Source organism: Hypanus sabinus, chromosome 2, assembly GCF_030144855.1.
Source record: "Hypanus sabinus isolate sHypSab1 chromosome 2, sHypSab1.hap1, whole genome shotgun sequence".
NCBI classification, from domain to species: Eukaryota; Metazoa; Chordata; class Chondrichthyes; order Myliobatiformes; family Dasyatidae; genus Hypanus; species Hypanus sabinus.
Window position 1 is genome coordinate 201285179 of NC_082707.1, and position 144179 is coordinate 201429357.

The following is a 144179-nucleotide window of genomic DNA, read 5'->3' on the forward strand; positions in this document are numbered from 1 at the left end:
CAGAGATGCTGTCTGAACTGCTGAGTTCCTCTAGCATTTTGTTTGTAGTTTTAGAGCCTTCTTCAATAATATTACAGCTATGCCCCTGGAGCATAACATCAAATGTTCTATTTATATAGGAGTATTATCATTTAAATCCAATAAGACCATATGAAATAGGAACAAAATGATACCATTTGAATGTTGAGTCTGCTCTGCCATTTCATCATGGCTGATCCACTTTTCCTCTCATCCCATTCTCCTGCTATATCCAAGTACTCTTTGACACCCTGACTAAACAAGAATCTATCAAGCTCTGCTTTAAAAATACCCAATGATTTGTTCTCCACAGCTGCTTGTGGCAACAAATTCTACAGATTCACCACCATTTAGTGATAGAAATTCTTCATCATCTCCGTTCTGAATAGGACATCCCTCTATTATGAGATGTGACCCTTAATCCTAGGTACCTCCATTATGGGAAAGACCCTCTCCCGCCCTCTCTACCTTGGCATTTCAATATTCAAATGGTTTCATTGAGATCCCCTCTCATTCTTTTAAATTCCAGTGAGTACAGGTGCAGAGTCATCAAGCACTCCTCAAAGCACTCTTCCTTTCTCTCCTGAACTCATTCTCTTGAACTTCCTCTGGACACTTTCCAATGCCAGCATATATTTTCTTATAAGGGACTCAAAATTGACCAATGCCTTATAAAAACTTATAGGCCATCAAACACTCCTCATGCAACGACTCTTCCATTCCTGGAATCATTCTTGTGAAGCTCCTCTAAACACTTTCCCATGTCAGCACATTCTTGGCCAAAAACTTTTCACAATATTCCACGTGAGGGCTCACTAATGCCATACAAAGCCTCAGTATTCCATCCTAGCTTTTTTTTATTCTAGTGCTCTTGAAATAAATGCTAATATGGCATTTGCCTTTCTCATCACCGACTCAAACTACAAGTTAACCTTTAGAGAAGCATGTATGAGGACCCGTCACTTTGCATCACAGATTTTGAATTTTCTGCCCAATTAGAAACTAGTCTACCAATGTGCATGATCATACACTTCCAAAATTGTGTTCCATCTGCAAATTCTTTGGACCATTGTCTCCCATCCACTCCATAATGCACTGGTTAGGCACAGGAATACAGTCAGCCAGAGACTCATTCCTCTGAGATGCACACTGAGCGTCATAGGAGGTCATTCCTGCCTGTGGCCATCAAACTTTACAACTCCTCCCTTGGGGTGTCAGACACCCTGAGCCAATAGGCTGGTCCTGGACTAACTTCCACTTGGCATAATTTACTTATTATTATTTAATTATTTATGGTTTTATATTGCTATATTTCTATATTGCTATTCTTGGTTGGTGCAAATGTAACAAAACCCAGTTTCCCTTGGGATCAATAAGTATGTTTGACTGTCTGTCTGTCTGTCATTCTTGTAATGTGTCTAATTCCTTCTGCAGCCCCCTTGTTTTCTCAATACCATCTCCATATTTTTGTATCATCTGCAACTTTTTCAACAAAGCCATCAATTCCGTCATCCAAAAAAAAAAGCGGTCCTTACATTGACTCCTGTGGAACACTACTTGTCATTACCATCCAACCAGAAAAGGCTCCCTTTATTCCCACTCTTTGCTTCCTGCCATTTATCCAATGTTCTATCCATGTTACTATCTTTACTGTAATATCATGGGTTCTTATCTTGCTCAGCAGCCTCATGTGTTACATCTTGTCAAAGACCATTTGAAATTTCAAGTACACATCATCAATTGATTCTCCTTTGTCTAAGCTGCTTGATATTTTTTCAAAGAGTTCCAACAGATTTACCAGACAAGATTTTCCATGCTGACTTTGGCCTATTTTATCATGTGCCTCCAAGTACTTTGATATCTCATCCTTAATAATCGACTGCAACGCCTTCCCAACCACTGAGGTCAGGCTAATTGGCCTATCATTTCCTCTCTTTTGCCTTATTCCCTTCTTGGAGTGGAGTGACATTTGAAATTTTCTAGTCCTTTGGAACCATGCCAGAATCTGGTGATTCTTGAAAGCTGATTGTTAATGTCTCCATGGTCCCCTCTGCCAATTCCTTCAGAACCCAGGGATGTATTGCATCTGGTCCAGGTGACTTTTCCATCTTCAGGCCTTTCAGTGTCCCAAGCTCCTTCTCTTTAGTAATAGCAATTGCACTCACTTCTGCCCACTGACACTCAAACATCCAGCATACCTCCAGTTTTCTACAGTGAAGGTGGATGCAATATACTTACTTAGTTTGTTTGCCATTTTAAAGCAGTCTGATACCTATTGTTGCTTTTATTTTACTCCTTATATATCTGAAAAACCTTTTGGTATCTTCTTTGATATTATTAGCTAGCTTACCTTCATATTTCATCTGCTCCCTCCTTTTTGTTTTTTTTTTGTTGCTTTCTGTTGGAATTTAAAACCTTCCCATTCCCCTAACTTCCTTTTGCTTTATTATATGTCCTATCTATTTCCTTTATGTTGTTTTTGACGCCTCTTGTCAGTCTCAGTTATGTCATCTTCCCTTTATTCTTCTTCTTCTGCTTTGGGATGTGCCGGGTATCTCTTAGAAACTCCAGCCATTGCTGTTCTGCCTTCATCCTTCTTAGTATTCCCTTCTAATGAATTTTGTCCAGCTCCTTTCTCATGCCTGTATAATTCCCTTTGAAGACAATAGACAATAGGTGCAAGAGTAGGCCATATGGCCCTTCGAGCCAGCACCACCATTCAATGTGATCATGGCTGATCATCAACAATCAGTACTCCGTTCCTGCCTTCTCCCCATATCCCTTGACTCCGCTATCTTTAAGAGCTCTATCTAACACTTTACGATTGTAATACTGATAGATCTGATTTTAGCTTCTGCCTCTCAAACTGCAGGGTGAATTCTATCATATTATGATCACTGTCTTTTAAGGGTTCCTTTACCTTAAGCTCCCTGATCAAATTGGGTTAATTACACAGTACCCAATCCATAATATCTTTTCCTCTAGTGGGCACAAACAAATACTGCTCCAAAAAGCCAACTTGTAGGCATTTTACAAATTCTCTTTCTTGGGATCTAGTACCAATCTAGTTTTCCCATGATTATTGTAACATTGCCCTTTTGGCATGTATTTTCTACCTCCCATTGGTGTCTTTTTAGACGGTAAGACATAAGAGTAGAATTAGGCTATTCAGCTCATTGAGTCTACTCCATACCCGTGCAGTTTCTTTAGTCTAACCACCAGGATTGCATCTTCTTAAATTATGTCACCTCTTTCTAAGGATTTAATTTAATTTTTTTACCACCAGAGTCACCCAACCACCTCTCCCCCTGCCTACTTACCTGTCCTTTTGATACAAATTATATCTTTAGATGTTAAGCTCCCAATTAGGATCTTTTTTCAGCAACAACTCAGCGATGCCCACAACATCACACCTACCAATCTCTACTTGTGCTACAAGATCATCTACATTTATATTCCACCTTCAGTCCTGTATTTATCACCCTGCATCTACTTGTATACCAACTGCCTATTCCTCAGCCCTGTCACTCTGGTTCCCATCCACCTTGCCAAATTAGTTTAAACCTACAACAGCTCTAGCAAACCTGCCCCCAGGATCTACCCTGAAGAGATCCCAATAATCCAGAAGTCTGAAGCTCTGCCTCCACCACAGGTTCCTCAGCTGTGCATTCATTAGCTAAATCATCCTATTCTTAACCTCTCCGGCATGTGTCACTGGCAGCAATCCATAGATTACTACCGTGGTGGCCATGCTTTCCAGCTTTCTACCTAACTCTCTAAATCCTCTCTTCAGGCCCTCCTCCATTTTCCTATCTATGTTATTGCTGTCAATGTGCACCAAGACTTCTGGCTCCTCACCCTCCCTCTTTAGGATGACATGGATCCATTCCGAGACATCCCTGATTCTGGCACATCTGAGGTAGCATACCATCCAGGTCTTTCTCTCCCATCCACAGAATCCTGTGTCTATCCCTCCCACTACATAATTCTCTACCACTACTGCATTCCTCTTCACCCCCCCTTCCCTTCTGAGCCACTGTGCCAGACTCAATGCCAGAAACCTGGTTGCTGAAGTAGGTTTGTCGCCCACAAAGAATCTAAAGCGGCATTAAGTGAAACAGCCACAGAGGTATTCTGCACTAGCTACCAATTTCCTTTCCCTCTGCTGACAGTCACCCAGGGATCTGCCTCCTGCAACCTGTGACTATATCCCCGTAGTTCCTATCTATCACCTCCTCAGCTTACTGTATCAGCCAAAGGTTATCGAGCTGAATCTCCAATTCCTTCACATGCTCCCTGGGGAGCTGCACTTCGGTAAGCCTACAGCAGATATGGTTTTCTGGTCTACTGGGGTCTCTAAAAAGAATGTGATTTGATAATTAGTATTACAATACAAAAGTTCAGGCAGCATGTATGGAGGGGAATAAATATTTAACGTTTCTGGCACATGTTTCACTCAGAAAAGAAAGGCAGGTTAAGGAAGCAATTAAAACAATGAGTAAACTCTTGAACTTTATAAAAAGACTTGAAGTCTAAGAGCAGAGAGTTCATTGTGAAACTCTGTTCTGTTGCTTTTACGTAGATCCTTGGTGTCAAGGATGATTTGTTTCCAGTTCCCATTTGTGAATTCCGAGGTGATTGATCAGATGCACAGACTGTGCCGCAAGTGAAAAAGGAGGAACTTGATACGGCTGCTGGCCCTGATGTCTGAGACGTGATACTTTCCTTCCATCATTATATATTTTATTTATTGACACAAACTGGAACAGTCCCTCCCGGCCCAGCAAGAAGCACTGCCCAGTAACCTGCCTATTTAACCCTAGCCTAATCACAGGGCAATTCAAAATAACCAATTAACTTACTAACTGGTACATCTTTAGAATGTGGGGGGTAACTAGAGCACCCACTGGAAACCCACATGATCACAGGAGGAACATACAGACTCCCTACAGACAGAGCTGGAAAGGAAACTCGGAACTCCAACACACCAAGCTGCAATATGGTCACACTGACTTCTACACTGCTATGTCATCACTAAGGAGATAATGTTCTTACTGACGTGCAACATGATTCTTTCTTATTTTGAGTCTTCTGTCAGGGATTCTCATTCATCTAAGATATCACTGGATTTTGCAACAATGATTTTAGAACTTCCTAAGAACGTTTTAATAATAATTTTTAAGGCAGTTGTACAGGTACATAGATAGGAAAGCTTTAAAAGGTTATAGACCAAATGAGGGTAAATGTTACTAGTTTGGTTGGCCATCTTGGTCACTGCAGACCAGTTGTCTGAAGGGTCAGTTTCTGTGCTGTTTGACTTCATAGCTCTATAGTCTAATTTAGTTGTTTCCTATGTGTTACTGGTCACTTCTTGCAAAAACATAACTTGGAGTTGGGTCCCTGTTTTGGTATTTTATCGTCCAACTTTTGGAGAATGTAGTGTGCCCAGTGAAGCTGAACATGATTAAGATCTTGAAGGAGAGTTAAGTGTTTCTTTACACAGAGAATACTGAGTGCGTGGAATGAAATGCCCTAGTGGTGGTAGGGGCATTTGAAAAAATCTTGGATGATAGAAAAACGTAGGGCTATGTAGGAGGGAAAGTTGGATTAATCAAAGAATAGGTTAAAAGGTCAACATAACATTGTGGGCTGAAGGGCCTGTATTGTGCTGTAACGTTCCATGTTCTGAGTGATGCTGCTGCTGGTTCACTTACCCTACAGGTGGATTTGGAAGAGTTTGTAAATACACTGAGCTTTGAACTCTTCAACAGTCTGAGGAGCCTGCAGTAAGTAAACCAGGTCTTTGAAGGATATGGAAAGGCAAAGATTTCTGTTGTGCCGGGTTTGAAGTCTTAATCGTTAATGTTTCTTTTCTGCAGATGACCATGGGCTGCTAGAGCACTGAAAGCTACGGGGAGTTTTAATATCAATGACTGCTTGCGTTGAGGGAAGGCTTCTGAAATACATAAACTCCTTCATAATCTTGTCACAGATCTTCATTGTTAGAGGGCGGAGTATTGAACTGAGAACAGTTTGATAGCAGACCTTTTAATGCCAATATGTTTTCTGTATTTAGAGATGCCCTTAGCAAGTCAACAGCCCTTCTGGACCAACCAGTCCACACCATTCAATTACACCCATGCGACCAATACAGCTTTGGAATGTGGGGGGAAATGGTGGCACCCAGAGGCAACCATACAATCATGGGAAGTACACGTAAACTCTTTACAGGCAGTGGCAGGAATTGGATGCAGGTTTCCATCACTGTAAATGGCATTATGTTAACCTCCATGCTACCATGCCACCCCCTTACTCCCTCGTGTAAGGCCCATTCTCTTGCATGTTTTGGTGAATGAGTTGATCACTTGGACCATGCCCTCCAATCACAAGTATATGCAATCAGTGTGCACTGCAGCTCAGTACTTGAGGTTGGAGTGACTTTGATTCTGAACTGTGAATAACAAAGTTTGAACATAGATTAACTTTATTTCACCAGGAAACACATTCAAAGTGCAAAATTATACTGAGTACAATTGAGATTAGTGTTCACACAATGGCATAGCCTCTTCTGAACTTAACCTACACTGGTAGACACCTTCATACAATTCTTGAATCTAAGTCCAAAACTTCAGGATGGAAATCAAAATTCTAGTAGATGGTTAAGGTAGTGTACCGGCTAGCACAATGCTTTACAGCACCATCTGTAAGATGGGGTTTCGACTCCTACTGCTGTCTGTAAGGAATTTGTACATTCCATCCATGACCATTTGAATTTCCTCCTGATGCCCCCGTTTACTCCCACGTTCCAAAGATCTACAGGCTTAGAGTAACTAAGTTGTGGGCATTCTACATTAGTGCTGGAAGTATGGTGACATTTGCAGGCTGCCCAGCACATTCCTCGCTGATTTAATTTGACCCTGCAAGTTTCTATGTGAATGCGACAATTAAAGCTAAACTTTAGAGTTACATACAGTAAGATAAAGGACATTTACGTTGCTTGTTGCACCTTCTTCCCCCTTTCTTAACCGAACTGTTGCAGAAATGCTTGTTATTCTTTTCACTGCATAGAGTTCCTTATGACCTTGACTATGTATTCAGTGTTATTTTCATGCTTCAGAATGAAATTGGGACTGATCAGATGCCTCCGTGATAATACCGTACATCTTTGGAATGTGGGAGTAAACTGGAGCATCTGGAGGAAATTCAAATAGTCATGGGCGGAATGTACAAATTCCTTATAGACAGCAGTAGGAATCAAAACCCCATCTTACAGATGGTGCTGTAATGGGTTAGAATCAGCTTGTAGTTCTCAGCGTTGAGGGTTCCATTAATACTGACCACTTCATCAACTTCATTTGCAGAAATGCAGCCCCAAACCTGCAGGGACCCTCCACCATGCTTTACTGTTTTCTGCAGACACTCGTCCATGTAGCACTCTCCAGCTCTTCTGCGGACAAACTGTTTCCTGCTTGAGCCAAAAATTTCAAATTTTGGTTCATCAGTCCAGTGCACCTGCTGCCATTGGACAGCACTCCAGACCCTGTGTCTTTATGTGTAGGTAAATCTTTGTTTCCACTTCGGAGGAATGGCTTTTTGGCAGCAACTCTTCTATGAAGACCACTTCTGACAACATTTCTCCGGACTGCGGAAGTGGTTACAAACTCAGGGCTGATAGCAGGGCTGGATTCTTCTGATGTTTCTCATGTCCGCCACAGTCGGTTTCTGTAGCCAGTCACTGCATTTCTCAACATTAACTTTGCCCATTTCTTTGTGCTTCTTCACAAAGCTTGGACAGTGCATCTTGAAACTCCTGCCTGCCGTGAACCTCTTCCATGGGGGAGACCTTGCTAAATCCGGATGACCACAAAGAAATGACAGACGAACTTTGTGCTAGTCTTCACTATGGAAGACACTAGCAACATGCCAGAAATTCAAGGGTGTCAGGAGGCCGAATTGAGTGTAGTTGCTATTACTAAGGAGGAGGTTCTTGCAAAACTGGAAGGTCTAAAGTTAGATAAGTCACCTGGACAGATGGATGACTCCTCAGGGCTCTCAACTGAGGTGGCTGAAGAGATTGTGGAGGCATTAGTAATGATCTTTTAAGAATCACAAGATTCTGAAAGGGTTCCGAAGGACTCGAAAATTTCAAATGTCACTCCACTCATTTCCCTTTCTCCACCTTCTTTTTCTGACACCTTCCTCCTTCTTATCCAGTCCTGATGAAAGGCCTTGGCACAAAACATCCAGTTCATTCCGTTTCATTCATTTCCATAGAGGCCGCCTGACCAGCTGAGTTCCTCCAGTATCTTGTGTGTGCTGTTCTGGATTTCCAGCACCTGCAGAATCCCTTGTGTATGTGTTGCACCCGTGTTGTTCTATGTAGTCACTGCAACTGACACACTGATGCAACCACCTGACAACTCCTTACAAGTTTATTGATTAACAGCCACTTTGTTCCTCACTGGGAAATTACAAAGCCAATACATTAACAGAGAAAGAATAAAAATTGTATCAGGAAAATAAAATCAATGCTTCAGATTATTATTTAAGAACATGATTATATCCCAAACATTTTTCACCTGCATCAGAGATCGATGCGTCAGGACTACATCTTATTAACAAATCAGTAGGATTAAAACGACTTGAAAGGCAGGTTTTGAAACTACTTTCACATTGGAAATGCTCAATAGATGGCAGCAAGTTCATATAGTCAATATGAGGAGTGCAGTGAAAAGAGAAAGGGGGAAGATATAATCATGAAAAAAATCAGTTGAAAGAAAGTTGCTGCTTTTTTAAAAGAACTACAGCAAACTTAGAAAACGTGGTTCCATTTTGAAAGCATAATAGTCACTTGTTTCACTGAAAAAATGAAGAATTCCTTTCATGATTTAACAACTCTGTGAGAGCTGTTAATGGGCTATAAAAAGCGTAATTAGTCTCAAGAGTTTTCCATCATTAATAATGAAAAACTTGTCAGCACTTAATAATTCCACAAGGATGAATAATAATTTTGCTGTCAAATAACATGATAATTCACAATAGTGAAACTTAAGCTGGACCAGACCTTAGAGGTGAGGTTGCTCCTCTTCATATTTTATGGTGTTTTTTTTAAATTTAATTATGTGAATTAAGTCTTCTCTTCTCTCTTATTCCTATAGTCAGAGGACAATGTGTTCATTTTCTCAGGTCACCCAAGGCATTGGCGGATCTTTGTATTATTTTCCCTTAATAATTTTCACCCTGGGGGGAAATAACTAAGTTATGTTCCTAAATAATAATCTGAGCATTGATTTTACTTCCCTGTTCAAAAGTATACAATTTGTATTCTTAGTCTGCTAATGTATTGGTATTATTTTCCAGTGAGGAACAAGATGATTGCTAATGTATAATACCCTCACAATTTTATGTATTTCAGTCGGGTCACCCCACAGCCTCTGGTCCTCCAAAAAAGACAATCTAAGATTGTTAATCTTCTCTTGTAGCTGATACTCTCCAATCTTCTGATGAACCTCTTCTGCACCCTTTGCAAGCATCCACAATTTTCATGAGATGAGATGAACAGAATTGCACACAATACTCCAAGGAATCAGAATTGGATTTAATATCACTGGCGCATGTTGTGAAAATTGTTGTTTTATGGCAGCAAGACATTGAAATACATAAGAAAAATATAAATTACAATAAGAAATAAGACTATAAGACCATAAAATATAGGAGCAGAGTTAGACCATTTGAACCACCACGTCTGCTCCACCATTTCATCATGACTAATTCATCTCCCTCTCAGCTCCAAACTCCTGCCTTGTTCACATATCCCTTCATGCCCTGACTGATCAAGAATCTATCAACGTCTGCCTTAAATATACCCAATAACTTGGCCTCCACAACCACCTGTGGCAAGAAATTCCACAGATTCACCACTCTCTGGCTAAAACAAATTCTTCCTCAGCTCTGAAATAAAAGGAGATGAATCTGGGCCCTCTGTTCTAAGACACCCTCACTGTAGAAAACATCCTCTTGACATCCACTCTTTTGAGGCCTTTCAACATTCAATACATTTCAATAAAGTCATCCCTCATTCTTCTGAATTCCAATGAATATATGAAAGGTGATTGATAAGTTTGTGGCCTAAGGTCGAAGGAGTCAATTTTAGAAAAGTGAATACATTTATTTTTCAACATAGTCACCTCCTACATTTACACACTTAGTCCAGCGGTTGTGGAGCCTACAGATCTTGGACCTCCAGAAAGTGTCCACAGCATGGGTGATTGATAAGTTTGTGGTTTAAGGTAGAAGGAGATGAGTTATGTAGCTCTCCTTATATGTACGTGCAGGTCAACTCTTTGAGTGATTATGCAGAAAGTTTGAAGTTAATAACTCATCTCCTTCCACCTTAGGCCACAAACTTATCAATTACCCTGATGAGTTATTAACTAATGAGTTATACAGCATTTGAGATGTGGACATACAGACGGATCCTCAGGGTATCATACATTGAAAGGAGATCCAACAATTTCATCCTAGAAAAGACTGGCACCAAACCAATACTTCTGGAAACCATTATCCAAAGGAAATTTTGTTATTTTGGACACATCTCAAGAACTGATGACACACTGGAACGCACTGTGCTTGAGGGCAGAGTAGAAGAATCCGCTCCCGAGGCAGATAGAGGACAACCTGGATCGACAACATCAAGAAGTGGACCAGCCTCACCACCAGAGATGCAAGAGGTTTGACTGCCGACAGATCGCAGTGGAAGAAAGTGGTCACCGAGGCTCTGGCAGAGTATGGCATGTGATGATGATGAGGTTTTCTAAAACTGACTCCTTCTACCTTAGGCCATGAACTTACCAATCACCCCTCATGTGTGTGTGTGTGTGTGTGTATATATAAAATATATTAAATTTAATTAGTTGAAAAAGAGAAAAAATAGTGAGGTAGTGTTCATTGTCCATTCAGAAATCTGATGGTGGAATGGAAAAAGCTGTTCCGAAAGCATTGAGAGCATCTCTTCAGGCTCCGATACCTCAAGGGCATGTCCTGCATGATGGGAATGACAGATGCTCACTTTTTGAGGCATCACCTTTGGAAGATGTCCTCTTCAAACTAGGTTTAAATTTTGTCTCATTGACATTTAAAAAGTTGATACATTAATGTTAAGCATCTGCTGCCCAACTGTCTATACTCGTACAATAGCATAACATTGCTCCAAAGGCAGGATATTTTGTTCTGCACAGCAGTACACACACTCCTCAGCATAACCGGGCACAGTTGGCTGAGTAGAAATTACAAGGACACAACAGTACTGCAGTTAAATTACCTGACTAGAGGGTTGAAGCCTTGATTACTAACTTAGTCACAAGCACAAAGCCCACCCAGGTAGCCGAGGATCATAAATTCAATTAAAGCTTAAATAACTCTGTAATGTGTGGGTTTTCTCCGGGTCCTCCATTTTCCTCTGCAGTCCAAAGACATACTGGGTAGGTTATGTGGTCATTGTAAATTGTCCCGTGATTGGATTAGGGTTAATTAGGTTTGTCAGGGCTTGCTGAGGGGTGTGGCTTCAAGTGCAGGAAGGACTTACTCTGCACTATATCTCTAAATAAATAAATAAACATTGAAAGAAAAGACCAACGTCATTAATGGTGACCAAGAAACTACCACATTATATCAAAAAATTGCCTGTTTGCTCCTTCAAGGTAGGCATTCTATGGTCTTTGCCCATTCACAGAAGTACTATAATCCGTCAGACTCTACCATCCAGAACCTGTCCACTTATCATTACTAATTTCCAAACCAGGCAGTGATGCAGTTGCTCAGGATGCTCTCAATACAACCCCTATAGAGTGTAAGCATGAGGAAATCTGCAGATGCTGGATGTTCAAGCAACACACACAAAATGCTGGTGGAATGCAGCTGGCCAGGGAGCATCTATAGGAAGAAGCACTGTCGAAGTCTCGGCCCGAAACGTCGACAGCGCTTCTCCCTATAGATGCTGTCTGGCCTTCTGCATTCCATCAGCATTTTGTGTGTGTTCCCTATAGAATGTGATGAGGATGGGTACTATAATCTGTCAGACTCTACCATCTAGAACCTATCCACTTATCATTACTAGCATCAGGGAGCAGGTATGGGAGCCTTTTGATGCACACTCCATGTTTTACAAAGAACTACTTCTCCACTGCTATCAAATTTCTGAGCAGTCGATGAAAACTACCTCACTGTTTTGTTCTTTTTACACTATCTTTATACATTTCTTAATGAAACAAAGTATTTTTAACATATTGCACTGTGTTGCTGACACAAAACAACACATTTCATGACATACAAGATGTCTGTGATAATAAATCTAAGTCTTTTTCTGATCAAAGTTGTTGATTATTAATTATTTCTGAGATAACCAACAAGCTATTCAATTTAGTATGATAATGAAGAAAGTGATGTCCAGAGAATATGACTGAATAAAATATAGTTTCTAGAGGTGAATTTCCATAACAGGCATTTCACTTTGGTAAATTTTATGCCCATATCCTTTATTTTATTCATTAGATGATTAAATTGAGGGGAAACTGGAGGTAAGTAATGGCTGATGTCAACAAGCTCAATAAACTGATTAGAAAGGCGACTCTGTGATAAGAGTCAAACTGGATGCTCTGGAGGCTGAGGTGGAACAGGAAAATCCTGGCAATTCTGGACAATGTTTCTCAGCCTCTGTATGCCACCTTGGCTGAACAGAGGAGCACTTTCAGACAACTGCGCTGCTCCAAATAGCGCTATATGATGTCATTCTTACCCTTGGCTATTAAGCTCGATAATGAATCAACCTATAGCTGGATAAATGATGACCCCTCCTATTAGATTGTTTGTGGTAACTTATTTTTATTCTTTCTTACTTTTCTTCTAATATTTGTATATCTGTGTACTTGTAATGTTACTGTGACACTGTAATTTCCTTTGAGATCAATAATCTATCTTACATACAGAGATTAATTGCATGTATATAAAGTGACAGTACGCACAGGAGTGTCTGTACATAAGATGACTGACAGCAGATGATAAAGTAGTAGTGGTGTGGGGGGTGAGGTGTATGGAGGGGTGGGTTAGTAGTAGAGATGTTGATCAGCCATCCCGCTTGGAAAAATTAACTATATTTGAGTCTGGTGGTCCTGACATGGATGCTACATAGCCTCATCCCTGATGGGGTGGGACAAACAGTGCATGAGCAGGGTGGGCGATATCCTTTATGATGTTACTGGGCTTTTTATGGCTCCTGTGTACACGTCCCTGATGTTGTACAGGCTGGTGCTGGTGATGCATTGGGCAGTTTAGACTACCCTTTGGAGAGTCCTCCTCTCCATCAGTTTCTGTACTGAGCAGCGATGACTGACAGAGGTAAATAAAACTATAAGCTTCCAGAAATCTTTAGGCATACTTTAGAAAGTTTGGTTAACAAACAGTTAGCTGTTTGTGAACTTTTGCATACGAAGTGAGTGCAGCATAGATTCATAGAGATAAGGAACAGCCCTTTCAGCCTCCCAAGCCTGCTGCACTCTGCAGTACATTCAAGGATCTTCTATCTCTATTATATGTTCACACACACTCTCTCCATGACTTTTGTGTGGGGAATATGATGAGAGACCTTGGTGAAAATGGCTAGGACCTAGTGCGGATTATCGGAGACTATATCCAAGACACGGCATGAGACTGAAACGAGGGCAGGGTTCTAAACTAAATGCTGGATGAGAATCAAAAGTAGAGCTGAATATTGAGCACTGATTCCCTGTTCAGGTGTTTCTAAAATATTAAAATTCTGATGCAAGAACATGGCCACTAATTAGTGGGGCTGGCCTGAGTTTTTAAAGGGGCTGCAGCAGCTATCTATATTCCAGAGAATCGGAGCAAGCAAACCCCGGAAGCCGGCATGGTCAGACGGATCATAACAAGGAATCTTTCTATCTTCTATATAATACACTCATTAGTGAGCTCTGCCTCTGAGGTGGAGAGTTCCACATGTTCCTCACGATGTTGTTGAAGAAATTCTTATTGATTCTTAGCAGTGTGTTGGATCAGAGGGTCCTTGCTGTCCATGTTCATAGATCCTTCAGGGTTGCTATTCACATTGATACGGTAGTGAAGAAGGTCTATGGCGTATTGGTGTTCATTCGTCAGGGGATTGATTTCGAGAGATAACATTGCACCTCTATAAAAACATGAGTAGACCACATTGGAATATTGTGTTCAATTCCGGTCGCCTCATTATAGGAAGGAGGTAAAGCTTTAGAGAGGGTGCAGAGGAGCTTCACCTGGATGCTGCCAGGATGTCTTAGGAGGACAGGTTGAATGACCTAGGGTTTTTCTCTTTGAGGTGAAGGAAGATAAGGGGTGACTTGATAGAGGTATACAAGACAATAAGAGGCATAGATTGAGTGGATAACCAGAGATTTTTTCCCCCAGGGCTGAAATGCTTAATACCAGGGGGGCATACTTTTAAAATGATTGGAGGGAAGTATGGGGGAGTGTCAGATTGGATGAGTGTAGAGTGTACATGGAAGGCCCTACCAGGGATGGTAGTAAAGGATGATGTATTAGGGGAATTTAACAAGCTCTTAGATAAAAACATGGATGATAGTAAAATGGTGGCCTATGTGGGAGGGAAGAGTTAGATTGATCTTAGAGTAGGTGAAAAGAAGGGCCAGTGCTGTGGTGTTCTACATCGTATGTAAGAATCATAGAGTCCTAGAACAGCACAGATACTGGCCCTTTGGTCCAACTAGTCCTGTTGAACTATTATTCTGTCTAGTCCCATTAACTTGCACCTGGACCATAGCGCTCTATAACTCTACTATTCATATACCTATAGGACTGTGCAAAGTCTTAGGCACATATATATAGTTAGGCTGTCTAAGACCTTTGCACAGTACTATAGGTAGTTTCCAAATAACACTTAATACTACTGAGTAATACAAAGCTAAGTACTCTTACTTCTGTTTCCCAACCACCTTTCTATTTTAACCAATGTACTGTACCATGTAAAAGTCCTAGGCATCCTAGCTATATATAAATGTGCCTAAGACTGTTGTACAATATCGTACCCAAATTTTTCGTAAATGTGTTACAAAAAGCAAAGGAAGTGAATCCAAGTGTAGGACACGGGCACGAATTGAGTTTGGATACTTACATGAGAATAAATGCCGAACAGCAAGCAGGGGGCATCTTGATACAGAGCCCTGATATGGAACCTTGACATGGAGCCTTGACTCAGAGAAATGGAGTCTCATAGGTCAACCTTGAAACTGGAGCTAAACTTAGAACAAATGGTTCTGAGCAGTCAGGAAACATGGTTAGCTCACAAGGAAAAAAAAACAACGAACTGGTGACTAGTGGTTGTTATGCCAGGGTTCTTATACTGCAGTTCTTGCTGGAAACCACGTCTGCTGTCACCAAAGCGAATTAGAAGCAATTGGGAACCGTGACACAATCAAAGGAAAATTAGGAGCAAGACAGGGAATTAACGATCGGGACCATGACAAAATGTTGAAGTCAAACCTACATCCACCAATTTTGCTGGCAGCTCATTCGACACTCTCACCAGTCTCTGTGTGAAGAAGTTCCTCCTTATTTTCACCTTAAACATTTCACCTTTCCCACTTAACCCGTGACCTTTGGTTCTAGTAACAGATGACTGAATCCAAGTGTAAAGGAATGACAGGTTCCCATGTAGAGTCAGAAATAAGAGTTTATTCATTGGCACATATTCAAAAAGCTGGAGGAACTCAGCTTCTGTTCTCTTCCACACCGTCACCGACCTCATCGACTCCGGGTATCTCCCATCCACTGCCACCAACCTCATAGTTCCGTTACCCCACATCTCTCAGTTCTACCTACTACCTGAAATCTTCAAAACAGGTAGATCCATTATTTCTGTTTGCTCCTGTCCCACAGAACTTATATTTGCATACCTTGACTCTGTTTTATACCGCTAGTACAGTCCCTTCCTACCTATATCCTTGACAGTTCACATGCTCTCGATGTGTTTGCTGCTTTGGACTTCCAGCATCTTCAGAATTTCTAGTGTTTTCTTATTCATAAGAATTCCAACAGAATATCAGTGGGTTGACCGAGTGACGCTGTGAGGTGAGGCGAATCATTCTCAAAACACAGGGACCAGCAAAAACACAATAAATAATCACAACGTGCGGAAAACGGGTGCCATCAAAATAAACTTAACAGGATTAAGCAAAAAGGACAAGCATATAATGATTCTAGATAAGACAACAAATAACATACTCAGGTGAACAGGTCCGCACAGCTCATGACATAATGGTCAGATTGTGTGGGCAAGAGCCCTTCTTATCATACTAAGAAACCATTCAGTAGTTTTTTTAACAGCACGATGGAAGCTGCCCTTGGCTCTGATGCTACGTGCGTTCAGGGTCTTGTATCTTCTGCCTGATGAGAGGGGAGTTAAGAGAGAATGCCCTGTGGGTGAGGTTTTTGATTATGTTGGCTGTGACATGTACTTCCACCCTCTTCTGCTAAAGCAGTAGGTTTTTTTTTAAATTTCGAAGACAGCACTGCATAGGAATCAAATAGATTTCTATTACTTTTAGAGCTTTGTGTGTTAGATAAATTGCATCGGCGAGAGGTTTTGTAAACTAATGAGCTTCCTCACAAAATTATTCAACTCCAGTTTTCAATTAAGTCACAGAAAAATACTGCACAGAGGCAGGCATTTAGGCTCATTTAGTCCTTGCTGAAATCATGTAAACTGCTTACTCCCATTGACCTGCACCAAAAACATAGCCCTCCAAAGCCTTACCATTCATGTATATGCCCAAACTTCTGTTAGGTGATGAAATCTAGCTTATTTGGACTACTTATACTGGAAGCTCATTCCACACTCTAATGAATGATCCTCTGAATGAAGGATATTCCCCTCATGTTCCCTTAAACTTTTCACTTTTCAACCTTAACCCATGACCTCTGGTTGTAGTCCCACTCAACCTCATTGGAAAAAGCCTGCTTGCATTTCCCCTATTTATACCTCTAATAAATTGGTGTGCTTCTATCAAATCTCCTCTCAGTCTTCTGTGCTTTAGGGAATATAGGCCAGAACTATTCAATCTTTCACGATAACACAGGTTCCCAAGACCTGGCAACATCCTTAGAAATTTCTGCTCATTTCAGTCCTAATTGCCTTTCCTCATTTATGGATATTTACAGATCCTCATTCCAGATTCCCAGCCATGGAAAACAGATCGCCTGCATCCAGCCTGTTAAGCTGGAACAGATAGCATTGACCAAAGCATATTTCAAAGTAAATTTATTGCCGAAGTACATATATGTCACATATACAAACCTGAGACTCCTTTTCTTACAGACATTCAGTGTAGAACCGAGAAATACAGTCAAATCAATTAAAGACTGCACCCAACAGGGCGGACAAACAACCAATGTGCAAAAGACAACAAACTATGCAACTTAAAAATAAAATTAATTAATTAACTAACAATAACTATTAAGAACTTGAGATCAAGAGATCTTGAAAGTGAGTTTGTAGGTTGTGGGAACAGTTCAATGCTGGGGTAAGTAAAGTTGAGTGAAGGTTCAAGAACCAGATGATTGAGGGATAATAGCTGTTCCTGAACCAAGTGGTGTGAGTCCTCAGGCTCATGTACTTTCTTTCTGATGAGAGTAGTGAGAAGAGAACATGGACAGGATGGTGGGGTTATCTGTTGACAGATGCTGCGCTCTATGTAGATGTGTTCAAGGACGGGAAGGGCTTTACCTGTGATGGACTGGGCTGAATCTATTTCTTTTTGTGGGATTTTCCATTCCATTGAATGGCATTGAACATTTGGAGCATTGGGCATAAATGTCAGCAAGTCATGTTACAGCTGGGTAAAACTTTCTTTATTCCGCATTTGTAGTACTGCATGCAGCTCTGGTTGCCCCAGTACAAAAAGGTAATGGAGTCTTTGGAGAAGGATCTAAAAGGCTTCACCCAGATGTTCCCTGGATTAGAGAACATTAGTCATAAGAAAAAGTTTGGATAAACTTGGATTGTTTTCTTTGGAGTGTCAGAGAGTGAGGTGGTGACCTAATACAAAATGTATAACATTATGAGAGAAATAGGAAGGAAAGTCAGAGTCTTTTTTGAACTTCAGGGTAGAAGTGTCAAATTATACAAAACATACATTTCAGGTGATATAGGGGAAAATTAAAAGGAGATTGCAAGTCTTTTTTTTTAACAGAGAGCGGTATATGCTTATAGAACTTGCTGCCAGAGGGGGTGGTGGAAGAAAAGACAATCATCGCATTTAAGAGATATGTAGGTAGATACATGAACTGGAAGAAAACAGGGAGACGCAGCCTATGTACAGCAGATGGGATTACTCTAATTTGGCGCCATGATTTGGCACAGATGTCTATCAAACATTGAAAGGTTTAGATACAGTGGATGTGGAGAGAAAGTTTCCTATAGTGGGGGAGTCTAGGATCAGAGGGAACATCCTCAGAATAGAGGGTCATCTCATTTAGAACAGAGACGAGGAGGAATTTCCTTAGCTAGATGGTGATGAAGCTGTGGAATTATTGCCACAGATGGTGTGGCCAAATCATTGAGTATATTTCAAACAGAGGTAGATTGGTCATTACTTAGTCAGGGTGTCCAAGGTTACAGGGACAAGGCAGGAGAATGGGGCTCATAAGGATAATAGATTAGCCATGATGGAATGGCACAGCAGACTTGATGGGCTGAATGGCCTATTTCTGCTCCTATGTCTTATGGCTATCTTGGACCAGAGTGTTTGTTCCTGTTCTGGACTGCTTTCTGTCCTATTTCTTCTTTCTAAGGAGCTCCATGGGCAAGATAAAGCAGTTCCTGAAACTCTTTTTTTTACAATTCTATGCAGAGCTTTTGAATTGATGCAGTAAATCACTGAGAAACAGCTGCAGAGGGTTTGTGTTCCTGCCAGGAGCTAGGAGGTCTGGATAAACACTAACAGCTCTCCTGGTATTGGGCCAGGGACAACCTTTTAAAGCACCGACAGGTTGGCTGTAACTAGGTGGATGAATGGGCAACTGTAGATTCTGGCATGGACTCTTAAATTTCAATGGCAAGCTGAGATTAGCATTTCTTTTTCATTCCAGGAAGCTTTGTTCTGTTTCTGTATAGTACAGGCAATACAACACAGAGGTACAATGTATCATTATGTGAACACACCGAAAACTCCAGTTGACACGAATGGCAAATTGGCTCCTGCTGCAATCAATTTTTCATAAGGCTAAGGAGATGCTGGACTCTGGAATAAAATACTGTTCAAAAAGTTCAATGTTCAAAGTAAATTTATTATGAAAGTACATACAGATTTCTGCAAAATCCTCAAGTAGATAGATAGAGCTAGCGTGCCTAAGAATGTTGCACATTACTGCACATCGTGTCTTTCCAGTTACCAAATAACACTTAATACTACTGAGCTTTGGTGGCAGGGTGGAGATACGTCTCTAGCAAAGTCCCTCCGCTAGCCTGAAGGTCATCATTGGCCAAAGTGTAGAGCCTGGTTAGCACCCTCCCCCCACCACCCATCAGGGTCACGTGAAGCCATGGGAGTAGGTAGTGGGTAGTCATGTGAGCAGCTGGTGCGTATCACATGTCCTGGTTATCCAATCACTGCAGGCAAGCAGTCTCTGAAGAGTATTGACAACGGCTGGTGTCACCCATCTTGTAAAGACGCTGCCCAAAAGAAGACAATGGCAAACCACTTTTGCAGAAAAATTTGCCAAGAACGATCATGCTCATGGAAAGATCACCCAGATCATCTAACACGGCACATAATAAAGCGAAATACTCTTACTTGTTTCCATTCACTTTCCTGTTTTAACCAATATACAACAAAATAATAACAAGCAAAATAATGATATTGAATAAGTAAGCAATAAATATAAAGAACATGAGATGAAGAGTCTTTGAAAGTGGGTCAATAGGCTGTGGAACAGTTCAGTTCAAAGTTTAAAGTATATTTATTATCAAAGTATGTATACATTTATACAACCTTGAGATTTGTCTCCTTACAGGCAATCACGAAACAGAGAATCCCCAAAGAACCCCTTTTAATAAAGACTGTCAGACACACAATATGTGGAGAGAGTAACAAATCATGCAAGCATTTAGATTAAATGAATAGCATTGAAAATGAAGGTGAGTCCTCAGACATGAAGCAAAGAACAGCACACAGCCTCAGCCTTAGTTCAGCTCAGAGAAGAGCAAACGTAGTGGATCCCATTGACACAAAGAGAGTTAACGTCGTGGAGCAGCAAGCAAAGCCACCTGATTCTTGCCCCTGGTCCCTACGTCCTGACTTTTGGGGAAATAAAATAGAACACTGGAAGAAATCAGTATCCATAGATGCCAAAAGGATAAGTCCATACTTTGGGTGGAGACTATGTATCATGACTGAAACAGTGGAGGGCAGATTTAAGATGACATCTAGCGGCTGCCTCTTTGAGCTCATCTGTGGAAATAGCTTAGTTCTTCTCTTTTTTCCCTTTTCAAGGTGGTTGGGGTTCTGTTGGGGTCCTGATTCTCAAGTGCCACTCAAACTGCATTTTTTTATGGTGGATGAGTTCCTGTTCCAGGAGTTCGCCAGTCGATCATTTTCCAACATTTTCTAGGTGCGGCCTGGAAGTTGGTGCTTCCAGGGTGCGGCCCTGTGGGTGACCAAATCCAGGCCAGCACTGGGAGATGGAACATCAGGATTTCGCTGTGGCGGATGTGTGGAAAAGCGACATGGCAGACTGTAATATTGTAACAGTGACTGTCCGTCTCCTCTATCACTGTGAAATTGGGGGATATCCCTCTATACTCTGTGAGTGAGAGAGCCTGTGACATGTCATGCTATCAAGTAAACTATAATTTTTGTTGACGGCAGATTAGGTCTGCCTTTGGGTGCATCGCCACTGCTTGGTGTGTGGTGGACACTGAGGTCTTTTGCTGAAATGGGTAGGTGGGGGAGGGAGGCTGGTACGTTGACGCTTGCACGGGGAAGGGGGTGAAGAGGTTTTGGGGTTTTAATGTTTTTCTGTCAGTCACTCTTTTGGGGTTCTGCTTTTTGTGGGTGTCTGTGAAGATGAGTATTTCAGGTTGTACACTGTATATATTCTCTGATAATAAACAGAACCATTTGAACATAAGAAGACAGTTTGCCAGGAAATCACAATATGGGGGTAGGTGAGGTAGTAAGAGGGGAAGGCGCCTTATGGTTGGAATAGAGGCTGACAGGTGATTGGTGGAATCATATGGGGACGGAATGACGGGCAGAAGGAACGGTGAGAGAAAGGTATGGAAAAGATTAACAGAGGAAGAAAGAGGAAGAAGTTACACATTGCACATTGTTTGTCTTTGTGTGTAGCTTTTCATTATTTCTATTGCATTCCATTGTTCTACTGTGAATGATCGCATGAAAATGAATCTCAGGGTAGTTTATGGAGACATATACATACTTTGATAATAAATTTACTTTGACCTTCGAAGTTAAGTTGGTGGACTACCTTTATGAAAGATGTGCATTTTAGTTGATATGATATTTATGATGTGAACCTCTTGGCATAGATAAATAAATTGCAATGTATCAATCCCTTGTTTCATTTGATTGTGTCGAGCCATGACTGCTGTTATAACAGCTGAAGTGTGTGGTTCCGTCTGCTGTACCTACATAATGCACTCAATGCTGTTGGCAATCTGCAGTTTTTATCTGAAATGAGAAGGCATCAACAATATACCTGAGGATCCTGCCAGGGGCGAGCACTGGGGATTAGTTTGTTGCCAGCAACTACTTCCTGGTACCTCCAAGTCCAGATGGCAGACGGAGAACCATTCAAAATCATACCCATCCCTAAGAAGGCTAGTTCAAATGGATTTAACGTACATTTATTGTCAGAGTATGTATGCAGTGTACAGCTCTGAGCTCCATCTTCCCACAGACAGCCATGATACAAGCAAAACTATGGAACCCATTAAAAAAATCAATCCCCCATGAGAAAAGAAAAAGCAAATTGTGCAACTGGCAACAAAATAAATGAGCAAACCACAGAATTTAAAACCCAAAATTAAAAGGCATTTTCAGTTCAGCTCAGTGTTTGTATTCTGCAGGCCACCCCAATATAAAATCACCTAAAAGAGTGGCAAGGAAACTTAGAAACACATCATACTGTACGTGAGTTGGAGTCCACGATCCAAAACTTTGCTGATTAAACTTTGCTCTGGCAACATCCTCTGACAGGATTGAGGGAGAGAGAGAGAGAGAGAGAGAGAGAGAGAGAGATCAGTTGAACGCAGAGACCTTCCCTCAGGAGCAGCAAGCGAGAGGGAGAGAGGAAGAAAGACTGCCACCTGCAGATACCCTCCTCCGGCAGCAGTGAGCGAGAGGAGGGTAGATGGCACTGAAACTCTCTCGACATCCACCTCCACCTAGATGATTACAATCTTCCTCAGTGCTTTAATTGGTGAGAGAGGGAGTCAATCATGGGCTCGGACCCCATCTCCAGGCTTCCTGGCCTCCATCCTCCATGCTTTGCTCGCAGACTCAGAGACGGCAAAGTGCAGATCACCCGATCTGGCTCAAGAAACACCACCAGAGTGCAGAGTGCAGGTAACAGGCTCCAACAGTAGCAGAACCACATCCAAAATAAAAGAAAATGTAAAAGAACTGCTCCTTGAATTTCAAAGGAAGTAAAGTGGGTTGCTTGTGGTTTATGAAATATATATATATATATAGAGAGAGAGAGAGAGAGAGAGAGCGCTAGGGGTACCTATGACTTTTGCATAGTACAGTACATTGGTTAAAATAGGAAGGTGGTTGGGAAACAAAAATAAGAGTACTTAGCTTTGTATCAGCTCAGTAGTTTTAAGTGTTAACTTGATAATTGGAAATACATAGTGTAGAGTATCGTGCAACTGTCTTACCTAGCTGTATATATGTGCCTAAGACTTTTTCCATAGTATTGTGTATGAAAGCATACAGTGAAATGTGTTGTTTGTAGTAATAATCAACATAATCTGATAGTGTGCTGGGGGCAGCCGTGAGTGTTGTCACACATTCTGGCGCCAACATAGCATGCCCACAATTCCTGGCAGAACATCACAGAACACAATAAAACAGAGCACAACAAACAGCAAAGGTGAAACCTTCCTCTCACCCACATGCATACATAGGCTTCTAACCCCAGGACAGGCCGTCTTCAACTTTCAGCCTCCAGTGGACCAGTGGACTCATAGACATCGGGATTCAATTTCCCCCATGGAATTGAATACCCCGGAATTCCAGCCTTGACTTCTGGACTTCTAGATATCAGGCCTTGAATTTGGACTTCCAGACTTTGGGCCTTGACTTCAAGACTTCTGGTCAAACTTGGGTTTTTATTTATTTGTTTATTTATTTATTTTAATTAGAGATGCTGTGCAGAACAGGCTAGTCTAGCCAGTAACCCACCTTTTTAACCCAAGCCTGATCGCATGATAATTTACAATCACAAACAAGAGAAAATCTGCAAATGCTGGAAATCCAAGCGAAACACACAAAATGCTGGAGGAACTCAGCAGACTAGGCAGCATCTATAAAAACGAATGAACAGTTGACACTTTGAGCAAAGACTGTTCATCAGATTGGAGAAAAAAATGAGAAGTCAGAGTAAGAAGGTAGGTGGAGGGGAGGAAGAAATACAAGGTAATTGATAATTGGTAAAACCAGTAGGGGGGAGTAAAGAGCCTGGAAGTCAATTCATGAAAGAGATAAAGGGGCTAGGGCAGGGGTGGGCAAACTTTTTGACTTGTGGGCCACAAAGGGTTCTAAAATTTGACAGGGGGGCCGGACCAGGAGCAGATGGACGGAGTGTTTTGGTAATACACCTCATAAGAGAAAATAAAATATCATGGGATATGTAGAAAAAGTGCTTTAATTTCAATTGAAAATGAACAAATGCATTACAACAAAATATCTGTCTTTGAAGTCCCATGGTATTTAGCTATTTATTGAAATGACTTTTAAAACACTGAAAATTAAATGAATAAAATACAGCTTTTTTTTAATAGTAACAGTTATTATTTTAAAGCACTGAAAATTCTGTTATCCTTCAAGATATTATCATCATCCCTCTCCTCCTGACTGTCTTTATTTCAAAGACAGTAGGAGATGCAGGTCTACTTGTCCTGCTCCTTCTTATTCAATTGTCCCCTGTGCCAAAACTCAATAATGACCAGCCAGTATGCGGAGAGCGTTATTTGATCTGGAGCGCATTTTTTATTTTGAGAACGTACGTGCACCTGCGCACTACTCATGTCCATCACTTAACAGAAATGACATGTAACATGTAAGGCTTATTGAAAAAAATATTTTCAAATGCATTTTTTACATAACACAATGAAGAAACTTATTTTTAATTTCAGTGGGAACAGTGTTGTTGGTCTCCCTTTTTAGCCAGCGCATCAAAGTCTGGATTTTGTTTTGTTGTGGCGATTCTCAGGATGGATCTGAGGTGTTGGTCAGTTAACTTGGATCTGTGGCTGGCTTTGTTGATGTTCATGTCGCTGAACGCCTGTTCACACAAATAGGTCGAGCCGAACAAAGAGTAAAGCGCAAATGTGGAGTAATACGCTGCACCTCAACAAAGTTCAATGTGTAGCGGTGTGCTACATGCAGTGCTAAAATTACGACATGGACTCGGTAACTGCAGTCGAAGAAAAAAACTTTATTCGAAATCCCCAGCCTCACTTTTAAGCCTCCCTCAACCTGCCCCACCTGTGCAGAGGCTCCAAAGCTCTGTGCTCGCAAATCCCCGCAGGCTATCTCCCGTAGCCGGAACGCTGGCTAATTGTGAGCCGGTTCGGATGTGCCAGGAAATGGGTCATCACAAATGTATATAGAGTGCGTCATCTATTGGGAAAACACCAGAATTGCAGGGAAAAAATGTTAACAAGGTTTATTAATATAATTTCATCAAGTTCTGCGGGCCGGATTAAAAAGCTTAACGGGCCGCATATGGCCCACGGGCCGTAGTTTGCCCATGCCTGGGCTAGGGGGAATTTGATAGGACAGGACAGAAAGCCATGGAAGAAATTGAAGGGGGTGGAGCACTAGACTGAGGTGATGGGCAGGAAAGGTGATAATCTGAGAGAGGGAAATGGAAATGGGAAATGGTGAAAGAAAGGATGGGGCATTACTGGGAGTTTGAGAAATTGATGCTCATGCCATCAAGTTGGAGGCCACTCAGATGGAATATAAGATGTATTTCCTCCAACCTGAGTGTGGCCTCATTATAGCAGTGGAGGAGACCATGGACTGACATGTCAGAAAAGGAATGGGAAGTGAAATTAAAATGGGTGGCCATTGGGAAATCCTCCCCTCCCCCCACTTTCTTACTCTGACTTCTTTTTCCTCCAGTCCTGATGAAGGATTTCTGCCTGAAGCTCCACTATTTATTCTTTTCCATTGATGCTGCCTGGCCTTCTGACTTCCTGCAGCATTTTTTGTGTGTTGCCTGACAATTTACAGTGACCAACTAACCTACTAACTGCTATTTTTGGATAGTGGAAGAAAAGTGATGCACCTGGAGGAAACCCACAGATTCATACAAACTCCTTACTCCTTAAACTCCAGACCCTGAGCTATAATAGGGCCACACCACTATGTAACCATGGCGACACGACCATGACACCCTATCCTAGTCTTTGGTATCAACCCCAGGTATTGGCGATAACGAGGAGCCTTGGTCAGGTTTAGAGCTGCATTAAGCAGCAAATTAGATACTGCACCTCAAAAGAAAACCACAGATGCTGGCCATACATAGCAGGCAGGACCTGTGTGCAGAGAAACAGAGTTAATGTTTCAGTACTTCACATTTCACAGATGTTGGATGTTCAGAGCCCTTCCAGCATCTTCTGTTACTGCATGACTGTGTTTGAGTCCATCATAAATGATTCAGACTTCAACATTCAATATTCAAGATTAGTTAACGTCACTTCCAGTGCACAAGTGTAAAGGAGATGAAATAATTTTTACTCCAGATCCAATGCAGCACAAAAAAGATGAAGAACACAATAAAAATAAAAAAAATTCAATAAATATTAACATGATAGATAGCTTTAATGTTGTAACTTTATAAAGCACTGGTGAGGCCTCACTTGGAGTACTGTGAGCAGACTGGGGCTCTTTATCTTAGAAGGGTGTGCTAAAACTGGAGAGGGTTCAAAGGAGGTTCACCAAATGATTCCAGGATTGAATAGCTTGTCATATGAAGAGCATTTGATGGTTCTGGGCCTGTATTCATGAGAATTCAGAAGACTTCACAGAAACATATTGAATGCTGAGAGGCCTTGATAATGTGGACTTGGAGAGATTGGTTCCTATGACCATAAAACCATAAGAACATAAGATATCAGAGCAGAATTAGGTAATTCAGCCAGTTGAATTTACTCTGTTTCTCTATCATGATGATCCCGGATCTCACTCAGCCACATACACCTGGCTTCTCGCAATATCCTCTGATGCCCTGACCAATCAGTAAACTATCAACTTCCACCTTAAATATACCAACGGTCTTGGCTTCCACCGCAGTCCATGGAAAAGCATTCCACAAATTTGCCACTCTCTGGCTAGAAAAAAACCCTCCTTATCTCTGTTCTAAAAGGTCGCACCACAATTTTGAAGCTGTGCCCTCTGTTTTCTGGATACTTCCACCTTAGGAAACATCCTCTCCACATCCACCCTATCTTGTCCTTTCAACATTCGGTAGGTTTCAATGAGACCCCCGCATTATTCTGAATTCCAATTAGTAAAGGTCCAAAGCTGCCCAAAGCTCCTCATGTGTACCCCTTCATTCCTGGACCCTCTCCAATGACAACACTTCCTTTCTGAGAAATGAGGCTCAGAACTGTTGGCAATACTCCAAGTACAGCCTGACTACTGCCTTATAAAGCCTCAGCATTATCTCCTTGCTTTTATATTCTATTCCTCTTGAAATAAATGCCAACATTTCATTTGCCTTGTTTACTCAGACTCAACTTGTAAATTAACATTCTGGGAATTTTACAAGGACTCTGAAGTCCTTCTACATATCTGATGTTTGAACCTTTCCCCAATTTAGATAGTAGTTCACATTATTGTTCCTTTTACTAAAATGAATTACCATACATTTCCCAATACTGTATTGCTTCTTCAGCACGTCCTACCCCTCCGCCTATTTTCCTATCATCTGCAAACATTGACACAAGGCCACAGTTCCACTATCTAAATTAGTGAAAAACAACTTGAAAAGTAGTAGTCCCACTACTGACTCCTGAAGAACACTACTAGTCGCTGACAGCCGACAAGTTTATTCCAACTCGCTGCCTCCTGCCTGTCAGCCTTTGCTCTATACGGGCCAGTATCCTTCCTGTAACACCATAAGATTTTATCTTGTTAAGCAGCCTCATGTGTGGCACCTTATCAAATGCCTTCTGAAAATCCAAGTAAATTACATCCACTGCCTCTCCTTTGTCCACCCTACTGGTTACTTTCTTAAAGCACTAATAGATTTGTCAGGCAAGATTTCTCTTTACAGAGTCCATGTTGACTTTGAGGCATTTTATCGTTAGTCTCCAAGTACCTCGAAACCTCATCCTTATTAATAGTCTCTAACACTTTCTCAACCACTGAGGTTAGGCTAACCAGCCTATAATTTCCTCATTTTTCTCTTCCTCCCTTCTAAAAAAGTGGAGTGACATTTGCAATTTACCATTTCTCTGGTACCATGCCAGAATCAAGTGATTCTTGAAATATCATGAACAATGCATCTGTTATCTCCTCAGCGACCTTTCTTAGGACTCTGTGATGTAGTCCATCTGATCCAGCTGACTTATCCTCCTTAAGACCTTTGAATTTGCCTAGCATTTTTTCCTTTGTAATAGCAATGGCATTCACTCCTGCTTGCTGGCACTCATGGACCACTGGCATTCTGCTAGTGTCTTGTGCAGTGAGCACTGATGCAAAGTACCCATTAAGTTCACCTGCCATTTCTTTGTCCTCCGTTCTACAACACCAGCATCATTTTCCAGTGGTCCAATATAAACTCTCACCTCCCTTTTGCTCTTCATATAACTGAAAAAGCTTCTAGTATCCTGCTTTATATTATAGGCTAGTCTGCTAGTTTCATCTTTTCCCTACTTATAGCTTTTCTGTTCCCTTTTGCTGGATCTTAAAAGTTTCCCAGTCATCCAACTTCCTACTCACTTTTGCTACCTTATACACACTTTCCTTCTTTTTTATGCAGTTATTAACTTCCTTTGTCAACAACAACTGCCGATCCTTGCAAGTTTAGATCTTCTTCTTCTGTGGGACATATCTGTCCTGCACCTTGTGAACTATTCCCAGAAACTTCCGTCATCTCTGTTCTGTTATCATCCCTGCCTGTATGCTCCTCTAATCCACCCAGGAAAGCTCTTCTCTTATGCTTCTGTAATTGCTTTTATTCCACTGTGATACTGATACATGTGGTTTATGCTTCCCCCTCTCAAATTGCAGTGTAAAGGGTCTTGGCCCGAAACATCTACCATACTCTTGGGAGAAGCTGGAAGATTGGAGCTGAGAGCAAAACTTCATCAGGCACGATGAAATGGTGGAGCAGTCTTGATAAGACAAATGGCCTCATTCTGCCCCTATCTCTTATGGTCTTATATACACAGACTGTTTGTGTCTCCATAATTATATCCAGAGAAGTGTTGTAACATACAGTGACTAGTAGGAAATGATAAAGTAGTGGTGGTTGGGGATGAGGAGGAATGGGTTAGTGGATAAAGGTGTTGATCAGCCTCACTGTTTGGGGAAAGTAACTGTTCTTGAGTCTGGTAGCCTGTCATGGAAACTTAATAACCTAATGGGGTATATGATAAAGTACTGGTGGGGGATTTTGTGGTGTGTGCAGGTTTTGATCAGCTGTCCTACTTGGGGAAAGTAACTGTTAATTGGGGAAAGTAAATGGGAATCTCTTTAAAATCCATTCACATCCTGAGAAATAATATTTAATTCATTCTTGGTGCAATAAATTGGTAATACATTTTGCCTTAATGCTGAGTTAAAAGCAAATGAAGCTATATTGTGAAAGAAGAAAGCTGCTTTAAGAATTGTTATCATGACTGATGCGACTGAAGAACCATTAAACCTAAGTTATGTTTTCACAGGTGGAGGTTGCTTGCTAAGTTTGCAGCAGGGAAATAGAATGGTGCTGCTAAAGTGAGCCCTCCATTGCAAACATACAGGTTGCTATGGAGGGCAGAGTGATACAGAATTGGCAGGATGAATCCAAAGAGAGAGGGGCTTAATGAGGTGGAACACAGCAGGCCAGGCAGCATCTATAGGGAGAAGCACTGTCGATGTTTCGGGCCGAGACCCTTCGTCAGGACTAACCAAAAGGAAAGATAGTAAGAGATTTGAAAGTAGTGGGGGGAGGGGGAAATGCGAAATGATAGGAGAAGACCGGAGGGGGTGGGATGAAGCTAAGAGCTGGAAAGGTGATTGGCGAAAGTGATACAGAGCTGCAGAAGGGAAAAGATCATGGGACGGGAGGCCTCAGGAGAAAGAAAGGAGGTGGGGGGAACACCAGAGGGAGATGGAGAACAGGCAAATGACTAAATATGTCAGGGATGGGGTAAGAAGGGGAGGAGGAGCATTAAGGGAAGTTAGAGAAGTCAATGTTCATGCCATCATGTTGGAGGTTACCCAGCCGGTATATAAGGTGTTGTTCCTACAACCTGAGTTTGGATTCATTTTGACAATAGAGGAGGCCATGGATAGACATATCAGAATGGGAATGGGACGTGGAATTAAAATGTGTGGCCACTGGGAGATCATCCCATTCCCATTCTGATATGTCTATCTATGGCCTCCTCTATTGTCATCTCCCAGTGGCCACACATTTTAATTCCACGTCCCATTCCCATACTGATATGTCTATCCATGGCCTCCTCTATTGTCAAAATGAATCCAAACTCAGGTTGGAGGAACAACACCTTATATACCGGCTGGGTAGCCTCCAACCTGATGGCATGAACGTTGACTTCTCTAACTTCCGTTAATGTCCCTCCTCCCCTTCTTACCCCATCCCTGACATATTTAGTCGTTTGCCTGTTCTCCATTTCCCTCTGGTGTTCCCTCCACCTCCTTTCTTTCTCCTGAGGCCTCCCGTCCCATGATCCTTTCCCTTCTCCAGCTCTGTATCACTTTCACCAATCACCTTTCCAGCTCTTAGCTTCATCCCACCCCCTCCGGTCTTCTCCTATCATTTCGCATTCCCCCCCCCCCCCCCACTACTTTCAAATCTCTTACTATCTTTCCTTTTGGTTAGTCCTGACGAAGGGTCTCGGCCCAAAACGTCGACAGCAGTTCTCCCTATAGATGCTGCCTGGCCTGCTGTGTTCCACCAGCATTTTGTGTGTGTTGTTGTTTGAATTTCCAGCATCTGCAGATTTTCTCATTGTGGCTTAAAGAGGTAGTGACATTGGGCACAGTTATTCTGACAAGCAGCCTGATCCAACCTTGAATGCAGATCAACTTAACCACTATACTCTGAACCACTCCATACTGACAACCGGAATTGTCGAGTCATAGAGTCACAGAGAAGTACAACACAGAAACAGCCTCTTCAGCCTATCTAGTCTATGCTGAAACGATTTCAACTGCCTACTCCCATCGACCTGCACTGGGACCAGTACACTGCAATCTCAAGATTCAAGATTGCTTAACGTTACTCCAGCCAACTAAAATCTCAAGAAAAAGAACACAATAATAAAAAAGCACAATAATTATGAATACATAAGATAGTTTATATATACATATTGATTGTAAAGTAAGCCCATAGAGTGACGCTAGGCACAGGATTGTCGGTACATAATGATGACACTGATAGGAAATGAGAACATAGTATTGGTGGATGTGTTGATCAGCCTTGCTGCTTGGAAAAGATAGCTGCTTTTGAGTCTAGTGGCCTGGAGATAGAACAGCTCTCAGAGAAGCCAGGAGAGACCTCATTTCAGCTAACAGGAGTGCAAAGACAACCTACACAGATTAGAGAGAAAAGGTGGAGATGGGATTTGTGGCGAAATTGCAGCAAAATCTAGTCTCGTGATTTTATGGTCTAAAATGCTACTTAGGGACATGGTCCAGAGATGCTAAATCACCCTCTTAAAAGATCCTTCTCTTTTGAACATGCAGTAGATTGATGATTTGAATAATGCATGGGAGAGCCTGGACAAACTAAGTTGAGTTAATGTTACTGCGATCTGCACTAGCTGCACCAGCGCATCATGAGCAACTGTTGCGGGCTTGCTCTTGCAGAAACATGGCTGCAGGACAACATCCCATGCACTGTGGCCGTCGTGATTGGAGCTACAATTTTTGTGACTGTATGTATTTGTTCAATTGTAATTGTATATGCCTTGTGCTGAGTGTAACAATTGTTATTGTGTCTTGCATCTTGGTTCCAGAGGAACATTGTTTCATTTGACTGTGTACATGTGTATGGCTCAATGACAATAAAATTTCAGCTTGCATCAGTCTTTACTGTGGAAGACACCAACAGTGTGCCAGTGTGAGTGTCAGGCAGCAGGAGTGAGTGCCATTGCTATTACAAAGGAAAAAGTGCTAGGCAAACTTAAAAGTCTTAAGGTGGATAAATCACCTGGACCAGATGGACTATATCCCAGAGTCCTGAGAAAGGTTGCTGAGGAGATAACGGATGCATTGTTCATGAACTTTCAAGAATCACTTGATTCTGGCACGGTCCCAGAGGACTGGAAAATTGCAAATGTCACTCCATTCATTAAGAAAGGAAATTATAAGCCAGTGGTTGGGAAAGTGTTGGAGTCTATTATTAAGGATGAGGTTTTGGGGAACTTAGAGACTAATCATAAAATAAGTTAAAGTCAGCATGGTTTCTGTATAGGGAAATCTTGTTTGACAAATTTGTTAGAGTTCTTTGAGGAAGTAGCAAGCAGGGTGGACAAAGGAGAGTCAGTGGATGTCATTTACTTGGATTTTCAGAAGGCATCTGATAAGGTGCCACACATGAGGCTGCTTAACAGGATAAAATCCTGTGGTGTTACAGGAAAGATACTGGCATGGATAGAGGAATGACTGACAGGCAGAGATTGGGAATAAAGTGACTAGTCGTTTCCCTTAGAGGTCAGTATTGGAACCACTACTTTAAATTGTTGATCAGTGATTTGGATAATGGAATTGATGGCTTTGTGGCAAAGTTTGTGGATGGAATTAGGATAGGTGGAGGGGTAGACAGTGCTGAGGAAGCAATGCGATTCTAGCAGGCCTTAGACAAATTGGAAGAATGGCCAAAATATTGGCAAATGGAATACAGTGCTGGGAAATGAATGATAATACATTTTAGTAAAAGGAACAATAATACGGACTATTATCTAAATGAGGTGAAGGTTTAAACATCAGATGTGTAGAAAGATTTAGGAGTCCTCAAGCAAGGAGATAATACTGAGGATTTATCAGACACTAACAGGCTGCACTGGAGTATTGTCAACAGTTTTGGGTCCCATATCCCAGAAAGGATGTGTTGTCATTAGAGAGAGCCCAGAGGAGGTTTTTAAAGATGATTCTGGGAATGAAGGGGTTAACATACGAGGAGTTTTTGGCAGCTTTGAGCCTGTACTCACTGGAACTTAAATAATGTGGGGGGGGGGGGATCTCATTAAAACCTACAGAATGTTGAAAGGACTAGATAAGATTTTAACAAGAAGGCAGGTGTATGGGGTTGAGTGGTATCCCGCATCAGCCAGGATGAAATGAAATGATGGAGCAGACTTGATGGGCTAATACTGATCCTATGTCTTACGATCTGATGATATGTTGCAGTAGGTCAAGCAGCATCAATGGAATGACAGGAATTCATCATGTTTCATGTCAAAACCCTGGATGAGTACATGACAACAATTCCTTTCCCCCCAAAGATGCTGCTCGACATTGATTTACTTCAGCTGATTCTTCGTTGCTCCGGATTCTAGTATTTGTGTGTCCTTAGCAGATGTTTGATGGTCCGATGCTTCCCCTAGTTTTGAATCTAGCTGTCAAATACTAATTTCACTAATTTCTTCGCGGTATGCTAGTACGCAGATGAAGAGCCTCGGTCTACAGCATGGGCTGTTCAGTCTTTTCCATAGATACTGCCTGACTTGTTCAGTTCCTCCAGCATTTCCTCTAGGATTTCCAGCATCTGCCAAATGTCTCGTGTCATAGCCCTGTGGACGTCTGTGGCTTGCTGTACAACATTGATCTTCTGGGTTCTTGAGCATCTGTATCTACTAATTGTTATCTTAACTAGAGCCGCTAAGCCCTTGTGCTTTCCGTTTAATCTTGTCAAGTTAATTGTGACTGACTTGATTTCTGAATTCTTTGATTATTTAAAGGGATCTCTAGTTAGTTCTTTCACTGAGTCCTTTTGTATTTAGAGAATGATTAGTGTTGTGCTGTTACTCATTCGTCCCTCTGAGGCTCTGTTGGTATTCCTATGCCAACCCTCTTACTTCCATTTCTTCATGAGGATTCTTCCATTCCTCTGCTCCTGGGTTGAGTCATGAGCCTGCCGTCTACTGCTCCTGGATAAGCTGGTGCCTGCACCCACCATGACAAAGAAAATCCTCTGCACTTGGCTCCAGTCCTGTGAGCACACACCGTAACAATATCTATTATGCACATTCCTGCACCAAGACAATGAAAATCTGTACTGGAATCAGACAATGGCAAGGCAATACAGATCTTAACTTTTCCAAAGGCATCCAAAATTTTAGGTTTCAAAGACAACTTTCTAGAAGATGTACATTTCTGATACACTGAAACTTTATTTGCTGAAGCACAGAGGAATGAGGAGCGATTTGACAAACAAAATTTTGAGGGGTATAGACAGGATAAATGCAAGCAGGCTTTTTCCATTAAGGTTAAATGAGATTGGAACTTCAGGTCATGGGTTACAGGTGAAAGGTGAAACATTTAAGGGGATCATGAGGGGGGATTAGAGTGTGATGAGAGTGTGAAGTGAGCTGCCAATCAAGGTGGTGGATGTGGATTCTATTTCAATATTTGAGAAAACTATAGATGGGTGGTGGGGTGGAGATACATCCCTACCGAAGGAGGTGTAAGGCACTCCGTCCTCTGCTAGCCTGCAGATCAGCCCTGGGCAAGGTGTAGCACCTGCTTAGCTCCCCCCTCCCACTGATCAGGGTCACATGAAGCCATCTCAGTGGGCAGTGCATATCCTAATCCTGGTTATGTGATCACTGACTGCAGGCAGACCAGTCTCTGAAGATTGTCTCTTGTAAACACGCTACCCAGAAGAAGGCAATGTAGAAAAGTCTGCCATGAACAATTCCTTATGTTCATTTGATCATGATTTCCCATGTCATACAACATGACGTATAACAAACAAATGAATATGGATGGGAGAGGTATGCAGACCTGTGGTCCGGATGTAGGTCCATGGGACTAGGCTGAATAAATACTTTGGCACAGAGGAGATGGACCAAAGAGCCTGTTTCTATCCCGGAGTGCTCCATGACGCTATGAAGCATTGCTTTATTTAACACCGACAGAAAATTGGGTCTCCTGTGATCGATACCTAACAGGACCTCACTCAGTATCAGGCGCCTCTGCACAGATGGTTGCAAGGCAACAAGAGAAGTGTGCCAGCCCTGAAAAGGCACATTGCCCATGGCAACCACACAGCAGCAACACACTTTTTAGCTGCCATGAAGGAGGCAGGAGTTGATGAAGGAAGAAAGACAGCTTCCTCAGATGTGTAAAGGACATACATATTCTGGTTAACAAGATACACGTCAAGAGGAAGAGCTTCAGCAACAGGGAGATAGGAAGAGGTTGGTAAGAAGGGTGGGCTGGGGGGTATGACATGAGCTACCACCAGCAATGTGTATTGCTGCACATGTACTGATTCTGCAGGAAATTTCATATCTTCCAGCAGTACTTAATACTTGCCTTGATAGCCAACCCTGGGAACATGCTGCAGATCAAAGAGTTCTCTTTTCAGCTGCTTGGGACAAATCTCAACCTTACCTCATTTTTGAGAACTCCTTTACAGATACACAGTCCGCAGGTAGATGGATTAATTTTCTTAATCGATAGATGAGGTTTCTTGATTGATACATTCCCAGCTTAAAGTTGAAGGAGGTAATAAGTTATATTTTGTGGAACAGAACGGTGGAAAGTTCAAAGATGAAACATTGATTAATAAAAAAAAATAAAGATGAGCTTCATTTGACACGTGTACGTACATCAAAATATCGAAGCTAATGGTGAAGTGTATCACTCTGCATCAAATCAAATCAGTGTAGATTGTGTTGGGCATCCTGCAAGTGTTGCAATGCTTCTGACAGCAGACTATTTTGCCCACAACTCACTAACTCTCCCTGTAGGTCTTTGGAATGTGAGAAGAAACTGGAGTACCCAGAGGAAACCTGTAGCGATGTACTACACACAGAGCTAGAGATGACGACTCGCAGTCGGTAAGTCGTTTCGAGACTAGTTTTTTCAAACTTCGCGGCGCTGGCGTTTAATCCCTAGCGCCTGCCCTCTCCGGGCGGAAATGACATTAGAGGTGCATTACCAAAGTCTCTCCTCGCGTGCTGGCTATTTGTGAGCTGGTTCGCCTGCGCAGAAAGTGGGTCGCCACAAACCCACATTTTCACAGGGAGAACGTACAAACTCGTTAAAGGCAGCAGTGTGAATTCGACCCCAGTTGGTGACCGCTGGCACTGCAGAGCAATGTGCTAACAACTACACTAATTTCTGCCTTATTATGATTATTCTTATTATTATTAGTAGTAATAGTAGTAGTATTACTTTTAGGTTTTTATTTAGCTCAAACTGGTAAAACCTGAGGTACAGGCAGAGCTAAAAGCTTACATTTTGGAACTTTCAGATTATTCTAGTGGTGTTTAGTATTGTGGCTTTCTGAATATTTACATAAATATTGCTACTTAAGCACAACTGTTTAATGCTATTGTGTAGTGACTTTGGGATGATACCAGTGGCAGATATTATTGGGACAATGTAGACCCTGTTCATGTTCCATAGTCTTTCAATTTTGTCTTTTAATTCAGCATGTTTGTGGTGCTTTTCTCATTGATTTCTGTAAGTTATGTGTGTTTAGAATAGCTATATCTATGAGTAAGTTGTTCTTGCTTATCCTGTATTATTATATCTGGATGGTTATAATGGATTGACCTACCTACAATAATGGATCAGTTTTCATATAATTAGTTGGATTCTGACTCTAAAACTGGGTCAGGCTAATATTTATGGTGAGGTATGGTGTCTTTTATGAGTTTGTATTTTCAAGTAAGATATTTGTGAATGATATTTGCCACTTGATTGTGCTTGCGTAAATAATCAGATTGAGTTAAACTGCTGCAGGATTCTGTAATGCATTGGATCGTTTCTGGTTTCACTTGGAATTTTCCATATTTTTTATCTTGAACTTGTTGATCTTTTATTATGTATTTTTGATTTTTTTTATGCTACCCATCTTGTCCTGTATTTCCACAAGGAACCCCCTGCATATATTACTTTTTATCAGCTCAATCTGGTAAAACCTGAGGTACAGGCATAGCCAAGCACATTCATTTCTCAATTTCTAGGAACTTTCAGACTATTCTAGTGGTGTTTAGTTCTGTGGCTTTAACTTACTATTGCTTTGTAGGCCTAATTTTTAAATGCTATTGTGTAGTGACTTTTGATTGATGCCAGTTGTAGATATTACTATTGGGACAATGTATACCATGTTCATGATCCATTGTCTTTCAATTTCCTCTTGTAATTCATCACATTTCTGATGTTATTCACTTATTTAATTTCTGTGTGTTATGTGTACTTGAAATAGCTGGATCTATTAAGTAGGGTGAGGAAGGTCAAGTGTCTTCCATATCCTCTCCTTGTGCAGGACCACTGTTTTGCTTGCCATGCAGGAGATCCCTTGCTTATGGCCTCTCCTTCACAACTGTGCCCATAGTAACATCTTCACGTGGCATCTCTGTTCTTACCGAGTTTGCTACGTCATGGCACGATCGAATGTCCAGTGGTATAACTGGGCAGGTAGGCTGGGCTCAGCAGCCTTGATTGTCAGCCAACCCAGGAGAAGAACAACTCCGTTTCCAAACCCGGGTAGCTGGGACTTGTTAGTCTTGCCAGGTAGTTTATCTAGGAGAATGAAAACTCCAATACTCAGTCCACAGCCTTGTGGTCGGTGCAGTTGTCACAGTGGCGCAGACGGGATTGAAAAGTCCTACAGTGAAGGAGTCTTCTCTCCTGATCTTCGCAAGCAAAGAACCATCCATCAATCTATTAAGGATGTTGATTTTGCTTGTTTATCCTGTAATATTATATCCAGATTGTTATTATGGATTCTCCTATCTGTAATAATGGATCAGTCGTAATATAATTTGTAGGACTCTGACTCTAAAGCTGGGTCAGGCTTGTATTTATGGTAACTGTGCCTGTGTAAGTAATCAAGTTAAGTTAAATTTCTGCAGGATCTTGTAATGTGTTGAATTGTCTCTGGTTTCTCTTGGAATTTTCTGCATATATTATCTTGAATTTGTTGGTCTTTTATTATGAATTTTTGATCACTTTTTGTGTTAACAACCTGGTCCTGTATTGCCATGTGGAACTCAACATCTATTCTACATAAGTCATGGGGCTATCTCCCATGGAGTGTCATAATCTTCCATTGCTTAATATTTTCTCCTATAGTGATAACTTCTTCATTTTTCTGGGTTGTGGTTCCATTTAAGTTTAGTGATGCGTACTTTTTATCAGAAAGGCATATGCTCACATAAAATGCTGAATCCTGTTTTCCATGAGGAAAATATACCCTCAGCAAGCTTATCTGACTGTTGAATAACTTTTTTTAATAACACACAAAATGCTGGTGGAACACAGCAGGCCAGGCAGCATCTATAGGGAGAAACACTATCGATGTTTCGGGCCGAGACCCTTCGTCAGGACCAACTGAAAGGAGAGATACAAAGAGATTTGAAAGTAGTGCTTTCTTATCTCTTAAATCTCTTAACTTAAATTTAAAATTAAGATTTAAAATTAATTTAAATCTCTTAAATTTCAAATCTCTTAGTATCTCTCCTTTCAGTTTGTCCTGACAAAGGGTCTCGGCCCGAAACGTTAACAGTGCTTCTCCCTATAGATGCTGCCTGGCCTGCTGTGTTCCACCAGCATTTTGTGTGCGTTGTTTGAATTTCCAGCATCTGCAGATTTCCTCGCGTTTAATTTTTTTAATGCCTATTATTCCTCTTCCTCCTTCTGTCCCAGGTACCGTTAATCTAAGTGTGTTCAAGTGTACGTGGTGCTTTCTAAAATTTGTCATTTCAGATCTTATTTTTCTTTGCAAATTTTTCAGATCAGTTTTGGATGCCAAAAGAACATGTTAATAAGGGTATAATGAAAATATTTATTGCCTTTGCTATGTTTTTACTATTGAGCTCTGTTTGGCAGGTTTTCTTAAACCTTGAAGTAAATTCTGTTGGCAGTTTTACCTTTACCACACTATGATCTATTTTCTTTGTGTGTTGATTCTTATATGATCCAAAGATAGTTATATGTTTCATATTCATCTATTACTATTATTATTATTAGGTTTAAGTTATTTATGAAAAAAATGACAAAATAGTTTTGAATGATAAAAGGATCTGGTTCAGTTTGACAGAGAGCACAGCACTGAAATGCCTTTCCAAGATGTTGTAGCTAAACATTGTACAAATTGTCATACCAGCATATAAAGATCCCAAGGTAACTAAAGGCATCTGCATTGAAATAGATCTAGAGTTGTCACACTAAATCGCAATGGCTATGCATTATATTCTGCTTCTGAAGTTCATTTCCATTGAGAATGAATATTGAGACAGAGGACTAAATGTTTTTACTGTATAGTGGGTTCAGATATGAGCTTTTTAGAAGTCAAGCTTAAAATAAAACCGAAAAAATGACATTTTTTGGATCACAGTTCTCTATTCTCTATTGTTTTTGACTGTAAGAACTGGCAAAGGATGTGAGGGCCACTGAGGCGATATGGGAATAGAATATTAAATCACATAATGGAGAATGCAGAATAAGTGATTGAATATTCAAAAAGGTAAAAAGAATAATGGCTTGTGGTGGTTTAGCTTTTGTAGTCACCAAGAAGAAAATAATGAGATTATTGTCACTGTGAAACTAGGAATCGGTACAGGAAAGAGATAGAATAAAAAATAAGATGTGTAATAAGTTAGCAGTGCTCAAAGAAGAAAAGTTATCCATTGCAGGTGGTGCATGTCTTAGATTGATTGGAAAGTTCAAAGCTTCTGGCTTCCTACAACCCTCCCCACTGATCTCAGAATAAATGCTGAGGACTGGGATTGCATTGTTACTTCTAAAACCTCTAAATACCTATTGGTTTCTGGCTTAAGATGGTGCGACTGAAGATGTGTGAAAGCTTACTGGTAAATCATGAGGCAAAAGATTTGATTAAAAACATTACCTATAACCTATTTTCTGAAACAAAAGGTGGTGAGTGATTGCTGCAGACAGTGAAGAGGCAGCCAGAGACGAAGCTGGTTTGGGGGATGAGCCATGCGCAACGTGGTCGAGCTTTAGATGGAGACGGTTTTCATATCACTGCTGGAGATGGAGTGAGCGATGCGGAAGAGTTTCAATGCCAGTTGACCTAACCCAGGTGTGAGGTTGGATTGCTTCAAATGCCGAGCCAATTTGGTGAGATCGAGAATGGTTTCAGGCTGAGGCACCTGGATTCGGGTCCTGGAACATGGCACTATCTGCTACTTGGACAATTTAAGCATCAGTCCAGATAGACTGGAAGCCCAAGGGTTGGGTGTGAGAGGGGAGTGAACGTTTATTCCTTCCTCCACAGTGCTGAAGCTGTGAACTAATCTGGCTGGTGTGCGTTTCTGCCCTGCTGAGTCTTGGCTTGGGCCTACTCTGGCAGCTCCAGGAGCAGATATGGGACTCGTTCTGGTTCAGGATGCTGCTGGCTTGCTTCTATTGTTTGTAAAATGTGGGATTTGTTTTCCTCTCTCTGCGCAATGGTTTTAGGTCTTTCTTTTATAAGGTTATTTGGGTTTCTTGCTTTATGGCTGTCTGTTGGCAGAGAAATTTCATGGTGTATTATTTATATATCTTTTATTAATAAGTGTGCTTTGAATCTTTGAATGACAGGCCATGTTTGAAATGGACATAAGTTTTTTAAAGACAAGGGCATGGCTGCTATAGTGATGCTATTACAGCCTCGGGGCATCAGAGTTCAGAGTTCAGCTCCAGCACTATCTGTAAGCAGTGTCTATGTTCTCCCCTTGAGAACATGCAGACTCCTCTGGGTGCTGGAGGAGGTGGGTTTCCTCCGGGTGCTCCAGTTTCCTCCCTCAGTCCAAAGGCATACTGGTTTGAATCAGAATCAGGTTTAATATCGGGATATGTCGTGAAATTTTTTGTCATTGTGGCAGCAGTACATTGTAATAAATAATAATAGAAAAAAAACTGTGAATTACACTAAGTATGTGTATATATATATATATGTGTGTGTGTGTGTGTGTGGGTGTGTGCGTGTAAATATATAGTTAAATGAAGTAAGTAGTGCAAAATCAGAAATTAAAAAATACTGAGGTAGTGTTCATGGGTTCAATGTCCATTTAGGAATCGAATAGCAGAGGGGAAGAAGCTGTTCCTGAATCACTGACTGTATGCTTTCAGGCTTCTGTACCTCCTTCCTGATGGTACCAATGGGAAGAGGGCATGTCCGGGGTTATGGGGTTCCTTAATGATGGATACTGCCTTTTTGATGGATTGCTCCTTGGAGATATCCTGGATTCTATCTCTAGTAGGTTGACTGGTCATTGTAAGTTGTCCTGTGGTTAGGTTGGGGTTAAATAAGCAAAATATGAGATAAAACTAGCTGGCATTCTGAAAAGTATGGGTCAATGAGCATGTGCCTGTTGGGATTTGTTAAAGTCAATTTGTTCTTGTCAAACATGATTGAGATTTTGAAAAGCAGCAAAGAGTTGATGTGAATAGTGTGGTCGGTGTTGTGGGTATTCAAAAGACTTTTGATGAAGTATCACATAATAGACCTGTTAGCAAAATTGAAGCCTGAGGGACAGAAGGGACACTGTTGGCATGGATACGAGATTGGCTAAGAAGGCGAATGCACAAAACAATGATGTCAAGTTGTTTGTCAGACAAGCAAGGTTGCAGTGTGCTCAGGACACAATGGAGTTTGGAGAGAATAATAATCAAATACCCCTGAATGATTTTTAGTCTTCTAAACGCAGAAAAAAATCTGTCTCCTCAATGAGCAAGAAGAAAATAAAACACTGCTGGAGGATTTACTGATGAGGCAGCTATGTTCTTGTCTTAACTGGCTGCTTTGATCTAAATTCCCTTCTTGTATAAGTCAAGATCAGGCATTTGGAATAATCTCAAGCACCTTAATATCTCCATTACAAAACACCTATCAATAATCTGCTTTCAGCACAACATACTTTTGAAATTCTGCTTGCTGTGTCAATGTCTTTGCTCCTGTTTGGAAGTAATATTGCCTTTGGGTCCCAATGTTTTGGGGATTTTAATATTCATACAGATGAAATTTTCTATGGTGGAGAATAGTATGCTTTCTGAAACTAAATGTATTTTTAATTGATTGAATAGCAAGATCCAGCCAATCAAAAACCACAGAATTTTCTGCACAATCTAACCCAAGGCCAGATTGTCAGATTCTTGGACAGAATGCTAAAATAGTAATCTGCTTTAAGGAATTATCTGCTCATCCTAGCACCAGGCAGGATTACTCAAAACATCATGGATTAAATTTTTCTAAATTTTACTCAACAGAATTAATTAGGGCATTAGAGTAGTGTAGTGATTAGCACAATGCTTTACAGTACCAGAAACCCAGGTCAGTTCCCATTGCTGCCTGCGAGGAATTTGCAGGTTCTCCCGTCATTGTGTGGGTTTCCTCTGGGTGCTCTGTATTCCTCCACAATCCAAAGATGCACTGGTTGGTAGGGTTAGCAGGTCATTGTAAATTGTCCCATGATTAGGCTAGGAATAGACTGGGGGATTGCGGGGTGCAGCTCGAAGGGCCAGAAGGGCCTGCTTCACATAATTAAATAATAAAAATATATAAAATATTCTGTTTGACGGAGGCCGGCACATCTTTTTGGAATTCTAGCAGGAGTGAATGCAGAAAGCTTATCTTATTTGTCACAGGTACATTTCACGGGTTCCAGGGTGGCAGAGAGGTTATTGTGACTATTACAGCTCAGGGCATTGGAGTTTGATTCCAGCATCCTCTAAAAACAAGTTTGTATGTTCTTTCCTGTGTGTCTTGGTTTCCTCTGGGTGCTCCAGTTTCCTCCCACAGTGAGAAGGTTAATCGGTCATTGTGAGTTATCCCGTGTTTAGACTAGAGTTAAATTGGTGGGTTGGTGAAAGGTTCAGTAGACCAGAATGATTTATTCCATGCAATATTTCTAGATAAACAAAAAATAAAATGCATAATTTGCATCGTCAAATCAGTGAGGATTGTGCGGGGCAACGCGCAGATACCATCGTGTTTCCAGTGCCAACATAGCATGCCCACAACTCACTAACGCTATCTCACACTTCTTTGGAATGTGAGAGGATTCAGGACATTTGAATGAATCCCATGCTTCCTGGTGGAGAACGTACAAACTTCTTTTTATTGCCGGTGGGAATTGAACCCCAATTGGTGAAAGCTAGTTTTGTAAAACTATGCACTAACTGCTAAGCTACCATAACATCTATTGGCGGAAAGTAACTTGAGCATCTTGGTGATTTGGCATTTCAATGTTGCTCTAATTAATAGAGGCATGGCCTGACAGGTCAGACTGTGGAATACACATCTTGTGCTGCATGGGAACTCCTGCAAACATTCCATGCCTTGGATAACCACTGGTGCTGGAAGGTCCGTGATCAGACAGGAGGAGTTTCTGGTTTGAGCACCTGCTGACATTGCATGAGACTGCATTATTCACTGCTTTGTCCTGCTCTCCATTTTGAAGGGGACACTTGTTTAGCACTGGAGCAGATTCCTTGTGTGTTTGGGGAGAATGATTTGTCTCATAGAGTCGCTTGCTAATGTCTCTGAGGCTTCGTTGCCTGACCTTTTCTTTCTGTCTCTTCATGGGGAGCCTGATGTCCCTCTGCACCTGGGTTGAGTCATTGCTAGCGCTCACCATGACAGAGTCTACAGTTCCTTTACAGCTCGGTCCACTTTTTCTAGCAAACACTGTGACACTTACACTCATTTCTCTCTGTTACAGGTCAATTGCTGGCATTTTATGAAGACGACTAAGATGAAAGAACCAATAAATAGCAGAGAGACCATTATCGTGCCAAGGTTGCAATTTCCATTTCCACTGAACCATAGCCTCAAAAACAAATCCAAAAGTATATTTCAGTTGAGCTGGTATTTCTTCTGTATTGAAGGTTAAACTTTCAAAGCATCAGTGCATCAATGCATGAGAGAGGAGCTCGCCCATGTGGATTGGAGAGGGATACTGGTGGGGACGATGGCAGAGCAGAGGTGGTTGAAGTATCTGAGAATAGTTCACAAGGCACAGGATATATATGTCCCACAGAGGACAAAGTTTTCAAATGGCAAGGGCAGGCAACTGTCGCTGACAAGCGAAGTTAAGGATTGCATAAAAGCCAAGGAAAGGACATATAAGGTAACATAAGTGAGCAAAATTAATTGGGAATTTGGATGATTGGGAAGCTTTTAAAATCCAACAAAAGGCAGCTAAAAAAAAGCCATCAGAAGGGAAAAGATGAAATATGATGGTGGACCAGCCAATAATATAAAGCAATATAAGTTTTTCTGAGTTTTTCAGCAATATAAAAAGCAAAAGAGAAGTGGGAGTTGATATTGGACCACTTGAAAATGATGCCGGAGAGGTAGTAATGGGGGGGGACAAAGAAATGGCAGATGAACTCAATGGGTACTTTGCATCAGTCGTGACTGTGGAAGACACTAGCAGTGTGCCAAGGGTCTGTGAGTGTCAGGGAGCAGGGATGAGCACCATTGCTATTATAAAAGAAAAAGCGCTAGGCAAACTGAAAGGTCTTAAGCGGATAAGACACCTGGACCAGATGGACTACATCCCAGCGTCCCTGAGAGAGTTTGCTGAAGAGATAACAGATGCAATGTTCAAGATTCTGGCATGGTCCTGGAAGACTGGAAAGTGGCAAATTGTCACTCCAATCTTTAAGAAAGGAGGCAGACAAAAGAGAGGAAATCATGGGCCAGTTAGCCTAACCACAGTGGTTGGGGAAGTGTTGAAATCCATTATTAAAGATGAGGTTTCAGAGTACTTTGAGACTACTGATAAGTCAAAGTTAGCATGGTTTCTGTAAAGGGAAATCTTTCCTGATTAATCTGTCAGAGTTCTACGAGGAAATAACCAGCAAGGTGGACAAAGGAGAGGCAGTGGATGTCATTTGCTTGGATTTTCAGAAGGCATTTGACAAGGTGCCACATATGAGGCTGCTTAACAAAATAAAATCTTTTGGTGTTACAATAAAGTTACTGGCATGGATAAAGTGATGCACCATCAATAACTCTCTCTGAGACGTGAAGGCGAGATATCAGCTTTTATTGACTGGAAGAAGGAACATCAGTAATTGACCACCATACTACATCCTGGAGACTGAGGGCCGGCTCAGGGCTCAATCACCTTTATACCGGGGTCTGTGGGAGGAGCCACAGGAGCAGAACAGTCAGCAGGGGGGCGTGTCCAGACAGGTATATGTAGTTCACCACATTCACCCCCCCACCTTTGTTTTAAAAGAGAGTCCCCATGGGGCGAAGTTTCTTACAAGTATATTTACAGGTTAAGTCTATCAGGTGGTCGAATCTGTTGCTGCGATCTACGTAGCACCGGCTGTGATTGCACAGGTGCCGGTGGTGATTGCACTGGAGACGGTGGTTCTGGCCTAACTGGAGGTGTCAGCCCACTAGGCATCAGTGATCCCTCATGCGTGTGAGAAGTGCCTGGTATATGCGCGTATGAGACGCCCAGTATAGGAGTGTCGTGAGGAGTCTGTGTAGGGCTTGGTGTGCACGGTGTCGCCTCGGGTACAGGGTTCATAGTTACCGTGGAGTGTTTGGGGTAGTGGTCTGCTGCTCCTGCCAGCGCCAGGTTGTGGACGGAGTCCGTGTCCTCCCGCCCATCAGGTAAGACCACGTAAGCATACTGGGGGTTCGTATGTAGAAGGTGAACCCTCTCAACCAGCAGGGAGTATTTATTGCTCCTCACATATTTCCGGAGCAGCACTGACCCTGGGGATGTCAGCCACGTTGGTAGGGTGGTCCCATTGACAGACTTCCTGGGAAAAGAGAAAAGGTGCTCATGAGGGGTGGCATTGGTGGACGTACATAACAGGGAGCGGATAGAGCGGAGTGCTTCAGGGAGGACCTCCTGCCATCAAGAGACCGGCAACCCTTTTGACTTAAGTGCTAAAAGTGTGGCCTTCCACACTGTGGCATTCTCCCTCTCCACCTGTCCATTTCCCCGGGGATTATAACTCGTGGTCCAACTAGTAACAATGCCCCTAGCCAGCAGGTACTGGCGCAGCTCGTCACTCATAAAGGAGGACCCTCTATCGCTGTGGATATAGCCCGGATATCCGAACAGAGTGAAGGGTTGGCGCAGGGCTTTTATGACGGATGTGGTAGTGGTGTCGGGGAAGGGGATGACAAAGGGGAACCGCGAGTACTCGTCGAAAATATTGAGAAAGTAGACATTGCAGTCGGTGGAGGGAAGGGGGCCCTTAAAGTCAACACTCAGTCGCTCAAAGGGGTGGGTGGCCTTGATAAATTGAGCCTTTTCAGGACGGTAGAAGTGCGGTTTGCACTCAGCGCAGACTTGGCAGTCCCTGGTCATCGTCCTGATGTCCCCCAGGGAGTACAGCAGGTTCCGGGCTTTCACGAAATGGTAAAATCGGGTGACCCCGGATGGCAAAGGTGTGCATGGAGGGCGTATAGCTGGTCGAGCTGTGCGCTGGCACATGCTCCCCGGGATAGGGTATCGGGGCTCATTGAGCTTTCCAGGCCGGTACAGGATATCATAGTTATAGGTGGAGAGTTCTATTCTCCACCGCAAAATTTTATCATTTTTGATTTTGCCCCGCTGTTGGTTGCTGAACATGAACGCAACTGAGTGCTGGTCAGTCAGCAAGGTGAACCTTTTGCTGGCAAGATAGTGCCTCCAGAGCCTAATAGCTTCCACTTTGGCCTGGGCTTCTTTCTCCACCGCGGAGTGCCGAATTTCAGAGCCTTGAAGGGTACGAGAAAAGAATGCGACTGGCCTGCCTTCCTGATTGAGGGTAGCAGCCAGCGCAAAATTGGAGGTGTCACTGTCTATTTGGAAGGGAATGGTCTCATCCACCACATGCATCGTTGCTTTGGCAATATCCCCTTTAATGCAGCTGAAGGCCGCGCAGGCCTCGGCAGAGAGGGGAAAAGTGGTAGACTTGACCAGGGGGCGGGCCTTGTCTGCGTAATGGGGGACCCATTGGGCGTAATAGGAAAAGAAGCCCAGGCCCCTTCTGAGGGCTTTGAGAGTGGTGGGAAGGGGGAGCTCTAACGGGGGGGGGGGGGGGGGCGCATATGGTCGGGATCAGGGCCAATGACCCCGTTTTGCATGACATACCCAAGGATAGCGAGTTGGGTGGTTCTGAACACACACTTGTCCCTATTATAAGTAAGGTTCAGGGCTTTGGCCACTTGGAGAAATCATTGGAGGTTGGCGTTGTGATCCGGCCAGTCGTGACCACAGATGGTGATGTTATCCAGATAGGGAAATGTGGCCTTCAGTTGCCACTGGTCCACCATCCAGTCCATTTCCCTCTGGAAGACCGAGACACCATTTGTGACACAGAATGGGACGCTCAGGAAGTGATAGAGCCTGCCGCCCGCCTCAATGGTGGTATAGGGGCGGTCCTCTGGGCGGATGGGGAGCTGGTGATAAGCGGATTTCAGATCTATTGTCGAGTACACCTTGTACTGAGCTATCTGGTTGACCATATCTGCGATGCGGGGTAGGGGGTACGCGTCAAGGTGCGTGAACCTATTGATGGTTTGACTATAGTCCACCACCATCCTATTTTTCTGCCCAGTCCGAACAACAACCACCTGGGCCCTCCAAGAACTTGTGCTTGGCCCAGTGATCCCCTCCCCGAGCAGCTACTGCACCTCTGAATGAATGAAGGCCCTGTCCCCCGTGCTGTACCTCCTGCTTTTAGTTGCCACAGGTTTACAGTCGGGGGTCAGGTTGGCGAACAGCGGTGGGGGAGGGACCTTGAGGGTGGAGAGGCTGCAAGTGGTGTCAGTAGCGTGGCTGTTGGCATGGCGCTGGGCGGGATGTGCGGGTCGGTGTGCGTGCGCGGTCAGTAGCAGGGTATATGGCGAAGTCCCACCAAACTGAGGATTCCTGACAGTGAGTGGTGGGAGGGGCCCGTCATATGCCATAGTCACACTTTTGAGGTGGCTCTGGAAGTCCAGCCCCAATAGCACAGGCGTGCACAGTTGAGACATGACCAGTAGCGCAAAGTTCTGATATTCTGTGCCCTGCACCACCAATGTCGCTACACAACCCACCTGGATGTCTGTGGAATATGACCCAGAAGCCAAGGTGACCCTCTGGCTTACCGGCCGCGTCACGAGTCCGCAGCGTTGCACTGTGTCCGAGTCAATAAAACTCTCAGTGCTGCCCGTGTCAAACAGGCAGCTAGTCCTGTGCCCCTCTACCAGGATGTCCATCATTGACCTTGCAAGCTGGTGTGGGGTGCTTTGGTCGAGGGTTACGGTGGCCAGAGTTGAACTGCCGTCTTGGTGCCTGGTAAGCACCCGTGGGTTGGAGGCGGGGCGAGGTGGCACCGACAAAGATGGCCACCCCCATGTCTTGCACGAGGCGGGCAGGCAAGATGGCGGCCCCCATGCCTCACACACAGTGCTGCCTGACCCCGCTCATGGTTTAGACTTACAGACCTTGGCGAAATGGCCCTTCTTCCTGCAGCTGGAGCAGGTCGCTTCTCGGGCCGGGCAGCGTTTTCAGGGGTGCTTTTCGAGTCCTCAGAAGTAACACTGCGCGGGCTTGCGACTGGCAGCAGCTGTGGTCAGGTTTGGGGAGTTTGTGGAATCGCGACTGGCAGCGGCGTTGGCGAATTCGCTTGCGGGAACCGGCGGTGGCGGGGTCTGAGGCGTCCACGGAACCGGCGGTGAATCATGCGGCTGGACAGCGTCAGCATTGTGCAGAGCAGCCGCCAGCGTGTTGGCCATCTCGATTGCCGAGCGTAAGGTAAGATCGACATTTTCCAGCAGCCGCTGGCGCACATACACTGACCTGATTCCTGTAACAAAGGCGTCTCGTACGAGGAGCTCTGCATGCTGTTCCGCCGTGAGCGTTTTGCAATCGCAAGTCTGCACGAGTGTCTGTAGGGCTCGGAGAAACTCTGCGCTCGACTCTGCAGGCCGCTGTCGTCTCATAGCTAAGCGATGTCTTGCATAGACAGTGTTCACCGGCCACAGGTACTGTCCTTTGAGGGCGTCCAGTGCCCCTTCATAGTTTGGCAGGTCTCTGATAAGTGAGTAAACTTTCGGAGTGACCCTCGAGAGGAGAATTTGGTGCATAACGGCGGGTTCAGTTGCACTAACCTCCTCCAAGTATGATTGGAAGCATGCAAGCCAGAGTTCAAAGGCAAGAGATGCTTCAGGGTCTTGGGGGTCCAAATCCAATCTTTCCAGATGTAAAACACTTTCCATGTTTTAAAACTTCCAGTCAATAAAATTGATGCACCATCAATAACTCTCTCTGAGATGTGAAGTCGAGATAACGACTTTTATTGACTGGAAGAAAGAACAAGCAGTAATTGACCACCATGCTACATCCTGGAGACTGAGGGCCGGCTCAGGCCTCAATCGCCCTTATACAGGGGTCTGTGGGAGGAGCCACAGGAGCTGTCAGCAGGGGGCATGTCCAGAAAGGTATATGTAGTTCACCACATAAAGGAATGACTGACAGGCAGGAAGCAGTGAGTTGCAATAAAGGGGGCATTTTCTGGTTGGCTACCAGTGACAAGTGGTGTTCCTCAGGGGTCGGTATTGGGACCACTACTTTTCAAATTGTTTATCAATGATTTGGCGGAACCTTGTGGCAAAGTTTGCAAATGAGTCAAAGCTAGGTGGAGATGTAGGTAGTGCTGAGAAAGCAATGTGATTGCAGCAGGAATTAGACAAATTGGAAGAGTGGCCAAAATATTGGCAGATGGAATACAGTGTTGGGAAATGTATGATAATGCATTTTGGTAAAAAAGAACAATAGTGTGGGCTATTATCTAAATGAGGAAATGGTTCAAACATCAGAGGTGCAGAGGAACTTTAGGTGTCCTCATGCAAGACTCCCAGAAGGTTAATTTACAGGTTGAGTTTGTGGTAAAGAAGGCAAATGCAATGTTGGCATTTATTTCAAGAGGAATAGAATCTAAAAGCAAGGAGATAATGCTGAGGCTTTATAAGACATTAGTCAGGCTGCACTTGGAGCACTGTTAAAAGTTTTGGGCCTCACTTCTCTGACTGGATGTGATGTCATTGGAGTAAGTTCAGAGGTGGTTCAAGAGGATGATTCTGGGAATGAAGGGGTTAACATATGAGGAGTGTTTGGAAGCTTTAGGGCTGTACTCACTGGAATTTAGAAGAATGCGGGGGATCTCATTGAAACCTACTGAATGTTGAAAGGACTAGATAGGGTGGATGTGGAGAGGATATTTTCTCTGGTGGGGGTATCCAGAACTAAAGAGCACAGACTCAGAATTTCAAGGCGACCTTTTAGCACAGAGATAAGGAGGAATTTTTTTAGCCAGAGAGTAGTGAATCTGTGGAATGCTCTGCCACAGACTACAATGGAGGCCAAGTTTGTGGGTATGTTAAAGGCAGGTTAATAGTTTCCTGATTGGTCAGGGCAAAAAGGATAGGATGAGAAGGCAGAGGTATGGACTTGAGTGGGATCTGGTATTATCCATGGTGGAATACCAGACAGGCTCGATGGACTGAATGGCCAAATTCTGCTCCAATGTCTTATGGGCTAGATCAAACTCTGCAGCATTCTACAGCAATCCAGATAATATAGATTAGCAACATACACAAAATGCTGGTGGAACACAGCAGGCCAGGCAGCATCTATAGGAAGAAGTACAGTTGACATTTTGGGCTGAGACCCTTCGTCAGGACTTAACTGAATGAAGAGATAATAGGAGATTTGAAAGTGGGAGGAGGAGGGGGGAGATCTGAAATGATAGGAGAAAACAGGAGGAGGGATGAAGCTAAGAGCTGGAAAATTGATTTGGCAAAAGGGCTACACAGCTGGAGGAGGAAGAGGATCATGGGGGGGAGGCCTAAGGAGAAAGAAAGGGGGAGGAGAGCAGGCAAGATGTGTTTGTGAGAAGGGCAGAGAGAGAAAAAAGAAAGAAACGAGAAAAAAGGGAATAAATGAATGAATGAATAAATAGATAACTAACTAATTATTCAAAGAAAGAAAGAAAGAAATCAATAAGAGATGGGGTAAGAAGGGGAGGATGGGGCATTAACGGAAGTTAGAGAAATCAATGTTCATGCCATCAGGTTAGAGGCTGCACAGGCAAAATATCAGGTGTTGTTCCTCCAACCTGAGTGTGGCTTCATCTGGACAGTAGAGGAGGCCATGGATAGACATATCAGAATGGGAATGGGACGTGGAATTGAAACCTGTGGCCACTGAGAGATCCTGCTTTTCCTGGCGGACAGAGCCTAGGTGTTCATCGAAACAGTCTCCCAGCGTGTGTCGGGTCTCACCAACATTTAGAAGGCCTCACTGGGAGCTCTGGATGCAGTATACCACACCAGCCAACTCGCAGGTAGTGCCTCCTCACCTGGAAGGACTGTCTGTGAGGGAGGAAGTGTAAGGGCAGGTGTAGCACTTGTTCCACTTACAAGGATAAGTGCCTGGAGGGAGATTGCTGGGAAGGGATGGGGGGGAGGGGGACCAATGGCAAGGGAATTGCATAGGGAACGATCCCTGCAGAAAGCAGAAAGTGGGGGAGGGAAAGATGTGCTTGATGGTGGGAGCCCATTGGAGGTGGCGAAAGTTACAGAGAATTATATGTTGGACCCGGAGGCTGGTGGGGTGGTAGGTGAGGACAAGGAGAACCGTATCCCTAGTGGGGTGGCGGGAAGATGGAGTGAGGGCAGATGTGTGTGAAATGGGAGAGATGCTTTTGAGTGCAGAGTTGATGATGGAGGAAGGGAAGCCCCTTTCTTTAAAAAAGGAAGACATCTCCTTTGTCCTGGAATGAAAAGCCTCATCCTGAGAGCAGATGTGGTGGAGACGGAGGAATTGCTAGAAGGGGATGGCATTTTTACAAGAGACAGGGTGGGAAGAGGAATAGTCCAGGTAGCCGCGAGTCCAAAATGATAGGAGAAGACAGGAGGGGGAGGGATGAAGCTAAAAGCTCAAAAGTTGATTGTCAAAAGGGATACACAACTGGAGATTAAAGAGGATCATGGTCCTCTTCCTTCTCCAGCTCTGTATCCCTTTTGCCAATCAATTTTCAAGCTCTTAGCTTCATCCCTCCCCGACCTGTCTTTTCCTACCATTTTGGATCTCCCACTCCCACTTTCAAATCTCTTACTATCTCTTCTTTCAGTTAGTCGTGACGAAGGGTCTCAGACAAAACGTCAACTGTACTTCTTCCTATTGATACTGCCTGGCCTGCTGCGTTCCACCAGCCTTTTGTGTGTGTTGCTCGAATTTCCAGCATCTGCAGATTTCCTTGTGTTTGAGATTTTAATATGGATTAGCAGTAGGCTTGATCAGCTTCACCGTGAAATAAAAGTGTTTTCTTATTTTTTGAGGATGAATTATAGGATTTCCTTGTGCGTTTATCATTGCTTGCACAGAACGTGTATTTTGGCACTTTGTCAGTATAAAGATATCTTTCAGTAAGTTAATTGGTCACATGGGTTTAATTGGGGGTATGGGTTTATTGGGTCAGCAGGGCATTTCATTGTGCAGTATTTCTAAATCAGGGGTTCCAACACTGGGTCTGTGGACCTCTTGGTAAATTCTAGTAGTCCATGGCAGTTGGAAACACCTGCTCTATAGTTTAAAGAATAAAACATATAATTATCATTCCCAGATGTTTCCAAGTTAATTTACCTTGGGGATTTTCTTGATGACCTTCCTCCAATTTCTTAGGTGTTCAGGCTCACATTATCCACCAGTAAGTGAGCAGCAATGTCCCATTAGTTAAATTCCTGCCTGTTCCTATTTCATAACATTGGAGATTTACCTTGTCTGAAGTACTTTCTCCAAATCCTTCACATCATCATCACCATCCCACCAAACACCCACCACCATTACTGTCACTGTCACTGTCATCACCTGCACCGCCACCTCACCCCACCAACACCACCATAACCCTAGTCCACTATCACCATCACTGCCACCTCCCCACCCCACCACCGCCCAGCCTACCACCATCGTCAATCCCCATCCCACCATCTCTGTCACCACCACCTCCCCAACCCACCTCTCCTGTTACCTCCCCACCCCACCATCACTGAGGTGTCATCAGAGAGTTGTTCACAAATTCCATCCACTTCCACTGTCTCCAGTCTGAGCAGATCTCAGCCTTGTATCATCAGATTTTCACTTCACGTCACGTACTTCCTTCAGGTGAAAAGTGCAGAACTTCCCGGATGCCAAATTTTTAAATTCCCATTCCCATTCCCATTTTGACATATCGGTCCATAACGTCCTCTTGTGCCATGGTGAGTTTATCTCAGGTTGGAGGAGCAACACTTTATATTCCCTCTGAATAGCCTCCAACCAGTTGGCATGAATATGGTTTTCTCCTTCATAAAAAAAAATCTGTCCCCCTCCCCTCTTCTGTTCCCCACTATGGTCTCTTATCACTTCTCTCCTGCCTATCACCTCCCCCTGGGTCCCCTCCTCCTCCATTTCTCCGATGCTCCACTCTCCTCTTCTATCAGATTCCTTCCTCTCCCTTTGCATTTCCCACCCAGCTGAGTTCACCTCCCCCTCCCCCCCATCTTCTTCCCCCTTCCTTTTCAGTCCTGAAGAAGGATCGCAGTCCAAAATGTTGACTGCTTATTCCCCTTCAAAGATGCTGCCTGACCTGCTGAGTTCCTCCAGCATTGTGTGTGTGTTGTTTTTGGAACCTGGCTTAATGCCTTTTCCTAAATACATTGCCCTTCTTTTCTGGCCTTACGCAGAATTCCTTCTGGCCTATGTGTCACCAACAATTGTTTCTACCTTGGTGAAAGAACATTGTTCTGTATTAGATTATTGTCCCTTATAATGTTATGACTTTTTAAACTTTATATTTATAACTTTACATCACCCATAACTGACCTTTACTTCCCCATTGTGGATTTACGGCTTTCTCCACTATTTTAAATCAGATATTAAACTTACCCAATACAATCGTGGCATGACGCTTCATCCACTACACTTTCTTCCACTCCTTTTCACAAATCACTACTATGGTGCATTGGCCTAGTGGGCAAGGGCATCAGACTAGTAACCTGAAGGTCACTGGTTCGAGCCTCAGCTGAGGCAGCGTGTTTGGTCCTTGAGTAAGGCACTTAACCACACATTGCTTTGCGATGTCACGGGTGCCAAGCTGCATGGGTCCTAGTGCCCTTCCCTTGGACAACATCGGTGGCTTGGAGAGGGGAAGGCCTGCAGCTTGGGCAACTGCCGGTCTCCCATACAACCCTGCCCAGGCCTGTGCCCTGGAAACTCCAGGCGCAGGTCCATGGTCTCTCGTGACTGACCGATGCCACCACCACTCACTCCCATTTCTTCCTCCTTCATGAGAGATGCAACAGTCATAAAATCCTCTCCTCCCACATTGCTGTATCCAGTCCTAAATACCTTCAGGTTCAAGTTTATTGTGATTCAACTGTGCACTTGTATATCACCAAACAAAATAACACTCCTCTCCAGGTAAATTAGTAATGCTTGTTTACTTTATTGGATTCATTACTCACAGAAAGTATTGTGCAAGTCTTAGGCATACAGAGTCATAGAAAAGTGCAGCGCAGAAACAGGTGCTTCGGCAATCTTGTCCACACTGAACGATTTAAACCGTTTCTAACTATCGACCTGTAGCAGAACATGTACCTATAAAAACTTTTTTAAAATGTTGAAATCGACTTTGCTTGCATTGTCTGTGCTGGAAGTTCATTCCAGACTCTCAAGACCCTCTGAGGGAAGAAATTTCCCCTCATGTTCCCCTTAAACATTTCACCTTTCACCTTTAAACCACGACTTCTAATTGTAGGCCCAAACAACCTCAGAGGGAAAAGCCTGCTTGCATTTACCCTGTCTACACCTAATTTTGTATATCACTATCAAATTTCTCCTCAATCTTCCATGTTCCAAGGAATGAAGTCCTCATAACCTATTCTATCTCCCCTTATAACTCTGGTGCTCCAGACCAGGCAACATCCTTGTAAATTTTGTCTGTGCTCTCTCAACCTTATTTACATATTTCCTGTAGGTAGGTGACCCAAGCTACACACAATGTTCCAAATTCAAGAACATAGAAACACCCTGCATTCCTGTCTTTATCAAGGGAGCAGATGTTTAAGTCATCTGGGACTACAAGTGCCTGGGAACTCACCTGGACAATAAACTGGACTGGATTAAAACAAAGGGTCTCTGTACAAGAAGAAACAGAGCTGACTGTACTTTCTAAGGAGGCTCTGGTCATTCCACATCTGCAGTACAATGCTGCAGATATTCTACGACTCAGTGGTGGCCAGCATTGTATTCTACGCTGTAGTCTGCTGGGGCGGCAGGCTCCAAGAAGATCGATGAGCTCGTCAGGAAGGCTGCTTCTGTTCTGGAGGCCGAACTGGATTCCCTGGTGGTTGTATCTGAGAGGAGAATGCAGCAGAAGCTACGGAGCCTTATGGACAAACCCTCTCACCCCCTCCATGACATACCAGACAAACAGAAGATCACTTTTCGTAACAGACTGATGCCACTGAGGGGCACCACTGAACGCCACAGGAGATCCTCTCTCCCTCTAGCTGTGAGACTCTACAACTCTTCCTCCTTAAGTTTCATTGCTCATCTTTATTTTGCAGTATTACTTTTCAAATGCACATTTTTTTTCATACATCAATGTTAACATTTGTATTTTAAAGTGTATATTTCTGACTGAGCAATCTTGCAACAATAATTTCTTTTGGGATAAATAAAATCTTATATTATCACAAATCATCTTAATAATATCTTATGCAAGTTCAACGTAACATCCCATTTCCCGTACTCCATACTTTGACTTATGAAGGCCAATGTGCCAAAAAGGTTCTTTACGACCCTATTCACCTGTGACACCACTTTCAATGAATTATGGACCTGTATTCCCAGATCCCTTTGTTCTACCACATTCCTCCTTTCCCAACCATTCTGTTATGTTTATTGCTCTATGGATTTATTGAGTATGCCCACAAGAAAATAAATCTCAGGTTTGTGTATAATGACATGATAATAACATTTACTTTGAATTTTTGTTTCTTTGCGTTAAAATATTCTTCCATTAACTCTCACTCCATGTTAACACTCACTGCACAAATCACAAAATCACAATGATTTCATAGCCTCGCTATGTCATATGCTCTTCAGGCATTAGGAGACACTGGCATACTAAGTTACATATGTCATGATCTGTGCTGGCAATATTGGAACCCAAATATGGAGGAAAGACAGACGCCAATGTAGAGACGGTGATGATAGTTTATTCATAATAATTCTAAAAGGGTATTGATGGCTCGACTGAGCAACACTGCGAGAAGCAGCATTCTCATATCTAGGACCCCCCAATGAGAGCTAGCCAGTTGAAATAATACAAGAAACACGGAATGCAAGATCGGATGAGACGAAAATTAACAAGTTTACAGAGGAAGCACCAGGAGGCTGCATTACAAACAGCAAGTTGCTCGAGAAAAAAACTCAAGCAACTCTGAGCGATTAATGACTCTCATTGAACAACCAATTAAACAATTCAGATGCTTTAAAAACCTCGAGGCCCAGTGTTCTCTGTTGCCTCCTCCCCCCCCCCCCCCCAACAGGTCCAAAGAACTCATTAAAGTATTGGAGTGAAGGGGGCTGAGTTTGTAGAATGGTTGAGCTGCTATTAGACTTGTACGTACTTTAGGTGCACAATCACTCGACTGAAAAGTGGAATTGAATAATTTTGAACAAAAGCTAATTATATTCCAAAACTTTTCTCAGATGCAATCGATCTAATACATTATATAGCTCTAAAAATAATGGAAATCTCAGTTTCATATGCAGTATGGCACTCAGAATTAGAGACAAACTATGCTTGAACATTAGAGAGTGGAAGCACATAATACTTAAAAGGCAAGTGATTCAGTTATTTATATAACTGTTTTGCAAGTTGGTTTATTATTGTCACATGGGCTGAAGTAGAGAGAAAGTCTTGACTTGCATACAGATCAATTCATTACACAGTGCACTGAGGTAGTAGAAGTTAAGGCAATAACAGATTGCAGAATGAAGTGCAACAATTGCAGAGGAAGTGACAGTGCAGGCAGACAATGAGGTGGAAAGTCATAATGTGTCATGGCAAGCACTGACAGGTGACTGAATCCAAGTGTAAAGGAATGCCAGAATCCCATGTAGAGTCAGAAATAAAAGTTTATTCATAGGCACACACTCAAAAAGCTGGAGGAACTCAGCTTCTGTTCTCTTCCACACCGTCACCGAGCTCATCGACTCCGGGTATCCCCCATCCACTGCCACCAACCTCATAGTTCCCTTACCCCACATCTCTCAGTTCTACCTACTATCTGAAATCCACAAAACTGACTGTCCAGGTAGATCCATTATTTCTGTTTGCTCCTGTCCCACAGAACTCATGTTTGTATCCCTTGACTCTGTGACTCTGTTTTATACCACAGGTACAGTCCCTTCCTACCTATATCCGTGACAGTTCACAGGTTCTCAATCTTTTCAATGACTTTAAATTCCCTGGCCCCGACTGTTTCATTTTCACTACGATCTCCTGTCCCTATACACTTCTACCTGCTGAGGTCCTCCAGCATTTTCTGTGTGTTGCTTTGGACTGCCATCATCTGCAAAATTTCTAGTGTTTTTTATATTCTTAGGAATTCCAACAGAACATCAGTAGCTTAACTGAGTGACACTGTGAGGTGAGGCAAATCATTCTCAAAACACGGACCAGCAAAAACACTAATGAAGAGTCCACATTAAATAATCACAAAGCGTGGAAAACCCATGCCAGTTAAAACAAACTTAACAGGATTAAACAGAAAGGACAACTGTTCAATGACTTAATAAGAAAATAATTTACATATACAGGTGAACAGGCTTGCATGGCTCAAGAAATAATGAGGTAGATTGACAGGTCTAATAGTTTTTAACAGCATGATGGAAGCTGCCCTTGACTCTGATGCTACGTGGTTTCAGGGTTTTGTATCTTCTGCCTGATGAGAGGGGAGTGAAGACAGAATGCCCTGTGGGTGAGGTTTTTGATTATGTTGGCTGTGACATGTACTTCCACTCTCTTCTGCTAGAGCGGTAGATTTTTTAAAATTCAAAGACAGCACTACATAGCAATCAACCAGATTTTGATTATTTTAAGAGCTATGTGTATTAGATTAATTGCATCAGCAAGAAGTTGTGTAAAATAATGAGTTTCCTTTCAAAATTATTCAACTCCAGTTTTCAATTAAGAGAAAAATAGCACAGAAACAGGGATTTAGGCTCTTGTAGTCCATGCTAAAACCATGTAAACTGCTTACTCCCATGGATCTGCACCGAGCACATAGCCCTCGAAAGTCTTACCATTCATGTATCTACCCAAACTTCTGTTAGGTGATGATATCCAGCTCTCATGGACCACTTATGCTGGCAGCTCATTCCACACTCTAACGTTCCTCTGAATGAAGAAGTTTCCCCTCACGTTCCCTTAAACCTTTCATCTTTCACCCTTAACCTGTGACCTCTGGTTGTAGTTTGTACTTTTTCAACCTTATTTACATCTTTCCTGTAGGCAAGTGACTAAAATTGTACCCAATACTCCAAATTAGGCCTCACCAACGTCTTAGAGAACTTCAAGTGGCTGATGATCTATTGACAGGTCTAATAATACTATTCAAACCATTCTTTAACCAAGCACAGTCCTCTCATATATCCCAGTGTGCTTGTTTTTCTCCTGATGAAGGGAAAGTAGTTTACCTTGCTCAGATACAAAATCAGTGAAATTTTGGGACTCATGTCCCAGATCTAGGAGTTTGGAACTGAGATGATTTGGAACATCTCAGAACAACTTGGGCCCGACATATCAGTGATTTCACTTCATGAGGAGTTTGAAGAGATTCGACAAGCCACCAAAAGTCTTGAATGTTTCCAAAGGTGTCTAACAGAGACCGTTCTGGCTGGTGGCATCCAAAACCAGGCACGGAGCTTCAGTTTGAAGGCGCACAGGAGGCTGCAGAGATTGTAGACTCATACAGCTCCATCATGGACAGGGTCGCATATGGTGACATATCTGTATTTTGACAATAACATTTACTTTGATCAACCCTCCCTGCCACTGAGTAGGTGAAATGCAGTAGGCTCGAAAGTAATGTTTTAAATTTAAGAAATAGGAGTCATTTTGGACAAAACGAGGTGGGATAAGTAACAGCAGGCTCACAATGCTCAAAGTAGTATTTACCTCTGCAAGGAAAAAAGCCTAAGTTTGACAGGAATAAAATCAATCCCATATCCTTGACCAAATGCAGTGGGAAGCATTGCTTGAACACTTTAACAATACCTTACAGGCAACTTAAAGTCACCAGCTCAATGTTTTGCATTTACATTGCAACTTCCATTCAGAAAAATTTACTGAGATCTTGAAGACAGAAGAAACTAAGGCAAAGAATGAACAATTAGGAAACGCAGATGATAGATTTGTCCAAGAGATGTAGTTTAAAAAGGTTTATCAATAAGGAACTTATTTACTTACTGCCCATTATATCAGTAGCTGTTAGGGCAGCAGTGAAGCTCCTCTATCTCTGTGTGTCCTTGGCCATCTTCTCTATTGTTCCCCAGGTGGGGTTCAAGATCCTCAGTCACACAGATATAGAAGGATTCTCCACTGATGTTTTGGTAACAACTTTCCTTTGACCAGTTAGGGTTGTTAACTCTGAGCTGGATTGCAGAACCTGGAGGACTGTTGGACCACTCTTAGTCTGGCCTCTACTCTTTGACCTATTTGGTTTAGGGACCCAACCAAGAGCCAGTGCACAAGGCCCTGATTGCAGCCAACATAACTCTCCAGTGTCATTGAGGCACACAAGACTTCAAACCCTACAACAAAGTTGAGATCTTCTTAGAGAAATACAACACTGAAACAGGCCCTTGGGCCCATCCAGTCCATGCTGAAACCATTTAAACTGCCTACTTCCATTGACCTGCATCAGGGTCATAGCCCTATGACCTAAACCAGGACAATGGTCCTAATATCTAAGAGTGTTTTAAAGCTCCTTAATGTGCAGTGCCTATAAAAAATATTCACTCCTCGTTGGAAGTTTTCGTGTTTTATTGTTTTACAAACTGAATCACAATCTATTTAATTTGGCTTTATTGCCACTGATCAACAGAAAAAGACCTTTTGCGTCAAAGTGAAAACAGGACTCTACAAATGATCTAAATTAATTAAAAAATTTAAAACACAAAATAATTGATTGCATTAAGTATTCATCCCCTTCAGACTAAATCATCACTGGTACAGCCAATTGGTTTTAGAAGTGACATAATTAATTAAATTGAGATCTGTTTTTGGAGACCTGTGTGCAGTCAAGGTGTTTCTACCAATTATAGTGAAAACACTCCTGTATCAGGAAGGTCTAACTGTTGGTGAGTCAGTACTCTGGCAAAAACTGCACCATGAAGACAAAAGAACACTCCAAACAACTCTGTGAAAAGTTTATTGAAAAGCATAAGTCAGGAAATGGATTCAAGAAAATTTCCAAGTCACTAATTATGTCTTGGAGTACAGTGAAGTCAATCATCAAGAAATGGAAACAACATGGCACAAGCTGTAAATCTACCTAGAGCAGGCTGTTCTCAAGACAGTGCAAGAAGGGGCCTATGACAACACTGGATGGGCTATGAGCTTCTGTGGCTGAGATGAGAGAGAGTGTGCATACAACAACTGTTGCTCAAGTGCTTCACCAGTTATATCTCTTTGGGAGACTGGTAAAGAGAAAGCCACTTTTGAAAATAACATGAAATCTTGGCTAGAATTTACCAAAAGGCATGTTGGAGACTCTGAAGTCAGCTAGAAGAAGGTCCTATGATCTGAAGAAACCAAAATTGAACTTACTTGCTAATAAAATTGTCCATTATTAGCAATTGGACTAAATGCTAAGTTTGGTGTAAGCCAAACACTGCACATCATCAAAAACAGCAGCCCTACCATGATGCATGGTGGTGGCTGCATCGTGCTTTGGGGATGCTTCACTGCAGCAATCCCTGGAAGGCTTGTGAAATTCGAGGGTAAAACGAATGCAGCAAAATACAGGGAAATCCTGGAGGAAAACCCGATGCACTCTGCAAGAGAACTGGTACTTGGGAGATTTGTTTTCCAGCAAGACAAGGACCCTGAGCATCAGGCCAAAGCTAAACAAAAAAGGTTTAAAAACAACAAAGTTAATGTCCTGGAATGGGAGCTTAGTTATGATGGTGCTAAATGGCAACTCCTCTGTTTGCACCTTCGGAAACAGCTTTATTTCCATATTTAATATCTCTATTTTTCCCATTCAGGGTTCTTTTGAAGACCCTGACCTGGAGTTACATGCTGACTTTGGTTCTTTGCAGGAATGGCACCCGCTCTCAGGGTTTCACGACTGGCCGTTATTCAATATACCAAGGGTGCGGCCTAAGAGATTAGCTTGCCTTCAAAGGCCCAGGATCTCATGACTCTGGAGACAGGCCGAACAAAAGTCAGTGTCCTGGCAGGAGATCGATGTGTCATGGGAGTCGGAAGATCTTTGGCTGTGTGCCCAGAGATCCGAGATCTTTGGGCACAGAGCTTGGAAAAAGCAATGCAATGGACTTTTAACATCATAAATTAGTGAGTTGTTTGCTCTGCCTTCCTTCTTGCTGTGAAATGGAGACACCTCTTTTTCCCTTATTAGGGAGAGAGAGAGCCTGTGGTATGTTGAAGGAGTAGTCTTTGGGGTATTGTAAGTCTATGTCTTTGCTGTTGCTTTGTTGCACGCTTACACATGGGAGGAGGGAACTGGGGGAATTTTTGGGTTCTAACAGTTAACTGTCATTCATTCTTTGGGGACACTTCTCTGTTTTTGTGGATCGTTGCTAAAGAAAAACATTTCTGGATGTATGTTGTATATATTTCTCTGACCTTTGAAACCTTTGAAACCACCAGTGTGCCCATCAGCTGGTGGGAGCAGGTAGGAGATGTCAAAGTGACAATGTTCAGGTGCTAATGTACTTATCTGACATACCATCTAGGGACTGGCATGTATTTTGGTAACACCCAATCCATTTCAGAAAATCTGCTATGGCTTTGTCAGTACTACAATCCCTAGAATCAGGGCTTCCCAACTTCACTTACACAATGTTTATCTTGGAGGATGGACAAGGAAGAGGGGGTCGAAAGGCAGACAGTTTGCAGATGTGAAATGGGAAATGGATTAGAATTAGAATGCATGTGATTTCAGAACTTGAAGTGTGTAATTCTGCACAGAGGGGGCAAGCCTGCAGAATGCAAGTTTGAATGCTTTAACAATAACGAATCTATGGTAGATGGTTCAGCAAGTGAAGTGTGAGGAGTAATCGTTGACTGGCAAATGAGTGATACGGAGAGTAGAGTTTTCGGAAAGCTCACGGAGATGAGAAGCTGGAAAGCTGGACAGGAGAGGCTTTGAATCATCAAAGCCAGAGTTAATTGAAAAGATGGAAGGGGATTTCGGGTAGAAAGAAAGAAGAGAAAGTTAGCATTCATTGAGACTGAGAGTTATGGTGCCAGAAGCTTAGCTCAAGGTTAAATATCTGTTCATTTTGGTTTGAATCAGCAATCTGTGAGGATAATTGAATCAGTTACACGGGACTGGAATTTGTGATGGGCAACAAGGACAATGGCTATGTATTAAAATTTAAACTCTTAAAACTATTGCAGCCTTCAAATTATGATGTGGAACAATAGCATAGAAATGCAATCATTATATTTTTAAAATTCCTCACATGCTTGGTGAATGGAATTTTGAAGTATATGAGCATAGTGAAGCTGTCTTCTCACAGTATAATTTCAAGGTCTATGTGGGCAAGCAGTCCATTTCTTTCACATTAGAACAATTTCTAAATAAGTTTCAGACCACTGACTCTATGAATGCAACAGCAAATGGATTCTTCATTCATGAAAGAATATGTTGACTTCAAGGAGAACACTTTATAACTGATTTGGGCAGATGCCTAGTCCCTCCCCATCATGTTTCCTGTTTTTCATTTGGAGACACAAAACAGCATTTACTGCTTTTGTGTCACCTCTTTTACCCACTGGGAGCACATAGGAGCATTAAGACCGCCTACAGGTCAGTGGCATAGTGGCTTGCAGAGTGGATGGGGAGAGGATGGTGGGAGAGTCTAAGATCAAAGGACACAGCCTCAGATTAGAGGGGTGTCTTTTTAGAATGGACATGAGAATGTAAGCAGGCTTTTTCCACTGAGGCCAGGGGAGAAAAAAAAACAGAGGTCATGGGTTATGGGTGAAGGGGAAAAAGTTTAAAGGGAACATGGGGGGGGGGGCTTCTTCATGCAGAAAGTGGTGGGAGTGTGGAATGAGCTGCCAGATGAAATGGTGAATGCGGGCTCACTTTTGACATTTAAGAAAAACTTGGACAGGTACATGGATGAGAGGTGAATGGAGGGATATGGTCCAGGTGCAGGTCAGTGGGACTAGGCAGAAAAATGGTTCGGCTCAGCCAAGAGGGGCCAAAGGGCCTGTTTCTGTGCCGTAGTGATTTCTTTTGCAAGAGAGTGATTAATCTGTGGAATTTGTTTGCCACATGTGGCTGTGGAAGCCAAGTCATTGGGTATTTTTATGGCAGAGGTTACTAGATTGTTAATGAATCAGGACATGAAGGGATACAAGGAGAAGTCAAGAAGATTGAAGCTGAGAGAAAGTAGATCAGACGTGATGAAATGGTGGAGCAGACTTGATGGGCCAAAAGGCTCAATTCTGTTCCTATATCTAATGGTCTTATGGTTAGCATAATGCTATTACAACATCAACAACATGGGTTAAACTCCAGCACCAGTTGTAAGGGGTTTACATGTTCTTCACATGGGTTTCCTCTGGGTGCTGCTGCTTCCTCCGACTTTCCCAAGATGTACAGGTTAGTAGGTCAACTGATTATTTCTGTAATCAGGCAACAAGGGCTTGTTAGACCGGAAGGGCCTGGTACAGTCCTATATCCCTGAATCTCAGAGCTTAGCCTCATCAGTCAGCTCAGAACCAGCAGAATGAAAGTGAAATCAACTCACCTTGAAGGACTTCCAAGATTCCAGATTCAAGATTGTTTATTGTTAGTCTTCAGTACACAGGTGTAAAAGAGAACTAGATGATTATTATTCTGGATCTGAAGAAATATAAAAAAGCACTTTAAGCACAAAGTACTGTATACTGTACATAAAGGAATTTAGGTACAGGAGTATCTGTATATACAGTGAGTCTGACAGGCAATGATGAAGTAGTGGTGGGGGGATGTGGCGTGGTGGGTTAAGTGTGAAGTCGTTGATCAGTCTGACACCTTGGGTGAAGTAACTGTTTTTGAGTGTGTGGTCCTGGTGTGGATAGGCTGAGGCCTCTTCCCTGATGGGAGTGGGACAAACAGTCCATGAGAATGGTGGGGGGGGGGGGATCCTTTATAGTATTACTGGCTTCTTCCTGGCACATTTTTCAGCCGCTTCTATAAGGTCAACCAAAGGTGTTTTTGTCTTTGTTTTTGTAAACTTTTCTTTTATGATTGCAAGTCCCTGCTGGGCATTAAGAATTTGAAATACTGCAGGTCTACTCCATCTGTGAGTTGAACTGAAGGAGTGGACTGCCTGTGTCCGAGAGACGTTGGAAGAGTCAGGGTGTGAAGCCAGTGCGCGGTGTAATAGCGGCTGATCATCTTCGTCACTTTTCTTGTGAATGCAATACCATGTTGAACATTATTAATGTGGAATGCTGTAAGTCCAATTCACTGATTTATTCAAAGTTCAAAAGTAAATTTTACTAACACCACTTACAACCTTGAAATTCTTTATCCTGCGGGCATACTCAGCAAATCAATAGGATAGTGACTATAATGAGATTCAATGAAAGAGCAATCGGAGTGCAGAAGACAACAAACTGTGCAAAAGCAAATATAAGTAGCAACAAGTAATAAGAACATGAAATAGCATCATAAAGTGTCCCTAAAGTGAAATATTTGGTCGTGGGAATATTTCAATGGATAGGCAAGTGAGTGTAGTTATCCGCTTTTGTTCAAGTGCCTGATGGTTGAGGAGTAGTAACTGTTCCTGAACCTGGTGGTGTGAGTCCTGAGGCTCTTGTACCTTCTACCTGATGGCAGCAGTGAGAAAACAGCATGGCCTGGGTGGTGAGAATCTCTGATGATGGATGCTGCTTTCTTACAACAGCATTCCATGTAGATGTGCTCAATGTTTGGGAGGGTTTCACTAGTGATGTACTGGGCCAAATCCACTACACTTCTAGAATTTTCCATTCAAAGGTATTGGAGATTCCATACCATGTCGTGATTCAGCGGTCGATACACTCTCCACTAGATAACTGTAGGAGATTGTCGATGTTTTTGAGAACTAAGTGATTATTATTCTGGATGTGAAGAAACATAAAAAAACACCTTAAACATAAAGTACTTACTGTACGTAAGTGAATTTAGGTACAGGAGCATCTGTATATACAGTGACTCCTAAGGCTCCTAAGGAAGATGAGGTGCTGCCGTGCTTTCTTCACAGTTGCAGTTAGTGAATGGCGAGGGAGCTGTGTGCCTTAGTATTAGTGAGGACCAGGCCTCGTTGCAAATTTGCCTGTTCACAGCAGCCCACAGGTGTCCAGTTGGTAAGCTCACCGAGAGCCAGAGTGGTGCAGTGTCCAAGCTGGAGTCGGTGCTGTCCCCACTCTTCACTCAGCAGAAGACAAGCTGTGTTGTGTTCTACCGCAAATGCTCATATGCTCAGGGTCTTGGATTTTTTTTTTGTTTAACTATTTTATATGTACCACTGTGTTGTGTGTGACTGTTGGCACTTGTTTTGCACCCTGGTCAGAGAGTAACGTCATTTGGTTTGGCAGTATTCATGGGCATTCACATATGATTAAGGACAATTAAACTTGAACTTGAACATTTTCTGGCACATTTCTGTTTATATGTTCTTGAAAGCTAGTGCTGGAGATACGTTGGGCTGTTTTAACTTCTGGTTGTAGAGCCCTTCTGCCTACTTCAGTGCCGCTTCTGTACCACACAGTGATACAGCATGTTAGGATGCTCTTCACTGCATATGAGTATTCTTCATTACCCTCAGTGACTGGGATGCTAAAATCATTAAAATTATTCACAGCTTACACAGCTGGCAAGCTCTTTTCAGCCAATGAATTGAAAGCAGGTATTTTGAGAAGTTCACTGTGGAAGCCATTAGCAGTATGTCAGAAATTTGGGTGTCAGTGGACAGAGGTCAATGTTTTTGCTATTACTAAAGAGAACTTGCTTCGGAAGCTGAAAAACCTGAAGTTATCTAGATCATCTGGACCACATGGACTACACCCCAGGGTTCTGAAGCAGGTAGCTGAAGAGATTGTGTAGGCATTCATAATGACCTTTCAAGATTCACTAGGTAAATTAAGAAGGGAGGGAGGCAGAAGATGTGCTAGCATTGGAGAAGGTCCAGAGGAAGTGGCGAGAATAATTCCAAGAATGAAAGGGTTAACGCATGAGGAGCATTCAATGGCTTCGGCCTGTACTCAATGGAATTTAGAAGAGTCATGGTGGGGTGGGAGGTGGGTTGGTCCTATTTCTTATGGTCTTGCAATCTAATTCCTGCACTCTTCACAGGACATATTAGAACCACTTTTGAAGATATAGGATACAGTGGTTCCCTTTGGTAGGGTGGAGGGGCAAAGGTGTAAAGCGCTTCTTCCCTCTGCTAGCATCTGCTTAGACCACCGCACTACCCCCCCCCCCCAAATCAGGGAGTAGGTGGAGGATAGTTGCATGAGCAGCTGGTGCATATCACAAGTCCTGGTTATGCGACCACTGGCGCCAGGCAGACAAACTCTGAAGAAAATTGATAATGGATGGGGTCACCTGTCTTGTAAAGGCACTGCTCAGAAGAAGGCAATGGCAAACCACTTTTGTAGAAAAATTTGCCAATAACGATCATAGACGCAATGAAATGTACAGCACAGAAAAAGGCCAATGAGCCCATCCAGTCTGTACTAAGCTATTTAAACTGCCTGCTCCCTATAGAATCACAGAAAAGTACAGCACAGAATTATGACCATGGTTGCCCTCGTTAATGCACATAACGAAAGAACAAGTTCCTTTAGACCACTGGCTACAACTTCATTTCAGCTGGGTATACGTTGTAATGAAATTCTTGCAGTGTTTTCTCCGGTGAATTAAACAGATCTATGATGGTTAGTGCGCAATGGGCAGAGCAGCGTTTAAAATCGCCACAGAGGCAGAGCTGATTCTGATTAAATGAAGCCAACCGACAATTTTCCTCCTGAAATGCTGGCAAACTCCATCTACCCATCCTGAACAAAAGCAGCTCTAAACACAAAGGGATATGCCACACAATGCTTTACGGGCAACCTCTCACGGGAGGGCAAATTTGCCCTTTGTCACTTACAGAAATTACAGAGGAAAGTCGTAAAGATGGAATTTATATATATATATATATATAAAATTTGGAAATCTATGGCAGAATGACTTGTTCTAAGTAGATTTTTCTCTATCCATGTAGATGAGCATAATGCATGAATCACAAAGACCACAGCTATAAATATTCAGAATGTGTGTTATGTAAAATATAATCACTCAAATATCTGCCAGCCAGGGTCAAATGCAATTAGCTCATTTTGCATCCAAACCTCCTACAGGATTGAGTCTTAATTTCAGATGAATTTTAATATCAACGGGCAGACTTGGCTGCCTGCATCATTTCCTTAAATAAATGATTGAACTATCACCTGCGTAGCACACACCAGATGCCGACAAGCTATGCATGGTCAGCTTTCGCTTCTACACCAGATGTGCCTGCCTCTGTCAGAGTGGAATCCCACTAGCCTTACGGAGAAGGCAGAGACAGTGAAAATGCTTCATCCACAGCTGTTACAGCAGCTGTATGAGCCTTTGCCAATTTAATAAATCACAAAAAATGCACGTGTCGCTGTCTTAATTTAGCGGTTTAATTGCAAATTGTGTTAAAACTTTCTGCACCTATTTATCATTATAGCTTGGCATTTTCCCATTTCCACCAGGAGCCATGTGTCCGATTCAGTAATGCCAGCTCAATTTATTTAACAGCAGTCCTCGTTACTGAAGGCACTGTCCTATTGGATTGAATCTCAATCATTAGTCACATATTCAGATTTCGAGATACAACACAGTAACAGGCCCTTGTGGCCCAACGAAGCCAGGCCAGCCAATTACACCCATGTGACCAATTAACCTACTAACCTCTATGTCATTGTAATGTGAGAAGAAACCTGAGCACCTAGAGTAAACCTACACAGTCACAGGGGAAAGTTCAAGCGCCTTATAGAGACTGGAAGAATTGAATCCGAGTCCCTGGTACTTGTAGCACTAACTGCTACATTACTGTGTGACCCCCATGCCATTGCTTGTTGTAAGTAATTTTAAATACTACTGAGTCATTGTTTATTTTTTTAAATGCCTGTTATGCCACTGGCATTTAAGGCAGCAATGAAGGTCCTCCGTCTCTGTCTGTCCATATAGAGGTAACCTTCATTACTGTTTCCATAACAGTTTTTATTTTTGACCAGTCAGGGTTGTTAGCCCTGAGCAGAACCTCTGGACCTGGAGGAATGGTGGACCACTGGCCTGGCCTCTAACATTTGACCTATTTGGCCAGGATGACCCTACCAGGAGCCAAAGCACAAAGCCTGACTCTAGACAACATGGCTGTCTGGGTTATTGAGGCACACATGCCTCCAAACCCTATGACAGACTTGTGATCCACCTGGAGGTCCATTGCTTGTTGGAAGGTGGTAAAAAAAAATCCTGTCCTTATTGAACAAACAGTGCTAAGTGGCTTCAGCCAACATGATTATTGCCTGCAGTCTGACCGCATATACAGTGCACTCAGCCCAACAGTATGCACAATGCTCATCTTGCCTAAACTGACAAATGCATTGTGATTGGGCTATGCCTGGAAACTGTTCCCAGAATCAGCTGAAAGTTGAGATCTGCCAGTTGTGAATCATTTTAATAATTTTTAAACATCACAGCCACTAAAAGTCATTAAGAAACTTTCAGAATCATTTAGAGTCATTTAAAAACTAATCAAATTGAAATAAGCAAATGTAAACTATTAGAAAATATTAAGATTTTTAAAAACAAAATGTTTAATTTTAACATATGACAATATTGTATAAGTAATCAGAACAATAAATTAAAGCAAAATAATTTTTTAAAGTATGCTAGCTTCTCTCTGCTTTCGAAATGATTATTACCCTGACATTCTCATCAGAATCAGTAGGTCTGATGTACCCCAGGATCTAAATGGCTCTGTCGCTGGACACAGTGAGTCCAGCTGTAGTATATATACATTTGATTATGAAACGATAACTGCTGTTTAAAGGCTGCTGCCGCATTTAACACAGCTCTCTGGATTCCAACATTGTGTATGGAAGCTTCTAGAGCTGGTTTGGAGATGCCATTGTGATAATCCCTCACAAGAGATAGCTTGGAAAGCCATCTCTAGGCTGAAGTGGAGATTCCAGACTAGATTGCAATTACTTAGAGATGCTCAATAGTTGTGGCAGGATTTAAGTAGCATCACCTCCTACAAAGTTAAGTCCTGTGACATAGAGAATTGCTTCCAGATAAGCTCAATGCCTTCAAGGCTCACTTTGACCACCAGAACAGGGAGGAACCATTGTGTACCCCCAGGTCTGCCAATGATCGTTTGGTCTCAGTATGTGAAGATGATGTGCGGACTGCCTTCAAGAGAGTGAAACTAAGGACCAGGGCGAGGACTAAATACCTGTGCTGACCATCTGGGGGTGTATTCACAAATATCCTCAGCCTCTCTTTCTGGCAGTGTGTGGTACCCAGCTGTTTCAAGCAGGCTTCAGTCATACTGGCGCTCAAGAAGACCATTTCAACCTGTCTCAATGACTATCACCATGTGACACTTCACATCCGCAGGGATGAAGTGTTTAGTGAGGCTGGTGTTAAAGCATATCAGCTCCGGTCTGAGTGGCGACTTGAATCTGCTCCAATTTGCCTATTGAGGCAACAGGTCTACAATGGATACCATGTTATTGGCTCTTGACACAACTCTGAAACATCCGGATATCAAAGATGCAAACATCAGGATGCTCTTTATCGATTATTGTTCAGCATTTAATACCTTCATCCCCTCAGAACTAACCAATAAACTCCAAAACCTGGGACTCAATACTCTCTTATGCAATTGGGTCCCGGATTTATTCACTTGTACGCCCCAGTCAGTTAGGATTGTCAATAAGATCTCCTGCACAATCTCCGTCAGCACAGGAGCACCCATGGATGTATGCTTAGCTCCCTGCTGTGCTCGTTTTACACCCATGACTGTGTGGAAAGTATACCTCCAACACCATATACAAGCTGGCTGATCACACCATTGTTGGGGGCTGCATCAAAAGTCTTGATGAATCAGCATGCAGAAGGGAGATTGAAAATTTACCTGAGAGGTGTAATAACAACAGCCTCGCACTCAATATTAATAAGGCCAAGAAAATAATTGCAGACTTCAGAAGGGAGAAACCAAAGGTCCAAGAGCCAGTAATCAGAGGATCAGGGGTATAGTGGATCAGTAACTTTAAATTCCTAGGTATTAATATCTCAGAGGACCTGTCCTGGACCCAACGTATAAACTTAACTGCAAAGAAAGCAAAACAGTGCCCCTACTTCCTTAGGAATCTGCCGAGATAAGGCATGACATCAAATAGCTTGACAAACATCTATAGATGTGTGGTGGTAAGTGTGCAGACTGGCTGTATTATGGCTTGTTAAGGGAACACCAATACTTTTAAGCAGAGAATCCTACAAAAGGTAATGCATGAGGCCCAGTACATCATGGGTAAAACCCTCCCAACCATAGACCACATCTACATGAAACACTATCGTAGGAAAGCAGCATCCATCATCAAAGGCCCTCTCCACCCAGGCCATGATCTTTTCTCGCTGCTATCATCAGGTAGAAGGTACAAGTGCCTCAGGACTCACATCACCATGTTCATGAACAGTTATTAACCCTCAACCATCAGGCTCTTGAACAAAAAGAGTTAACTACACTCACTGTACCAGTGTTCCCACAAAAGATGGTCTCACTTTAAGAGCTCTTTATTTTGTTTTTCATGCTCATTATTTATTGCTATTTATTTTTTGAATTGACTTTATTTCTTACATCCTTCACATACATGCGGAGTAAAAGTCTTTATGCTATGTGTCTGTCTAAATGTGCAATGTGCAATTTATAGTAATTTGTAATAAATAGTATGTACAATAGGACAGTCAATATAGCATAGAAATACAATTGTATTAGTGTGAATTTGTCAGTATTATGGCCTGGGGAAGAAGTTGTCCCAGACCTGTTGGTCCTGGCTTTTATGCTGCGGTACCGTTTCCCAGATGGTAGCAGCTGGAACAGTTTGTGGTTGGGGTGACTCGGGTCCCCAATGATCCTTCAGGCCCTTTTTACACACCTGTCTCTGTAAATGTCCTGTATAGTGGGAAGTTCACATCTACAGATGTGCTGGGCTGTCTGCACCACTCTCTGCAGAGTCCTGTGATTGAGGGAAGGACAGTTCCTACAACAGGCAGTGATGCAGCCAGTCAGGATGCTCTCAATTGTGCCCCTGTAGAAAGTCCTTTAGATTTGGGACCCATACCAAATTTCTTCAACCATCTGAGGAGAAAGAGGCCCTGTTATGCTTTTTTCACCACACAGCTGGTATAAGACCATAAGATTTAGGAGCAGAAGTAGGCCATTCAGCCCATCGAGTCTGCTCTGCCATCCATTCATGGGCTGATCCAACTCATCACCCCTCTTGTCCTAGAATCCCCGACCATGGGAAAATAACTTTGCCATATCTAATCTGTTCAGGCCGTTTAGCATTTGGAATGTTTCTATGAGGATCCCCCCCCCCCCCCCATTCTCCTGAACTCCAGGGAATACAGCCCAAGAGCTGCCAGACATTCCTCACATGGTAACCCTTTCATTCCTGGAATCATTCTCGTGAATCTTCACTGAACCCTCTCCAGCGTCAGTATATTCTTTCTAAAATAAGAAGCCCAAAACTGCACACAATACTCCAAGTGTGGTCTTACGAGTGCCTTATAGAGCCTCAACATCACATCCCTGCTCTTAAATTCTACACCTCTAGAAATGAATGCCAGCATTGCATTCGCCTTCTTCGCAACTGACTCAACCCGCTGGTTAACCTTTAGGGTACCTTGCACAAGGACTCCCAAGTCCCTTTGCATCTCTGCATTTTGAATTCTCTTCCCATCTAAATGATAGTCTGCCCGTTTATTTCTTCCACCAAAATGCATAACCATACATTTTCCGATATTGTATTTAATTTGCCACTTCTTTGCCCATTCCTCTAAATTATCTAAGTCTCTCTGCAGGCTCTCTGTTTCCTCAACACTACCCACTTCTCCACCTATCTTTGTATCATCAGCAAATTTAGCCACAAATCTCTTAATACCATAGTCCAAATCATTGACATGCATTGTAAAAAGTAACGGTCCCAACACCAACCACTGTGGAACTCCACCGGTAACCAGCAGCCAGTCAGAATAGGATCAGCAGCCTTATGTGCAGCACCTTGCCAAAGGCCTTCTGAAAATCCAAATACACCACCTCTACTACATCTCCTTTTTCTACCCTGCTTGTAATTTCCTCAAGGAATTGCAGTAGGTTTGTCAGGCAGGATTTTCCTTTCAGGAAACCATGCTGGCTTTGGCTTATTTTGTCATGTGCCTCCAGCTACACCATAATCTCATCCCTAACAATTGATTCCAACAACTTCCCAACCACTGATGTCAGGTTAACAGGTCTATAGTTTCCTTTCTGCTACCTCCCACCCTTCTTAAATAGCGGAGTAACATTTGCAATTTGTCATCCGGTACAATACCAGAATCGCTTGATTCTTGAAAGATCATCATTAATGCTTCCGCAATCTTTCCAGCTATTTCCTTCAGAACCCAAGGGTGCATTCCATCAGGTCCAGGAGATTTATCCACCCTCAGACCATTAAGCTTCCTGAGCACCTTCTCAGTCATAATTTTCACTGCACAAACTTCACTTCCCTGAACTCTTGAATGTCCAGTATACTGCAGACGTCTTCCACTATGAAGACTAAAGCAAAATATACATGTGGCTCCTCTGTCATCTCTGCATCTCTCATTACAATATCTCCAGCATCATTTTGTATTGGTCCTAAATCTACCCTTGACTCTCTTTTACCCTTTATATACTTAAAAACAGCTTTTAGTATCTTCTTTGATATTAGTCACCAGTTTCCTCTCTCTTCCTTCTGAATGACCTTCTTAGTTTCCTTCTGCAAGTTGCTAAAAAGCTCCCCAATCCTCTACCTTCCCACTAACTCTGGCTTCCTTGTATGTCCTCTCTTTTGCTTTTACTTTGCCTCCAACTTCACTTGTCAGCCATAATATTGTCCTTCTTCCCTTTGAAAATTTCTTCTTATTTGGAATATATCTGTCTTGCATTTCCCTCATTTTTCACTGCAACTCCAGACATTGCTGCTCTGCTGTCCTTCCTGCAAATGTCCCTTTCCAGCCAACTTCAGCCTGTTCCCCTTTCATGCCATTGGAATTTCCTTTATTCCACTGAAGTACTGATACATTGGATTTTATTTTTTCCCTCTCAAATTTCAAAGTGAATTCAATCATTTTGTGATCACTGTTCCTTAATGGTTGCTTAACCTTAAGCTCTCTTATAACCTCCGAGTCATTGCACAACACCCAATCCAGCACAACTGATCCCCTAGTGGGCTCAACAACAAGCTGTTCTGAAAAACCATCTCTTAGACATTCTACAAATTCTCTCTCTTGAGGTCTAGTGCTGGCCTGGTTTTCCCAATCCACTTTCATGTTAAAATCCTCAACGATTATCATGACTTAACCCTTCTGACATGCCTTTTCTATCTCTTGTTGTAATTTGTAATCCACATCCCAGATGCTGTTTGGAGGCCTGTATACACCTGATACTAGGGTGCTTTTACCCTTGCCGTTTCCTTATGCAACCCATTGAAACTCTACACATTCTAATCCTATGTCATCTCTTTCCAATGATTTAATATTATTTCATATACACAGAGCAAACACCACCCCCTCTGAAACTAACCTATCTTTCCAATACACCGTATATCCTTGGACATTCAGCTCCCAATGGCAGCTACTTTTAGCCAAGTTTCAGAGATGGCCACAATGTCACCATATATACACAAAGTCATGTACGTACAAACTACGTGAGACCTCGGTGACGAGGAATTTAAAGCCGCTTACCCTCTCAGCTCCAGATCCATTGATGTCAGTAGGGGTTGGCCCGTCTCCATTCCTCTTGTAGTCCACAACCAGCTCGTTTGTTTTTGCGACATTGAGGGAAAAGTTGTTTTCTTGATACCACTGTGTCAATATGATGACTTCTTCTCTGTAGGTTGTATTGTTATTATTTGAGATTAGGCTAATCAATATATTTGCATTTACACAGTTTGTTGTCCATTGATTCTGTTTACAGTTACTGTTCTATAGATTTGCTAAGTATGCCCACAGAAAAAGGATCTCAGGGTCGTATATGGTGACATGTATGTACTCTGTGAAATTGAAATTGAAATTTGATAATCAGTCCCTCACTAGAGATAATTTGGGTGAACTAAAGTTCAAATAATTCCCACACCAGAGACGGTTTGAGGTAACCATTGTTATAATCAATCCCTCTATAGAGACAGTTTGGAGGAGCCATTGTTATAAAGAATCCCAAACGTTAATTGAAGTTTCTGAACAACATATTCACCATTTTAACCTCCAGTTTAACAGGGAACTCAAATAGTCTTCTCAGCTGATGAGCCTGGCCTATAGAATCTATCATTGCATTCCCAAACCAAGCTTCACAGCACAAGCAAAGAAGTCCTGGCTGTTTCAAAATGTTGAAGGCTGGCAGTTCAATTGGAATACACAGGTAAAACTCAGCAGAATCAAACCCATTACTTTTCAGATTCTGTCTTTTTGCACACATCCTTTGATTAAATGCTCAATTAATTTTCCCTCGTCTTCAATAAATGTTTGAACCATTTTCTTTGATATGTCTTGATGCAATGTCATATCCATTAAGTCCCATTGTGAATCCCATCAAAAATCTAATAGACGATTCTTTGAAATCATCTCTCCCTGGCAATAAGCTGAACATTAGTTCCAAATTCTCCGCATTACATGCTAGTTTTGTCTAGTCCCTCAAGTTGCAGACCCTCTCTCTCTCCCTCCCTCCCTCCCTCTCCCTCACTCACACACACATGTACACACAGACGCACACACACACGCGCACACACACACACACACACACACACACACACACACACACACACACGTATGCACACGCACACCTTGTTGATTTATACAGCATGGAACAGGTCCTTCTGGCCTATTGTGCTGCATCATCCAGAAACCAACTTATTTAACCCAAAGCAAATCACAGGGAAATTTACAATGATTTATTAACCTACTAACCAGTGCTTCTTTGGTCTGAGGGAGGAAATTACAGCATCTGGAGGAAACTGCGCTCATAGGAAAAATGTACAAATTCTGAACTCTGATGCTCTGAGCTGTAATAGTGTCACCCTATTAATATCTACAATCTACAATTGCTTGTTATTCAATTTTGGTTTGAAAATAGCTTGAGTAAATTTGACCCTTTAAGCTGTTGAGAGAAAGGACAACAGTCCACAAATCAGTAAATTTGAATGAATCAAGTTCAGTGGAAGTAGACAAACCAATTATCTTTTATCTTGCAATGTGCTTGAAGGAATGGAGGTTGCCATTTTGTGAAGCTGCTCTGTAACCTCCATTTTGTGAAATGATTGAGAACTTATTCTTACTCTGGGATAGTCTAATCAGAACAATCGAATCTGAACACAAGAAATTTCTGTTATCAACTTGCTAAGCTTGAGATCATTCTCAGAAAAGCTGTGTATTGTGGTAGAATGGCAGGTTTTCAGAATTAATCGTGTTATCTTGGCCCAGTGTCTGAGTGATGTGGTTTGACTGGTTTGGACCAGTCAAAGAGAGCAAAAGAAGTCACCTCAGGCATGAAGTTGTGTCACACTTGGACTATATCCAATGAGAAGGTGTTATAGGTCAGTCAGATGACCATAGCCAATGACACTGAAATGCAGCATTTGAACTGGTAAGGAAAGAAGATGACAGCAGAGCTCTCAGAGACAAAGCAGAAGACCCTCCAGAGACCAACAATCTTGGGTGCAGGCACGTGGAGATTAGATTAGCACCATGCAGAACACCTGGCCAGTGTAGACTCTCTTCCCGGGTATTACCTTTTCTATCATTTGACTGTTCATGGAAGGTCAGGAAAAAGTAGCAGATGTGCACAGAGGTTGCATAAATTCACATGCACTTCAGTTCAGGCAATAAGGGTAGTTGTCAGCAAACACAGACTCTCTCTATGCCTCTCTGATCCTTAATATTAAGGGGTAAATCCTTGTAACAAAGATTTTGCTTCACTTGCTCTTTAATGTAAAAAAATATGAGAATGCTCATCAATTCCCTAGTTTCAATGATATTTTCTCAAAAACTGAAGACACTTAAGTGACTGATTACACAAGATGGATGTACCCTTTAAATGGCTTCTCTGATAGACTGCATTATTGTGCATAAAGAAAACTTCTGAGCATCAGCATATAGCACATCCCAGATCAGTTAATGCTGTTAATGATTCAAAGGCACATTTTTATTAAGCTTAGTTACATCACAGTAAGCCAATGAGACTCATAATGCTTTTCAGAATCTCTGCAAAATCAGATTAGGAGTCATCATTCAAGGGAATAACCATTGACTCTCACTCTATATTTCCCAGTAGGAAACTCACTGATAAACACTCACCAGTGCAGATCAACAGATTACCTTGAAGTTGCAGATGAATAGATTACCTTGAAATTTCTTGTATGAGTGCCATCGGATTGGTGGCATTCGACCCCAGATCAGCACATTCGACCTGGGTCGGCGGTCACTCTTTATAGAAGGACTAAGTTCTTGCAGCTGCTCTCTACGTATGCAGTGAAAAGACGTTTCCCATATTCTGAGATTCATATGATTATTAGACTGTAATTTATATTCATTTCCTTCAGTTTTCTGGTGTTTTCTTGTATTCAGCTGGTGGGTGGGCAATCTGTTAGCTTTTTTTGTGTGACAGAGGGTGCTGGGAATTTGGTTTTACTGTCACAGTTCTTTTCTGTGAATGAAGGAATTGGGGATTGTTATGTGTAGAGGGACATTGATTGTTATTATAGTTGTTTTGTGCTGATGGTGGGGGAGCATGTGAATTTTGGGATCTGCAAGTTTTGTTTCTTTCTTTTTCATACCAGTTGGGGGGGGGGAGTTGATGTCTTTTCTTTCATTAACACCCATGATGGCTATTTGCAGTAGACAAATATCAGAGTTGTATTATGCATGCATACTTTGACAATAAAATGAACCTTTAGACCTTTTTTATTGGTAGAACGCAGGAGATTTGGGCTGAGGAGGGGATGGCAGAGCAGACTCAATGGGCCAAATTGCCTAATTCTGTTGCAATACCTTAGTTTTATGGTTTTATGGTCTGGATGTGATGCACCATCAATAACTCTCGGAGACGTGAGGTGAGATATCGGCTTTTATTGGCTGGAAGAAAGAACAAGCTGCAAGTGACCACCACACTACATCCTGGAGACTGAGGGTAGGGCTGTGCCTCCAATCGCCTTTATACAGGGGTCCGTGGGAGGAGCCACAGGAGCAGTCAGCGGGGGGCGGGGCATGTCCAGACAGGTATATGTAGTTCACCACAGTATGCATATACAGCCAAACAAAACAACGTTCCTTTGGACCATGGTGCAGCCACACAACATATATCAAACATAGCACATGAAGCAAAATATTATACTATAAATAAGTTAGAAAAGTATAATTCAAAATGAATCTAGTAATGCACAGCGCAGGTAAATAGTAAACAGCTCACAATCCTAGTGATGAGACCTCGATGGTGTCAGGGCATACATTAGTCTCAGACACTGAGGGAAGAAGCTGTTCCCCAGTCTGGCAGTCCTAGTCCTGATGCTCCTGTACCTCCTTTCTGCTGATGATGTGTCGAAGAGATTGCGGGATGGGTGGTAAAGATCCTCAACAATGCTTTGGGCCCTTCATGTGCAACGCTCCCAGTAAATGTCACAAATAGGGAGAGGAAAGATACCAATGATCCTCTCTTCAGTTTTTACCATCCTCTGTAAGGTTTAGCATTCTGATGTCTTGCAGCTTCGGTACCACACAATTATGCAGCCAGACAGGACACTCTCACCGGTGCTCCTGTAGAAAGTTGTCAGAATGGGGGCGGAGAGTCTTGCACAGATTAACCTTCTCAGCAAGTGTAGATGCTTCTTGAGTTTTGAGGTGTTGTGGTTCCAGGTTAGATTGTCTGCTATGTGTACACCAAAGAACTTGGTGCTCTTCACTCTCCACAGCAGATCGACCGATGTGCAATGGAGAGTGGTCAACCTGCATTCCTTCGTGAAGTCCACGGTTATCTCTCTTATCCTGTCCACAACGATAATCACTTTGTTGTTCTCACACCAAATGACAAGCCCCTCTACCTCCTCTCCATATGCCAATCCATCATTTTTGGTGATGAGCCCAACTACTGTAGTATCATCAGAGAACTTGATACAATTTGAGCTGGATTTGGTCATGCAGTTGTGAGTCAGCAGCAAACTGAGTACACAGCCCTGGGGGACACCAGAACTCAAAGTGATGGAGCCTGAGATGTTGCAGCCATCATGGGCTGAGTGGGGTATTTCCTTCAAGACGTACAAGATCCAGTCGCAGAGATGGGTGTTGAGTCCCAACAAGGACAGCTTACCCACTAACCTCTGAGATAGAGTCATGTTAAATGCCAAGCTGAAATCGATACACAATATCCTGGTGTCAATTTCTAGGTGGAACAGAAGGAAGTGCTGTCTGCTTGGAAGACAACAGAAGAGAATCAGTTGAAAATGTATTTGTCTTAAACAGTCTAAAAGGCTCATGCGCTTACTCAAGTGGAAAATAAGCAAAAGCAACCAGCTTCAAAGCCAGCTACTACCCAACAAAATCTAACAATGGGGAACAGACTTCTGTAATAAGCCTGCACTATGAGATAACAAGTAATTACATTGAGAATGCATCAATACACTAAGGCTGAAGTAATTTAAGCTGCAAATACACTCAAATATTCCTTCAGTTATATCAGAGAGAGGAGCAAACAGATTATAGCCTTAGGGAGAGACCAATGTTCAAGACATAAGTTTTATTTTCCAGTGAAGAGGTATTGAGACAGTTCTACCTAAAGCAAATCTGATTTGTCACAGTGCAGTTGATGCATTTCCAGCATTTAAAGTTGACAACTGACTGTGAAATGGTGGTACTCACTGTTTCTTGAAATTAAACTTCAATCTCTCCTCCAGGTTGAGATATTTGCTTCTGCAAATAGAAATTCAAGTAAAATTTGAGAAATAAAATAAATATTAACTTAGAATGCACCAAGTTTCCTGGAGTGCACATAATGGACAATCACACCTGGTCCCTCAACCAAACCTCTTTGGTGAAGAAAGCAGAGTAGTGTCTCTACTTCCTGAGGAAATTGAAGTTACTGAGGCTCCCCCCTCATCTCTACCCCATTCTAACCAATTTTTACAGGAGCACTATAGACAGTGTCCTCATTGGCTAAGTCAACAATCTGGTATGGGAATTGCAAGGCATTTGACTACAAGTCCCTGCAAAAGATTGTAAGGCCTTTGACAAGGTTCTGCACAGAGAGTTAGTTAGGAAGGTTCATTCGTTAGGTACTAATTTGGAAGTAGTAAAATGGATTCAACAGTGGCTGGATGGGAGATGCCAGAGAGTAGTGGTGGATAACTGTTTATCAGGTTGGAGGCCGGTGACTAGTGGTGTGCCTCATGGATCTGTACTGGGTCCAATGTTGTTTGTCATATACATTAATGATCTGGATGATGGGGTGGTAAATTGGATTAGTAAGTATGCAGATGATACTAAGGTAGGTGGCGTTGTGGATAATGAAGTTGGTTTTCAAAGCTTGCAGAGAGATTTAGGCCAGTTAGAAGAGTGGGCTGAATGATCGCAGATGGAGTTTAATGCTGATAAGTGTGAGGTGCTACATTTTGGTAGGAATAATCCAAATAGGACATTCATGGTAAATGGTAGGGCATTGAGGAATGCTGTAGAACAGAGTGAATAATGGAATAATGGTGCATAGTTCCCTGAAGGTGGAATCTCATGTGGACAGGAAAGGAATGGAGTGTTATGGGCTGAGAGTGGGCCAGTGGGACTAGGTGAGAGTAAGTGTTCAGCATGGACTAGAAGGGCCAAGATGGCCTGTTTCCATGCTGTAATTGTTATATGATTATATGGTTATATGGTTATAAGATTATCATCGGGCTCTCTCTTCCTTATATTTATCAGGGCCATTAGCATTGTCAATTATCTCTTCCATATGTCTAACATATCGTTTCCATATATCTAATCTCTTTGATCCCCTACCATCAGGCAGGAGGTAAGATCATTAGGTATAGGAGCATCAAGTATTTTCTGCCAATTCATCCTGGTTGCTCCCTTTTCCCTCTCAGCTCCAATCTCCTGCCTTCTCCTCATATCCCTTCATGCCCTAACTAATAAGAAATCTACCAACCTCTTCCATATACACAATCAGCCATCTGTGACAATGAATTCATCAGATCCACCATTCTCCAGCTAAAGAAATTCCTCCTCATCTCTGTTCTAAAAGGGCGCACCTGTATTCTGAGGCTGTGCCCTCTGGTCTTAGATTCCCCCCACAATAGGACTCATTCCCTCTACATCTACTCTATTGAGGCTTTTCAACAGTCAACAAGTTTCACTGAGGTCACCCCTCCTTCTTCTGAATTCCGGTGAAATCAGGTCCAGAGCCATCACATGCTCTTCATATGACAAATCATTCAATTCTGGAATCACTTTTGTGAAATTCCTTTGAACCCTCTCCTGTATCAGCATATTCTTTCTAAGATACAGAGTACAAAACTGCTCACAATACTCCAAGTGAGGACTCACCTGTGCTTTAGAAAGCCTCAACATTACATCAGGATAGAGGTGCAGAAGCCCTGAGGCACACACTCAGCAATTCAGGAACAGCTTCTTTCAGTGCTATGAAACATGATTCTAATTCCCTGTCACTGGAACTTGGTCCATAGCATTCTATAATTTGGCAGTTCAAGTGTAGATGCTTGTTAAATGAGAGAGTATCCAGTTCACCAACCATTCAAGCAGCGTATTACAGAAGTTGATTTCTTCATGGTTTCGAGCACCAAATCCTGAAGGCCACATGGTGGCATTTCAGCAGTGCAGCATTATGAATATACCATTCAACTTTTTTTTTTAAATTTGATGGATTAATGTTTCTAAAAGGCCTTTGCAAGCAGCTATAGGCATAGCATTTTTATTGTCCCAAGTGAGATCGGACATCTCGGTCTACTTAAGTATGGGCAAATTCCCAACATTATTAATAATTCATGCAATTCAAAAGGTCAAATGGAAGGTAATTGAAGAATGAGTTGTAGAATTGAGATACATGACTTAGTAAAAAGACTGACAATTTGGGCTTCAGCCACTGTATGGAATTGGAAGTTATAATTATATCTTTCAATTCCATGCAGCAGCACTTAAGATTTAAAAGTAATTTTACATTATTTTGCCTTGAAATCATGCACGAATGTCAAAGGTTTGAAATCATGGTTTACTTCAGTGATGCACACATTGTGTATTGCATTGAAACATTCTGGTGAATTTTAATCTTTGCATTGTCGCATTAAAGATACTTTGGATTTAACTGTTCACTCCTGGGATTTGAAGACAGATTACAAACACTCTCCGCATTCGCAGTGCCTCTGTGGCATTTGAAACTCAATCTACGCATATAAAGAAGGAGAAAGAACATTTTTGCAATTCTTGGCAAATTCATAGAGCAAGTCAGTCTATCTTCCATCACATTTTCATCTTTGGTAGGGAGATCGTGCATTTTATATTACTTACCACTTTATAGGATTTATAGGCTTGGAAGGGGGACACAGAACATCTACTGTGAATAATCAGGATGGCTATATAGAAAGTGATGACCACACTCGAGTTAAGGTGGATTAACATTAAGAAATAAGAGCTCAACATTACTGAAACACAGGCCCTTAAATCTTTCACAAATTACCCTGTCCCTTACAGATGGGCTATAATACATTTTACAATTAAGGCTCATTGATCGATCCATATCTCGAGCAGCTGACAGGAAAGCACACCAACATTTTGAGATGGGCAGCTTTAAACATACTCAATCAGAAAGTATTCCTCTATGGTCAAAAAAAGCTAATATGGAACCATTAAACCCATTTAATGTTCAAAATTCAAAGTAAATTTCATTATCAAAGTATATGTGTGTGTGTCCATATACGACCTTGAGATTAATTTTCTTGTGGGCATACTCAGCCAGTTTACAGAATAGTAATTATAACAGCAACATGAAAGAACAACCAGCATGAAGAAGACAACAAACTGTGCAAATTCAATTATAAATAAATAGCAATAAATAATGTGAACGTAAGATAATGAGATAAAGAGTCCTTGAAACATTTCAGTGATCGGCCAAGTGAAGTTGAGTGTAGCTGTCGCCATTTGTTCAAGACCCTGATGATTGAGGGGTAGTAACTGTCCTTGAACCTGCTAGTATGAGTCCTAAGGCTCTTGTACCCCCTACCTGATGGCAGTAATGAGAAGACAGCATGACCTGGGTGTTGGGGATTCCCAATGATGGATGCTGCTTTTCTATGACTGTGCTTCATGAAGATGCACCAGTGCTTGGGAGGGCTTTATCCGTGATGTACTACTTTTTGTAGAATTTTCCATTCAAAGACATGGTTTCCATACCAGGCTGTGATGCAGCCAGTCAATATATCCTCCACCACATATCTATAAAAGTGTCACTATTGTTGAAAAGAAACATGCTTAACAATATTAAGGTACTTATGTTTAGGACCTGAAATATTTATTTATTTATTTTTATTTAGAGAAACAGCACAGTAACAGGTCCTTCTGAACCAATGAGAGAGCCTACAATGCTAACCCTAATTGGTCAACCCTTGTGACCAATTACTCGACTAACTGGTACGTCTTGGGAATGTGAGAGGACACCAGCATTCCAAGGAAACCCATGTGGATAACAGGGAGAATGTATAACTTCTTTACAAATGGCGGTGGAAATTGAACCCAGTTGAGTAGTGCTGTAATGGTGTTACGCTAACTACTATAATATCGTACCTCCCCATGATTATCATTATTATATATTCTTCATAACATGTGGATTGTGGTAGATTTTGATTTACTCCATATTATTTTTATAGATAGATAGTTTATTGATCCCAAAGGAAATTATAGTATCACAGTTGTATTACAAGTGCACAGATACATATATATTAGAAGAGAAATAGAAAAAATAAATAAGTTACCACATACAGTCTCATAGAGGGGGTCATCACTTCCCCGGCTATAGGTTGACTCATCATACAGCCTAATAGCCAAGGATAAGAATATTATCATATAGTGCTCTTTGGAACAGTGCTGTTGTCGTAGTTTGTTACTATAAGTTCTCTGTTTAGCCAAGGTGGCATGGAGAGGGTGAGAAATATTGTTCAGAATGGTCAGGATTTTCCATAGGGTCCTTTGTTCTACCACAGCCTCCAGTGTGTCCAGTTTGACACCGATGACATAGCTGGCCTTTTATCGAGCCTGTCAGTATCACCCATGTTTGAAGCCATTGCCTCAGCACACCACCGCATAGAAGACTGAACTGGTGACAACATGTGAAGGAGAGGCCTGCATATTTCAAAGGACCTCAGCCTCTTCAGGAAGTAGAGGTGACTCTAGCCTTTCTTGTACATACCTTCTTTGTTGGTGCTTCACTCAAGTCTATCTTTCCAAGTGCACCCCAAGGCACCTCCACGTCCTCACCAACAATAGTAACAGAAAGCAGTGCAGGCTTAGTCTTCCTAATGGCCATCACCATCTCCTTCGTCTTATTGATGTTGAGCTGCAGATGATCCAGCTTGCACAATTTGAAAAAGTTCTCCCCAGGGCCCAGTATTCATCCTCCCATCCTTCCTTAATGCACCCAACTATTTCTGAGTCATCAGATAATTTCTGCAGATCACATGACTCTAAAGTGTTGTCCAAGGTATACAGGGCAAACAGGAAGGGAGCCAATGCAGTCCTCTGTGGGGCCCCAGTCTGTTTATAGCCATGTCTGAAACACAGCTATGAAGCTGCACAAACTGTGGTCTATCAGTCATGTCCATTGTCCAGAATGGAGCTTTCCCCCCAGCAATGGTGGTATTGAAGACACTTGAGAAATCATAAAAACATGATCCTCACAGTGCTGCCCTGCTTATCCAACTGGGAATAGGCTCTGTTCAGCAGGTAGATGACAGCACTGTCAACTCCAATGTACTCCTGGAAGGCAAAATGGGCAAAATGGGGGATTGAAGGCTGATCTGACCAGGGGTTGGAGGTGAGCCAAGTCCAGCCTCTCTAGGGTCTTCATGATGCGTGAGGTCAGGGCATCTCCCAGTTATGCAATTGCAAGGAAGGAAAGACAGTGTTTATATTTCATTAGGAGTTTGAAAAGAATTGGTTTGTCACCAAAGACACTCATGGGTTTTTACAAATGTACCATGAAGAGCATTCTAACGGGTTGCATTACCATTTGGAATGGAGGCGTCATTGCACAGGATTGGAAAAAGCTACAGAAAATTGCAAGCTCAGCCAGCTCCATCTCCAGCTTCGAGGACACCTTTCAAAGGTGATGCCTGGAAAAGGTGGCATCCATCATTGAGGGCCCCCACACACAGGATATGCCTTCTTCTCATTGCTACCATCAAAAAGGAGGTACAGGAGCTGAGGACACACACTGAATGTTTCAGGAACTGCTTCTTCCCCCTCTACCATCAGATTTATGAATGGACAATAAACAGTATTATTTCCTCTCTTTTTACAATACTTAAGTAATTTATTTTATATACTGTACATATATTGAAATGTACTGATTTTATTATTACTTATGTGTTGCAATGTACTGCAGCCATAAAGCAACAATTTTACAACATATTTTCTAGTGATATTAAACATGACTCTGATTCTGAAGATTGTAACCAAGTAAATGTTTTGTATGTATATCTTTAGTTTATAGTCCCACATATACCATCCCAAATGCTATTATTTTTGTCTGTTTATTAAGGCTTGGAATATTGACATCCCGGATCTTTTTGTTCATTCAAACTGATCAACATTTTTACTGTGGACCATTCCTCATTTCCCAATATGTTGTTACCGTTCATATTAAATAGCATACTTCACCTGTGTGTCCATTCTTTCAGTTCATCGAACTTTTTCCTAGTGTTTCTCTCCTCTAGTTGACTCTGTCAGCTCTGTTTACACATTCCCGCTGAAAGTGAAAGTCCGAACACCAGAAAACATAATCATGGTCCCCACCCACCTTCATCATTTTCTCTTCTCCATTCCTCCATCTGGCATTTCCAATAAGATGGAAATGCACTTGGTCACAGTGGCTTCTCCGGGTTCAACAAACTTACTTACTTATTGCCTGTTACGCCTGCTGGTGTTTAGGGCAGCAATGAAAGCCCTCCATCTGCCTGTCCTTACCAATCAGACGTAGAAGAACTCTTTATTGGTGTTTCTGTAACAGTTCTGTTTGGCCAATCAGGGTTGTTAACACTGAGCTGAACTCCTGAACCTAGAGCACTACAGACCACTCTTAGTCTGGTCACTACTCTTTGATCTGGTTGGCATGGGTGACTCTACCAAGAGTCAAAACATAAAGCCCTGACTCCAGGCAACAAAGATCTCCAGGTCTCTGAGACACTCAAGCCTCCAAACCACAACATGGCTGTGGTCCTGTTGGAGGAAATAGTTGAAAGGTGTGTCTCAAACTTCGTCATAAATATATGAGCTGTGTACTGTGTGTGTCTGTATGTATTTTTTTTTGCAACTTGGCCTTGGAGGAGAACTGTTTCATCTAGCTGCACATTTGAGTATGGTTGAATGATAATTAAACGTGAACTTGAAAGTGAGAATTACTAATTATGAATTACAATTTGAAGTCTCACTCCAGAGATTTAAACTTTAAACTTTCCAGCTAACGATCCAGTATAGTGTGGAGGGAGCAAAATATTATTGGAGTTGAAAAAGAACTTAGTACTTTCCTGACTTACATGATGGATAAACAATTCTTAGGCTTCCAGCCAGGTACAAGTATCAACTATAATTAACATTTCGATAATGAACTGTGCCAGCTTCGACATGAATGTTGTCTTGGTATGTTTAGTCTGGTGGTGTTTATATCCCTTTCATGTGTCCCTCCTGATTGGCTAGTCATCATCCAATGAGGTTTCCACTATCCCACATTGCTTACAATTGAATTCCAGTTCTTACCTAGAGCGACATCTACATCTTTGTTAAAATTCTTTTTCCCTAGTTTTATTTCAATGGCCTCCTTCACCAAGTGAACCTATTGATGCAGCACTGTGGTTTTGTGCCATTGAACTACTGTGCCACACCAACCAACAGAGGTATTACTATTGTCCAGGTGATCCAAGGCTGTGAGATCGTACTTCCTGTAGACTATTGCGGTGATAGATAAATTGCAGTGGTTCTTTCTGAGGGAGGAGTTGATTCTAGTCATAAACAACTTCTGAATGCATGCATTCACAATAAATGTGAGTGCCACTGGGTGAGAGTCATTGAAGCAGCTCACCCTGCTCTTTTTGGGCACAGGTATGATTGTTGCTCTTTTGAAACAGGTGGGAACCTCTGACTACCTCAGTGAGAGATCGAAGATGTCCTTGAACACTCCTGCCAGTTGGCTTGCCCAGGTTTTCAGAGCCCTACCAGGTACACGAACATGGCTTGATGCCTTGTGAGGGTCCACCCTCTTGAAAGATGTTCTGACATCATCTCCGAGACTGAGATCATAGAGTGACCTGACACTGCAAGGACTTGCATAGGTGTAGTTTTTTTCACCCTTTCAAACCACCCATAGAAAGCAAGCTTCTCTGGGGGTGAAGCGTCACAGCCATTCATGATATTAGGCTTTACTTTGTAGGAAGTAATGGTCTGCAAATCCTGCCCGAGCTGAAGTAAAATTGACTCCATCTCCAACCTCAATCAAAATTGTGTTTCTCCCTTAAAATATACTTCTGTATGTTGTACCTGCACTTCTTGTATGCTTCTGAAATGCTAGTCTTGAACGCCACAGATCTACACTGTAACTCTCAGCAGACTACAGATCTCCTTGTTCTTCAATGGCTTAGGTTTGGGTTTGTCTGATATGTTCTCGAAGGTATTCACTCACCCACTCAGACCTTGAAGCCAGTGACAACTGTGGTGTATTCATTCAGACTTGAAGGTGAATCCCTGAATATTGTCCAGTCAAGTCCAGTCCACTGTTTCAAAGGTATTCCTGTAAGTGCTCCGCCACCATCTCCTTCTCGGTTTTCACTGTCGGTGCTGCGGTTTTTAATCTCTGACTGTACACCAGGGGTAGAAGTACAGCCCAGTGCTCGGACTTTCCAAAGTTTGGGCCTGGAGTGGCACAGTAAACATTCTTGATGGTGCTCTAACAATGATCAAGTGTGTTGTCTTCACAGGTTCCACAGGTGAAATGTTGATGGTAGTTGTTCAGAAACTTCTTCAAGCAGGCTCGGTTGAAATTTTCCATAATGCTAGAGAATGCATCAGGGTGCGCAGTTTGTGCCTATTGATTATTTTGCCCCACTCCTCCAGTACCTACCTGATGTTGGCCAGAGGCAGAATGTACATTACTACCAGGATGATCGTGGAAAACTCCCTTGGCACATAAAATTGATGACATTTGACCATTAGATGTTCCAAGTTAGGTGAGCAGGACAGAAAAAGAACCATTACATTTGTGCACCATGCTGAGTTAATCATAAAGTATACTCCACTTTCATTGCCTTTTTTAAAAGACTGAGCTGTCCTATCTTTGTGGAGAATGATGAAACCATCAGACTGCAGCACTACTTCTGAAATTGTTGCTGTAAACCATGTTCCATAAAACAGAGCAGCTAGCATTCGAATTGCAAGCAAGACAAGATCTGCAGATACTCACAAAGTGCTGGAGTAATTCAGCAGGTCAAGCAGCATCTATGGAAAAGATAGTTGCTGCCTGGCCTGCTGAGTTCCTCTGGTATTTTGTGTGTAGTACGCAGCAGTCTCTGATGTCCCTCTGGTACAGCAATCCTGTATGAGGTCTGCAATTTTATTTTCCAGAGACTACACTCATAAACAAGATAGTCAGGAGTGGAAGTCTAAATTGTCTGCACCTATAGGCTGGTGTGGAGTCCCCACTTCTATTTTCTGAACTGCTCTCGAGAGCTGAGTCTGCCCTCCAAGGTTCATCGATTTTGAGTATTGATAAAAAAAATTTAAATGTCTTTGAACTAAAGTTTACTAAAGTACCTACGGCTGTGATTGAATTTCAGCTGTAGTAGTCCTAAACGGGATTATTTGATGACTCCCATCTGAGCTGTATGCAAAAAGTCACCATTTCATGGCGCCATCTTGCCCGTAGAGAATCTTGGATGCTTTATCATAAAAGTATATTAAAGCCTTTGAGAGCATACAATTTCTGGTTGAACACCTGGCCCAATAAATTATAGAGAATGATTTGAACCACTGGGAGCATTTCTATAACATTACAGAAGGCCAAGGGGAAATTAACCTACTTGTTTAAGTTATGAAAGGATCTGAAAGAGTAAATAAGGGAAGGCTATTTCATGCTTAGCTGAAAATCTTCATTGAGAGGGAGGTTTAAAATTCAGAGATGTGTTTGTTTCCAAAGGTTATTTCATATAGTTGATGATGGGAAATTAAGAGTGCAAAATACTGAGAAATTAAGAATTAAGTTGGAGAGAATTAGATAAATATTTGAAAAAAAAACTTGAGAGAAGGCTATTGAAAGGACAATGGGTTTTGTTTTGGATTGCTGTGACAGTGAGCTGGCAGAGATGATGAGTTGATTGACCTGCTTTTGCCCTCTGTATTCCCATATTTCCAGAGTCTGTGACCTGCCCTGGCTCGTGATTCATGTTTGAAAACTAAATATGCTGTGGGTCAGCCAGTTCAATATTATTCGTGCTTATATTGCTAACCTGATGGTATGGCTTGGTGAATTCTGTCCAAGTGGAGCTCTGAAAATAGTCTTTGTTCATGCAGATATTGAACTTCCGTCAGAAAATTGAGATGTTTTAATATTAGCAGAGTGAGAAATACACCCAGTGGCCACTTTATTGGGTTCACCTTTACACTGGCTCAATGATGCAAATATCTAATTATCCAATCAAATGGCAGCAATTCAATACTCAAAGCGTGCAAACATGGTCAGAAGGTTCCGTGGTTGTTCAGACTGAAGATCAGAATGGGGAAGAAATGTGATCTCAGTGACTGACTGTGGCATGATTGCTGGTGCCATACAGGGAGGTTTGAGTATCTCAGAAACTCTGATCTTCTGGGATTTTCTTGCACAATAATTTCTGGAGTTTACAGAGAATGATGCAAAAAACAAAAAAAAAATCACTGAGGGACAGTTCAGGGGGCATAGTTGCCTTGTTAATGAGAGAGTTTAGAGGAAAATGGCCAGACTGGTTCAAACTGACAGGAAGGTGACGGTAACTCAAATAATCATGTGTTATAACAGTGGTGTGCAGATGAGTATCTCTAAATACACACCATGTCAAACCTTGAAGTGGATGGGCTATAGCAGAAGAAGACCACAAACATACGCTCAGTGGCCACTTTATTAGATACAGGAGGTACCTAATAAAGTGGCCATTGAGTGTATAAGAATTACAAACTTTGTGTGTGGGTCATTTCATGTGCTAAGTTGTTGAGAGACTCTTACATCCAAATATTTCATGTAGGAAATTAGAAACCTGAATTGCTGGTTTGTGCTGTTTCTACCTGGTGAGATTACTACTGGCACTGCCGAGTCATAAATTTACCCAATAAATGTAAAAGATGAGGTTTCATGATGGGCTTTATATAGTCATGAGGATAGGGAGCTTGAACTCTCCAACATAAAATGTAGCAGGGGTTGCATTTCAGTGCTTATAATTTCATTGTTGAACAAACGTAAGGATACCATGGGAGTAAGGATATGCTGACAACTAAATGCTTTTGCCACATGCCAAGAGAATAATCTACTCGTAAATTTTATCAGAAGTGAACAAAGTATTGGATTTTCTTTCCTGTGTATACCAGCTTTCAGGAATATGAAAATATGCTTCTTTTTATTTCCTTCTTGGTTTTGCATTAAACTTTGTACAATATACATTTCTTTGCATAATTGTTAGTTGACTGCTTATAATTCATGCAGACTTAGGTTTCTATATAATAGACAAAGATTTGGAAATAAAGCACTTTGCTCTTTGATGTTGTTAAACTTGTGGATCATGTACTTACTAACTGGGACTGGCTGTGAAATTCCAGAGTAGAACTCAATGATGCATTTACTTATTTATTTTTATTTAGAGATGCAGCATGGCAACAGGCTCTTCTTCCCCATGAGCCTGTGCTGCTCAATTGCAATCATCTGACTGGTTATAACTATACTTTTCTCCAGAAGTGGTTTCCCATTACCTTCTTCTGGACAGTGACTTTACAAGACGGGTGACCACAGCCATTATCAATACTGCCTGTCTTCAGTGGTCACATATCCAGGACTTGTGATGTACACAAGCTGCACATACAGCCATCACTCCTGATCAGTCAGAGTGGGGGAGGGTGGCTAAGCAGGTGCTACACCTTGCCCGTGCTAGTGGAGGGAAAGAACAAACTAGTAGGGACATAACTCCACCCCTCCACCCTCATAACACATTAGCAATCATCAAGTAACTAATAGAATATAACACTAGGTTCATCCCTGTAGCAAGGCACCAAGTAAAAAGGAGATATGACTCAGCTTTATTTCCAGCGTTTCTCTCGGCAGATTGCAGGGTTTGATAGAACATTATGTTCGCAGCAATTTTATGAATTCCCCAATTTTCTAATAAATTTTCCAGTCCTGATGAAGGGTCTCAGTCCAAGACGTTGACTGTTTATTCATTTCCATAGATGCTGCCTGACCTGCTGAGTTCCTCCAGCATTTTAAGTGTGTAACCAACTATACATGTGTTTGTGACCAATCTTACTTATTTAATGTATTAAAAGTATTGTGTACACTTCTTGCTTCTTGAAATTCCGAATTGCATATTCTTGTTATTTCCAGAACATTGGGTCTTGAGAGCAGATGCCATGGCCACCGATAATAGATCAAAGGAAAATGAAATGCAGAAGAGGCAAAAATTGGAAAATGGCAGTGTTCTCCAAAGCAAATGTTTTCTTTGTATCTTTATAATGGATATAAGAGAACTGTTAATATCCCATCACCAATCATCCAGGACTTCTCATTGCTCCCATCAAGGAGGAGGTACTGGAGCCTGAATGGACATACTCAAAGATTAAATGATTCAAAGTACATTTATTATCAAAGTGTGTATATAGTATACAACTGCCCCCCCCCCGAGATACATCTTCCCACAGACAGCAACGAGCCAAGAAAAACTCCATAAAACATCCAATACGCAAAGAAAAGATCATGCAAATGGCACAAAGGAAAAACACAGAATATGAAACATTAAATAACAGGTTTTCAAAACAGTGCCAGGATTATTCAGTTGAGCTCAGTAACAGTTCAATCCAACACCGTACTGCTAGTCCATCCCAATCAAAATAGCACAAAATGATTCAGGAACAGCTTCTTCTCTTCTACCGTCATAGATATATTTCTTACTGTAATTTATAGTTTTATTATTATTTAGTATTGCAATGTATTGCTGCTGCAAAACAACAAATTTCACAACATATGTTGGAGATATTAAACCTGATCCTGATTCTTATTCAGATTGTGCTCTTTTACAAAAAATGACTTTATATATTTATACAAACACAATACTTTAATTAATAATATCATGGAGTCATAGCAACACTACAGCATAAAAACCAGCCCTTCAGCCAATCTAGTCTATGCTGAATTATTAACCTGCCTACTTCCATCCCAGACCAGACCATAGCCCTCCAAACCCTTCCCATCCTTGTACTGATCCAAATTGCTCTTAAATCATGAAATTGAATGTGCATTTATTCTTTCCATTGGCATCTCCTTCTACACTCCCACCACTATCCAAATTAAAATTCCTTCATGTTCCACTTAAACTTTTCACCTTTCAGCCTTAGCCCATGAAACCAAGTTCTTGCCTCACCCAACTTCAGTGGAAAGAGCCTGTGGACATTTCCCCTATCTATACTCCCTCATTGTTTCTGTTCCTCAATCAAATCTCCCCTCCTTCTTCTCTCTGGAATAAAATCTTAATCTATTCAATCTTACCCTACGTCTCAGGTCCTCAAGGCCTTAGCAACGCACACAATACTCCAATTTAAGCCTCACTAGTGTCTTATACAACGTCAACATAACATCCCAACACCTATATTCAGTACTTCAATTGTTGAAGGCTAATGTGCCAAAGTTTTCTTTCAACCCACAATGTTTTGCTGAACCGATTTTATAGAACAGATATCAAATTATCTGTATAAACTGATTTTGATTCAGTATAAGACAGCACTCATACAAAGAAACATAGAAAACCTACAGCACAATACAGGCCCTACAGCCCACAAAGCTGTGTCGAACATGTCCTTACCTGAGAAATTACCTAGGGTTACCCATAGCCCTCTATTTTTCTGAGCTCTTTATACCTGTCCAGGGGTCTCTTAAAAAGACCCTATTGTATCTACATTCACCACCGTCGCCGGCAGCCCATTCCATGCACTCACCACTTCCTGCGTTAAAAACTTACTCCTGACATCTCCTCTTTACCTACTTCCAAGCACCTTAAAACTGTGCCCTCTCATGCTATCCATTTCAGCCCCGGGGAAAAGCCTCTGTCTATGGGGAGAATAACTAATGACTGTTCGATCTGGAGATAATGTTTTCTGGAAGGTTCTGTGGAAGTCAAGGATGAGGAGAAATTCTTATTGTCATTATAGCTTTATTAGAGGTTCATTATACTACAGGTCAGACAGGGTCAGCTTGTAACAGCAAGTAAGATCAGTAAAGAGAAGTAACAAAGGAACTTGAGCATGTGCTTCCTTTTCTACTGTAAACTGGTCTGAGCCAGTTTAGATAAAGAACTTGTGAACAAGTATTGACTGAGTCACATTTCAGCTTTACAGACAAAGAAAATATGGGCGTATAGAATTAAATATTCCATAATTTACTAAAAGGTTATAGACAAAGAGGTGATTATAAAAACGTACGCACTGAAAATGCTGGAGGAGCTCAGCAGGTCATCAGAAATGATAGGAGAAGACAGGAGGGGGAGGGATGAAGCTAAGAGCTGGAAAGGTGATTGGCAAAAGGGATACCGAGCTGGAGAAGGGAAAGGATCATGGGATGGGAGGCCTAGGGAGAAAGAAAGGGGGAGGGGAGCACCAGAGGGAGATAGAGAACAGGCAAGGAGTGATTGTGAGAGGGGCCGAGAGAGAAAAAAAGGAGAGGGGGAATAATAAATAAATAAATGAGGGATGGGGTAAGAAGGGGAGGAGGGCATTAACGGAAGTTAGAGAAATCAATGTTCATGCCATCAGGTTGACCACATATAATTCTCCATAACTTCCACCACCTCCAACGGGATCCCACTACCAAACACATCTTTCCCTTCCCCCCGTTTCTGCTTTCCACAGGGATTGCTCCCTATGTGACTCCGTTGTCCATTCATCCCCCCATCTCTTCCCACCGATCTCCCTCCTGGCACTTATCCTTGTAAGGAGAACAAGTGCTACATCTGCCCGTACACTTCCTCCCTCACCACCATTCAGGGCCCCAGACACTCCTTCCAGTCCTCCAAAATATTATCATTTCAGATCTCCTCCTCCTCCCCCCACGTTCATATCTCTTACTATCTTTTCTTTCAGTTAGTCCTGACGAAGGGTCTCGGCCCAAATGTCGACTGTACTTTTTCCTATAGATGCTGCCTGGCCTGCTGCATTCCACCAGAATTTTGTATGAATTTTTGATCACAGCCCAGAGCTTGACAACATGAAATTACTTTTAAAAAGCATATCATAATGACATAACTATCCTGCTTCAAAGGATGCCAAGTAACATTTGTTATTCACACAAATATTAAATTGGTTCAAAGATCAAAAATATTCTTTGGTGTAGTCTCAGATATATAAAATGGATGGAAAAGACTGAAGTGAATCATAATGTAGTAAAAGATAGTTAAAATAATGAAGTAGACTGTCTACTGGAATGTAGAAATAGATCGTTCATAATACTCAAGCTTGGAATAAATTTTCCAATGAGGAATTTTCCAGAACAGTGAATTTTGAGTAAAATTCCTCTAACTTGCTTTAGAAATCATTTGACATTTTAAGATGAGAGCAGGATCATTATCTCTTAATGAGGGGGTTGAGTGTTAAAGCGAGCTTAAGAGAGCAAGAGCATGGAGGTGCCTTCAGGTTCTTCCTGCCATATTCTGTCGAATATTACATTTATTTTAGAAGTATTGTGATAATCATATGTTAAGACAATTAACATTAGTACAGCATATATAGTCTAGTTAACAATTTATTTATTTATTTGCTGACATAGAGTGCAGAATAGGCCTTTTGGGCCCTTTGAGTTGGCCGCCTAGCAACCCACTGATTTAACCCTCACTTAATCACAGGACAGCTTACAATGAAAAATCAACTTACTAACCAATAGGATTTTGAACTGTCTGAGGAAACTGGAGCACCCAGAGAAAACACACTCATTCCACAGGGAGGACATATGGACTCCTTGAAGATGACACTGGAATTAAACTCTGAACTCAGAAATCCTGAGCTGTAATAGCATTGTGCAAACTGCTATGTGACACGATTGCATAAGGTAAACACTAGCCTAACACAGCACATTAAGATTTAAGAAGCAACCTTGTTGGATCAGTGGAAATGTGGCACCACCCCTGGACTTGCCCTAGTACTGAAATGGATTTCTAATGCTGTAATAAGGTAAATTTAGCAAGCCACAATGGGGCATCAATTTGGGTTGGGTGGTTTACAGTTTCTGATAGGAGAGGACAGTGGACCATGAAAGAAAGGAAGGGAAGAGGGGCACCAGATGGAGGTGATGGACAGGTTATGAGAAGAGAAGGAACAGGAGTGAAACTAGAGTGAGAAATAGGAAGGGACAAAAAGAGAGAGGATTGCAAAATTACTGGAAGTTAGAGAAATTGATGTGCATGCCATCAGGTTGCAGATTACTGAGAAAGAATATAAACTGTTCCTCCTCCAACCTGAGCTTGGCCTCATTGTGACAGTAGTGGAAGCCATGAGAGACGTGTTGGTATGGGAGTAGGAAGATGAAGTGAAATGGGTGGCCATTGGGAGATTGTGCCTTTTGTGGTGGACAGTGCAAAAGTAATCTACTAAATTCCACTGATTTTCTTCACAACTGTCCTTTTGGTGTTTAAGTATTGAAAGAAATAGGGAGCCCAAGTTCCTTTACTCTTCTTAATGTTGGAGAAGATTGAGGCAAATGTAACAATTGTTCACATGGTTGTAATGTATTATTCTCCCATAAGACATAGGAGCAGAATTAGGCCAGAGTTGTGTCTACTCTGTCATTTCATCATGGCCAATTTATTATCCTTCACCACACCATTGTCCTAACTTCTCCACATTACTTTAAAGCCTTGACTAAGCAAGAACCTACCAACCGCTGCTTTAAATGCATCAAATGACTTGGCCTCCACAGCTGTCTGTGGCATTGAAATCCACAGATTCACCACCCTTTGGCTAAAGAAATCGCTTCTCATCTCTGTTCTAGATGATCATCCCTCTATTCTGAGGTTGTGCACTCTGGTCCTAGACTCAACCACCATAGGAGACATCCTCTCCACATCCACTCTATCCAGTTTCAATGAAATTTTTTTAGTGGTTTCTTTTGGATTTCTTGCTTTATGGCTACCTGTAAGGAGAGGAATCTCAAGATTGTGTAATGTATACATACTTTGATAATAAATGAGTTCAATCTCGTCACTGTTCCTTAAAGAGTTTCTGCACTTCCTCCCTGTGGAATGCATGAGTTTTCTTAGAGTGCTTTGGTTTCCTCCCACAGTCCAAAAACATACTGGGTAGCTTAATTGTCATGGTAATTGGAGTTTGTGGGATAGCTGGGGTGGCATGGCTGGAGGGCCTATTCCATACTATATTGCTAGATAAAATAAACTAAATCTGGTTCTGTAGGATTGGCTGGTTCACAAAGTGTGCCTGGAAAACCAGCTGAGTTACTTACTTGCAATGTGCCCAGTTTGGATATTGTTCTGAAGAATTTATCTTGAAAGTTTGAACTGACTGGATAGAAAGCAAGTTGTAGAATTGAATCATGAAGTGTAATAGATCCCAAGCTCATAGCCTGGGCTGTATGTATCATGGACAGTTGGGGAGAAAGCACTTTAACAAGTTCTCACTAGCCCTAAGCTTGGCTGAAGCAAAGAAATCTACAATATCTCATGTTCCTGATTTCTCTCTAGTGTTGTTTAATGGAAGTGGGACTGTGCATGGAAATTTTCTTCGGTTGGGTTTCGCTGTAAAGTCAGGGTTGTAGCACTATATAATAGCTTGGGAGTCATAAGATCAAATTTCATTGTGAAACTAAACTCAATAATAATAATTTAAAGGTTGGCATCAGATAAAGAGGCCCTTGGAAGCAACTTGAATGTTTTAAAATGTTCCCTAATTCCTCTCAGGAAGGAAAACTTACAATCTATACCTGGCTCTGGATTGTTCCTTACTGCAGGGCCAAGCTGCAGTAACTGAATCCAGTAAAATGTATCCAGTGTGAAACTCATCAATGTATTGCAGTTACTGGGGGAAATACAAAAAAACAGTACCTTCCTGATGTTAGGTGGCGAAGGGGAACAAGCACAACCTTACCAATGTCACCCACGTCTTGAAGATCTGTTCGCTCCTGGAATCTGGATGATTCTGACAACGTCAAGATTTAAAGCTTATATTCTCTTTAAATTGAGTGCCCGTTTTAGAGAGCAGCCAAGATTCTATCACACTGATAGTCTGGAAGCCATATTCACAGTAATGTCGTGGTTAACAACAGCACTCTACAGTGCAGCTGTCCGCTGTACAATTCCCACCGCGGTGCCTGTAAGAAGTTTGTGCTTTCTCGCCATGACCACTTGGGCTTCTCTTGGGAGCTCTGGTTTCCTCTCACTGTCTAAAAACACACTGGTTAGTAGGTTAATTGTCCCACGATTAGGCTACGGTTCAATGGAAGCGTGCTGGGCAGTGTGGCTCAAAGTCTGGAAAGGCCCACTATGCACTGGATCTCAATAAATAAAAAAAATACTGGGTAAGGATTTCTGATTTATTTCTGTAAGTGATATGAGTGTAAAGGATTAGATTTTATTGTAGTATAATAGTTCCTCAAAGTCACACTTTGAATGAAGCACCAGTAGCATTATACCATTTACTTTTTAACTTATGACGCAAATGCACCTTATTATTTGTTGATTTCAAGACGTCCAGAATACAAGAGCAGGGATGTGATGTTGAGGCACTGGTGAGGCTGCACTTTGAGTATTGTGAACAGTTTTGGGTCCTCATCTCAGAAGAGATATGCTGGCATTGAAAAGAGTTCAGAGGAGGTTCCAAAGGATGATTTTGGGAATGAAATGTTTATCATATGAGAAACGTTTGACAGCTCTGGGTCTGTACTCACTGGAATTTAGAAGGATGAGAGGGATCTCTTTGAAACTTTTTGAATGTTGAAAGACCTAGACAGTAGATGTGGAAAGGATGCTTCCCATCATGGGTGAGTCTAGTGCAAGAGGGTACTGGCTCAGGATAGAGGGGCATCCATTTAATAGAGATGCAGAGAAATTTCTTTAGACGAATGGTGGCAAATTTTGTGGAATTTATTATCACAGAGAGCTGACGAAGGGTTTTGGCCCAAAACGTTGACAGTGCTTCTTCCTTTAGATGCTGTCTGGCCTGCTGCGTTCCACCAGCATTTTGTGTGTGTAGCACCTTCAGAAGGTGATGCCTCAAAAAGTTGGTATCCGTCATTAAGGACCCCCATTACCCAGGACATGCCCTCTTCTCATTGCTGCCTTTGAGAAGAGAGACACCTCAATGTTTTAAGAACATCCACCATCAGATTTCTGAATGGACAGCAAACCCATGTACACTAGCTCACTTTTTTCTTTTCTTTTGCTCTTTTTTTGCACTATATATTTATTTAAAGATTTTAAATATATTTATTATTGTAATTTATAGGTTATTTTTATTATTATATGTTGCAATGCATTGTTGCCATATAACAACAAATTTCACAACTTATGCCAGTGATATTAAACCTGATTCTGATTGCTGCCTTTGAGGAACAATCTTAACTAATTTGTGCTGAAGTCTCTGGAAAGGACTTTGATCACACACAATATCCTGAGAGAAGAATGAGCTGCCAACAATTGTGACACCTCAGCAGTGTGAACAGCATCTCTATTCAGGATTATTCATGAGGTTTTGCAAACAAAACACTTGGAATATTCTGGTACCAATGGAGTGGTATCCTTGGAAATAACACAGAGTGATTTTTGAGGCATTTATTAACCTTACAATCAATGTATGAATCTCCCATTGTGTATTTTTGATTTTTGCTTGATGTGGATTCATTATGCAACTTTTAATAATCCATAACTAAGTTGTCAAAAAGCAAAACAAAATTAAAAACATTCATGGCAACTTCAAGGTGCATTTTTATTTTTTGAATTATATTGAATTCAGGGATCACTGTGAAAGGTTCATTTTACACAACAAATGTCAACATTTAAGTACTTAGTTACCTACATAGACAGTCCCTTGAGGTGAAGGATGATGATGTGCATCCACTTCAGCTCCCTGACTAGTGACTGATGAAAAGGTAGATTCTTCCAGAGGGGAAGATGTTAGGAGGTGACTGATGGAATGTGCCATTGGGTTGTCTGTGTGGGGATGCAGTCCTCCTGCCATTTACAATGGCCTTGCAAGTGCTCCTACACATGGGCATGAGAATCTCAGTGTCAACTTGAAAAGCTCTCTTCTCCACTTTGAGCTGTCACAGGATTACTAGAGTCAACAAAGAGGCTGCAGTTTTTAAAGAAGGCTTTGGGCACATCTCTCTTTCTTTTCATGACAGAGCTCAAAGCCCAGAAAAGGTAGTGGAGAAAGATGTTGTTAAGCCTACATGGCAAAGTCAGGAATCGAAAGGTTGAGCATCGTGGGACGAATGTACTGAGCTGCGTATATCACAATGCAAAGTATATTGTTGGAGAGGCAGAAGAGCTTAGAGTATGGATCAGTAAGTGGGATTATAACATTGTAGCCATCAGTGAGGCTTGATTGAAGAAGGGGCAGAACTGGCATCTCAGTGTTCTGGGGTTTCATTGCCTTAAATGTCATAGAGAGGGAGGGTTTGAAGGGGAAAGGGTTGCATTACTAGACAGAGAAAGAGTCATGGCTGTGCTCAGTCAGGTCAAACTAGAGAGCTCATCTACTGATGTGTTATGGGTGGAACTGAGGGATTTGAAAGATATGACCATATTAATGGGATGATATGATAGACCACCCAATAGTCCGCAGGATATAGAGGAGCAAGTTGGCCAAGAAATCGCAGACTGTTGCAAGTAACATAAGGTTGTGATAGTAGGTTATTTTAACTTTCCAAATATTGACTGGAAATCCCATCCTGTGAAAGGGCTGGATGGGAAGGAGTTTGTCAAGGAAAGTTTCCTTCATCAGTACATAGAAGTCCCAAAAAGGGAGAGTACAATACTAAATCTGCTAATAAGGAATGAGACAGGGCAGGTGACAGAAGTTTGTGTAGGGGAACACTTTGCATCCAGTGATCACAATGCCATTATCTTCAAGACAGTTATGGAAAAGGATAGGTCAAGTGTTTGGGTTGTGATTCTAAATTGAAGAAAGACCAGTTTTGAAGGTATCAGAAAGGATCTGAAGCCAGTGTGGATTGGGACAGCTTGTTTTCTGACAACAGTGTACTTGGTAAGTGAGAGGCCTTCAAAAGTGAAATTTTGAGAGTAGAAAGTGTGTATGTTCTTCTCAGGGTCTCGGCCTGAAACATTGACTATATTCACTTGTATTGATGCTGACTGGCCTGCTAAGTTCCTCTAGCACTTTGTGTGTGCTGCTCCAGTTTTCTAGCATTTCCAGAAACTTGTGTGTTTAGAGTTCTAGATTACCCCACAAGGAGGAGCTCTTCCCATGAGTCAATAAATCATAATCACTTTTGGAATTCTAAATGAAGTACTTTTTTCACCTTCTTTATACTTTGGTTACAGATTTACATTTAACATGAATTACTCTTTGAACCGGAGAAACAATTCAATTCAAATTATATGGAGCTTTCCATTTGCATTATAATCTGGTGATTTTTATGAAAATAAAGTTTAGAACTTGACCGTAGATTTTGTTTAAGGCCAGAGCATCAGCACTATATCAGCCTTGCATAAGCAACAAATATAAATTTACTGCTGATTTCAGCAATAAATTAAACTTTAACACATTCATCATGCAGGAAGTTTAACACCTCTCAATGACAAACAGATCTAAATGTTAAAGTTTAGTCGAAGACATAAGGGTTGAGTCACAGTTTGAATCATTCTGAAGTACACAGTGTATGTTTTAATGGGATGGGAAGTTTTGTGAGGTTAAGACATGTTATCCTTTTTAAAAGGCTTGTTCTTTGACTGGTCACGTCATAGTTTCTTTCAAATGAGGCCAGAGAAATGAGCGCATGAAGAAAAAAATCTCCAAATCACATCATCGTCGTCATTATGTGGCTTGCTGTTTTAATGTGGATGATCATGATCTTTTCCATGAGAGTGAGGAAGGCTATCGTGGCTTGCAACAGGGTCTGCATCACCTAGAAAAATGGACTGAAAAATGGCAGATGAAATTTAATGCAGACAAGTGCAAGGTTTTACACTTTGGTAGGACCAACCAGGGTAGGTCTTACAGAGTAAATGGTACGGCACTGAGGAGTGTGGATTTGGGAATACAGATCTGGGAATACAGGTACATAATTCATTGAAAGTGGCATCACAGGTAGATAGGGTCGTAAATACAGCTTTTGGTACATTGGCCTTTATAAATCAATGTATTGAGCACAGAAAACGGGATGTTATGTTGTTTTATAAGACGTTGGTCGGGCCTAAGTTGGAGTATTGTATATCATTTTAGTCACCTATCTACAGAGAATATGTAAACAAGATTGAAAGAGTTCAAAGAAAATTTACAAGGATGTTACCAGGTCTGGAGGACCTGAGTTATTTGGAAAAATTGAATAGATTAGGGTATATTCTTTACAGCGTAGAAGATTGAGTGGATATTTGATAGAGGTATACAAAATACCTCTAGGGAGAGTTTGAAAAGTGAGCAGATTGAGAAGGGGCGTACATTTCTTCGGCAGTTTGAACTGGGCAAGACTGCGCAAGCGTGTGAAGTTGGCCCATGAGGCCGCGGGACAGTTTAAAAAGTGAGCAGATTAACGGAGCGGGCGACAGAGTAGTGGGACACAGAGTAGGAAGGCTTTGGCTCGAGAAGTTTTGGTGAGCAGAGGCTGAGGACGAGCTTGCTCCCAGTCAGGTAAGACCAGTTAAGTTCTTTTAATAACTCTAATTAACTTAGGATAGGTAATGGTGACAGCAGTTAGGGCAGTTGAGTGCTCCGTTTGCAGTATGTGGGAAGTCAGGGTGAGCACAATTGTCCCTGATGACTACACCTGTAAAAGGTGCATCCAGCTGCAGCTCCTGACAAAATGAGTTAGGGAACTGCAGCTGGAGCTGGATGAACTTCAGATCATTCATGAGGCAGAAGCAGAAATAGACAGGAGTTACAGGGAGATAGTCACCCCTAAAAGTCAGGAGGCAGATAGCTGGGTGGCTGTCAGGAGAGGGAAGGGGAATGGACAGAATGAGCAGAGCACCCCTGTGGCTGTTCTCATCAATAATCAGTATTTCATTTTGGCTACTGTTGATGGGGACAACCTACCAGGGGCAAGTTGCAATGGTTGCCTCCCTGGCACCAAGACTGGACCTTCAGCTCAGAAGGGAAGGACGGAAAAGAGGACCCAGTAGTGATAGGGGATTCAATAGTTAGGGGGACAGATAAGATGTTCTGTGGAAGAGATCGAGAATCCTAGGTGGTCTGTTGCCTCCCTGGTGCCAGGATCTGCAATATCTCAGATCGAGCTCTCAGTATTCTCAAGAGGGAGGGTGAGTAGCCGGATGTCATGGTCCTGGATAGGATGAAGGAGAAGGTCCTGCAAAGAGAATTTAGGGAGTTAGGTGCAAAGTTGAAGGACAGGACCTCCAGGTTTGTAATCTCAGGATTGCTACCCCTGCCATGTGCTAATGAGGCTAGAAATAGGAAGATAATGCAGCTAAATACATGGCTATGGAGTTGGTGCAGGAGAGACGGCTTCAGGCTTCTGGACATTTGGGCCTTGTTCCGGGGAAGGTTGAACCTGTTCCGATGGGACAGGTTGCACCTGAACTGGAGGGGGACTAACATCCTTGCGGGAAGGTTTGTTAGTGCTGCTCCAGGCGTTTAAACTAGATTTGCAGGGGCAGGGGAACCAGAGTGTTAGAGTAGATAGTGAGGTGGAGGAGGGTAAAGGTCATGTGAGAGCTGCAAGTATAGTGCATGGAGTATAGCCAGATCTAATATATAAACAGGCTTTGAGGAAAGAGGAACAGAATAAAGGGTGTAAAGGTAGTAAGGTAGAAGAGCTAAAGAGTGTGTACTTCAATGCAAGAAGCATCAGGAACAAAGGTGATGAACTGAGAGCTTGGATACATACATGGAATTCTGATGTAGTGGCCATTACAGAGACTTGGCTGGCACCCGGGCAGGAATAGATTCTCAATGTTACTGGATTTCAGTGTTTTAAAAGGGATAGAAAGGGTAGAAAAGGGGAGGAGGGGTGGCATTACTGGTCTGGGGTACTATTACAGCTACAGAAATGGTGGGTAACGTAGCAGGATTCTCTTTTGAGTCAGTATGGGTGGAAGTCAGGAACAGGAAGGGAGCAGTTACTCTACTGGGGGGTACTCTATAGGCCCCCTGGTAGCAGCAGAGATACAGAGGAGCAGATTGGGAGGCAGATTTTGGAAAGGTGCAAAAATAACAGGGTTGTTATCATGGGTGATTTTAACTTCCCTAATATTGATCGGCACTTGATTAGTTCCAAGGGTTTAGACGGGGCAGAGTTTGTTAAGTGTGTCCAGGATGGATTCCTGTCCCAGTATGTTGACAGGCCGAACAGGGGAATGCTATACTGGATCTAGTATTAGGTAATGAACCAGGTAAGGTCACAGATCTGTCAGTGGGTGAGCATCTGGGGGACAGTGATCACCGCTCCCTGGCCTTTAGCATTATCATGGAAAAGGATAGAATCAGAGAGGACAGGAACATTTTTAATCAGGGTAGGGTAAATTATGAGGCTATAAAGCTAGAACTTGTGGGTATGAATTGGGATGATGTTTTTGCAGGGAAATGTACTATGGACATGTGGTTGACGTTTTGGGATCTCCTGCAGAATGTTAGGGATACATTTGTCCCAGTGAGGAAGATAAAGAATGGTAGGGTGAAAGTACCATGGGTGACAAGTGAAGTGGAGAATCTAGTCAGGTGGAAGAAGGCAGCATACTTGAGGCTTAGGGAGCAAGGATCAGATGAGCCTATTGAGGAATATAGGGTAGCAAGAAAGGAGCTTAAGAAGGGGCTGAGGAGAGCAAGAAGGGGGCATGAAAAGTAGGGTAAATGAAAACCCCAAGGCATTCTTCAATTATGTGAAGAACAAAATGGTGACAGGAGTGAAAATAGGACTGATTAGAGATAAAGGTGGGAAGATGTGCCTGGAGGCTATGGAAGTGTGCAAGGTCCTCAATGAATACTCTTCTCTTCAGTATTCACCAATGAGAGGGAACTTGATGATGTTGACGACAATATGAATGGGGTTGATGTTCCAGAGCATGTGGATATTAAGGGAGAAAATGCATTGGAGTTGTTAAGATACATTAGGATGAATAAGTTCCCGGGGCCCGATGTAGTATTCCCCAGGCTGCTCCACAAGGTGAGGGAAGTGGTTGCTGAACCTCTAGCTAGAATCTTTATGTCCTCGTTGTCCACAGAAACGGTACCAGAGGATTGGAGGGAGGCAAATGTTGTCCCCTTGTTCAAAAAAGGTAGTAAGGTTAGTCCAGATAATTATAGACCAGTGAGCCTTTTGTCTGTGGTGGGAAAGCTGTTCGAACAGATTCTTAGAGATAGAATCTATGGGCATTTAGAGAATCATGGTCTGATCAGGGAGAGTCGGCATGGCTTTGTGAAGGGCAGATTGTATCTAACAAGCCTGATAGAGTTCTTTGAGGAGGTGACCAGGCGTATAGATGAGGGTAGTGCAGTGGATGTGATCTACATGGATTTTAGTAAGGCATTTGACAAGGTACCACATGGTAGGCTTATTCAGAAAGTCAGAAGGCATGGGATCCGGTGAAGTTTGACCAGGTGGATTCAGAATTGGCATGCCTGCAGAAAGCAGAGGGTCATGGTGGAGGGAGTACATTTGGATTGGAGGGTTGTAACTAGTGGTGTCCCACAAGGAGCTGTTCTGGGACCTCTACTTTTTGTGATTTCTATTAATGACCTGGATGTGGGGTAGAAGGATGGGTTGGCAAGTTTGCAGATGACACAAAGGTTGGTGGTGTTGCAGATAGCGATGAGGATTGTTAAAGATTGCAGAGAGACATTGATAGGTTGTAGAACTGGGCTGAGAAGTGGCAGATGGTGTTCAACCCAGAGAAGTGTGAGGTGGTACACTCTGAAAGGAGAAGCTCCAAGGCAGAGTACAAAGTAAATGGCAGGATACTTGGTAGTGTGGAGGAGCAGAGGGATCTGGGGGTACATGTCCACAGATCCCTGAAAGTTGCCTCATAGGTAGATAGGGTAGTTAAGAAAGCTTATGGGGTGTTAGCTTTCATAAGTCGAGGGATAGTGTTTAAGAGTCGTGGGGTAATGATGAAGCTCTATAAAACACTGGTTAGGCCACTCTTGGAGTACTGTGTCCAGTTCTGGTCACCTCACTATAGGAAGGATGTAGAAGCATTTGAAAGGGTACAGAGGAGATTCAATGTAAGACCATACCAACTTGAGTGTTCAACCAGAGTGCAGAAGGTAACAAACTGCACAAATGAACTTTCAACTACTTTCATTTGCATTGTTTCTTTATAACAACTTTTTTTATGCCATGGACCTATACTATCGTGCCCAGGTTGAGAATCCCTGTTTTATAAAATGATTGGATCATTCAAGTATAACTGGAAGATTATGAGTCATTTGAATGGATGATAGATACAATCCAACTCATCAACATTTCATGATCGCCACTCACCAATGCTGTCATTTGTACAATAGTAAAGTTCCCACATGGTATCTCTTCAACTTACATTTATTTGTTGGAAACCAAATAAGATGACTTCCAATTCTCAACCATCAGGCTCTTGAATAGTGCGGATAAATGAACTCAACTTTATTTACTCCATCACTAAACCGTTCCTACAAAATTCCCACTGCTGTCTGTAGGGTGTCTATATGTTCTCATCAAGACGTTGTGGGTTTCCTCCTGGTGGTCCGATTTCCTTCCACAGTCCAAAGGTGTACTGCTTGAAAGGTTAACTGTTCATTGCAAGTTGTCCCGTGATTAGTCTACGGCTATACTGGGGGTTGCTGGGCAACGCGGGCATGAATAAAATTCATGAAACTATGGACTCACTTCCCAGGACTCTTCCTCTCATGTTCTTGATAATTATTACTTATTTGTTTATTGCTATTATTTCTTTTTTTCTTTTGTATCTGCAGAGTTTGGTGTCTTTTGCACACTGGTTGTTTGTCCTCCGTGTTGGATTCTGTCTTTCACTGATTCTGTTATGATTTTTAGATTTTCTGAGTATGCTTGCAAGAAAATGTATCTGAGATTTGTTTATGTACTTTGGTAGTAAAATTACATTGAACTTTGAAACTCTTCTGGACTACTCTAATAACCATAATCTGAGCCTGAGGCCTCTGCCAGTCAGAGTGGACCATGGATACTGCGTCCTAACTGTCTAGATACACAAGCTTGGGCAGGAAAATATGGAGAGCAAGCTGTTGCCCATGTAGGAAGATCCCCCCCTCTCCATGCATCTGATGAACCTAATGGAACAGCAGAGACTGATACAGTTTTGTAGGAGTTGCCAGTCAGCATTGAACTCGATGTAGAACTGCCTTCGGGACTCCAGCTCAAGATTTTTCTCCTGGGGTTTACTCCCAAAGCCATCGCCACAAAGACGGTTTGAGATCAGAGTCTTCCTTCTCCTAGATGAGCTGCCAGCCATGACTGGCGAGACTTATGACTGAGCTCATGACTGAGCTTATTAGCTCAGCAAAGGGTGTCGGAGGCTACATGAGGTGCACACCACTGGGACCATTTAATAGGCAGGGGGAAGCTTGTCTGCATTACCACCCTTAGCTATGACAACCTTAAGGAACCATGACCATTATTTGTATTTGCCTTGTATGAGTGAGGACTTTCACAATAAACTTAGCAGTCACCTCCGTTAACAGGAGTTTTTCTTCGACTTCAGATTTAATTGGCTTTAATCTAACGTTAAACTCATATGTTTAAGATAGTCATCCTGCCAAGATAAATATCTGTAAATGATAATGACTTTTAATGCATGTCCGTTCTATTGTGGTTATAAATTACGCATGGTTAGTGCAATAGAAATTGAATCAAATTGCTTATATAACCCCCTGGGTCGCCTCAGGCTCGCTCAGCTTGTTTCCATCTAGGGGGAGCAGCCTTCGGCCCCGCCAAACTGGATAATCAGCTGGTGTGGATGCTGTGTGATGTCCCCGCCTCGCCCAAAAACAGACAGTACACCATATGCGATTAAATAAGTACAATTTATAAAGGTTACTATAACTAAGTGATTAATAACGATACAGTATATATGAAGAAAAAAAAAAGAAGAGGCGCCAAACTTATCAAAGTCCAAACCACTTTGTGCACAACCGTTGGAGCTCAATTACTGAAGTCTTCTGGCCACCATTCAATCCCCACCGAACTCCTCGACTCGCAGCTCAGGACCCTCCGAAGTGGTCAACCAAGCACATCTAGCTTCATCTCCTCTCCTTGGAGTACCTCCTGGCCTTGGACCCCCGCTTGAGGTTCATTCCTCGCCCAGCTTACAGCATTGTGTCCTCTCTCTCACCCCCTCGCGCTGATCTCCCCAAAAGCCCGCCAACAATAGCTTACAGACTCAGAACAACATTAATCCCAATTGGTTTACAAAGGAATACAATTCTCGTTATCAGTAAATTTTAACCCAAACAAGCTTCCAGCACTCTCTTGCAACAAAGAAGCATTCCTGCTTTTAACAAAACAAAGAAGCCATTTTGATTACATATACAGTAACAAAGAAAAAAGAAGAAACCCCCTTTACACTCTCCCCCCACCAAACAATCATCAGGATTCTAATTAATGGTTACAAGAAGAAATGTGCAAAGCACTTAAAACAACATTTTAAGTATATGAATATATTTAGGGTTTCGCTGAGAGTAGAGAAAATATATAAGAAAAAAGTGGTGTTTAACTTTTCTTCGGAAAAGGGGTGTTAGGAATGTGCAGAACATAAATTAATTCTCACTGGATCTGCCATTGAAATATATTAATATACAATATTATGCATAATATACAATATACAATATTGAAATATACAAGCAAGGCCAACTCTGAAACTTCCTGCATTTGGAGAAGCTAAAATAAAGCACTCTTACCACTCCAGTGACTTTCCGATTAGTTTTATTTGTCACATACGCATCGAAACATCACAACATAGTGAAATGCATCACATCAAATCAACAAGGATTGTGCTGGGTTTATGTTTTGTGACTGCAAAATAAAAAAAAACTAATCAAAAGGAAATAAATGAACTGAGAAGAACTCATGTACGTTCTCAGATTTATGTTAAGCGAGGTGAAAATATATGACGCAGTGGTGATGACATATGCTGCTCAGGTACTTACTACGTATTGTACGACCATGATCAATCATTTAAACAACAAAGCATGCTCAAACAAGCAACATACCCACAGTATTACTCAAATATCACTGACACTAAATGCACAACACTCCTCCCAGCTTAGCTATAAACTCCACCTCAATAGAGAATGCATCTCTATTGATATACCTATGTTATATATACAATATACTGTATAACACTATATAACTACTATATAGAGAGTCATAGTTTAGTAAACAAACTATTCCAGCTGCTACCACCCAGGAAGTGGTGCCACAGTATAAAATCCAGGACCAACAGGCAACGGGACAGCTTCTTCCACCAGGCCATCAGACTGATGAACTCACACTGATTTGAGTGAACTCTATATTACATTGACTGTTCTATTTATTATAAATTATTATAAATTACTATGATTGCACATGGCACATTTAAGTTGGAGCCGTAACGTAAAGATTTTTACTCCTTACGTATGTGAAGGATGTAAGAAATAAAGTTAATTCAATTTGAAAATGTCCCATTCAGGCTTAAAATTTTAATTGCTTTGGAGTATTTCTTACTCTTGCAGGATAAAACCTTTCCTGATAAAGTAGGTCTCTCTGCTTAGCTAGTCAGACTTGTGGCTGTGAAAAGAATCTCAGGTTCTGGGACCTTCTCCATGGTGGTTGTAGGAGCTGACTCAGACTGCAGGAAGTGCTTCCAACACCTCAAGACACTTCTCTTCCCCTTTTCTTGGCTTTTCTCTCTGGATTTACTTTGATCCTTGCTTCTCTTCTGGTCCCTGCATCTTTCTCGCTCTTTATCCTGTTCTCAATTTCTTTCTCAGTCACATTCCCTTTCTTTATCCTTCCTTCTCTCGTGATCCATATTATGGTCTTACTCATGGTCCTAATCCTGCATTTTTTCTTTCTCACGTTCCTTCTCTATTTCACACCTTTCTCTTTCTCACTCACTTTCTTTCTCTCCATCCCTTCTCTCCTTTGCAACTTTTTGACTTTATTTCTCTCACCTCTCATTTTTCTTCTTCTAATTTCTATGTGAACGGCATATGTCAACTGAACTCTGCATCATACATGTTCGCCTTGCTTAAGGTAAAACTGAGAACTACATGAGTTCTCTGCATTTGCTAATTTCTCAAGCTTGCTACCATTATGCTCTTCCATTTCCATAGCACTTATATCACTTTCCTCTTTGTTTTCTTTTTTCACCTTTCTTGGATGTGACTCTTAATCTTGATGTGATGCATTTAATTCACTGGAGCATTCTCTTTTTAATCCTTCTGTTGCTCCCTTTACAATCTGATCCCTCCTCTTGGTTTCCTCATCCACATCATCTGACAAATCCTCTGTTTTTGTTTCTCCATTGACTCTTGTCTTTTTGGCTTTCCATGGTTCCAGCTGGGCTTTGGTCTTTACCTCTACCTTGCAAGCACTTTTTTTGTCTTCCACAAAGTTCATGCAATAACATTAATGCATTCAGAGTAGTTTCTGGTTCTTTTTACTTGCAAAAGCTGGATGTTTGCAACTTTCTTAAAACTCCCTGAACTCTCTTTCTGCTTAAAACCAAGCCACATTTTGCAAATTATTGCCATTTACATATCTTAAGCTTTCTCAGATACGTTGCCTACAAAAACTGTTAAAGCTGGACCGCTGCTTTTGTCATTTTCATGATTCCTCTGAGCAGCTTGGTCCTTCCTTGGTTCAATATGCTTCCCAACGAGAGGCACAGAGGTTGGCACTAACACCTGTTTGCCCTCTGTTGGGCAATGGTTCATGGTGTACAACATGGAGACAGTTGTGGCATCATCCAGTAACTTCCTTAGTTCACTTTCAGTTAACTCTATTACAGGGAATGTGGCATGTAACTGGTGGATTGAGCTCCAATAAAGTTGTAGTTGTCTCAGCCAAACACAGCCCCACAATGCTGTCCCTCCTGTTTTTACAGGCAAACCCAAGGTGACTTGTTGGTTGTTGTATTTCACTGTTATGGATGTGATTCCCACAGGAGTTCTTTCTCCAATATCAGTTCTTCGTTAGATATCTGCAACCTTTAGTTCAGTATCTGTGAAATGCCATTAAAACTCATTTTGTGGAATAACTGAAATAGCTGAGCCAGTGTCCAGTCCCATTTTAATTAATTTGCTGTTCACTTCTGATGTAAGCCATATTGCTTGTCTCTTGTTAGTTTTCACAATATAAGTCTCAAGTTACACAGTCCAGTGTCACTCTCGTCATTATCTTGTTTTTATATCAACAGCATCCAAATTAGTGCTCTTGTTGGAACTGTAACTTGACATTTTAGCTTTTTCTCTTCCCTGTGTAGTCCATTTATTTTAGCCTGCCTGAAATGCTCTTTGTATTTATTGCATTTTCGACAAGTTTGCTTTTAAACCTGCATGGTTCTTTGTACGTGAGCCTCTGCCACAATGGTAGCACAATTTGTTTGGCCCGACCAGCTTCTGTTTAGCTGTTGTAATTTTGTTCATGCTCACTTTCATTCCTGACTGCAACTTAATTTTATCTCTGTCTCCAGTTTCCATTGAAACAGCAATTTTAACTTCTCTTTTAAATGTAAAGTTGTGCTTCAGTTAGGAGCCATTTTTGATTGTTTTCTTGTGAGATTCCACAAACTAAATGAAGTCTCAATGCATCATCAAGGCCATGACTGAACTGACAATGCTCAGTCTCTTCAATTCAGCCACATACCCTGAAATGGGCTCCCCTTCCTTTTGATTCTGCTTATAAAACCAAAAGCATTCTGCAATCAACAATGGTTTCAATTCTAAATATTCCTCACAAGATCAGCAGTGATAATCTGATTGGAGCAGTCAAATGTCCAAGCAAACAGTATGGCTTTAAATCCGATAGACTCAGCAGAACTGGTACTCATTTCTCATTGGCTATTTCACTTGCTTCAAAAAACTGTTGAATTAGTGCAGTATACATGAGCCTGTTATCCCTTGTGAAATGTGTCAATCTTTGTGATATAGCTGGCCATTTCAACTTTTATTTAAATGATTATTATCACCTGTTACTCACTGTTTATGACTTTGTGAATTTGTCCATTTTCTGCCTTTTCTTTAAAGCTTGACCATGTGCTTTTCCGAAGAAGAGTATGCTGCGCTGTTTTTTTTTTACTCAACCGTTTCTCACTAAAAAACTCAAACATCTTGCTGCATTTTTAACAAGTAGGTAATCATCTCATGTTCACTTAAAGCTTCCTTGTCACCTCGTTTATGTTTTGTAACTCCAAAGCATAAAACTAATTGAAAGGAAAACCATGAGCTGGGAATAATTAGTGTACATCTTAGCTTTGCTTTAAGCAAGCTGTGCACATACGATGTGGAGGAGTGATGACGTATGTAATTCTGATATTTCATATATATAAAACCATAATGAATCACTTAAGCTGCAAAGAATGCTCAATCAAATAACATACAGTACTCAGAATATTGCTCAAACATTACTGATATATGAAATATGCAACTCTGGGCAGCCTGCAAGTGTTACCATGCTTCCAGCACCAACATAGGATGCCACAACTCATTAAACTTAACTGTGCGTCTTTGGAATGTGGGAGGAAACCAGAACACCTGGATGACACCCACGTAGTCACTGATACAATGTATAAACTTCTTACAGGTAGTAGTAGGATTTGAGCTCCAATCAGCGACCACTGGCACTGTATTAGCATTATACTAACTACTATTTTTCCATGCCCCCACCCTAGCCATGGTTTTCCATTAAAGAACAGAACCTGAAGTGCATTCTCTGATTCTAACAACACCCTATCTTGTGAGTTTGAAGTAGTTTGGAAAATTAAATGGATTTTCAACTAATCATATTAGAGCAGCCTATAGATCACCCACTCTATCCCTCAATGTGGAAAGTGGGCCTGTGGATGACTCAATTCCTCACTCATGTTGTCGACTGATGCAGCGTCGGAAATTGAAATATCAAGACAGCCGGTGGTGTCCACAACTGACAGAAGGCCCCTACGTTCTCTCTCTCTCTCTTGCTTTCTCTCTTGATGGTGAGTGAGAATCTATTGGACTTTGAGTTGGGGAGTAAGGCGGGCTCGTTGAAGTGACATGGCAGATTGTAACCACGAAACTGCGAACTGTTGGACTCCCCTCTCATTATGATAGGAGTGAGGTCTCTCTTTCTCCCTCACTAGTGAGATAGGGAGCCTGTCTGAGATGTCACTAGGTTGGGCTGGACAGTGGATTTTCGATGGGCTCTAGATCATTGTCCTTGGGAGCTTTGCCATTACTTTTAGGGTAGATGGTGGGGGTTGATGTTTTTCTGGAACAAGTGAAGGGAAGGGGAGGGTTAATGCTTTTTGCTACTGTTTATACATGGGAAGGTGTGGGAGGCTTTGGGGGGGATTTTTCTACCATTCATTCTTTAAGTTTTTTTATGTTTCGTGGATATCTGTGAAGAGTAAGGATTTCAGGTTGTGCACTGTATAAATTTTGATATTAACTTGAAGTATTGAATAACTGAACCCTTTCTGGTTTCTGATTTCAATCATTTTAGACTGAAAAGATGGCACCTGGACTATAATCTACAAAACAACACACACATACAAAATGCAGCATCTATAGAAATGAATTAGCAGTTGATGTTTCAAGCTTCACTGGGACTAAGAAGGAGGAAGACATCAGATAAAAAGGTGTGAGGGGGGATGGAGGCTAGCTAGAAGGTGATAGGCGAAGCCAGGTGGGTAGGAAGGGAAAAGGGCTGGAGATGCCAGAGTAAAAAGGTGAGGAAAGGGGAAGGAGTGTGGCTGGAAAGTGATAGGTGAGGCTGTGCAGGTGGGAAGGGTAAAGGGATGGAAAGGAAGGAATCTGATAGGAGAGGAGGGTGGACCATGGGAGAAAGGGAAGATGCAGGGGACCCAGGAGGAGATAATAGACAGGTGATGAGAAGAGTTAAGAGGCCAGAGTGAGGAATAAAAAAGGGAAGGGAGAGGGAAAAAAAAACAATTAACAGAAGGAGAAATTGATATTCATGCCATCAGGTTGGAAGCTACACAGATGGAATATGAGGTGTTGCTCCTCCAACCTGAGGGTGGCCTCATCGTGGCAAAAGACAAAGCCATAGACCAACATGTTGGAACGGGAATGGGAATTGGAATTAAAATGTTCAGCCACCAGGTAATTCTGCTTTTGGTAGTTGGAATGGTGGTGCTTGACAAAGCGTTCCCCCGATTAATGACTTGCCTCACCCACGTAGATGCCACATCAGAAACTTTAGATACAATAGACGCTTCAACATATTCACAGGGGATGTTTTGCCTCACCTGCAAGGACTGTTTGGGCCCCGAATGGAGGTGGAGGGGCAGGTATAGCATTTTGGCAGCTTGCAGGATACTTGCCAGGAGGGAGATTAGTTGAGAGGGACAAATGGACAAGGGAATCATGGAAGGAGTGATCCATGTGGAAAGCAAAAAGTTGGGGAGGTAATTAAGGACGTTCTTGGTGGTAGGATCCCTTTGGAGATAGCAGAAGTTGTGGAGAATGATGTGTTGGATACAGAGGCTTACGTGGTGGTAGGTTAAGACAAGAGGAACTTTATCTACAAATGCCTTTTGTCCCTGACAGTCCAAATCTTATACTATTTATATTCAAGGAAAAATGTCTCTGTATGTCTCTCAATCACTCTCTAACATTCTGGAAAAATAGTCACAGAATAAAATTATAAACAATGATAATTTTATTAGCAAAAGAGTGTCCAATATCAGCCATCTGTCTTCCAGGGGTTTCTTTTATATAAAATGCCCAAAGAAATTTCTAACCCTGAGAACAGTTAGTCATTTAACATAATCCTTAAATGTTGAAAGCAATAAATATTGTCAAAATCAAATTTTAATATATCCCATATGTTAGAGAAAGGTTCTTTGGAAATCGTGTATCCTTAAAAAAACAGCTATTTCAATGTTAACTTTGCACATAACTCTATTCTGTTGGTTCAGTTGGTCCCAGATTCAAAGTCACAGTGAATGCATTAACCAGTTTAAAAGTCAAAGGCTCACTTTCAACCGAGAGCTTGAATATTACTGATGCATCAAGGAGAAAGCATGGTAAATGTAAATCTTTATCTAAGCAACAGTGAACAGGAAATGATGGATGGTGATATTTGAGTAAAACAAATCCATTTTTATGGCTGATATTTTAGAGGATAACCTAATCCATTTTAAAAGAATTCAGACCATCAGCCACTCACTGCCTAATACCAGAAAAGGCAAATAAGAAATACTTCAATTTATGTCCAGTAAAAGCTCAATTTTCCACCACATGCCAGTCCTGACAGATTCTGATTAATCAAGTATGTCAGTCTGCCTGAATACGTCTCTGTACTTGTTCCAATGCTAACCCAGGTCTCCCTCATCACTCCCCCAAGTAAGGTCCTAAGTTCTCCCCAGGTGTTCTCCTAGCGTTGCCCCAGTGCTTTCCCAGAGCCAACATGAGTATTCCTTCAGCCCTGACTAGCGACGGTTTTGATTCTGCTTCAGTGACTCTGCAGTCCGTGCTCTGCACATATATTATTAGTTTACATTTTTCTATTGTTTATGTGCTCTGTTCTTTTCTCGCACATTGGATATTTGGCAGTCTTTGTTTTGTGGGTGCGTGCAAGAAGATGAATCTCAAGGTTGTATAAAAAAGATGGCAGAATGTTCAATCATGGCAGCTTCTAGGGGTCAACCAAAGGTGTTTTTGCCTTTTTAAACACATTTTTTGATGATTGCACGGCCCTGCTGAACATTAAGATCTTAAAATATTGCATCAGTGTTGAAAAACTAGTCAAGAAGAAAAGAAAAGCTTACGAAAGGTTAAAAAAAACTTGGCAATGATAGAGATCTAGAAAATTATAAGGCTAGCAGGAAGGAGCTTAAGAATGAAATTAGGTAAGCTAGAAGGGGCCATGAGAAAGCCTTGGTGGGCAGGATTAAGGAAACCCCCAAGGCATTCTACAAGTATGTGAAGAACAAGAGGGTAATACATGAGAGAATAGGACCAATCAAGTATGACAGTGGAAAAGTGTGTATGGAACTGGAAAAGATAGCTGAGGTACTTAACAAAATCTTTGCTCCAGTATTCACTAAGGAAAAAGATCTTGGTGATTGTAGGGATGACTTACAGCTGATTGAAAAGCTTGGGCATATAGACATTAAGAAAGAGGGTGTGTTGGAACTTTTGGAAAGCATCAAGTTGGGTAAGTCACTGGAACCGGACTAGATGTACCACAGGCTACTATGGGAGGTGAGGAAGGAGATAGCTGAGCCTCTGGCAACGACCTTTGCATAGTCAAAGAGGATAAGGGAGGTTCTGGAAATTGGAGGATTGCAGATGTTTCTCCCTGATTCAAGAAAGGGAGAAAAGATAGCCCAGGAAATTATAGACAAGTGAGTCTTACTTCAGTGGTTGGTAAGTTGAATGAAAAGATCCTGAGGGGCAGGATATATGAACATTTGGAGAGGCATAATGTGATTAGGAATAGTCAGCGCGGCTTTATCAAAGGCAGGTCATGCTTTATGAACCTGATTGAATATTTTGAGAATGTGACTAAACACTAAAGGTAGAGCAGTAGATGTAGTGTATATGGATTTCAGCAAGGCATTTGATAAGGTACCCCATGCAAAGCTTTTTGAGAAAGTAAGGATGCATGGGATTCAAGGGGACCTTGCTTTGTGGATCAAGAATGTGCTTGCCCACAGAAGACAAAGGGTGATTGTAAATGGGTCATATTCTGCAGTGGTGTGCCTCAGGGATCTGTTCTGGGACTCCTTCTCTTCGCGATTTTTATAAATGACCTAGATGAAAAAGTGGAGGGATGGGTTAGTAAATTTGCTGATGACACAAATATTTGAGGTGTTGTGAATAGTGTGGAGGGCTGTCAGAGGTTACAGCGGGACATGGATAGGATGCAAAACTGGGCTGAAAAGTGGCAGATGGAATTCAACCCAAAAAAGTGTGAGGCAGTTCATTTTGGTAGGTCAAATATAATGGCAGCATATAGTATTAATGGTAAGACTCGGCAGTGTGGAGGATCAGAGGGATCTTGGGGTTCAAGTCCATAGGACACTCAAAGCTGCTGTATAGGTTGACTCTGTGGTTAAGAAGTCATACGGTGCATTGGCCGTCATCAACCGTGGGATTGAGTTTAAGAGCTGAGAGGTAATGTTGCTGCTATATAGGACCCTGGTCAGACCCCACTTGGAGTAGTGTGCTCAGTTCTGGTCACCTCACTGCAGGATGGATGTGGAAGCTATAGAAAGGGTGCAGAAGAGATTTACAAGGATGCTGCATGGATTGGGGAGCATGCCTTATGAGAATAGGTTGAGTGAACTTGGCCTTTTCTTCTTGGAGCGATGGAGGATGAAAGGTGACCTGATAGAGGTGTTCAAGGTAATGAGAGGCATTGATTGTGTGGATAGTCAGAGGCTTTTCCCCAGGGCTGAAATGGCTAGCATGAGAAGGCATAGTTTTAAGGTGCTTGGAAGAAGGTGCAGAGGAGATGTCAGGGGTAATTTTTTTATGCAGAGAGTGGTGAGTGCATGGAATGGGCTGCTGGTGGTGGAGGTGGATACGATAGGATCTTTTAAGAGCCTCTGGATGGGTACATGGAGCTTCAAAAATAGAGGGCTATGGGTAGGTAACCTTAGGTAATTTCTAAGGTCGGTACATGTTTGGTACAGCATAGTGGGCCGAAGGGCCTGTATAGCTTTTCTACATTTCCTATGTTTCTAGGTATACCCCATTGGCGAATTGTTCATTGTTGGAGAAAGTGAAGCATTTGTACTTGGAGAAGATAGTGCTTTTGCCTGAGTCAGAGGAGTTGGTGCAGCCTAACAGCGAGGGATCATCTTAATCACTTTTCTTGTGATTGCATTGTCGCTGTGGAAAGCTGCAAGTCTAATTCACTGATTTATTGACCGATGGGAGAGGAGAAAGCAGAGGTGCTGCATGGCCTCAGTCACTGCGAGAACTAGTCCTCAAGCTGTCCGAGTCAGTGCACTCCACCAGAGGGTGTGTGGTGTGATGTCCAGGCTGGAGTCGGTGCTATCCCCTGGTGCTCTGCAGACAGTTGCTGGACTCAATGACTCGGGGTCTGGGACTATAGTTTTTGTGGGACTGCATTTTACTGCTCCCTTATATGTGCTCTATGTGCCTTTTGCTGTACGTGACTGATAGTAATGTGTTTGGCATCTCGGCCCCTGAGTCATGCTGTTTCATTTGGCTGTATTCATTGGTATTCATATATGGATGGATGGCAATACTTGTAAACATACTTTAATAATAAATGTACTTTGAACTTTGATCTGTAATGCCAGCAGGTTCTCAATGCAGTCCTGGTATCATCCTGGGCTCACACTTAATTCCTCAGCTCAGTCCCAGTGTCAGCCTAAGAGCTGTCCCTCTGTTGGAATGTGCATACCGTTGGAAATATCCATTATTGGAGTGAATTAGTTGCTATAGTGGTAGCTAGACAAAATTTTACTATAATCCTTTTCATAAATACAAGAGATGCCAATGTTTAATGGATGCTTGACAATCAATAATGAACTTTAAAAGAACAGTCATAATAATAAGACTGTAGGAAGTATAGAAATTAAGTGTTGCAATGTAAGACACCATACACAGCCAAGAGATGATAGTGAGGTAAATGCTCAGAAGTCAATGGAACAGGGCTATTTATTAAAACATGACAGGATTTGGAATGGGCTTTGTCCAGAGTTAATCACAAAAATGGCTACATTTTCTTCCTTATAACTTCAAAAAGGGTACTTTTCCTACTGTCTATCAGCCTCAAACATATGATGCAATTTTTCCATCAGGTGTGCATCTAATTACATCACTTCTTGTGCAATATTGTTTTGGAGTATTGGAAGGAAATGCATCGATGTTTTCACTGAAGTGCATATTGTCGGACACTCCAGGGATACTTTAATTGTAATAATTCTGCCACTGGCATGGTTCCATCTGAGGCAAGTCCTATTACTTACCTCTCATAATTTGGGTTGTCCCTCATTAATAGCCTTTTCTGTTCTCCCTAGCCAAATTATCGTCATCTCCTGGTCTCCAAGTCAAGCCAGACCTTGACAACCAAACACCATTCCATTAGACTCTGACCCACCTGCAACAGTCCAAACTCATTTAGTGCATTGCTTTCCAGAGCTAGTTTTCACCGGTCGAGATTCAATTCCCACCGCTGTCTGTAAGGAGTCTGTACATTCTCCCCATGATGGTATGGGTTACTTTTGGGTACTCCAGTTTCCTCTCACATTCCAAAGACATACAGTGAGTATTAGTAAGTTTTTTGCATGATATAATGGCACTGGAAGCTTGCAGCTGCCTAGCACAATCCTTGCCGATGTGATTTGACACAAAACAATGTACTTCAATGTATATTTCAATGTACATGTCTCAAATAAAGCTAATCTTTATCTCTTCAAAGTTCTCCAAGCAAGGTCTCAACCTTCACCCATCCCTACCCCAGACCCTGCCAATCCTAGGGTGCCAATCTCCAAGCTACCAATTATCTCTTGACTGCCAAAGAGATGTAATACACTCATACATCATCTGCTGAAGGCTAGATCTGCGTTATTCAAGTCTGGCGACTCAGGCCTGTCTCAGAAAACCAGCTAATGATTTGTGAAGGGCTATTTCAAGGGTGAAGAGACAACTTTGAATGAGGTTGGAGGTGACATCGGATGTATGGCAACTCTGGCAGGTACTGGAAGACATTACTTCCTACAAAGCGAAACCCAATAACATGAATGGCAGTAATGCTTCACTACCAGATGAACTCAATGCCTTCTATGCACACTTTGAAAGGGAGAACACAACTACAGCTGTGAAGATCCCTGCTGCAACCGATGACCCTATGATCTCCATCTCAGAGGCCAAAGCTAGGCTGCCTTTGAAGAGAGTGAACCCTTGCAAGGCGGAAGGTCCCAATGAAGTACCTGGTAAGGCTCTGAAAACTTGTGACAACCAACTTGCGGTAGTATTCAAGGACATTTTCAACCTCTAACTGCTACAGGCGGAAGTTCCAACTTGCTTCTAAAAGGCAACAATTATACCAGTGCTTAAGAAGAATATTATGGTCTGCCTTAATGACTGTCACCCGCTAGCACTCACATCAGCAGCGATGAAATGCTTTGAGAGGTTGGTCATGACTAGACTGAACTCCTGCCTCAGCAAGGACCTGGACTCTTTGCAGATTTGCCTATCGTCACAATAGGTCAACAGCAGAAACAATCTCAATGGCTCTCCACACAGCTTTAGACCATCTGAACAACACAAACACCTACGTCAGGATGCTGTTCATCGACTATAGCTCAGCATTGAATACCATCATTTCCACAATCCTGATTGAGAAGTTGCAGAACTTGGGCCTTTGTACCTCCCTTTGTAATTGGATCCTTGACTTCCTAACCCGAAGACCACAATTTGTGCGGATTGGCGATAATATATCCTCCTCACTGGCGCACCTCAGGGGTGTGTGCTTAGCCCACTGCTCTATTCTCTATATACCCATGACTGTGTGGCTGGGCACAGCTCAAATGCCATCTACAAATCGTTGATGATACAACTATTGTTGGTAGAATCTCAGGTGGTGACAAGAGGGTGTACAGGAGTGAGATATGCCAACTAGTGGAGTGGTGTCGCAGCAACAACCTGACACTCAACGTCAGTAAGATGAAAGAGCTGATTGTGGACTTCAGGAAGGGTAAGACGAAGGAACACATACCAATCCTCATAGAGGGATCAGATGTGGAGAGAGTGAGCAGCTTCAAGTTCCTCGATGTCAAGACCTCTGAGGACCTAACCTGGTCCCAACACATTGACGTAGTTATAAAGAAGGCAAGACAGCGGCTGTACTTTATTAGGAGTTTGAAGAGATTTGACATGTCAACAAATACACTCAAGAACTTCTATAGTTGTACCGTGGAGAACATTCTGACAGGCTACATCAGTGTCTGGTATGGAGGGGCTACTGCACAGGACCGAAAGAAGCTGCAGAAGGTTGTAAATCTAGAAAGCTCCATCTTGGGCACTAGCCTACAAAGTATCGAGGACATCTTCAGGGAGTGGTGTCTCAGAAAGACAGCGTCCATTATTAAAGACGTCTGGCACCCAGGACATGCCCTGTTCTCACTGTTACCATCAAGAAGGAGGTACAGAAGCCTGAAGCCACACACTCAGTGATTCAGGAACAACTTTTTCCCCTTTGCTATCCGATTCCTAAATGGACAATGAATTTTTGGACACAAACTCACTTTTTGAAAAAATATATGGTATTTTCCATTTTTGCATATTTTTAAAACCTACTTAATATACTGTAATTGATTTACTTATTCATTAATTATTATCATTTATTTATTTTCTTTATTTTTCTCTACTGGATTATGTATTGCATTGAACCGTTGCTGCTAAGATAGCAAATTTCATGTCACATGCTGGTGATAATAAACCTGATTCTGATTCTAATTCATTTTAAGCCCCTTATCTAAGAAAGAATGTGCTGGCATTGGAGACAGTCCAGAAGAGATTCAAAGGAGTGTTTCCAGGATTGGAAGGTTAACATATGAGGAGTTTTTGATGGCTCTTGGCCTGTTCTCAATGGAGTTTGGAAGAATGAGCAGTGATCTCATTGAAACCTATCAAATATTTAAAAGCTTAGATAGAGTGGACGTAAAGAAGATGTTTCCTATAGTGGGGCAGTCTACAACCAAAGACGCAGCCTCAGAATTGAGGAATGACCATTTTGAACAGAGATGAGAGGGGATTTCTTTAGCCAGAAGATAGTCAATCTGTGGAATTCATGGCCAAAGATGAAAGCCAGTTCATTGTGTGGTGTTGCCTTTTTATAGCCTCATGGGAGAGTTGAGTCAGGCATCTGCGCTGGAGTTGTGCTGCCCCCCAATTGTTTGCTCGGCAGAAGACAAACCGTTTTGTGTTCAATCACATATTTCTGCAACATTCATGGGCAGAGGATCTTGAACTACATATGTTTCTATGTGAAACTTCTGCCTTCTTATATGTGCTTGCTATGTGCTATCTGCACCTTGTGCTGTGTGTGACTGTTGGAACTGTGTCTTGCACCTTGGCGATGGAGTAGTGCTATTTTGTTTGGCTGAATTCATGAGTATTAAACTTGAACTATGGATATATTTAATGGAGGTTGATATGTTCTTGATTAATCAGGGCATCAAAGGTTACGGAGAGAAGACAGAGAATGGGGTTGAGAGGGATAATAAATCATTTATGAGGGAATGTCAGAGCAGACTTGATGGGTCAAATGGTCTAATTCTGCTCCTATATCTTATGTTCTTATATTTTTATGGTGTCAGTCCCCTCACCCACAGGCCACATTTAAGCTTCTTGACAACCGTCCTCATGTTCCAAATCCCTAAACACTGGATTTTCCTTTCTATGCCTTGGCAAAGCATATAATAATGAATCGGTAAAGTTTGCTAATGTGGGCTCACAACGGCAGCCAGATATCACGGAGATCACCTATTAGACTTTTCCTGGCACACAGTATTTCTGGGACAACTTGTCTTCGTAAAATTGATTTGAGGTTTAAATATTGGTCAGCTTCTCAAAATGATTCAATTTAAGTAAGCCTCAGAAGAAACAGTGCTTTTTAAAATTATTATTTCACATGTATGATATTTCCTGGATTCCGTGGTTCCAGAAGGATTACATTATATACAGAATTCTGCCAATTAACAACAACAACCTTCAACAGGAGAAAAATGACTTGAGCAACTGACTGCAACTTGTTCAATATTAATTGTTCCATATTGTAATGTAGCGTTGATTTATCTACACTCTGTAATAAATAATAGTTACAATGATTCATGCATATTGAATGAAATGTTAACCTGGGGGTGGATGAGATATTGAATAATTGTCTGTTTATACAACCACAAATAATTTGGAAAATCAAACACAGTATGTTTATCGTGCTTTCCTTGTTCTATAAATCTTTTAAAACCACAAACTGTGTTTTAAAACAAACACAGGGAATTCTACACCAGGCAGCTGGACTGAAAAAGAGGTTGAAATAGTGTTAAAAACTTTTTATTGTTAACAGATGTGAAGTGTAACTGTTTCAGAATACATAACGGATAGTGAATCTCGTAACCTTAAACTGCCTGTGTCTGCTATTTTAAACAGAGAGAGGAAATTCAGATAAAAACATCAACATTCCTCCAACAGTATTGTGGAGTGTAATTGCTGAAGTGATCTACTGTTGTTTCTCAGCCTGATGAACTTCTCACTTCTTCATGCATGGTATTTCAGTATTGGGGAATGGAATGTCAAGATCCAAGTTTATTTATCAATTGTTCATTGAAACATACTGTGCAAAAGTCTTAGGTACCTATACATAGCAGTTTTATGTATTGCACTTAACTGCTGCTGCTACAAATAAAATTTCATAATATCTTTGAGTGATGATAAACAAGATTCTGATATGGGTTTCTATTGTGGACTGAGAGTGGGAAAGAGGCAGGGAGAGGGGATTCATGGTTGGGAAAAGGGGAAGGGAGTGGAGAGGGAGCAGAAAGCACCAGAAAGACATTCTGTAATAATAACAAACCAATTATTTGGGATCAAACGACCTTGCCTGCTGTCTCAGGGGTGGGTGTGCCTGCACCTGTGTCACCGTTGCCTCCTGGCACTCCTTCTCTGCCACCTGTCCCATACCCTCTCACAGCACACCACCCTCCTCATTCCCAATATCCTTTACTCCCATCAGGTTTACAAATTCGCTCTGCGCTCTGCATTGCTAAAGTCCCTAAGCACGCCTTGTGAAATATGTCATTTACATAAGCAATGAACACACCCAAGGTGTACTGGAAAGGAAGCCCGCAAGTTTTGTTACACTTTCTGCCACCAGTATAGCATGCCTACAATGCTCAGCAGAACAACATAGAATGTAAATTAATAGAACAGCAACAGCAAAAGAAGTGCTTCTTCCTCCCTCCCACCTACCCACATATATAGTCCTTGAACCCCACAGAGTCTATATTCCTTGGCCTCTAGCCTACAGCTGACCCAGATTCAGATGCAGACATGCAGACATTGGGCCTTCGACTACCCCAGTGGTTTTGCAGGTATTTGCAGACCATGATTCCAGCCAACAGGTCTCAACTTCTGAATGTTTTTTTCTAGTTCAATTCTGAGCTCAGATCCAGAGAGAATGGCAAAATGGTTTCAAGTTCTTATTATCCATGAAGTAAGTGTTTGTGAATTGCTCAGGAGTGGGCTTCCTGCAAGATGATAGGCAGTTATAGAGATCCAGTGGAAATGGAAAAGAATAAGATTAGCCTTATAGTGGCCAGAGGAATAATTTCAATACAGGGAGAGCATTGTTAAGTAAGGAAGTTCAACAGCCAACTTTACCCCTTGAGGCCTCACCAACAAGGTAAAATCAACTTAACGGTTCTTAAGGTATAGAACTCAGCTTTGATGTTAGAAGTCATCCATTTCAGTTTAGGATAAGCAAGTTGATGAATGACAGTTAATGGGTTCCTGGAACAGTTAAATTAGTGCTAAGTGCATCACAAGACACCTTTTATTTCTGCCCATGGAACCACATTTCAATGGTAGGATACACTGCATTTTTTGCTCCCATAAGCATGTGTAGTGCTTCTGACTGAGTCTGAACTTTTCGGCTGAGAAAACTACAATGTATACAAAGGTAGACCTAGGAAACTGCTGTAGTGCTGTTATATTTTATTCACAGGACAGAGTCATGAATAGCGTGATAGCAATCCCCAATCCCCCTGATGACCAGATTCATTCACTTACGGTGTACTTGCATGGAATAATGTTCTCCATCTTAAAAAAAAAGTCATGCTTAGGTTCAGTTATTCCAGATTCAGTTCTCTGAGGATTGTCGCCTCGTCGTGGTAAAGAGGCTTGTGAGTTCCTGAAACCCAAGGTCGATGTCGTCTGGAGCTGAGCTCCTGGTTGGGTAATCCATGGTGGTAAGGTTGCAGGCAAACAGCAATCCAACCTAAATTTCAGTGGTGGAGCTGGTGGAAGATGATGACAGATCACAATGGCAGTGAGGTGGTCCCAGTCATCTCGCGTTCCATGTCATTGCACCCGATCTGTCAAAGACATTATGGTGGCTGCTTGTGTATCACCCCTCCCACATAACACAAAGTCATACGCAGGCATTCTCCATTAAGGAAAACCCCTCAGGGGAGAATAGTACTTGACTCAAGTGATCGCACTGCAGATTTAGCATGCCAATTGGTTTGCTCTGTCATTTGGCATTCTCAGTGTGAACTTGTCAGGCATTAAACCCATTGCAGGAACTGAGGAATGATTAAGCTCTCAACTTAAAACTGTACAGTGCTGTAGCTCTTGAATAGTACTTGATTCTGTATTTATATCAGAAACTGGGCCATCATTATATATTGCTTCAGTTTTCACATGTGTGCCCTCAGTGCGCACACATTTCTAGAAAATTTAAAGTTCAAAGTTCAAAGTAAATTTATTATAAAAGTATTGAAGTGTGTATTGTTACATACCCCATGGGTATCTTGTGACTGTCTTATGACTATGATGTAATTGAGTATCTTGTGAGTATGATGTAATTGTCTTGTGATGGTGGGGTGATGTAATTGTCCTGCTACTGTGAGGTCACATGATGTAATTTTCCCGCCGGTGTGTGGTCACATGATGCTATGTTCCAACAGGTATAAATGGGGAAACCCCTGCTGTGACTCAGGTTCGATAGTTCGATAGTCAGTTAGTTATGCTGTGTATTGTCTCATGATGCAGTTTCGTTTCTAAAGTGGAGTTTTTACTTTCTATTTTAAGAAGCAAAAACCGTTGTACTGGCAGTTTGGCCAATCGCTGCCAGTTCTGGTTTGTTGCATCTGTGATTTATCTTTACAGTCGAGTTAGAGAGTGAAGGCTTTACCGAAGTACAGGAACCCAAAGGATTAAGTAAAGTTGGTGTTGTTCGGCAGTTTTATACAGGATCGACCTTATTGAATCTTCGTTCAGGGATAGTGATATGCATTTGAGATAACCCCTGCAAGATCAGGAAGGTGTGTGCAGTGTACACACCGCAGGAAAAAGTCAGTTCCTTTAAGCCGCTTTATTTCCTTTGTCATGAACCCTTTGGACAAGGCATCTCTCAGCTATGATCAGCAGATTCGTCATTTTCTGCACAGAAATTCTTGTTGCAGTAAAGTCTCTCCTTACTGACTGTATAAATCACTTGGACTTTCGAATTTACCACTTTAAGACTGTGTTCGAATTTGCCACTTTAAGAACTATTCCAGAGTTTGACTGTTAAATTGCTGCATGGCAGTTAACTCCCGGTTAAGTTAGTCGTTTGTTTACTTTTCATTTTTGTTGAGCAGAGTTTAATAAATGTTTACATTTGTTTCTGAAACCTGACTAAATTCTATATTCGTTGTTGCCGGCCACATAACATAACCGTATATTTACATCACATCAGAGAAATGACAAATGAACTTAAAGGGGACTTTGCATGAATCTTCACTGTGGAAGACACTAGCAGTGTGGCAGAGGGCCATGAGTGTCAGGGAGCAGGAGTGAGTGCCATTGCTATTGCTAGGCAAACTCTAATGTCTAAAGGTGGATGAATCACCTGGACCAGATGGACTACATCCCAGAGTCCTGAGGGAGGCTGCAGAAGCTAACGGATGCATTGGTTTTGAACCAGTAGTGCAAAGTATTAGCTAAATGGGCAGGAGAGTTCAAACATTAGAGGTGGAGAGTTCTTGTGCAAGACTCCCAGAAGGTTAATTCAAAAGAAGGCAAACGTAATGTTGTCATTTATTTCAAGGGGGCTAGAATATATAAGCAAGAATATAATGCTGAGGCTTTAAAAGACACTATTCAGGCCGCACTTGGAGTATTGCTAACAGATTTGGACCCCATATCTCAGAAAGGATGTGTTGTCATTGAAGAGAGTCCAAAGAAGGTTCAGGAGGATGATTCTGGGAAGAAGAGGTTAACAAATGAGGACTGTTTGGCAGCTTTGGACCTGTACTCACTGGAATTTAGAAAAATGTGGGGGGGGGGGGGATCGCATTGATCCCTACCAAATGTTGAAAGGGCTAGATAGGGTGCATGTAAAAAGGATGTTTGCTATGGTGGGGGTTCCAGAACTAGAGAGCACAGCCTCAAAATTAAGGGGCAACCTTTTAGAACAGAGGTAAGGAGAGTTTTTTTTAATCCAGAAAGTAGTGAATCTCTGGAATGCTCTGCCACAGACAGCAGTGTAGTGCAGGCTACGTCTGGGAGTATACAAAAGAACAAAGAACAAAGAATAATACAGCACAGTACAGGCCATTCGGCTCACAATGTTGTGCTGACCCTTAAACCTTGCCCCCCCCCATATAACCCTCCACCTTAAATTCCTCCATATACCTGTCTAGTGGTCTCTTAAACTTCACTAGTGTATCTGCCTCCACCACTGACTCAGGCAGTGCATTCCATGCACCAACCACTCTCTGAGTAAAAAACCTTCCTCTAATATCCCCCTTGAACTTCCCTCCTCTTACCTTAAAGCCACGTCCTCTTGTATTGAGCAGTGGTGCCCTGTGGAAGAGGCGCTGGCTGTCCACTCTGTCTATTCCTCTTAATATCTTGTACACCTCTATCATGTCTCCTCTCATCCTCCTTCTCCTTCTCTCCAGAGAGTAAAGCCCTAGCTCCCTTAATCTCTGATCATAATGCATACTCTCTAAACCAGGCAGCATCCTGGTAAATCTCCTCTGTACCCTTTCCAATGCTTCCACATCCTTCCTATAGTGAGGCAACCAGAACTGGACACAGTACTCCAAGTGTGGCCTAACCAGAGTTTTACAGAGCTGCATCATTACCTGTGACTCTTAAACTCTATCCCTTGACTTATGAAAGCTACCACTCCATAAGCTTTCTTAACTACCGTCTACCTGTGAGGCAACTTTCACTAGTGGACATGTGGACATGTACCCCCAGATCCCTTTGCTACTCTACGCTCTTAAGTATCCTGCCATTTACTTTGTACTCTGCCATGATGGAATGGCAGAGCAGACTCATTGGGATGAATGACCTAATGTCCTACGCCTTATGATCTTCCCTCTGCTAGCCTGCAGGTCACCCTTGGCAATGTATAGCACCTGCCTAGCCCATGCCGATCAGCAACACATGAAGCCATGGGAGCAAATGTGTATGGTTGTATGAGCAGTTGGTGCATATCACAAGTCCTAGTTATGCGACCACTGACACCAGGCAGACAATCTCTGAAGACTATTGCTAATACTCTGGGATCACCTGTTATGAGAAGACATTGCTCAGAAGAACTCAATAGCAAACCACTCTGTCAAAAGACCATGATCGCCATGTCATACGACCCAACGCATAACAAACAAAGAAACCAAGTGAGGAGAAATGACAAATGGGATTCAACTTTAAAAAATGTGCGGTGTTGTATTTTAGGGAGACCATTCTTAATCCACCACTGCTACTTGACCTAAATTGTACCTCAGTTAGTTTCTTCATTTTGTTTCAATTTTCTGATGTTTGAACTACTCTTCTGCTTTTTTGGTAACATTTCAACCAGACACAGACATGTATCCTATTAGACCATAAGATCATAAGACAAGAGCAGAATTTGGCCATTTGACCCATCGATTTGGCTCTGCCATTTCATCATGGATAATCCAATTTTCCTTTTAGCCCCAAACTCCTGACATCTCCCGGACAAATCGTGAATCTATCAACCTCTACCTCAACTATACATAAAAACTTGGCCTGAACAGCTGCCTGTAGCAAAGAATTCCATAGATTCACCACTCTCTGGCTAAAGTAATTCCCTCTTATTTCCTTTCTAAAAGAAAACCCCTCTATGCTGAAGCTGTGTTCTCTGGTCTTACACTCTTCAACAATAGGAAATATTGTCTCCACATCCACTCTACCAAGGCCATTCACTATTCAATAGGTTTCTATGTGGTTGCCTTTCATTCTTCTGAATTCTAGTGAGTACAGGTCCAGAGCCATCAAATACCCTTCATATGACAAGCCATTCAATCCTGGAATCATTTTTGTGAACCTCTTTTGAACCCTCTCCAGTTTCAGCACATTGTTTCTAAGATAAGGGGCCCAAAACTGCTCACATTATTCCAATTGAGGATTCACCCAGTGCTTTATAAAGTCTCAGTATTACATCTTTGCTTTTAAGTGCTAGTCCCCTTGAAAAGAATAATAACATTGCATTTGTCTTCCTCATCACAGACTCAGCCTACAAATTAACCTTTGGGGATTCCTGCACAAGGACTCCCAAATCCATTCATGCATCAGAATTTTGCATTTTCTGTCCATTTAGGAAATAGTCAACCGCTTCATTTGCTCTACCAATTCCTGACATTGTATTGCATCTGCCATTTATTTGCCCATTCTCCTACTCTGTCTAAGTCCTCTGTAGTCTCTCTACTTCCTCAATACTACCTGCCCCTCCACCTATCTTCATGTTGTCTGCAAACTTTGCAACAAAGCCACTAATGTCATCATCCAAATCATTAGCATATAACATAAAATGAAGCAGTCCCAGCACAGGCCCTTGGTCTCACCACTAGTCACCAACAGCCAACCAGAAAAGTCTCCTTTCATTCCCACTCTTTGCCTCCTGCCAACAAGCCGTTGCTTTATCCATGCTAGAATATTTCTTCTAATAGCATGGACTTGTAGCTTGTTAAGTAGCTTCATGTGTGGCATCTCCTCAAAGGCCTTCTGAAATCCCAAGTAAATAACATCAACCAGTTGTTCTCTGTCTATCCTGCTTGTTATTTTGTCAAAGAACTTCAACATATTTGACAGGCATGATTTCCTCTTGAGGAAACCATATTGATTACTGTCTGTTTTATCACGTGCCTCCAAGTTCGCTAAAAGCTCAACCTTAGTAATTGACTCCAATGTCCTCCCAACTACTGTTCCCGTTAGTTTTTCCTATAGTTGTTTTGCAAAGTGGAATGACATTTTCAATTTTCCAGTCTTCCAGAATGATTCCAGAGTCTAGTGATTCTTGAAAGGTCATCAGTAATGCTTCCTCTTTCAGAACCCTGCGACATACACCTTCTAGTCCAGATAACTTATCTACCTTCAGAGCTTTCACTTTCCCAAGAATTCTCTCTCTAGTACTGTAGTCTTCACATACTTCATGAACCTTGACACCAACAACTTCTAGTATCTTCTTGAAGTCTGATGCAAAATATTTATTCAGTTTGGCTGCCATTTCCTTGTCCCCCAATCTTCTTCTTCTTCTTCTTCTTTGGCTGTCCATCCATTTTGATGTTGACTGTGCTGAGAGTTTAGTCTCTGCAGGCACATTTATGGCCCACAAAGACCAGCACTGGATCAGCATGGTCTCCCACATCAGTTGCATTTGTGATTTGACTGGTCAAGCACCAAATGTCTGCGTTCATGACCTGCTTCATATTTCTTTTGCCTTTTCTCCTCGATAGCTGGAATTGACTTCTTGACAATGCAGCACCAACATCTTCTGTCCAAAGCATCTTTCTCCCAGGTGTTGACATTCATGTCAGTGTTCTTCATACGGCGCTTGAGCACATCTTTGTAGCACAGCTTCTGACCACCATGCTTCCTCTTTCCTTCATGTAGCTCGCCAGAGAAAACAGCTTTGGGTAAACGATCATTGCTCATTCTTGTGACATGACCAGTCCAACGCAGCAGAGAAGCTGCGATGAGCGATTCTGCACTGACTGTCCCAGCATGTTTGAGCACCTCCACATCTGGTACCCTCTCTTGCCACTTGATGTGTAATATTTGGCGTAAATGCCTGAGTTGTGTCTTAGTCAAGTTCTTGATGTGCTTCTGCTACAATGTCATCGTTTGAATAAAGCAGAGATGGTAAAACAGCTGTGTTATACACTTTGACCTTGGTTGCCATTTTAATGTCGTGGCGAGACCAAAGTTGCTTCTGCAAAGCACCAAAGACTTTTGTAGCTGACTGTATTCTCCTCTCAACTCCCAGATCTGATGAGTTGGTGTTGGTCACAGTGCTCCCTAAGTATGTGAGAGAGTCAGAACATTTCAGCGCTACCCCATTGACTGATATGACTGGTGGCTGGGTCTCACCGGGACTACACAGAGGAGAAGGCTAGAACAGAAGTTCGGTTTTGGAGACATTGATTCTTAGGCTAAAAAGAGTGGCAGCAAATGAGAAACGGTCTACAACTTCTTGAATCACATTAACTTCAGTAGCAACCAGGGCTGAGTCGTCTGCATACAGAAGCTCTCTGACACATATCTCTCTTGATTTGGTTGAGGCTTTGAGTCTTGCCAGGTTGAACAATTTTCCATCTGAGTGAGTCCTGATGTACACACCTTTGTCCAAATTATGGTCCATTATTTCCAAAACTGCAGCAAGATATAGTGTGAACAAAGTTGGAGCAAGAACGCATCCCTGTTTTACCTCATGGTTGATGATGAAGGCTTCATGAAACAACTTGACCATTGTAACCAGCCTATCTGGACAGTCATAAATTTTGAGCACTTCCCAGAGTGTTTCTCTGTCCACCATATCAAATGATTGAGAGAAATCAACAAAGACAATGCACAGAGGTTGCTGCTGTTCTACCGCCTTGTCCTGAAGTTACCTCAAAGTAAAAATCATGTCAGCGGTTGCTCTCCAGCCCTAAAGCCACGTTGGTTTTCAGGAAGCACATCTTCTGAGATGATCTTGAGCCAGTTGAGCAGCATCTTCACCATAATCTTGCCAGCTGTGAACAGAAGGGAGATTCCTTGGTGGTTTCCACAAACACTACAGTCACCTTTCTTCTTGTAGATGGTGACTATCAGTGCATCTTTGAAGTCCTGAGGGAGACAATGATTCTGCCAACAAGCATTATGTGAGTTCAGCAGTTCCGTCTTCAGTTCAGGACCACCTTGCTTCAGTACATCTAATGGAATGCCGTCTTGCCCGGGTGCTTTACCACTTCTGGTGTCTTTTAAAGCCTCATTAAGTTCTGTCATAATGATGAGTCCACATAGCTCTTCCCTTACCGGTCTAGTTGTGAGCCTTTCACAGGCATTGTGGTCAGCCGCACCTTGTTGGTTTAGAAGGTGACAGAGTACAATCTATCCAGCATTGTTTTCCAGTGGACCAATATCCATTTGCCATTCTTTTACACTTCAGGCACAATGCCTATAAAGAAGTATTCAACCTTCTTGGAAGTTTTCATGTTGTATTGTTTTGCCACACTGAATCGGAGTGGACTTAATTTGGCTTTTCTGATACTGATCATCAAAAAAAGACTCTTTCAAGTCAAAGTGAAAAAGATTTCCACATAGTGATCTAAATTAATTACAAATATAAAACACAAAATAATTGATTGCATAAGTATTCAATCTCTTGCTCTGTTTTGAGATGTTACATGATTAATTAAATGTAGATCTCTTTTTGGAGACCTTTGTGTAGTTAAGGTGTTTTAATTGATTGTAGTATAAATACACCTGTATCTGGAAGGTCCAACTACTGGTAAATCAGTCTCCTTTCAAAATCTATATTATGAAAACAGAAGAACACTCCAAATAACTCAGCAAAATGGTTATTGAAAGCACAAGTCTTCAGATGGACATAAGAAATTTCCAAGTCACTGAATATCCCTTGGAGTACAGTTAAGTCAATTATCAAGAGATGGAAACAATATACCACAGGTGTAAATCTGTTTAGAGCAGGCCATTTTCAAAAACTGAGTGACTGTGTAAGAAGGGGACTAGAGGGGGAGTTTAGCAAGAATCCAATGACAATGCTGGAGGAGATACAAGCTTCAGTGGCGGAGATGGGAGAGACTGCACATACAACAACTGTTGCCCGGGTTCTTCACCAGTCACGGCTTTATGGGAGAAAGTCACTGTTAAAAAAAAAACTCACATGAAATCTTGGCTAGAGTTTGTTAGAAGGGACATGGGAGACTCTGAAGTCAGTTGGAAGAAGATGGCTGATGAAACTAAAATTATGATTCAATGTTGTGAAACAATAAAACATAAATAAATCCAAGGAGGCTGAATACTTTTTATAGGCTCTATATCAGAAGGCACTTTTGGTACCTTCTTGAATATTGCTTTGGAATATATCATAATCAGAATCAGGTTTATTATCACCGGCATGTGACGTGAAATTTGTTAACTTAGCAGCAGCAGTTCAAAGCAATACATAATCCAGCAGAGAAATAATAATAATAATAATAATAATAATAATATAAAAATAATAATAAATAAACAAGTAAATAAATTAAAGTATACATACATTGAGTAGATTTAAACATTGTGCAAAAACAGAAATAATGTATATGAAAAAAAAGTGAGGTAGTGTCCAAAGATTCAATGTCCATTTAGGAGTCAAATGGCAGAGGGGAAGAAGCTGTTCCTGAATCGCTCAGTGTGTGCCCTTAGGCTTCTGTACCTCCTACCTGATGGTAACAATGAAAAAACGGCATGCCTTGGGTGCTGGAGGTCTTTAATAATGGACACAGCCTTTCTGAAGCACTGCTCCCTGAAGATGTCCTGGGTACTTTGTAGGCTAGTACCCAAGATGGAGCTGATAGATCTACAACCCTCTGCAGCTTTTTTCGGTCCTGTGCAGAAGCCCTTCCACACCAGACAATGATGCAGCCTGTCAGAATGCTCTTCACGGTACAACTGTTGAAGTTCTTGAGTGTATTTGTTGGCAAGCCAAATCTCTTCAAACTCCTAATAAAGTATAGTCACTGTCTTGCCTTCTTTATAACTACATCGATATGTTGGGACCAGGTTAAACCCTTAGAGATCTTGACACCCAGGAACTTGAAACTGCTCACTCTCTCCACTACTGATCCCTCTATCAGGATTGGTATGCGTTCCATAGAACATTACAGCACAGTACAGCCCCTTCAGCCCTCCATGTTCCTTTGTCTTACCCTTCCTGAAGTCCACAATCAGCTTTTTCAGCTTACTGACGTGCCAGGTTGTTACTATAGTTATTCATATAGTAATATCTATTTTATTCATATCATGCTGTGCTTTGCAAAATAGTAATTAGTCTGTACTGTAGAATTCATTTTTATATTAATGCTCACGTGAAAATGAACAATGGGCTGCTATGAGTCAACTTATTGCAGATACTTAACTTAACAAAGGAACGTACAAAGGGAGGAATAAGCCACATAGTGTGATACTGTTACACCATGGGACATTGCAGATCGGAGTTCAACACCAGCACCATCTGTAAGGATTTTGTGTTTTCCTTGTGACTGTGTAGGTTTTCTCCAGGTGCTCTGATTTCCTTCCTTAATCCAAAGAAGTAGCTGCTAGTAAGTTCTTTGTTCATTGTATAGAGTCCTCTGATTGGGTTAAAGTTAAATAAGTGTATTGCTGGGCTACACAGCTCAGAAAGGCCTTTTTTATTTTCTGCTGCTCAGTGTCTACAAGTTTGCAACCGCTCCACAGAGATAATCAGAGGAACTTTCTGGAAGTTAATAGTACCATTTGCATAACTATTATTTCAACATAACCTCGAAGAGGATCACAATTTTGTTGTGGTTTGGAGGTGTGCATGCCTCAGTGGCCCAGAGAGCTGGAGTCAGGGCTTTATGCTTTGGCTCTTGGTGGGATCACACGTGTCAAACAGGCCAAAGGGTAGATGCCAGACTAAGAGTAGTCAACCGTTCCCTCAATTATGGGGGTTCAGCTCAAGGCTAACAACCCTGAGTGGTAAAACAAAAATTTACGAGCATAGCAATGAAGAACCCTTCTAAGTCTGAGTGTGATGGCATTCCTGAGTCTCCACCTGGGACCTACATGACTGACAGTAATGAAAACTGAAAGGAAACTATTGACATGATGAAGGAAGTAATGACACCGCCAGAGATGTAGGACCTTCATTGCTGCCCTAAACGTCATCTACGTAACGGGCAGAAAGTAAGTTGCAATATAAGCAAAGAACAATTGGTCATTAAATGGGTAATCACTCAGTGTTCCATGCACCATGTAGAGACATGGACAGATATAATGGTTAAATAGTTCTATTTATTATCAGAGAATGTATACAATATACAACTTGAAATACTCCTCTTCGCAGACATCAACAAAAAAACGGAAGAACCCCAAAAGAATGAACAACAGAAAAAAGTTAGAACCCCAAAGCCTCCTCTCGGCCTCCCCTACACAATGGTGAAAGGCCTCAAGAGAGTGGATCTAGAGAGGATGTTTCCTATGGTGGGAAATCCTAAGGCCAGAGGACAAAGCCTCAGAATAGATGGGCGTCCTTTTAGAATGGAGATCAGGAGGTATTTCTTTAGCCAGGAAGTAGTGAATCTGTGGAATTCTTTGCCACCGGCAGCCATGGAGGCCAAGTTTTTATGTATATTTAAGGCAGAGATTGATAGATTCTTGATTGGTCAGGGTATGAAGGGATATGAGGAGAAGGCAGGAGATAAGGGCTGAGAGGCAAATGAGAGGCAAAATGGTAGAGCAGGCTCGATGGGGCAAGTGGCCTAATTCTGCTCCTTTATCTATATTTGGGCCATCAAGTCTGCTCCACCTTTCAGCATGGCATTCTAACCCTCTCAACCCCATTCTCTGCCTGTTCCCTATTAATTTTGACACCCTTACTAATCAAGAACCTATCAACCTTCACTTTAAATATACCCAATGACTTGTCCTCCACAACTGTCCGTGGCAATGAATTCCACAGATTCACCACCCTCTGGCTGAAGAATTCCTTCCTCATCTCTGTTTTAAAAGGACACCTTTCTATTCTGGGGTAGTGCCTGCTGGACCTAGGCTCCCCAATTATAGTGAACATTCTCTCCAGAGAAATGCCATAAGTGATAGCTTAAACATTTTGCCAGCCTGTTTACTAATAATGCAACAGATGATCAGGAGGCTTCCTCCGAGACTCTAACTGATGGGTTGTTTCACATTTGTGATGAGAACAGCAGACTTTGAATCGATACCTGTTGAGCCACATGTTCAACAAGCCCGCAGTTTGTCTTTTCAAGGAGATCCTCATGCATTCAGAGTTAGATGCCTCACACTGTGTCATTGCCAGCCAGAGACGTCAGAGTGTTATTTCTCTGCACTTATTTCATAATACTCTTAAGGGTTACAATCAACTGCACAATTATCTTCTCAAGGTGATTCCCTGTGGCAAGGTATTACAGTGGAGAAGAGCAAAGTGAAAAAAATGTACTGAGTAAAAGCCACCTCACATTATTTCTCTTACCTGAAAAAAATCCTTTCCTCTTCTATTCACTATTCCACTCTGGCCTCTTACCTCTTCTCATCTACCTATCACGTCCTCCTGGTGCCCCACCACCTTCTCTTTTCCCTATGGTCCACTCTCCTCTCCTATCAGATTTCTTCCTCTCTCACCCTTTATCTTTCACACCTACCTGTCTCCTTCTAGCTAGACCTCCTTCCCCTTCCACTCACCTTTTTATTCTGGCATCTTTCCTCTTCCTTTCTAGTCCTGAAGAAAGGTCTCAGCCTGAAAAGTCGACTGACTATTCATTTCCATAGATGCTGCCTGACCTACTGTGCTCCTCCAGCATTTTGTGTGAGTTCCAGCATCTTCATGATTTTCATGTTCACGTATTCACTCATAGCTTCTATTTGCAGCACTCTGGAACTCGGTCCATTTGACAGAAAGATCAATGAATAAGTGTAATGGTCCATTTGCCTCATTACAAAATTGCTTCACATCAAAGCAAAAGCAACGATATAGCCTCATCCCTATTCATGAACAGTGAGAGCTCCTCAGAAAGGAATATATCAGCCACTTTTTAAAACTTTCAGGATCATTAAAAAGGAGAAAGAGATGAAGAATACACAGAGAGCAATTAGAATCAACAGACAATAACAATGTAACAGCACAGAGAGAAAAGCCATTTGTGTTGCTGTGCCCATGTTCGCTCTTTCCTTTAAATATTTCTCCATTCTTCATTGAAAAATTAGGATTTTTTTTTTTATCATTTTCCCTTCCTCTGCCAAAGTCTTCTATGCTCAAACAAATCTTGGAGGAAATAAATTCGGCTTAATCTCTTCCGTCATTATGTTGCTGGCAATTTTAAATTGACCAGCCCTCATTATCAATTCCTGAACTAGAGGAAAGAGTTTTTGTGTCTTTATTCATCTGTCAAATCCTTTCACAATTCAAAAAAAGATATCTATTAAATCTCCTTCCAGTATTTGCTATTCAAGGGGAAATAATCCATATATATATATATGATCTCTCCTCATAATGATATTCTGACTCTGATATCACCCTGAAGGTATCATTTCATTTTGAGTATCTCCTGGAGATACAGTGTACCCAATTCTGATGTTATCTCTTGTGCCAGCCTCCCTGGCGTGCACGCACTGTTCACGTAGTGCTGAGTGGGCCATGTCTGCCACATGCATGACGCATGCATCCCAAAAGATACCCTCGGCAGTGAGCTGGCTTCCAGCAAGAGAGCCACTGGCTGCCCACAACTGCACTACAAGGATGCAGACACAGGCGCTGGGTGTCAATATTGAGTTCTGGCAGGAACTGGCAGCAGACCGCAGTAGATGGAGAAGCACCCTGAATCAACAGCTTAAGTCAGGCAAGAGAAAATTCCTGCAAGAGGCATAAGACAAACGGGCCCATAGAAAAGAACACTGCTTCTCCAGCAGAGCTAAGAGCACTTGTAGATGCAATCTTGGCAAAAGAGACTCGACACCCTAGAATTGGTCTCATCAGCCGCAGATGGTTTTGTTAGGATGCAATATCCATGGTCAACCTCAACGAATGGACGGCCACTGATATCATCTTATGGATCGTGTACCATATGTCTTTCATGGCTTTAATGGCATCTAAGGTACACAAAGGTAAACTGCTATTAATAAATAAGCATTCTTGCACAACATAGGGCAAAGTGAGATTGCGTGCAGTGTTAATAAAATGCTTCAAAAACGTGAATTCCCTTACTTGCTATTTTAAAAAAGTTAGATGTTTGCTTAAAATGAATGACTTTGGTCCTGCATTCTTGCAGTCTCTTGTTCAGAAAGACTCTTAATGCTCTGAATACAAAATATTTTTGTTCTATCTATGCAAGCGGAATGAATGAGCGGATGAATGAATGAATAAATAAATAATGAGTGTTTTAAAGTAAATACATTTTAGTAATTAGGATTGATTGATTGAGGGTAGACAGATTAGGCCTTAATAAGACAGTCCGGATTTGTGCCTTTTTTTTGTGTGCATAGACAGTTAGCATTTTTCCAGAATGCTTGTGTTGTAAATGTACAATGTTGCGCTGAACCAATTAGTATTCAAAAGGCCAACTAAACTAATGTCTTCTGCCTGCACTATGTCCGTATCCTTCCATTTTTCTCACATTCATGTGCCTATCTAAACATCTCTTAAGAGTCCCTAGTGTATCTACCTCTACCACCACCTTCAGGCAGCACATTCCAGGCACCCATTCTTGTCATGATTGTGAAATTAGAATGTACAGTTGGTCTATGTACAGATGAATCTCAAAAATATTCAATGCATTTTCATCATGATGATTTAAAATGAGGAAGATGATAAGGAATGCTGATGTGAAGATTAGAATGGAAAACTTAACACATTTCCTTGTCTGACTTGTTCTCTTATTTGGAACATTCATGGCAAAGAAAGACCTAGACATAAGTCTTTAATATCAATTTAAACACCTACTTAGACATGGATTAAAAATATTTTAGTAATTGCAGTCTCAATTTGCCAATGTACTGCTCCAGGTATGAAACCACAGATCTTTCTTCACTCTGTTTAAGGGTGATTGCACGAGGTTAGAAAATGATAACTGGCAAAATTACTTTAACAACAGCTGACATTCATTGTCAGTCTCTGTACTTTACAAAGATTACCCTGTCTGGGAGAACCTTGATAGGAGACACTGGAGGAACGTCAGCATGAAGAGAAGCCAAAATGTCTCTGATAGCTCCAAATACAGCAGACCTCATAACCTCCAGTGATTCAAGTAACTGCTGGTTTATTTCCTTGCAATAATTTGATTAAAAATACAGATATACTCACTGTAAGGAATGCACTAACAGGATAAATCTACCTAATAATACTGTGTGCAGGCAGCAAACTATGAAAGATGGATAAGTAGCAATGAAGACTTTGCTGCTGCCATCACTGCAAGGATTAGCATGGACTTGCATTGCTTAACAATGATTAAAATTATAGAGAGTTTACAATTCAAGGGAGATAATGCTTAGAACAGTGTGGTGGTTGTCCATCATGTCCAATAATGAAAGGGAGAGTTTTTAAAGTGGAGAAGCTGTTGCACTGGGGCAGTTCCAAACTTTCTACGTCAGCAGTGCAGGTCCAGTGGTACCAACATGTGTCGCAAAGTGGTGTCTTCCTTGGTTCCAGTGGATGACCATGACGACTTGTCGTGCCCTTCGCTCTCCATGGACCACTGCAATACTACCTTCCTGGCTGTTGGATCTCACTGTAGGTCTCATTCGTCCTATTCGCCAGCATTGACTTTGCGTGCTAGGACAGGCATGACCCTATATCACCGGGGCATGAGGCCCACTGAATACCCTCACCTGGTTTGGTCCACCTGCGGAAGCAGTGTATCGGGGTGCGACTGCTATCGCATGCCAACAGTTACTTGCAGAGATAGGTGAGAGTTGAGTGTCTGGTTAGGACCAAATGTGAGTCAGCTGAACTGGGATGGACATGAACGAGCCTCTTCAGCAGAAGGGCTACGCCTCTCTGGACACCCCATTCACCCCAAAAACAGCTGAACAAAAAAAACTACCCTTACTACCCTTCCTTTTTGCATCAGTAACACAGTCCTTCAATTACACAATTAATTGTGTCTTAATTATAATAAAGATAACAGTAAAGGCTAGCAATACATCTAAACATACAGTGAAATGCATTGTTTATATCAAATCAAATCAGTGAGGATTGTGCTGGGTTATTCACAAGTGGCATAATGTTTCTGGCACCAAAATAACATGACCACAGTTGACTAACCCTGGTCTGTACATCTTTGGACTGTAGAAGGATGGTTGAGCACCTGCAGGAAACCCTCACAGTCACAGAGAAAATGTACAACTTGCTTACAGACAGCAGTGGGAATTACTTTAACCACCACAACCCTTGCTGCCTCCAAGGGTAAGCCAGCTTTCAGCCTTTGTTATCTTTTCAGGCTGTAACTTTTATTTGCCAACCACACTCTGAGTAAAGAAATATCTTTGATCTCACCTGTAATCCTTAAGTTATCACAAAGAATTTTTATTTTAAGATAATGCTTTTAAAAATCATTGATGGAAATTGGGGCAAGGAATCGCAGATCTAATTTGCAAAAGGAATTAGGATTGAGTTATTATTGTCACATGTATTGAGATACAGTAAAAAAAAATTGTCTTGCAGGATTTGTTTTACTTATTTAGAGATACAGAATGCAAGAGGCCCTTCTGGCCCTCCAAGCTTCACCACTCTGCAAACAAGGATAGGACAATTTGCAATGACCAACTAATCTTCTAATTCCACAACCTTTGGAATGTGGGAGGAAACCGGAGTGCCCGGAGTACCACGCATTCCTGGGAAGGGTGTATAATCTTACAGATGGTGTTGGAACTGAACTCTGAACTTCGAAGCCGTGAACTGTAATAGATCTGTGCTAACCATTACACTATCATTGTGCCCATATTATTCATACAGATCAAAGCATTGAAGCAAAATAAGGCAAAACAATAACAAAATACTGACTAAGCTGTAGCACCTACAGAGAAATGTGTAAAGTGCTGCATTTTGGTCACATAAGACCAGAACGTGAACTACACAGTAAGTGCCAGTGTCCTTAATAGTGTTATAAAGCAGAGTGATCTGGAGATAAAGTACATAGTTCATTGAAAGTGGTGACACAAGGTATTGGGTGGTGAAGTAGGCATTTGGCATTCCTGCCATCATCAGTCAGGGAGTAGAAAACTGGAATATCATGTTAAAACTGTACAAGACATTGCTGAGACACTTGGAGTGTTGTGTGTAGTTCTGGCCAGACAGCGGTAAGAAGTATCTTATTACTTAAGACACAGCCTACAGATCGGGGTCAGGAGTGCACTTTGCTCAGCCAGGACTGCGCGTTCACTAGGGATCAGGAAAGCGAAAAGGGCCTACGCGGGCAAAATACATGGACACGTCTGTGACACAGGTGACACCAGACGGATGTGGCGGGGAATTAAAGCTCTGACAGACTACAAGATCAGGCAGAAAAATGATGACAGCGACGCCTCTCTTCCTAACAGGCTTAACAAATTCTTTGCATGCTTCGACGCATCAAACTCTAACAGCAAGGGGGAAAGCCAATCCCTTCTTACCATCTGACCTGCCGGCTCCAATCATTGATTCAGAGCAAACACGGAGGACCCTTGCCAGGGTTAACCCACGAAAAGCGGGAGGTCCCGACAACATCCCTGGACGTGTGCTCAAGGAATGTGCTGATGTATTAGCAGATGTCCTGACAGACATTTTCAACATCTCCCTTAGTCAAGCCATTGTCCCCAGATGCTTCAAAACCTCCACAATCATCCCTGTAACAAAGAAATCAGTTGTAGCCTGTCTGAATGATTACCGTCCCGTTGCCCTGACCCCCATAGTGATGAAATGTTTTGAATGGCTTGTCAAGCCTCATATCACAGCCAGCCTCCCCTCATCTCTGGATCCTCTACAGTTTGCTTATCGTCCAAATCGCTCTACAGGGGATGCAATATCCATCACACTGCACACAGTTCTCTCTCACTTGGACAACAAAGACACTTATGCCAGAATCCTGTACATTGATTTCAGTTCAGCGTTCAATACCATCATCCCGCAGAGACTAGTGGAGAAACTGTCGCTGCTTGGCCTTAACACTGCCATGTGTCGCTGGATTCTGGATTTCTTGACAGAGAGACCACAGTCAGTCCGTGTTGGCAGGAACATCTCTGACTCCATCACACTGAGCACTGGATCCCCACAAGGCCGTGTGCTCAGCCCACTGCTGTTTACACTGCTAACACATGACTATACAGCCAGATTCAAGGAGAACCTGATCATTAAATTTGCTGATGATACCACAGTGGTGGGGCTCATCAGCAAAAATGATGAATCAATGTACAGGGAGGAGGTCAAACACCTAGAGAGATGGTACAGTGACAACAATTTGATGTTTAATGTCACCAAAACCAAGGAGATAATCGTCGATTTCAGACGGTCTCAGCCTGAGCACACACCCCTCAGCAACAGTGGCTCCACAGTGGAGAGAGTGGAAAACATCAAGTTCCTTGGGGTGCAGATCTCAGACAATCTCACCTGGTCCAGGAACACCACTGGGATTGCGAAATGGGCCCAGCAGGGTTTGCATTTTCTGAGAAAGCTTAAACAAGCGTCACTCCCCACTAACATCTTAACTACATTCTACAGAGGCATGGTTGAGAGTGTGCTGACCTTTTGCATCACAACCTGGTACTCCAGCTGCAGTGCTGCCGACAAAAAAGCCTTGCAGAGGGTGGTTAGGGGAGCAGAGAGGGTTACTGGGGTCTCCCTACCTTCTGTCCAAGACCTCTTTCAGAGCTGATGCCTCCAGAAGACACGGTACATCATTAAAGACCCCTCACACCCTCTCCATGAACTGTTTGTTCTTCTGCCATCAGGTAAATGTTACAGGAGCATCAAAACTAAAACCACAAGGCTACTAGACAGCTTCCTCCCACTGGCAGTCAGGCTGCTAAATAGCTGCTCTACCTGACTCTGTGTTGGACACTTTTATCTTGCACTGGACACTTATAACTTGTTTTTAACCGACATGTGGCTGTTGTGTTTTACTATTTATTGTTATGTTTATTATTTAGTGTTGCATTTGTTATGTTATGTTTGCTCTGCTCCTGGGAAACACTGTCTCATTCTGCCCTGCAGAGCTGACGTACGGTTAGAATGACAATAACGTTTTTGAATCTTGAATCTTGAATTAAGCTGGAAAAGGGTGTAGAAAGGGTTCACAACTATGTTTCTAGGACTGGATGACTTATGTTACTGGCAGAGGTTGGTTCAGCTGGGGTTTTTGTCCCTGGACACAGAAGGCTGAGAGGTGAACACAGAGGTGTATAAACTCATGGGGAGCATAGATAGCTTCCCCCAGGATAAGGGAGTCTAAAATGAGAGGACATAGATTTAAGGTGGTAAGTAAAGAACTGAGGGGCATTTTTTTACAGAGACAGTGATTGATATGCCAAATGTGATGAGTGGTATTCATGGGTACAATTACAAAATTTAAAGGATATTTGGAAAAGTACCTGGATCAGAAAGGTTGAGAGAGACATTGGCTAAATACAAGCAGATGAGATTTGATCAAGTAGGAAATATGTGTAGCTGGGCAAGTTTGGTTAAAAGGCAATGTCTCCATGCTGCATATCTTGATATCTTGAACACTCTACAACTAATTGATGATTGAAGGCAATTATAATTTGCTTTGTTTTCTTTGGTTTCAGCAAACTAAACTTACCTCCTCCAGAAAATTACATTATCTATGTTTAAGCATATAATTTTAAAAAGAAAATTCTGTGGATGCTGAAAATCCAAAGCAACATACAAAAAATGTGATAGGAGCTCTGCAGGTTGGTCAGCATACACAGAAAGGAATAAACAGATCCAATGAAAGCTCTCAGAACAAAATGTTGGCTGTTCATTCAGTTCCATAGATGCTGCCTGACTTGCTGATTTCCTCAGCATTTTGTGTATGTTATTATAAATATAAATACTTTCTTTATCCTTTCTTTTTAGTCTCTGAAAGGAAACTTGTGCAAATCACTGTAATTATTTCATCTAATTTCATACTGGTTAAAGACCACTATCTTAGTTGCCTCAAGAAAAGAATTGTTTAGTGATATTTTTACTAATGAGGAGTGGGTGGCAGAGTGGACATGCATTTTTACCAAAGGAGGTGTATGGAGCTCTTTCACTCCACTAGTCTGCAGGTCTCCCTTGGACAAGGTGTAGCACCTGTTTAGCCCCACCAACTACAGTCATGTGAAGCCACAGGAGCAGGTGGTGGACAGTCGTGTGAGCAGCTGGTACATATCACAGGTCCTGGTTATATGACCACTGTTGCCAACCAGACAATCTCTGAAGAGCATCGATAATAGCTGAGGCTATCTATCTTGTAAAGACACTGACCAGGAGAAAGCAATGTCAAGGCACTTCTATAGAAAAAAATTGCCAAGAACAAACATGGTCATGGAAAGATCATGTTGCCTATGCCATACGACATGGCTCAGCATGATGATGATAAGGAGCACATCAGCTAACGTATACCCAAAAGCTCCAGCACCTTCAACAATTTGCAAAATAAAAAGATTATTGGCAGTGCGGTCCGACAATTAGAATTGACAGACTGACAGAAGCTAAATAATCACAAGATGGATGGAATTTAAGGATACAGTCTTTCAAGAGAATTGGCAGCAGAGTGTAATGATTCAAGGTGTCACCTTGGAAAACAAGATTTAAAATTGGTATGAACGGAATATTCAATTAGAGTAGGTTGTGAGTTTTGGAAAATGCAGCAGCTTAAGCATAGCAGAGGAATGAATGACTGACTGATGGCAAGAGGCATGGTTATTTTGCAGCCTCACTACAGACCATGTACTTAAGGAGCCCTTGCAAGGCATATCAAATTATAAGTGCTCCACAAAAACTATTTGGAACAATTTTCATTTTACTGTAATCAGACAGAGCCTGCAATTCAGAGACAGCCTCTTTTTTTCCAAATGTATAATTGAAGCAAGTGGCTTGGCTTAAATTCAGCACTGGATCCATTTAACAGGCAAACCTTATCAACATTGCTGTTGAATCCAAGAGCCAGAGTGTGCAATATATTTAGAAAAAGATCAGATATCAGTAAGAAATGTTTCAAATAATGCATTCATTGTCAAAGCATTTACACAGGTTTGAAAGTGTACTGGTATATGGACATACAATGAATCTATGTATG